Source organism: Salvelinus alpinus, chromosome 22 (assembly GCF_045679555.1).
Source record: "Salvelinus alpinus chromosome 22, SLU_Salpinus.1, whole genome shotgun sequence".
Lineage (NCBI taxonomy): Eukaryota > Metazoa > Chordata > Actinopteri > Salmoniformes > Salmonidae > Salvelinus > Salvelinus alpinus.
Window position 1 is genome coordinate 26,959,651 of NC_092107.1, and position 119,959 is coordinate 27,079,609.

General features: G+C 43.4%; 2 protein-coding genes and 1 pseudogene across 8 annotated transcripts; 2 read left to right on the forward strand and 1 right to left on the reverse strand.

Moving 5' to 3' along the window:
• LOC139549640 (dynein regulatory complex protein 9-like) overlaps positions 1 to 2,086 on the reverse strand; it is a 14,538-nt pseudogene extending 12,452 nt beyond the window's left edge.
• Positions 1,963 to 9,434, forward strand: LOC139549358 (large ribosomal subunit protein eL33). Of its 4 annotated transcripts, none has more exons than XM_071359784.1 (5): positions 1,963 to 2,093; positions 3,152 to 3,191; positions 3,674 to 3,826; positions 8,100 to 8,244; positions 9,367 to 9,434. In XM_071359784.1, the coding sequence occupies exons 2-5, from the start codon at positions 3,181 to 3,183 to the stop codon at positions 9,388 to 9,390; spliced, it is 333 nt and encodes a 110-aa protein (XP_071215885.1). In that variant the 5' UTR covers positions 1,963 to 2,093; positions 3,152 to 3,180; the 3' UTR covers positions 9,391 to 9,434. The 4 variants fall into 4 exon arrangements, with proteins under 4 accessions (XP_071215885.1, XP_071215882.1, XP_071215883.1 ...); XM_071359781.1 differs by lacking the exon at positions 1,963 to 2,093 and adding an exon at positions 2,536 to 2,612; XM_071359782.1 differs by lacking the exon at positions 1,963 to 2,093 and adding an exon at positions 2,545 to 2,810.
• Positions 9,435 to 14,615: 5,181 nt separating this feature from the next.
• Positions 14,616 to 101,957, forward strand: LOC139549360 (ATP-binding cassette sub-family C member 5-like). Of its 4 annotated transcripts, XM_071359785.1 has the most exons (29): positions 14,616 to 14,704; positions 15,744 to 15,919; positions 47,435 to 47,580; positions 50,210 to 50,365; positions 50,717 to 50,861; positions 55,592 to 55,825; positions 57,578 to 57,751; positions 65,338 to 65,485; positions 76,267 to 76,415; positions 76,859 to 76,966; positions 77,608 to 77,934; positions 79,927 to 79,998; positions 81,220 to 81,344; positions 81,671 to 81,743; positions 83,528 to 83,731; positions 83,971 to 84,114; positions 84,306 to 84,402; positions 85,157 to 85,341; positions 86,583 to 86,729; positions 86,911 to 87,040; positions 91,560 to 91,842; positions 97,548 to 97,734; positions 99,163 to 99,252; positions 99,516 to 99,705; positions 100,060 to 100,219; positions 100,412 to 100,490; positions 100,696 to 100,809; positions 100,969 to 101,133; positions 101,529 to 101,957. In XM_071359785.1, exons 2-29 carry the CDS (start codon positions 15,800 to 15,802, stop codon positions 101,628 to 101,630), a joined length of 4,254 nt encoding a protein of 1,417 aa, XP_071215886.1. In that variant the 5' UTR covers positions 14,616 to 14,704; positions 15,744 to 15,799; the 3' UTR covers positions 101,631 to 101,957. The 4 variants fall into 4 exon arrangements, with proteins under 4 accessions (XP_071215886.1, XP_071215887.1, XP_071215888.1 ...); XM_071359786.1 differs by lacking the exon at positions 101,529 to 101,957 and having other exon boundaries at positions 100,412 to 100,518; positions 100,969 to 101,106; XM_071359787.1 differs by lacking the exons at positions 14,616 to 14,704; positions 15,744 to 15,919; positions 47,435 to 47,580; ... (3 more) ...; positions 57,578 to 57,751; positions 65,338 to 65,485 and adding an exon at positions 73,314 to 74,890.
• Positions 101,958 to 119,959: the final 18,002 nt, after the last annotated feature.

Below are 119,959 nucleotides of genomic sequence, written 5' to 3' on the forward strand. Positions count from 1 at the left end.
CTCGCTTGGTTCACCAACTATTTCTCTGATAGAGTTCAGTGTGTCAAATTGGAGGGCCTGTTGTCCAGACCTCTGGCAGTCTCTATGGGGGTGCCACAGGGTTCAATTCTCGGGCCTACTCTTTTCTCTGTATATATCAATGACGTCCCTCTTGCTGCTGGTGATTCTCTGATCCACCTCTACGCAGACGACACCATTTTGTATACATCTGGCCCTTCTTTGGACATTGTGCTAACAAACCTCCAAACGAGCTTCAAAGCCATACAACACTCCTTCCGTGGCCTCCAACTGCTTTTAAATGCTAGTAAAACTAAATGCATGCTCTTGAACCGATTTCTGCCCGCACCCTCCCGCCCGACTAGCATCACTACTCTGGACGGTTCTGACTTAGAATATGTGGACAATTACAAATGCCTAGGTGTCTGGTTAGACTGTAAACTCTCCTTCCAGACTCACATTAAGCATCTCCAATCCAAAATTAAATCTGGAATCGGCTTCTTATTTCGTAACAAAGTCTCCTTCACTTATGCTGCCAAACATACCCTCGTAAAACTAACTATCCTACCGATCCTTGACTTCGGCAATGTCATTTACAAAATAGCCTCCAACACTCTACTCAGCAAACTGGATGTAGTCTATCACAGTGCCATCCGTTTTGTCACCAAAGCCCCATATACTACCCACCACTGCGACATGTTTGCTATGCTCTCGCTGGCTGGCCCTCACTACATATTTATTTTTTGGGAAAATGTTCTATAACTTTCTTTCACTTTGAAAATGTGGAGCAGGTTGTGTAGATCTATCGGAAAAAACATCAAATGTAATCCCTTTTTAGATAGAATTTTAAGGCAGACACTGTATGCAAGTCCTATAATAAGCAAAGACAAATTATAGCTCTGTTTTCAATCAAAATAAAACAGGCTCATAGAAATGACTGGAACGGTATCATACACATCCATGCGTTTGATACCATTCCATTTACAACATTCCAGATATTATTACAAGCCACCCTCCCCCTCAGCAGCCTCCTCTTTGTGTGGGTTTTGAAAGAATTTGACTATTGCCTGCACAGACAATGAATTATTAGCCTACATATTCATATTGACCATAACCTGACCTGATTATTATGTCCAGGAGGTTGGCCTTCCTTCTTTTCTCTTCTCCCACAGCGAAAAGCAAGCTGTGAAAGGTCCCTTTCTCTTGCAGCTCTGCCAACACATCAGCAATCACGTGACCCACAAACTGACTGTATGCCAGGAAGACAGAGAGAGAGAGAGAGAGAGAGAGAGAGAGAGAGAGCATGATCGTTATGTATGAGGTAGATGGCATACAGGGTACTTTTTGGATTCACAGTTAATACAGTCTGCTCTGCACCTTGGAAATGTTTGACAAATGTAAAAAAATGGCAATGTGTTTAGTTCAGTGGTTGACCTGAAAAAGATCCCAATGAAAAGTTGTCTCGTGTGCATAATAAATCATAATACATCTCTGTTTGAAGCACAGAGTTGTGGGCTTCTATTTTATTAAATTGTCTGGAACCTAGCTCTGGTCCAAGTCGGAACGTGCACTAAAGCCCCGAACAAGAGCTATCTGGAACCCACCTGTCTCTCTGCACCTTGGCCAGGTTGTCAGGGGACAGTGGGTTCTCCTCTAGTGTGTGGTTCAGTTCCTTCTGGGATCTGTGCAGCTCACGGGTGGCATCTGACAGTCTCCCAGACTCTCTCAAACTGACGGGCTGCTTTCAGGTTCTGCTCTGACCCTTTCTGCTGTTCAAGGACCTGTCCAATGTCGGCTGACACAAACTTCCACAAAAACATATGAATACGGGCTGAATAGGAGAAAATTACAGCTTAGATAGCAAGCATACCATTAATTTGCTAAAGACGCATCATCGCTTGAAAAAGCCAATTGACATTAGCTCCGCGTATAATGTTAGCTGAGGATAATCAGATAATACCTTATCAGCTTCTGGACGACCCCTGTAGGTGTCGGGCATGATGTGACCCAGCACTGACAGCTGTGCAGCACAGTCCTGGAGCACTGTACACACGCTGAGCAGCTCTACCCCAGACAAAGGAACCGGCATCCTGATGGTCTGTGAACACTGAATTCGAGCGAAATTAGCCAAGCAATTTACAACATCACCTATCTAGCTAGCTACTAACGATACCGTTTTCTAACTGTGACATTTTTGTGTTAGAAAATATCCTGGGCAAAATGCTCAATAACACAATCAACAGATTCGTAGCTAGGTATATTTCTTACGTATCTTCACGGAACGTGTTGAAGTTTACTAGCTATATTTATGGACAATAAAAGGCCAGTAGTTTAACTAGAGCATAGTTTAGCTAGTCTAGCAGCACACTTGGTAGTTTACCCCGGTTACCCTGGTAACGTACAACATTTGATTATTGTTTTCAAAAAATGACAAATTCTTATCTACTTTGATTATTATGTTGTGTGAAACGTACGAGAATGCAATAAAGTGACAGTTGAATAGTTAGATACAAATAAATACATGTTTTGATTATGCGTTTCTGTCGTAACCGACTACGTGAATTTCCCAGCATTCCATTCCAACTTCCTTTTCCGCCATTTTTCTTACAGTGAAGGTGAGAATTACAAAAGGCCACTTTTATAAAATCGAAATTTCTATGTTATTAAGTCTACATTTGGCATAAATGCATATGTTTTCGAAGAGAAATAGAGTTAAACTTTCCATACAGTCTATTTTTTGAGTCCAAGAGGCTGTGATGAGAAAAATATCACTTGGATAGTTTTACGAAGTTGACAAGCGCTGGACTGCAGGGGTGAGGCCGTTCAGATGTATACACCAAAATGCATCTCTGTTTAGCATAATAGCGTTTAAACGCTAACTAGGATACAACAGTATTCCCTTATTTTGTGTGTTAGTGGCTAAGCGGACAAACCCTACCACAGTGGCTAGTTAGCCATGAAAGATCCAATGAGGACGCTATCTCGTTAATGTACTGAATTCATGAAGTATGTGTATCTAGCTAACGTTAGCCACATACGTTAGCGTTGTAAGTTTTCGTCTAAGTTACTAACTCGTACACTAGACCACATGGCAAGTCAAACCTACAGGCACGTTCATATCGAGACCATAATGTATTAAATTGTTTCTCATCAGGTTTTTCCGTGCCTGGAAGAAGACTCAAGATGCCAGGAAGGTGAGTAGCCAATGTTAGCCAGCTAACTTAGTTGGCGTTGTTGCCATCTGCCACGGTTAACAATACCGTTTTGTTTCAGATACTAGACACATTTGCAAGGCTGTACTTAACTTTCTTTAGTATGGTACTTTTTTGGAGGTAGTTAATACTGAATTTGAAATGTGTTTGTACAAAGTAGGAAGTACTTTTGTGCATTGGTTGATTCTGTTGAGTATTTAGGGTATGCAGTTTTTTTAATTTTTTTATTTATTTCACCTTTATTTAACCAGGTAGGCTAGTTGAGAACAAGTTCTCATTTGCAACTGCGACCTGGCCAAGATAAAGCATAGCAGTGTGAACAGACAACACAGAGTTACACATGGAGTAAACAATAAACGACTGCTGTTGATCGACTGCTGACTGGATTACTCTGGCACCAGCATGTGGCACTGATGATGCACAGGTTGAGTGCTCTGGTTTATGCAGTCTTTTCATTTTCGCAGACTGTGGAGCAAGGCTATCTTTGCCGGGTACAAGCGTGGCCTGAGGAACCAGCGGGAGCACACCGCCCTGCTCAAGGTGGAGGGAGTTTACACAAGGGAGGAGGTTGACTTCTACCTGGGCAAGCGCTGTGCTTATGTCTACAAGGCTAAGAAGTAAGTTTCTCCATCTTCTGTCTCATGGCTAATTCACACTAATGATTTACCACAGTGTTTTAGCAAAAAGGTGGACTTTTGGGTTTTTGCCCCCATGGCCCGCCTCAAGTGCATCACTGGGCCATGGCCTCAGTGGACCTGCTCTGACTTGTGGCCACTGGTACTTTTCAGCTTGCATTTACATAACATTTAAATTACTATGGAAGCACAGTTACCCAAAAATAACACAGGATTTTATATTAACCCTTTAGACCCCAACACAATTCTAGAATGCTGCTGTAGATTACTTAAAATGTAAGATAAAGCTCATTTTCTTACACATTTCAAACATACATGGCTCAAGAACAATTAAGAAATTACAAGGGAACTTAGTTTTAAAGTGCATTACCTCTTTAATGACAGTTGTTAATTTGACTTAATTACTCACTCAAAATGTACCAAGTATAATATATTATACTTATGATTATTATTTAAGCAGTAAGACCAGGTATATGGCCAATATACCACGGCTAAGGGCTGCTAATAGGCACGACACTTCGCCATAAACCCCTGTGGTGCTTTAATTCTATTGTAAACTGGTTACCAATGTAATTAGAGCAATACAAATAAATGTTTGGTCATACGCATGGTGTACGGTCTGATACACCATAGCTGTTAGCCAATCAGCATTCAGAGCTTGAAACCACCCTGTTTAAATTACATATAAATGTGACCAGAAGATTATTTCCATGAGAGAGAGCAATCATTCGATCTCCACCGCTGATGTGCTCGTCTGTACCAACCAAGTTATCATGACAAGACCTGCTAATATTAGCTGTTTCACAGCATCAGACATCGACAACACTAAACAAATCTGCTGTTAACTTATTTCACACCTCGACATTTTCAAAGTTAAAGGACGTGTCCGAATCCTTATCTCCAACCAACATAGAGATACTGCCTCTGTCACAGTGAAAAGTCGTGTCTGCTTTGGCGCTGGCATTTTGAGTAATTAAGTGAGCTTTTTTTTCTTTCTAATGACAGCATACTCTGTTGGGCTCTGGACTGGCGCAGCGATCTAAGGCACTGGTTCGATTCCAGGCTGTATCACAATTCACCCCCCCCCCCATCTACATGTACAAATTACCTTGACTAACCTGTACCCCCGCACATTGGCTCGGTACCGGTACACCCCTACTCATTCAAGGGTTTTTCAGAATAAAAACCTGAAACAATTTCTAAAGACTGTTGACATCTCGTGGAAGCCATAGGAAGTGCAATTTGAGTCCTAAGTCAATGGATACTGTAATGGCATTCAATAGAAAACTACAAACAAAAAAATAATCACACTTCCTGGATGGATTTTTCTCAGGTTTTCACCTGCCATATCTGTTCTGTTATACTCAGACAGTTTTGGAAACTTTAGTGTTTTCTATCCAAATCTACCTATTATATGGATATCATAGGTTCTGGGCCTGAGTAGCAGGCAGTTTACTTTGGGCACGCTTTTCATCCAGAGGTGAAAATAGTGCCCCCTACCCTAGTGAGGTTAATTGGGCTGCAATTTCTGAGGCTGGAAACTCTGAACTTATCCTCTGCAGCAGAGGTAACCCTGGGTCTTCCTTTGCTGTGGCGGTCCTCATGAGAGCCAGTTTCATCATAGTGCTTGATGGTTGTTGCGACTGCACTTGAAGAAACTTTCAGTTCTTAATTTTCCACATTGACTGACCTTCATGTCTTAAAGTAATGATGGACTGCTGTTTCTCTTTGCTTATTTGAGCTGTTCTTGCTGTAATATGCACTTAGCCCATATGTTAAAGACCATCTTCTGTATACCACACCTACCTTGTCACAACACAAGTGATTGGCTCAAATGCATAAAATAAATTCCACAAATGAACTTTTAACAAGGCACACCGGTTAACCTCTAACGAGTCACAAACCCGGATCCGGGATCCCCCCCCATCAAAAAAGCTGACTAGCCTAGCCTAAAGCCACAGGGATATCATATAATAAAATGTTCATGAAATCACAAGTCCAAGACACCAAATGAAAGATACACATCTTGTGAATCCAGCCATCATTTCTGATTTTTAAAATGTTTTACAGGGAAGACACAATATGTATTTCTATTAGCTAACCACCATAGCAAAAGACACAACTTTTTTTTCTCCACCATTTTTTTCCTGCATAGGTAGCTATCACAATTTCGACCAAATAAAGATATAAATAGTCACTAACCAAGAAACAACTTCATCAGATGACAGTCTGATAACATATTTATTGTATAGCATATGTTTTGTTAGAAAAATGTGCATATTTCAGGTATAAATCAGTTCTACATTGCAGCTGCAATCTGAAATAGCGCCGAAGCAGCCAGAATAATTACAGAGACCAACGTCAAATACCTAAATACTCATCATAAAACATTTCTGAAAAATATATGGTGTACAGCAAATGAAAGACAAACATCTTGTGAATCCAGCCAATATTTCAGATTTTTTATGTGTTTTACAGCGAAAACACAATATAGCATTATATTAGCTTACCACAATAGCCAGAAACACAAGCCATTTACCAGCAGCAAAGGTTAGCGATCGTAACAAACCAGCAAAAGATATATAATTTTTGACTAACCTTCATAAACTTCATCAGATGACAGTCCTGTAACATCATATTACACAATGCATATAGGGTTTGTTCGAAAATGTGCATATGTAGCGGCACAAATCGTGGTTATACAATGTGATTAGTAGCCAAACTTCAAGCAATCTGTCCGGCGCCATCTTGGAGAGGCACCTAATCTAATCAATAACTAATCTTAAACTTGACTAAAAAATACAGGTTGGGCAGCAAATGAAAGATACATTAGTTCTTAATGCAACCGCTGTGTTAGATTTTTAAAGTTAACGTTACTACGACATACAGCGTGCGTTACAGCGAGACCGTGCCGAAATTAATGGCGGAATTATTGTTTAACATTTTTCAACATAAATACGAATTAACAGCATAAAGACTTTACTATTTGTTGAGCTTCCATCAGAATCTTGGGCAAGGTGTCCTTTGTCCATAATAATCGTTGCTCGGCTGTAGAATGTTGTCTTCAACCGTGTAATTAGCAGAAAACATTAGCTATGTGGCCCAAACATGCCCAACTCTTCAAAACGCAGGACAAAGAAAATTCCGAAAATCGCAATATACTCATGTAAAATGATATAACTTGGTTTAAAATAACTACGTTATGATGTTTCTAACACCTATATCGAATAAAATCAGAGCCGGATATATCTAACGCCGATAACGTGAGCTTCTCAGAATGCCATCCTGAGGTCTGTCTTGCGTCATGGCGAACGATGAAAAGGGTGCACCCCTCGTGCCAAGCCTATTTATACTGCCTCAGATCTACCTAGCAACCCCATTCCAATTCTCAACGCTTGCTGACATCTAGGGGAAATCGCATGCAGTGCTTGTCGACCAATAGAATAATTGCAAATTATTTAACTGACCCAGGAACAGAGTTCCCAATTTCAGATTTCTCACTTCCTGACAGGAAGATTGCTCCAACTCGAGTTCTGTTTTACTCACAGATATAATTCAAACGGTTTTAGAAACTACAGAGTGTTTTCTATCCAATAGTAATAATAATATGCATAGTGTACGAGCAAGAATTGAGTACGAGGCAGTTTAATTTGGGAACGAAATTTTTACAAAGTCGAAATGGCCCCCCCTATTGACAAGAAGTTATTAATTGAAATGCAATGCTGGTGACTACCTCGTGAAGCTGGTTGAGAGAATGCCAAGAGTGTGCAAAGCTGTCAAGGCAAAGGGTGGCTTTAAAGAATCTCAAATATAAAATATATTTTGATTTAACACTGCTAGGGTAGTAATCTATAGTGTCATCTGACATGTTTGATAGTGGATGTTAAATGTGTGGGTTATATTCTTTTAACCTAGACTAGTGTTGCCAGTTTACCGTATAGACGGGTGAGGTGTTTACCAACAGACACATTTTTTGTGGTTGACGTCACCCGTCAACACAAAGCTACTGTTTTCTCTATAGTCTTGTGCTGTGGCAGGCTTTTAGGGATTTGTAGGACAGCGTATTCTTCCCATAACTCCATTACTGTATTATAAAATGGTTATTATGCCTTACTCTAAGATGCTTCTCCCTTGTCTGGCCCAATTTCAAATGGATGTTTTTATAGAAGAGACACTTTTTTGGCGGAACGTTGTCCTTGTTTTAATGTAGTTCCGTGACAGAAGACTGATTCTGCTCACTCTTCAATCTCATCAGGAACACAGTGACGCCTGGTGGCAAGCCCAACAAGACGCGTGTAATCTGGGGCAAAGTCATGCGCGCTCACGGCAACAGTGGAATGGTGCGGGCCAAGTTCAGCAGTAACCTCCCCGCAAAGGCCATGGGACACAGAATCAGAGTGGTGAGTAGTACCTTCAGCTGCTATTCCCTGATTAGCACAGTTTCTTCCTGGACCTGCAGACAGTCCAGTTTGTTATAGCCCTTCACTGTCTAGTAGTGGTCCCCCAGGGGTGGTTGTGGAAGCACTGCTTTTTTGCACTGTGCAAGGTTCCAGCCAAAGCAAATACAGCTCAAAGGAATTTGCTGCAAACCAACCGTATAGAACAATTTTTTATCCCTGCACAAGCGCACCTGATTAACTTACTCAGCAACTCCAAAGACTTTTGATTAGTTGATTCAAAGGTGATTTTTAGGGCTTGAACAGCAATGTCTAATATCAGAGGTACTTTACTTTAGGAAGGAGTTTGTCTGAATTTGGAGTAACTTGAACTTTTGTTAGTTCAGGGAACATCCATGTAATTCTGTGTGATCACCTCTTGAAACTGATTTTGTGAGAGGGAAAAGGCATTCTGTTCGGTGGTTTGATCTTTGGATGGAAAATCCAAGAAATGGTACTTTACGCAACATCCTTAACAGATAACTTGAAGAACAGCAAAATGCTTAATTTCCCAAATTTGGTTGGTTCAACACATTATTTTTTGAGCCACCTTTTGAGGTGGTATTCAGACATTTCCAAGTGACTGGTTGTGTATGAGGGCAGCTGTGAGAGAAAAATAAACCCATTTTCAGATGTTGGGGTGGTGCTGGAGGCCTGAAAGGCACTTCGCCTTCAGGCATATCGGTTTCCTTAAATATTTATCTGGCAGTGTTACGCCGTGTGACACTACTTATTGTTGCTGTTCATCTGGGTTGTGGGGTGAAACAATGTACTACTGAAGCTACAAAGGCTTTTAGGAAACTTACTGCTGAAAAATGAAACATTTGTTTTTCTTAATAAGTTGATGCTAAAAAATCACAAACCTTTCATAAGTTATATATTTTTAATCTACTTAATGGATTGTTTTTAGTGATAAGAATGTAGGCCCTATTTTAGTACTTAACTTCCCCCTCATGACCACTACATATTGGGCAAGTGCCCATATGAAAAAACATCTGGAAGTGCCAATTCCCCACTCAATGTATGTTTGTGGTTTGTATCGATTTGGTGCCTATGACCTCACTGCTCTCTGCTTTTGTCTTTCAGATGCTGTACCCGTCTCGTGTGTAATTTACTGTTTTTGTGTACATACAATAAACAACTCAGTTCCACAATTTAGTGTTTTGTGTTTTCTTGGCAGTTGGAGGGTGGGAATCATCACTGGTCTCTACAGTAGAATGACAAAGTATGTTATTTTCAGGAATTTACCATATTTATTTTTTTGTTGACCTTCTTTCTTGACCAGTGAAATGTTATAGTACTATTGTGCTTTCTGAATTGTGATGGAATTTGAGGGTGTAACTCCTTGTTTTTAAGCAAGGGAAATAATTTTATATTGCAAATAAGTTATTCATATGTACAGTTGGGTAACAGGGTCTCATTTCTTAACCTCTGGGATTGCTGCTTCACAGTATTAGTTCAAACCCTCAAATGTTTTAAGCCTGACAAGAACTCTTTATTGCACAGATTGAAATTATGTTCCTCAGTGTTTCAAAGATTGTAAAAAACCTACAAAATATATTGACCAAAAACATGGATGTCCAAGATTCTTTATGGGGGTGCCTAACCCCCCTACCTCAAACCTCTAGTTTGCAATTGGCCCCTGTGCTTAATTGTTTCAATATGACAATTCAATAGCAACCTTTTTTTCCACTGCCTTATTGTACTGCCTACGTTGCTGTGCAAGACATTTCAGTATTTGACTTATCTTCACTCCTACAATTGACTTGGCACACACTTTAATTTTAAATGCACTATTGCAATCCACATGCACTGACCAGCTTTATGATGGCGTTCTTAGCAAAAAGTCCAGCAACTAAGTCAAACGACATGTTCAAAAGGTATACATATGAAATTATTATGAGGAGAAAACCAGTGCATAAAATCAAACTACAAGTGTATTTCCATGTGTATGTGAACACTGGAATTAGAAAGCATGGAAGTGACCAAGAGAAGACTGGCAGTGAGCATCAACGGCTTAATGCGTCAAACTAGGTAAGTCTATTTTTCTTGAGTCTATGCGGAGCAATGCCGGTAAAATAAGCATATAAATGGCGTGAGTCGTTTGTAGCAAAGTTATTTGAGATTATGATTTTATGCCAAGTAGACTAGCTAAATATGTATTTTTAAATGGATTAATCTGTAAGCTTTCAGTCAAATAGGCTATATGTTAAACAATTGCAGCCTACCTGTTTTTGATTGCATATACAGTGCATTCGGAAAGTATTCAGACCCCTTTTTCCACACTGTTACGTTATAGCCTTATTCTAAAATGGATTAAATTAAACATTTTCCTCGTCTAAACACAACCAAAAATGAGAAAGCGAAAACATGTTTTTCGAATTGTTAGCAAATTTATGAAAAACAAACCTTATTTAAGTTTTCAGGCTCATTGCTACTGTATGAGACTCAATTGAGCTCAGGTGAATCCTGTTTGCATTGCTCATCCTTGATGTTTCTACAACTTGATTGGAGTACAACTGTAGTAAATTCAATGATTGGACATGATTTAGGAAAGTACACACCTGTCTATATAAGGTCCAACAGTTGACAGTGCATGTGAGAGCAAAATCCAAGCTATGATGTTGAAGGTATTGTCCGTATAGCTCCAACACAGGATTGTGTTGAGGCACAGATCTGGGGAAGGGTACCAAAACATTTCTGCAGCATTGAAGGTCCCCAAGAACACTGGCCTCCGTCATTCTTAAATGGAAGAAGCTTGGAACCACCAAGACTCTTCCTAGAGCTGGCCGCTAGTCCAAACTGAGCAATCGAGGGAAAAGGGCCTTGGTCAGGGAGGTGACAAAGAACCCGATGGTCACTCTGACCGAGCTCCAGAGTTCCTCTGTGGAGATGGGAGAACCATCCAGAAGGACAACCATCTCTGCAGCACTCTACCAATCAGGCTTTTATGGTAGTGGCCAGACGGAAGCCACTCCTCTGTAAAAGTCACATGACAGCCCACTTGGAGTTTGCCAAAAGGCACCTAAAGGACTCTTGGGATGTTTTTCAGTGGAAGGGACTGGAAGACCAATCATTATCAAGGGAAAGATGAACAGAGCAAAGTTCTCAGATCATTGATGAAAGCCTGCTGCCAAGCGCTCAGGACCTCAGACTGGAGTGAAGGTTCACCTTCCAACAGGACAACGACCCTAAGCACACAGCCAAGACAACGCAGGAGTTGCTTCGGGACAAGTCTCAATGTCCTTGTGGCCCAGCCAGAGCCCTGACTTGAACTCGATCGAACATCTCTGGTGTGACCTGAAAATAGCTGTGCAGCAACGCTCCCTATGCAATCTGACAGAGCTTGAGAGGATCTTTAGAGAATAATGGGAGAAACTCCCCAAATACAGGTTTGCCAAGCTTGTAGCATCCTACCCAAGAAGACTCGAGGCTGTAATCGATGCCAAAGGTGCTTTAATAAAGTACTGAGTAAAGGGTCTGAATACTTATGTAAATGTGATATTTCAGTTGTATATAAATTAGCAAACATTTCTAAACCTGTTTTTGCTTTGTCATTTTGGGGTATTGTTTGTGTGTGTGTAGATTGATTAGGGGGGAAAACGATTTAATCCGTTAAAGAATAAGGCTGTAACGTAACAAAATGTGGGAAAAGTCAAGGTCTGAATACTTTCCGAATACATGAACTGTTTAGTGCAGGTAGGCACTGTGACTACCATAGGGGCAACCTGGTCTCAGAGCATTTTGTATTCTGTTAGTAAATCCAAGAAACTCCTTTTAGTATATGTTACATTTGGTATGGTTACATATGTTACATTTGGCAAAAAAATGAAATGAGGGTGGTTGGTCAGGACGTGTGTAAAGTCGGGGTCGATGGGGGGCGTGTAACGCAAAGCTCTAGCAACCCAAAGGATAAGTTTGAATCTCATCAGACTACTTCTTGCAATTTTAGCTAATAAGCAATTTTTCAACTACTTGCTATTTGTTAGATACTTTGTAACTACTTAGCATGTTAGCTAACCCTAACCTAACTGCTAAACTTACCCCTAGCCAGGGTTGGGTAGGTTACTTTCTAAATGTAATCCATGAGTTACTATTTACCTGTCAAATTAACAGTAACATAACTTTTGGATTACCCAAACTCAGTAACGTGATCTGATTACATTCAGTTACTTTTAGATTACTTCCCCTTAAGAGGCATTAGAATACAAAAATGTACAGTACCAGTCAAAAGTTTGGACACCTTCTCATTCAAGTTTTTTTTTATTTGTACTATTTTTACTATTTAGTGAAGACATCAAAACTATGAAAACACATGGAATCATGTAGTAACCAAACTCATGGCTTGGTTTTTGCTCTGACTCATTTTTAAGTTTCAGCCCAGCCTGCCTAGGCTACAGTGTATTCGGAAAGTATTCAGACCACTTGACTTTTTCCACATGTTGGTACGCTACAGCCTTATTCTAAAATGTATGATTTTTTTTTCTCCCATCAATCTACACACTACCCCATAATGACAAAGCAAAAACAGGTTTTTAGAATTTGCTGAAATCTTCAAAGTAGCCACCCTTTGTCTTGATGACTGCTTTGCACATGTAACAGTATAACTTTACGGCCGTCCCTTCGCCCCGACTCGGGCGCGAACCAAGGACCTTCTGCACACATCAACAACAGTCACCCACGAAGCGTCGTTACCCATCGCTCCACAAAAGCCGCGGCCCTTGCAGAGCAAGGGGAACCACTACTTCAAGGTCTCAAAGCGAGTGACGTAACCGATTGAAACGCTATTAGCGCGGACCACCGCTAACTAGCTAGCCATTTCACATCCGTTACACTCACACTTTGCATTCTCTCAACCAGCTTCATGAGGTATTCACCTGGAATGCATTTCAATTAACAGGTGTGCCTTGTTAAAAGTTAATTTGTGGAATTTCTTTCCTTAATGCGTTTGAGCCAAACAGTTGTGTTGTGACAAGGTAGGGGGGGGTATACAAGAGATTGCCCTATTTGGTAAAAGATCAAGCCCATATTATGGCAAGAACAGCTCAAATATGCAAAGAGAAATGACAGTACATTACTTTAAGACATGAAGGTTAGTCAATACGGAAAATTTCAAGAACTTTGAATGTTTCTTCAAGTGCAGTCCCAAAAACCATTACGCGCTATGCTGAAATTGGCTCTCATGAGGACTGCCACAGGAATGGAAGACTCAAATGTACTTCTGCTGCAGAGGATAAGTTATTTTCCAGCCTCAGAAATTGCAGCCCAAATAAATGCTTCACAGAGTTCAAGTAACAGACACATCTCAACATCAACTGTTCAGAGGAGACTGTGTGAATCAGGCCTTCATGGTCGAATTGCTGCAAAGAAACCACTACTAAAGGATGACAATAAGAAGAGACTTCCTTGGGCCAAGAAACACGAGCAATGGACATTAGACCGGTGGAAATCTGTATTTTGGTCTGATTAGTCCAAATTTGAGATTTTTGGTTTCAACTGCCTTGTCTTTGTGAGATGCAGAGTAGGTGAATGGATTATCTCTGTGTGTGTAGTTCCCACCGTGAAGCATGGAGGTGTGATGGTGCTTTGCTGGTGGCTAGAGATTAGATTGAGCGATAAAAGCCCCAATTTTATTCTGTAGACTGGGATCCGCACTATCCAGCTGTTGCAAAAGCGTATTTTTCACTGGTTTCAAAAACAATGATTGATAGGCAGCTTAAACTTCTTGAATTCAACCATTATTGGGTTTAAAACCACATTTTAGATTTGTGAACAGCCATCCACAACAACCACAATCCGTAAGGGGCAAATAGCTGAATGAGAGCGCAGCAGTGTGATTTACCTACATAATAATATTAAATGCTGAGTTGGTAGGACATAAGGTGAGTCAAAAGGAACACGCAACAATGATATACAATGGCTACATAGCGAGCTAATATAAATGTTTCAATGGATTCCCATGACTATTAAATTGGAATATGCTGCATGGTGAGTGTGTCTCGCAAACAAATTTTGTGTTCAAGGCCAAATACGCGCGAACCACTGCGTAATTATGCAGCGCACAAGGATCCACATTTTGTGCCAAGGCGACCAACCGATGGAAATTAATTGGCAATCCCGGACAAAAAAAGTAACATTTGTTGAATGAATAGGCTTCTTGATTGTGCCAATGCAGCATCCAGACCACAGTGGCAGAATGAGAATGCATAAACTCCACCTAAAATATCTGCGATCGCCATTAGGCGCGCTTGGGAGCTGTAGTCTCATGCGTTGTAGCCACCGCTTCCCGTAAATGATTAGTTATTTTTCTTGAACTACATTTCCCGTTCCAGTAACACAGCGGCTGCCTTAAAGAGCAGCTTTATAAATAAATTGTTTTGTCGTGGCCACTGATCGGGCTCGGCTGGCTGACAAGGAGATCCAGGTATTTGTCAACGAGATTATCTTTTTTTTCTCACTTATTTTTTCAAATGTTTATACATACAATATTTTATAATCGGGGGACTATGTTAATATTTTATAGATCGACATTTTGCATACTGACGTTTTAGAAAACCTAAACGTTTTGCGTATAGTAGCCTAGTACTGAAATGTTGATTTGTTAATTGTCTTAATCATGTTTCGCCATAGCGGCCATACACTATTATATGATTTTAATTAAGATATTTGAGGATGCTTGTTGTGCAACGATGCTCAGGCTGTATAGCTCTCAGCCCGAAGCAGTGTACTATGACACGGGGCTCGTGATGAAATGGTTGTTTTCCCGTTTTATAACAGGGTTGTCGAGTTTCCATATAAATACAGAGTAGGACTAATTGATAAATCGTGTGACGTCACCATGAAGTTGGGCTTCATAACGTCCTCAAATAATGTTTAAATTAAAATGGCCACATCTGCATTATATTGAATCCTCCGATAATGTTCATTATCCCCCCCAACCCTATTTAAAAAAAAAAAAATATGAAATAATCCACAACTCCCTGTACCCTACTGTTTTTGTACTATTTTGGAAGAGGAAGCAGCAGGGAATATGGCACATGTGCTGTAAAAAGGTTTGGAAATAGATAACCCTTTGAAAAATAATTCCCCCCTCTCCTAGTTTACAATTGGCCCCTCTGCAACATCTGTAACAGGTATTGCCACTGCCCAAAATGCACTCTGCATCACCAGTTTCATTACTGTGCTATGCAATACATTTGAGCATTTCTGAGTCATCCTTCTCCACTCCCTCACCACATACCAGGCAGCCTAGAAGGCTAATGTATAGGATGGGATCATTGTTCCTGTCCTTAATTGGAAAATACCTTATTTGATGATGAGGTGCTAACAATTTCAACAAAAACCGGACACGTGCCTCCAAGCAACCAAACGGAACTTTTAGTGTTAACAACAATGCTGATTGTCTGTAGTCGTCCATGTTTTCATACATGACACCCCTTGTCCTGTTGTTCCATATCAATTAGTTGAAAACAAAGCATAGCGAGGAAACGCCAGCCAGCTCCTATGTTGGTGAAAGAAGATGAAAGAGCATGATTTGGGAAAGGACTACCTGGTACCTGGGCCTGTGTACCGGGCCGTGCAGAGCAGAGACACTTTACCAGGCACAGAGGTCACCCCATACGATCTCGCCAAGGTCCAGGTGAGTCTGTGTGGTGGTATTTTAATGTTTGTGATGATCTATTATCATAATGGCCAGGTTGAATGTCATGTTCAGTTTCTTTCTCATTAGGTCCTATGCCTGTATATTCTTGCTTTCTCTGTGTGCAGGTTTCTTCCTCTGCATAACTCAGTCTGAGTGTGTTTGAGTAATTGCAATAAAAGATGATTGATTAGTTTGATAAGCACATGCCATTTTTCACAGCTATTTTGCTAATTTGGTTTCAGCATCCAAGTTGTCAAGCACCCACTGTCTTTTGTATGGCATAAGGGTAATGGGCCTGACGTTGAAATAGTCGCGGGACTGGGAGAGCTGTAGAATTATGCTGAGTCAGCTAAATATCCTCCCATTCTTCAAATATCACAAGTATTGGCGGTTGGATTGATCCTATTAAGAACGTAGTCCTTTCTCAAGCCTAGTTCTGTCACAAGTCTGTGGCACAAGTTCCCCCCTACTCGAGAAAATGATTCATTATTGCATTTTATTGTCATGTCATGAACTGTTATTCATAGTCATCCTATTTTTCTTTTAAATGTTGGAAACATTTAGTGGGGCCAGTGGCTCTTCTCGCTCTTTGCAGAGTGGACCACTGTGACAAGGACCTATGGCAGTTCCCTGTTAAAATAGAGGAACAGCTGTTTTGTTGCTCCAAGTGCTCAACCCTTTGTGTTTGTGTGTTTTTGTCACCCCCTCCCTCCTCTTTCCCTGTCAGCGTTAGTCAGCAGGATAGGAGAGGGGTTTCTCTTATTTTTTTGTTTATCATGAAATATATTTTTTGTTTTTGTCCTTTTTTTCTTCTAAACCTAATTTCCTCAACCACACTAGACCCCTCAACATGTTTACCAGTATATTATTTGTTATTTTCCATCTCTAGCAGACCCCACATCCTCCTGCTGCCTGGCTTCAATTGTTTACATAACTTTGACCCTCCCACTTACAGCCTCACTGGCAGTGACAGCCTATAGCACGTTTGCTTCCTGTGATGCGGGGGACTAATAGGCACCGTATTGGCTTGATGGCTGTGTTTGTGCAATGTGAGAATAGAAACGTGAGCAGGGGGTGATTGAGAAGGGGAGGGGCAGGCACACACGTGCTGAGAAGCGCTGTGGAGAAGATCAGAAACAGGCAATGTGCCACCTTCATTCAGACAGATTTATATACTCTTACAAGGTACAGTTTTTTTCCTGACCGGCCATTGTCTGCACTTCAGTATGCCTCTGGACATTGAGGTTATTTAAGCTGGTCATGCCCCCTCTTTCTAGATCTCCTTGTGCACTTCATGTTAGGCGTATGTTATCAGATTTACAAGAGTGGGTACTGGGTAGGTATTTCCTTGGCTAATGGGCCCTAGACAGTTCCTCCACTGCTTCAACAACATTCTTCAACCCTGTTCCTATTTTATACCATTTAGTTATTTTTTTGTTGTATTTTTGTTATTACTATTGTAAAGTGTCTTGGGTCCATTAAAAGTGCTATATAAACCCCATATACAGTGCCTTTGGAAAGTATTCAGACCCCTTGACTTTCAACACATTTTGTTAGGTTACAGCCTTACTTGAAAATGTATTAAATTGTTTGTTTTCCCTCATCAATCTACACACAATACCTCCTAATGAAAAAGCAAAAACTGGTTTTGATAATTTTTTTGCTGAAATATTACATTTACATAAGTATTCATACCCTTTACTCAGTACTTTGTTAAAGCACCTTTGGCAGCGATTACAGCCTTGAGTCTTCTTGGGTATGACACAACAAGCTTGGGGCACCTGTATTTGGGGAGTTTCTCCCATTCTTATCTGCAGATCTGCTCTGTCATGTTGGATCGGGAGTGTTGCTGCACAGCTATTTTCAGGTCTCTCCAGAGATGTTAGATCGGGTTCAGGTCCGGTCTTTCACTGGGCCACTCAAGGTCATTCAGAGACTTGTCCCGAAGCCACTCTTGTGTTGTCTTGGTTGTGTGCTCAGGGGCGTTGTTGTGTTTGAAGGTGAACCTTTGCCCCAGTCTAATGTCCTGAGCACTCCGGAGAAGGTTTTCATCAAGGATCTCTCTGTGCTTTGTTCCGTTCATCTTTGCCTCGATCCTGACTAGTCTCCCAGTCCCTGCTGCTGAAAAACATCACCACAGCATGATGCTGCCATCACCATGCTTCACCGTAGGGATGGTGCCAGGTTTCCTCCAGACGTGACGCTTGGCATTCAGGCCAAAGAGTTCAATCTTGGTTTCATCAGACCAGAGAATATTTTCTCATGGTCTGAGATCCTAAAGATGCCTTTTGGCAAACTCCAAGCAGGCTGTAGTGCCTTTTACGGAGGAGTGGCTTCTGTCTGGCTACTCTACCATAAAGGCCTAGTTGGTGGAGTGCTGCAGAGATGGTTGTCAGTCTGGATGGTTCTCCCATCTCCACAGAGGAACTCTGAAGCTCCGTCAGAGTGACCATCGGGTTCTTGGTCACCTCCCTGACCAAGGCCCTTTTCCCCTGATTGCTCAGTTTGGACTGGCGGCCAGCTCTAAGAAGAGTCTTGGTGGTTCCAAACTTCTTCCATTTAAGAATGATGCAGGCCACTGTGTTCTTGGAGACCTTCAATGCTGCAAAAATGTTTTGGTACCCTTCCCCAGATCTGTGCCTTGACACAATCCTGTCTCTGAGCTCTACGGACAATTCCTTCGACCTCATGACTTGGTTTTTGCTTTGACATGCACTGTCAACTGTGGGACCTTGTATAGACAGGTGTATGCCTTTCCGAATCATGTCCAATCAATTGAATTTACCACAGGTGGACTCCAATCAAGTTGTAGAAACATCTCAAGGATGATTGATGGAAACAGGATGCACTTGAGCTCAATTTCGAGTCTCATAGCAACTGGTCTGACTACTTACAGTGGGGCAAAAAAGTATTTAGTCAGCCACCAATTGTGCAAGTTCTCCCACTTAAAAAGATGAGAGAGGCCTGTAATTTTCATCATAGGTACACTTCAACTATGACAGACAAAATGAGAAAAAAAATCCAGAAAATCACATTGTAGGATTTTTAATGAATTTATTTGCAAATTATGGTGGAAAATAAGTATTTGGTCACCTACAAACAAGCAAGATTTCTGGCTCTCACAGACCTGTAAGTTCTTCTTTAAGAGGCTCCTCTGTCCTCCACTCGTTACCTGTATTAATGGCACCTGTTTGAACTTGTTATCAGTATAAAAGACACCTGTCCACAACCTCAAACAGTCACACTCCAAACTCCACTATGGCCAAGACCAAAGAGCTGTCAAAGGACACCAGAAACAAAATTGTAGACCTGCACCAGGCTGGGAAGACTGAATCTGCAATAGGTAAGCAGCTTGGTTTGAAGAAATCAACTGTGGGAGCAATTATTAGGAAATGGAAGACATACAAGACCACTGATAATCTCCCTCGATCTGGGGCTCCACGCAAGATCTCAACCCGTGGGATCAAAATGATCACAAGAACGGTGAGCAAAAATTCCAGAACCACACGGGGGGACCTAGTGAATGACCTGCAGAGAGCTGGGACCAAAGTAACAAAGCCTACCATCAGTAACACACTACGCCGCCAGGGACTCAAATCCTGCAGTGCCAGATGTGTCCCCCTGCTTAAGTCAGTACATGTCCAGGCCCGTCTGAAGTTTGCTAGAGAGCATTTGGATGATCCAGAAGAAGATTGGGAGAATGTCATATGGTCAGATGAAACCAAAATATAACTTTTTGGTAAAAACTCAACTTGTCGTGTTTGGAGGACAAAGAATGCTGAGTTGCATCCAAAGAACACCATACCTACTGTGAAGCATGGGGGTGGAAACATCATGCTTTGGGGCTGTCTTTCTGCAAAGGGACCAGGACGACTGATCCGTGTAATGGAAAGAATGAACGGGGCCATGTATCGTGAGATTTTGAGTGAAAACCTCCTTCCATCAGCAAGGGCATTGAAGATGAAACGTGGCTGGGTCTTTCAGCATGACAATGATCCCAAACACACCGCCCGGGCAACGAAGGAGTGGCTTCGTAAGAAGCATTTCAAGGTCCTGGAGTGGCCTAGCCAGTCTCCAGATCTCAACCCCATAGAAAATCTTTGGAGGGAGTTGAAAGTCCGTGTTGCCCAGCAACAGCCCCAAAACATCACTGCTCTAGAGGAGATCTGCATGGAGGAATGGGCCAAAATACCAGCAACAGTGTGTGAAAACCTTGTGAAGACTTACAGAAAACGTTTGACCTCTGTCATTGCCAACAAAGGGTATATAACAAAGTATTGAGATAAGTATTTGGTCAATAACAAAAGTTTATTTTCCACCATAATTTGCAAATACATTTATTAAAAATCCTACAATGTGATTTTCTGGAGAAAAAAAATTCTCATTTTGTCTGTCATAGTTGAAGTGTACCTATGATGAAAATTACAGGCCTCTCTCATATTTTTAAGTGGGAGAACTTGCACAATTGGTGGCTGACTAAATACTTTTTTGCCTCACTGTATGTAAATATATTTCAGTTTTTTGTTTTAAATAAATTTGCAAACATTTCTTAACTTGTTTTTTGCTGTGTCATTATGGGTAATTCTATGTAGATGGATGAGGATTATTTTATTGAATCCATTTTAGAATAAGGCTGGTAACGTAACAAAATGTGGGAAAAGTAAATGAGTCTGAATACAGTTGAAGTCAAATACATTTCAACTCAATTTTTTCACAATTCCCGACATTTAATCAGAGTAAAAATTCCCTGTCTTGGGTCAGGATCACCACTTTATTTTAAGCAAGTGAAATGTCTGAATAATAGTAAAGAGAATGATTTATTTCAGCTTTAATTTATTTCATCACATTCCCAGTGGGTCAGAAGTTTACATACACTCAATTAGTATTTGGTAGCATTGCCTTTAAATTGTTTAACTTGGGTCAAACATTTCGGGTAGCCTTCCACAAGCTTCCCACAATAAGTTGGGTAAATTTTGGCCCATTCCTCCTGTCAGAGCTGGAGGAACTGAGTCAGGTTTGTTGGCCTCCTTGCTCGCACATGCTTTTTCAGTTCTGCCCACAACATTTCTATAGGATTGAGGTCAGGGCTTTGTGATGGCCACAGACCAGAGAACATTTCTCCAAAAAGTACAATCTTTGTCCCCATGTGCAGTTGAAAACCGTAGTCAGGCTTTTTTATGGCGGGTTTGGAGCAGTGGCTTCTTCCTTGCTGAGCGGCCTTTCAGGTTATGTCGATAGGACTCATTTTACTGTAGATATAGATACTTTTGTACCTGTTTCCTCCAGCATCTTCACAAGGTTCTTTGCTGTTGTTCTGGGATCGTTTTGCACTTTTTGCACCAAAGTACGTCCATCTCTAGGAGACGGAAGGAGCTTCTCCTTCCTGAGCGGTATGACGGCTGCGTGGTCCCATCATGTTTATACTTGCACACTATTGTTTGTACAGATGAACGTGGTACCTTCAGGCATTTGGAAATGGCTCCCAAGGATGAACCAGACATATGGAGGTCTACAATTCTTTTTCTGAGGTCTTGGCTGATTTCTTTTGATTTTCCCATGATGTCAAGCAAAGAGGCACTCTTCAAAGAGTTTGAAGGTAGGCCTTGAAATACATCCACAGGTACACCTCCAATTGACTTAAATGATGTAAATTAGCCTATCAGAAGCTTCTAAAGCCATGACAACATTTTCTGGAATTTCCCAAGCTGTTTAAAACTTCTTAAGACCAGGGGGCGACATTTTCGTTTTTGGCTAAAAAACGTACCCATTTTAAACTGCCTATTTCTTAGCCCCCGAAACTAGAATATGCATATAAGTGTCGGATTAGGATAGAAAACACTCTGAAGTTTCCAAAACTGTAAATGTTTTGTCTGTGAGTTAAACAGAACTGATATTGCAGGCTAAAACCTGGAGAAAATCCAATCAGGAAGTGACCCTGTTTTTGAAACCTCTCTGTTCCTAAGCATCCCTATTGCCCATTGAAAGGGATATCAACCAGACTTTTTTTTCTTTCTATGTCTTCCCTAAGGTGTCAACAGCCTTTAGACATAGTTTCAGGCTTTTATTTTGAAGAATGAGCGTGAAAGGGCACATTGCGTAAGTGGATAGGTGGGGGCTCTCAGAGTGAGTTCTGCCTAACAGAGAAAGGCGGCCATTGTTCCTCCCTGGCCTAGTGAAAAGCCAACTGTCCCGGTTGATATATTATCGAATAGATATTTGAAAAACACCCTGAAGATGGATTATAAAAAAACATTTGACATGTTTCTGTGGACATCATGGATATAATTTGGGATTTTTGTCGGCGTTGTCGCGAGCGCTCTTTCCGGTGGATTCCTGGGCATAACGCATCAAACTAACAGAGGTATTTGGATATAAAAAATATCTTTGTGGAACAAAAGGAACATTTGTTGTCTAACTGGGAGTCTCGTGAGTGAAAACATCTGAAGATCATCAAAGGTAAACTATTAATTTGATTGCTTTTCTGATTTTCGTGACCAAGTTACCTGATGCTAGGTGTACTTATTGTTTTGTCGAGCGATCGATAAACTTACACAAACGCTTGTATTGCTTTCGCTGTAAAGCATCATTTCAAAATCTGAGACGACAGATGGATTAACAAAAGGCTAAGCTGTGTTTTGCAATATTGCACTTGTGATTTCATGAAATTATATTATATTATATACCTGTGGCGCTAGGCTAGGCTGTGGTAGTCAGCGTTTCTGATGACAATTATCCCGGATCCGGGATGGGTGGTTCAGAAAGGTTAAAGGCACAGTCAATTTAGTGTATGTAAACTTCTGACCCACTGGAATTGTGATACAGTGAATTATAAGCGAAATAATCTGTCAGTAAACAATTGTTGGAAAAATGACTTGTGACATGCACAAAGTAGATGTCCTAACCGACTTGCCAACACTATAGTTTGTCAACAAGAAATTTGTGGCGTGGTTGAACAACGAGTTTTAATGACTCCAACCTAATTGTATGTAAACTTCCGATTTCAACTGTACTTTCCAAAGGCACTGTGTGTTTGTGTATATTATTAATATATATTTATTTATTTATTGCAGTGGCGGTGCATCACTGCTAAATGCATATAGGGGAAACACTGCCATGTATTATTACTAATGTAATTGACTAATTAAAGGAATTTCCAGACTACAGTGTTTGTAAAGGGAAACTCGAGTCAAATCTTCCAAACAATCCATATTCAACAATACTTTATCCTAATCTTAAAAATGACCTCTATCTGTTTTCTTGCTCCCTCCTCTGGAGCAGTGTGTGCTGACGTCTTTGCTGTACCTCAGTCGTTCCCCAGGCCTCCTCTGTGACAGAATTACTCAATCAGGGCTGAGTCATACCTCAGCTGACGCAAGAAATGACCCGTTTGTCTGCTGGTAAAAAGAACAGTTGTGCAAGAGTTACATACTGCCTCATCACATTTGGTACATGACATGTATTTTAGTGATTGTGTGTTTGTGAGATGATGTACTGTCCTTGTATGGCTGACTCCAGCGCGTGTGCCTCACGCTCGGCCGAGCTCTTTGTTGTTCTCTTGCTCTCTGCCTGCCTGAACGACCTCTGCATCTCTGCTTGGCCGCTTTTGGAGGCGGTTCTTACCCCAACTCAAAAGTAGTGTGTATCGCGACTCTAAGGACACAGACGATTTAAGCTTTTCACCACCGGGAATGGTAAGGGTGGAAACCGATCTGTTAAAATCGATAAATGACATACTTGAACTAGTCAGTAAGGATATAAAGGAGTTGAAGGCGAGCCTCGAGATGAATGACGAAAAAGCCGCGACAATGGAGAAAGAAACAAACACGCTAAAAGGGATGTCTAGCTATAAGATTGAAATGGACGTTAATGAACTTAAACAGGAGAACATCTTTCTGAGAGAAGCCTTACTTGGGGCTCCTAAGTGGTGCAGCGATCTAAGGTACTGCATCTCAGTGCAAGAGGCGTCACTACAGTACCTGGTTCGAATTCAGGCTTGGGGGTACCATAGGGTGGCGCACAATTTGCCACGGTAGGGCGTCATTGTAAATAAGAATTTGTTCTTAACTGACTTGCTTAGTTAAATAAAGGTTACATAAATAAAAAATGACATACAATCTAGATCCATGAGAGAGAATCTGGTACTTACTGGTATCCAAGACAAGAAGTTCCCGGCGGTATAGTTAGTTCCTCCTTACAGCACTTTAGATCCCACGCGAAGCTGTCAACAAAATCCAACTTGAACGTGTACAGCGTATCATTTCTTTAATGGTTAAAAGACTTGCTGGCATGATAATAGGCATTTCCCGAAGGAAATTGCAGAACGGCGCAAAGCTCTGTACCCAATCTTCAAGGAGAAGATATTAAAAAGGAAAAGTGTAGCTCTCGTAGTCGATAAACTGTATATTGATAACCAAATGTTCCGAGACTCCATGGCTATTCTAAATATTAAAGTTCCCATAGAGGATTCTATTAATGGAACACTCAATATTAGCCATGGTCGGGATTGTAATTTTAAAAAATATCTAGAAAAGCAATAAAATACAACAATTTAAATAAATAAACTACAACTACACTATACCATTCTAGGTAGGGAATGTTGGAAAATAATTAGTATTAGACTTTCCATTTATTGTATTTTATGAATTGATAAGACAGCATTAGTAGGATAATTAACTAAATTATACATCTTCAAATACAAGGAACTGGAACACAAAAGTACTGAATCAACATGGAAGAGATAAAACACAGAGGACACAGTATGTGGGTATGTGCAGGAGTATTGTGATGGAAGGTGGGGTTTTTGTGTTTGGAAAAGTGTGGAGTTGAGTGAGTGAAAAAGGATGGTGGTTGCAAATCCCAGAGCCCATGTGTGCTTGTGAGCAGGGGATATGAGAGCTTTCAATTTTGTGCAGATGTGGGATATACATTTTAAAATATATTATAAATGTAGTTGATTTATTTATTGGCCTATCATGATGGAACGGTCCCCAACCCTATACCTGAGCGACCCATACGCTAAGGAGAAGTCCTTATCTGTTTTATGGACCTACCGTAAGTAGCCTATACGCAGCCAAATCAGAAAGATGAATGTGGTCTGAGACCTACTAAAGCAGCACCACACCCTCAAGATTCTGAGCCTGCCTGGCAGGGTTGGTCCTACAAAGCCAAATCCCCCTGATGGGAGAGCATAATATACAAGGAAATTCTCAAAGCTGCTAATGAGAACCTTGAAGACCTTGTACCTAGCTGGTGGAGATTCCGGTGGGGAGTCCCCACCCAGGCAGTGGCAGTGCTGGCAACACTAGCTGCAGTAACCAATGGGGAGGGGGTCACACTCGGACATTCAGAGAGGGGCCATATTATTGTGGCCCTGGTGGCACAAAATCATCAAAGGTCTGACTGCACAGAGATGCTTGGGAATATGGTCACAACGGGGGACCCGTTTTTGCTAAATTTTTCATGTCTGTGTATGCATTCGTAAATCAAGTTCTTTCTTCAGTTGGACTCTGGGATGGAGCATCTGAGTGTATGGTTGTTTGTGGGGGAAAGGTGTGTGTGTGTGTGTGTGTGTGTGTGTGTCCCACAACTGTTACTAGGGAGTAAAGATGTAAGGGACAATATAGGATGAATCACAATTGTTTTCTAAAATAGTTGCTTGCCATGCCAAAGTGTCATTTTTGAAATGGCAATCCTGGTAAGAGGTAACAATCCTTTGCATGAACTACCTACATTATTACAAATGTTAATTATGGAAATGAAGATAGGCAGGATTCTTTTAAATATATAAACTCAGAAAAAAAAGAAACGTCCTCTTCCTGTCAACTGCGTTTATTTTCAGCAAACTTAACATGTGTAAATATTTGTATGAACATAACAAGATTCAACAACTGAGACATAAACTGAACAAGTTCCACAGACATGTGACTAATAGAAATTGAATAACGTGTCCCTGAACAAAGGGAGGGGTCAAAATCAAAAGTATCAGTCAGTATCTGGTCTGGCCACCAGCTGCATTAAGTACTGCAGTGCATCTCCTCCTCATGGACTGCACCAGATTTGCCTGTTCTTGCTGTGAGATGTTCCCCACTCTTCCACCAAGGCACCTGCAAGTTCCCGGACATTTCTGGGGGGAATGGCCCTAGACCTCACCCTCCGATCCAACAGGTCCCAGACATGCTCAATGGGATTGAGATCCAGGCTCTTCGCTGGCCATGGCAGAACACTGACATTCCTGTCTTGCAGGAAATCACACACAGAACGAGCAGTGCTGGCATTGTCATGCTGGAGGGACATGTTAGGATGAGCCTGCAGGAAGGGTACCACATGAGGGAGGAGGATGTCTTCCCTGTAACGCACAGCGTTGAGATTGCCTGCATTGACAACAAGCTCAGTCCGATGATGCTGTGACACACCGCCCCAGACCATGATGGACACTCCGCCTCCAAATCGATCCCGCTCCAGAGTACAGGCCTCGGTGTAACGCTCATTCCTTCCACGATAAACGCGAATCCGACCATCACCCCTGGTGAGACAAAACCACAAACTCGTCAGTGAAGAGTACTTTTTGCTAGTCCTGTCTGGTCCAGTGACGGTGGGTTTGTGCCCATAGGCGACGTTGTTGTCTGGTGAGGACCTGCCTTACAACAGGCCTACAAGCCCTCAGTCCATCCTCTCTCAGCCTAATGCGGGCAGTCTGAGCACTGATGGAGGGATTGTGCGTTCCTGGTGTAACTCGGGCAGTTGTTGTTGCCATCCTGTACCTGTCCCGCAGGTGTGATGTTCGGATGTAGCGATCCTGTGCAGGTGTTACACGTGGTCTGCCACTGCAAGGACGATCAGCTGTCCGTCCTGTCTCCCTGTAGCGCTGTCTTAGGCGTCTCACAGTACGGACATTGCAATTCATTGCCCTGGCCACATCTGCAGTCCTCATGCCTCCTTGCAGCATGCCTAAGACGTTCACGCAGATGAACTTTCTTTTGGTGTTTTTCAGAGTCAGTAGAAAGGCCTCTTTAGTGTCCTAAGTTTTCATAACTGTGACCTTAATTTCCTACCGTCTGTAAGCTGTTGTGTCTTAACGACCGTTCCACAGGTGCATGTTCATGAATTGTTTATGGATCATTGAACAAGCATGGGAAACAGTGTTTAAACCCTTAACAATGAAGATCTGTGAAGTTATTTGGATTTTTACGAATTATCTTTGAAAGACAGGGTCCTGAAAAGGAACGTTTCTTTTTTTGATGAGTTTAAATTTTTCAATCGGTGTATATATCAAGCAAATTGAGGTGAGGGCTATGGAAATTATTTTGGCGGCTGATCTGCTTCTGTTCTGTGGGTGGCACTGTGTGCTCTTTTCAATGGACGAGTTCCAGTCTCCCGGGGGCCCTGGGAGACGGGTGGTCTGCCAGTCGCTGGGATGACAACCAAACTTGGGATCGGGAGGGGTTTTAGCAGGTGGAATAGTGGGGAACATTTGGAGGTTTACTTAATAGCAATGCAAATATAATGGTTTAGCTATATGGACACTCAATCACTGTGGTCCTTTTTAATGGGGAGTTTACAAACATATATTATGATAGATTTTAAATGGTGAAATAAGTGCAGCCAGTTATAATTGTAATAGTTTAGCAGATAAAAGATGGTCAGTATTTACCTGTCTAATAGAGAAAGAGTATAATATCTATTGTTTACAGGAAACTCATTCAACAATTTTAGAAAAACTTGCGTTGAAAAAGGACTAGGGGGGGGCAAAATACACTGCTCAAAAAAATAAAGGGAACACTAAAATAACACATCCTAGATATGAATGAATGAAATATTCTTTTTAAATACTTTTTTCATTACATACTTGAATGTGCTGACAACAAAATCACACAAAGTATCAATGGAAATCAAATTTATCAACCCATGGAGGTCTGGATTTGGAGTCACACTCAAAATTAAAGTGGAAAACCACACTACAGGCTGATCCAACTTTGATGTAATGTCCTTAAAACAAGTCAAAATGAGGCTCAGTAGTGTGTGTGGCCTCCACGTGCCTGTATGACCTCCCTACAACGCCTGGGCATGCTCCTGATAAGGTGGCGGATGGTCTCCTGAGGGATCTCCTCCCAGACCTGGACTAAAGCATCCGCCAACTCCTGGACAGTCTGTGGTGCAACGTGGCGTTGGTGGATGGAGCGAGACATGTCCCAGATGTGCTCAATTGGATTCAGGTCTGGGGAACGGGCGGGCCAGTCCATTGCATCAATGCCTTCCTCTTGCATGAACTGCTGACACACTCCAGCCACATGAGGTCTTGCATTAGGAGGAACCCAGGGCCAACCGCACCAGCATATGGTCTCACAAGGGGCCTGAGGATCTCATCTCGGTACCTAATGGCAGTCAGGCTACCTCTGGCGAGCACATGGAGGGCTGTGCGGCCCCCCCAAAGAAATGCCACCCCACACCATGACTGACCCACCGCCAAACCGGTCATGCTGGAGGATGTTGCAGGCATCAGAACGTTCTCCACGGCGTCTCCAGACTGTCACGTCTGTCACATGTGCTCAGTGTGAACCTGCTTTCATCTGTGAAGAGCACAGGGCGCCAGTGGCGAATTTGCCAATCTTGGTGTTCTCTGGCAAATGCCAAACGTCCTGCACGGTGTTGGGCTGTAAGCACAACCCCCACCTGTGGACGTCGGGCCCTCATACCACCCTCATGGAGTCTGTTTCTGACCGTTTGAGCAGACACATGCACATTGTGGCCTGCTGGAGGTCATTTTGCAGGGCTCTGGCAGTGCTCCTCCTGCTCCTCCTTGCACAAAGGCGGAGGTAGCGGTCCTGCTGCTGGGTTGTTGCCCTCCTACGGCCTCCTCCACGTCTCCTGATGTACTGGCCTGTCTCCTGGTAGCGCCTCCATGCTCTGGACACTATGCTGACAGACACAGCAAACCTTCTTGCCACAGCTCGCATTGATGTGCCATCCTGGATGAGCTGCACTACCTGAGCCACTTGTGTGGGTTGTAGACTCCGTCTCATGCTACCACTCGAGTGAAAGCACCGCCAGCATTCAAAATTGACCAAAACATCAGCCAGGAAGCATAGAAACTGAGAAATGGTCTGTGGTCACCACCTGCAGAACCACTCCTTTATTGGGGGTGTCTTGCTAATTGCCTATAATTTCCACCTTTTGTCTATTCCATTTGCACAACAGCATGTGAAATTTATTGTCAATCAGTGTTGCTTCCTAAGTGGACAGTTTGATTTCACAGAAGTCTGATTGACTTGGAGTTACATTGTGTTGTTTAAGTGTTCCCTTTATTTTTTTGAGCAGTGTATATTTCTCCCATGGGCAAAGAAATTCAAAAGTGGTGATATAAAAAATAATTTTGACATTGTAACATTAACAATGTCTAAACTGTATTTCTGATCAATTTGATGTTATTTTAATGGACAAAAAAAATTACTTTTGAACGGTAGTGTATATTAATTTATCAACCATACAAGCAATACAAGACTTCATAGTGGGAGATCATAATATGGTCTTAAATACCTCTATGGACCGTAAAGGAAATCACACTAAACTTATCACCCTCATGCACTTAAGGAATTCCCGAATGTCATTGATATATTGGAAAAAAGTGGATATTTTATCCCTGATGTCCTTACACAGCTCTCTGCTCTTGGCCATTGTGGAGAGGTTGGAGTCTGTTTGATTGAGTGTGTGGACAGGTGTCTTTTATACGGGTAACGAGTTCAAACAGGTGGAGTTAATACAGGTAATGAGTGGAGAACAGGAGGGCTTCTTAAAGAAAAACTAACAGGTCTGTGAGAGCCGGAATTCTTACTGGTTGGTAGGTGATCAAATACTTATGTCATGCAATAAAATGCAAATGAATTACTTAAAAATCATACAATGTGATTTTCTGGATTTTTGTTTTAGACTCCGTCTCTCACAGTTGAAGTGTACATATGATAAAAATGACAGACCTCTACATGCTTTGTAAGTAGGAAAACCTGCAAAATCAAATACTTGTTCTCCCCACTGTATATGGAGGCTTAAATATCCTGACCGTGACTACTTTCTTATGTCATTCTCTCTGGCACAAAAAGTTAGTGTTGATAGGGGACATAATGCGGTCAGACCATCACATAATTGGCATATATATATTACAGATTTTCCACATGGGCAAGGATATTGAAATTGAATCAAAGCCTATTGGATGATAACTTGTTTTTAACTAGGACAGAAGAATGTATTTACTTTTTCTGACATAACATAGGTACAGCAGATCCCCTTATTGTATGGGACACTTTTAATTGTGCCTTTAGAGGCCATGCAACTCATCTCTAAAACGAAAGCAATTTCGGTCAAAAGAGTCCATATTAACAAAGGAAATGGAAGGACTAACAGTACAGATGGATAGCAATAAAAACGGTACCATAGAGGCTCAGAATAAGTTAGAGGAAAAACAAAAATAAATGGAGGAACTTATTCAAGAAAGATCAAGTGTAAAATATTTTTTAAATAAAGCGAACTGGATGAAATATGGGGAAAAATGCACCAAATATTTATTTTTATCTTCAACATAGAAATGCTACGAAAAATGATTTACTGGAACTTGTTACAAATGATGGAGTCACCCATGATTGACCAAACAATATTTTGAAAGAGGAAGTAAAGTACTTTAAGCATATGATTTTTTTTCTATTAATAATGTAAAATTAACAGCTGTACAGAAAGACACTCATGTGAAGGCCAATTTACAACTTCTTGACGCAATTAAAGCCTTTAAGTTCGGGAAAACTCCAGACCTGGATGGCATACAAGTGGAGGTATACCAAACTTTTTTTTATATACTCAGAGGACCGTTATTACCATGTTTTAACCTCTCCTATATAAATGGTAGATTATCGGACACTCAACAAGAAAGTCTGATTTCATTATTACTGAAACAGGATCCAAGGGGTAATTATAAAGATCCAGTCCATTTTAAAAACATTGGAGGCCTCTTACACCTCAGTTCAATTCACTTAAATTCTAGCAAAAATGCTTAGCGCATAGAATTTAAAAGGTATTGTCGGATATTATTCATCCTAATCAGACAGGTTTTTTACATGGACGATACATTGGAGATAATATAAGTACTGGAGTTTATATATAAATGCCTGGAATATTTCAATTTTGGATAATCTCTTATAAAATGGGTTAAAGTTATGTATAGCAACCCTAGGTGTAAAATAGTAAATAATGAATACATCGCAGAAAGTTTTAAACTGTCAAGAGGAGTAAAACAAGGTTGTCCACTATCGGCATATCTATTTATTATTGCCATCAGTTAGCTGTTAAAATCAGATCCAACAATAATATTTAGGGATTAGAAATACAGGGCTTAGGTTTCATTGTACGCTGATGGTTGTTTATTTTTTTAATCCACAGCCTCAGAGGATGAGGATCTATATACTTTTTCTAACCTCCCTGGATTAAAACCAAATTATGAGTGTACTACAGTGGTTCCTCCTTTAAAAGTTGCGAACTTGCACCGCTGGACTTAGAGGTACCTAGCATCATGGCTTCATTGCTCCAGACCACAAGGGGGAGTTAGAGCACTCATTATGCATTTGAGTCGCAAGGTTATGACTAATCATATCGAGTGATTCCAATGACGAATTTTGACGCGAGCCACCCTTGCCTTGACGTTCTTCAACAAAGATGGCTGACAAAACATTATGGTGGAACCAGATGTAAGTTGTTATAAAGTCATAACGAGTTAAGCAAAAAAATTACAATTGAGAGGAATATGTAAGTTAATGTAGAGACAAATGTTTGTGCATATTTTTTTGTCCATAACTTAATTTATGAAAATCGCTATTTTAGCAAGTTATCTGACTAGCTAACATTAGCTAGTGTTAGGATAATTAATTTGTAATTTGTTTTAGGGTCTCCTGAGAAAACCAGCAAACCAGGCTGTCGTCTTGTGAAAAAGTGGATGTAAAGAATCTAGCTAGCTAAAGCATTTACTGCAAATTGAATGTATAATTGTGTAAGCTTGCCTTGCAGCTGAAGTAACATAGCTAGCTAACTATGTACTTGCTTATTGTGTAGTGGAGGATAACAATAACTGTATCCCTATGGATGTGTAGCTAGCTACAGTATGTAGCCGATTTGTGTGTGGACCCTAAAATGTTAGGTTCTGAACTAATATTTATACCAATCTATGAACCTCTGCTATCATAGTTGTTGTATCAACTTCAAGCCTATGGATAGAGTAGAATATAATATTTTTTATTGTGCCAAGGATGCAAGTCCTATATACACATGTACTGTAGTTATTACCACACATGAGATTCCCACATTGTAGCCTGTAAATTGAATATATTCACTGATCATGTACTCTTCTTTGGCAAATAAAGGTGCGGTTCAGGTATGAATCTGAGACATTATTTTTCAGTCAAATCAAAATGCTTTGTATGCATGTATTACAATGATACACTTCAACAGTGTTTACCACTCTTGCTCCTGGGACATCAATGATTACACATTGTAACTATGCAATAGACTAAATCAAATACACATGGTTAGCAGATGTTAATGCGAGTGTAGCGAAATGCTTGTGCTTCTAGTTCCGACCATGCAGTATTATCTAACAAGTAATTTAACCTAACAATTTAACAACTACCTTATTCATTCCTTTACACTTGTGTGTATAAGAATATGTACATAAAGATATATGAATGAGTGATGGCCGAACGGCATAGGCAAGATGCAGTAGATGGTATAGAGTACAGAATATACATATGAGATGAGTAATGTAGGGTATGTAAACATTTATTTAAAAAGTGGCATTGTTTAAAGTGGCTAGTGATACTTTCATTATCAATTTTCCATTATTAAAGTGGCTGGAGTTGAGTCCGTATGTTGGCAGCAGCCCCTTAATGTTAGTGATGGCTTTTTAACAGTCTGATGACCTTGAGATAGAAGCCGTTTTTCAGTCTCTCGGTCCCCGCTTTGATGCACCTGTACTAACCTCGCCTTCTGGGTGATAGCGGGGTGAACAGGCAGTGGCTCGGGTGGTTGTTGTCCTTGATGATCTTTTTGGCCTTCCTGTGACATCGGGTGGTGTAGGTGTCCTGGAGGGCAGGTAGTTTGCCCCCGGTGATGCGTTGTGCAGACCTCACTACCCTCTGGAGAGCCTTGCGGTGGTGGGGAGAGCAGTTGCCGTACCAGGCGGTGATACAGCCCGACAGGATGCTCTCAATTTTTCATCTGTAGATTGAGTTGGAGGCGTGCATGGCCACACAGTCATGGGTTAACAGGGAGCACAGGAGAGGGCTGAGAACGCACCCTTGTGGGGCCCCAGTGTTGAGGATCAGCGGGGTGGAGATGTTGTTTCCTACCCTCACCACCTGGGGGCGGCCCGTCAGGATGTCCAGGACCCAGTTGCACAGGACCGGGTCGAGACCCAGGGTCTCGAGATTAATGACGAGTTGAGGGTACTATGGTGTTAAATGCCGAGCTGTAGTCGATGAACAGCATTCTTACATAGGTATTCCTCTTGTCCAGATGGGTTAGGGCAGTGTGATTGCGATTGCGTCGTCTGTGGACCTATTGGGGCGGTAAGCAAATTGGAGTGAGTCTTGGGTGTCAGGTAGGGTGGAGGTGATATGATCCTTGACTAGTCTCTCAAAGCACTTCATGATGACGGAGGCGAGTGCTACGGGGCGATAGCTTTCTTGGGAACTGGTACAATGGTGGCCCTCTTGAAGCAGACTGGGATAAGGATTGATTGAATATGTCCGTAAACACACCAGCCAGCTGGTCTGTGCATGCTCTGAGGACGCGAGGGTTAACACGTTGAAATGCTTTACTCACGTTGGCTGCGGTGAAGGAGAGCCCGCAGGTTTTGGTAGCGGACCGTGTCGTTGGCACTATTGTACTCAAAGCGAGCAAAGAAGTTGTTTAGTTTGTCTGGGAGCAGGACATCGTGGTCCGCGACGGGGCTGGTTTTCTTTTTGTAGTCCGCGATTGACTGTAGACCCTGTCACATACCTCTCATGTCTGAGCCGTTGAATTGCGACTCTACTTTGTTTCTATACTGACGCTTAGCTTGTTTGATTGCCACGGAGGGAATAGCTACACTGTTTGTATTCGGTCATGTTTCCGGTCGCCTTGCCCTGATTAAAAGCAGTGGTTCGCGCTTTCAGTTTTGCACGAATGCTGCCATCAATCCACGGTTTCTGGTTGGGGAAGGTTGTAATAGTTGCTGTGGGTACAACATCACCGATGCACTTGCTAATTAACTCGCTCACCGAATCAGTGTATTCATCAATGTTATTGTCCGACGCTATGCGGAACATATCCCAGTCCACGTGATCGACGCAATATTGAAGCGTGGAATCTGGTTGGACCAGCGTTGAACGGACCTGAGCACGGGCGTTTCCTGTTTTATTTTCTGTCTATAGGCTGGGAGCAACAAAATGGACTCGTGGTCAGATTTTTTCCGAAAGGAGGGCGGGGCAGGGCTTTGTATGCGTCACGGAAGTTAGAGTAACAATGGTCCAGGATTTTTTCCACCCAGGTAGCGCATTCGATATGCTGATAAAATTTAGGGAGTCTCGTTTTCAGATTAGCCTTGTTAAAATCCCCAGCTACAGTGAATGCAGCCTCAGGATATGTGGCTTCCAGTTTACATGGAGTATAATGAAGTTCATGCAAGGCCATTGATGTGTCTGCTTGGGGGGGATATATACGGCTGTGATTATAATCGAAGAGAATTCTCTTGGTAGATGATGCGGTCGACATTTGATTGTAAGGAATTCTAGGTCAGGTGAGCTAAAGGACTTGAGTTCCTGTATGTTGTTATGATCACACCACGTCTCGTTAATCATAAGGCATACCGCCCCTGCCCTTCTTACGAGAGAGATGTTTGTTTCTGTCGGCACAATGCGTGAAGAAACCAGGTGGCTGTACCGACTCCGATAGCTTGTCTCGAGTGAGCCACGTTTCCATGAAACAAAGAACGTTACAATCTTTGTCTCTCTGGAAGGCAACCCTTGCTCGGATTTCGTCTACCTTGTTGTCAAGAGACTGGACGTTGGAGAGTAGTAAACTCGGGAGCGGTGCGTGATGTGCCTGTCTACAGAGCCTTCTGCCCCTCCTGCGGCACTGTTGTTTTGGGTCGCCGGCTGGGATCCGATCGATTGTCCTGGGTGGTGGATCAAACAGAGGATCCGCTTCGGGAAAGTCGTAATGTTGGTAAGTTGACGTTGCTCTTACATCCGATAGTTCCTCCCGGCTGTATGTAATAAAACCAAAGATTTCCTGGGGCAACAATGTATTATTTCTTACATAAAAAACAAAATACTGCATAGTTTCCTGAGAACGCGAAGCGACCATCTGTCGGCGCCGGATGTTCAGACTAGAAACATGATTTAAAGGCTGATTTGTAATTCATATATACAGAAAAAAATACTATGCATATCTAACTCCCTTCATCTGCATTAATCTGAGGACACAGGATAGTATTTCAATGAGATACTTAATTTCAACCAGTGGAGAATGTGAAACGCTTTATTGAAAGTAGTTAATTATCCATGTGTTATAAATACATAAATGCATTATAATATTACAAGTTCAGTCTATACTTCAATGAACATATGGTGTGCATTATAAAATGAGGAAGAAAGACGAGGTGGGGAGGTGTAGAAGACAGAAAGGAAAAGTGGTAAGAACAGCGGCAGACAGCATATGATTAATGAATTCCAGTGCTACCCTAATATTCTCCCAGTTCATCACAATTGCGGTGTCTCCTAACCGATCCTTGGGCCCTCAGTTGGCTCGAAGGTTCTTAAGAGCGGGTGAGGTGGCGATGACGAGACTGGCTTCCTCTCACATCAAAACATACCTGCAGACGAGTGACAGAGAGCATGATTAAGCCTTGTTTTTTTTTAAATTCTACCACAGTCAGTCATAATCATCATCAGGAGGTGAAATGAAAAACTGACCTTGGATCATTAACTCTGGGACTACTACATCTGTCTGTATTTCAATGTAAAGCATCTTTAATAATAATTCCTGTTGACCCGACCAAGTGACAGCTCACCTATGATCATGCTGTGCCCTCTGTGTCAGCCAGTTCAGATGCGGGAGGGGTTCACCAAAACAGCTGATATAACCTAGCGGATTTAGGGAGAAGGGAGAGAGGGATGAAGTGCAGAAGAAAGACTGTTATTGTGTGTGTGGTCTCACCTGGTGTCCACACTAAGTGGCTACAGAGTACTTTATTCTGAAAAACAGACATGAGGACAAACAATAGAAGACTATGTGACGCAGACACCTATCGGAGTGTACCTGAAACAATACCTATTGCAAGGCTAATCCCCAGGGAAATCGTGACTTGGCAGCAACAGATAGCGCAGTGAAAATGACTGTTTGTGGTGTAAATCTGAAAATTAACAGCTGACATCTTAAGGGTTTTTTAATTAATGCATGTGAGACAGGTTCCATGTAAAACAAGACAGGCAGAGATGGAGAAAAAGAACACAGAACAGTTTAATTATCTCTGGTTATGGACACTTTTGCCAGCAATAAAGCTTCCATGGCCTGTTCCTCGGACAGTGAACATCTGACTATCTAAATTTTTGACCCCTTGGTCAGCTCGCTCTCTGAAAGTAAAGAACATAGCTTATTTTTTTTTTTATATATATGACCGTTCAATCTAAAGCAGCAGATGCCATTTTTAGGATACGTCAATACAGCCTAGTGCTGCTTACCTGAGATGCCATCTTCGTAGGTGTCTGCTTTGACTTCCTTTGTGTCGGAAAAAAGTTGCTTTCAGAACAATTATTTTTGATTGAAAATAAAAAAAGTTATCTTGACAAAGACACATGTACCTCCATAGCATATAACAATTTGCCTGTGAATAACCACACCTTCATAAAACGTGCTACTGTATGCAGAATTCTTGACACGCAACCAAAGCTGCTGCCATATCCTGCCAGCACGCCCACAAGCGAGCCTCTCAGGAGCAGAATGATGACGCATGGAAGAGGGAAAGGAATGAGATGGGAACAGCAATTTGTTGCAAGTTGGGGAGGAGGGCTAATAGCTGAACAATAGACTATTCAAACTTTACTAAAGAATAGTCTAAGAGCTGAGCTAGGTGTGGAAACCTCCCCTCCTATCACAGACCAGATTTTTGCTGACGACCAAGGGGTAGCTTGCTACTCAATGTAAAAGTAACGACTTTTCAAATAAGTTACCTTAACACGTTATGTTGGCTGACAATTTGTTAGCTACGCTGTCCTTACGAACCACATAGCATACCGGTACATACTGCTGTAATGATATGTTAGCTAGCTACCTAACGTTACTAGTTATACATAAAACTTGCCAGTATATTAACTATAGGCTATTGCCAACAATAGCGAAGCAGGCATTGTGACGTTGAACAACAAGCTGGGAATAGAACATTCGGAAGGCGAGTTGGTGCCATGGACTAAATAGGAGCTGACAGGTTGAAAAATGCACTAAAACAAGGCCTGTGTTTTCACGATTATTTCAAAACGACAGCCTTACCAGCTCTGCTAGGGTGAGTGTAAATGGACAGAGTGTTCTCATTTGTGTCTGGAAGTAGCTAGCCAACGTTAGCTTGGGTGCTTGACTGCTGTTGTAAGGCCAGAACACTCAAATCAAGCCTAATCCTCGGCCCGAACGTCCAGTGTTCGCTCCTAGAGCGAAACGGTCTGAATTTACAAACTGACAATTTCTCTGAATGGAAACATAACATTAAATCAAATTAATTAAGCCAAATTTATTCAAATCAATCCCATTTGCTATGTTATTACAAAAAGTTTACGTTCTCTGGTAATGCCAATATGTAATAATGCTTCTCAAATCAGATGTTTCTCAAAGATGCCCTCTGGTGGTCAAACTAGCAATAACTGAGAATTAAATGACGTGCCACAGAATGCTGCAGCAGCATGCAGGGTGTGCCGCAGTATGATGCAACTTTTAAAGGAAGAACCACTGTATATTACGTATTGTATCACAAAAAATACTTTACCAATAAAATGGTCTGACGGGGATGTGGACATACTCGGTATACATATTCCGAATGGAAAAAAATGATCTCACTCCAATACATTTTTATAGAAAGTTAGCAAAATAGATAATATCTTGCTACCATGGAAAGGAAAATACCTTACCTATTTGCTTATGGTCTAGCGACCTGATTTTTAAATTACATGAGAAAAAAATATCCCATTTGGAATGGCAAGCCAGACAAAATTAAAAGGGCCTATTTATATAATGAATATGATTTTGGAGGGCAGAAATGATTAAATATTAAAGCATTAGACCTTTCACTAAAGGCTTCAGCAATATGCAAATTATGTCTCACCCCATGTTCAAGAATGGCCTTTTCCCTTTATTCAGATTACAACCAGTCATATTCCGTTATTTGAAAACAAAATAATCTCAAAAATATCTTTATTTTTTTTAACAAGCCATGGTTGCAATTTCAGTTTAATCCACCAGAAAAGACAGAACAAATAGTGGTTAAACTCAAATATACTAATTGATTAAAAAAAATCTTAACATTTTATCGATAAATTATCTTTGTAATTGATATCATAAAATCAGACTGGTGGAGTTGTTACACATGCAGCTAACACAAATATATGGAAATGTCTGCTCTACCCAAAATTACAAACAACTAATAGTGCATTACCACAAAAATGGAAGAGGCAAGTGGAAAGGGGGGAAAGTAACTTGTCTGTCGGCCCAGCATTAAAGACCAAAATTGGTTAAAGCAAATTGTGATAAATAAAAAAAGTTATACCAGGGACCAAAAAATTGACAGTTGTGCCATATAGATTGCAAAATAGTTAAGAGATTTGCGATGTACCGATTCCATGGCACATGGTTTATGAATTCACGCAAAATGACGCCGGATTCAAAACTTTGAATTTTTCAACTTAAATGATCATACAAAATTCTTGCAACCAATAGAATGCTATCTATATGGCAGACAACCTCCACAGCTTTGCAGAATTTGCTGTGAGGAGGCAGACACATTAGATCATTTGTGGTACTGTCCATAAGTAGCTCGTTTTTGGTTACAGGTCCAGAAATGGCAACATTTACCTGGAGCTAACGCTGTAGATAGCAATACTGGATGATTTGAAAAGTCAGTCAATCGATCAATAATTATTATTTTAGCAAAAAACTCTTTAAATTACAATCTATAGAAACTATGAGAATAGAAATGTTCAGAATTTGTGAAGCATCACAGCAGTTGATAAATAAATGGCAAATCCAATATGGATGGTGCTAAGAGAGATGGAAAGGGGTTGAATGGAGCGGCTATTAACAACAAGATAACAAATGTGAAATATACTCGGTCTGGAAAATGTACATTTGAAGTCGGAAGTTTACATACACTTAGGTTGGAGTCATTAAAACTCGTTTTTCAACCACTCCACAAATTTCTTGTTAACAAACTATAGTTTTGGCAAGTCGGTTAGGACATCTACTTTGTGCATGACACAAGTCATTTTTCCAACAATTGTTTACAGACAGATTATTTCACTGTATCACAATTCCAGTGGGTCAGAAGTTTACATACACTAAGTTGACTGTGCCTTTAAACAGCTTGGAAAATTCCAGAAAATTATGTCATGGCTTCAGAAGCTTCTGTTAGGCTAATTGACATAATTTGAGTAAATTGGAGGTGTACCTGTGGATGTATTTCAAGGCCTACCTTCAAACGCAGTGCCTCTTTGCTTGACATCATGGGAAAATCAAAATAAATCAATCAAGACATCAGAAAAATAATTGTAGAACTCAACAAGTCTGGTTCATCCTTGGGAGCAATTTCCAAACGCCTGAAGGTACCACGTTCATCTGTACAAACAATAGTATGCAAGTATAAACACCATGGGACCACGCAGCCGTCATACCGCTCAGGAAGGAGACGCGTTCTGTCTACTAGAGATGAACGTACTTTGGTGCGAAAAGTGCAAATCGATCCCAGAACAGCAAATGACCTTGTGAAGATGCTGGAAGAAACAGGTACAAAATTATCTATGAATTTAAACAGTACATACTTTATCACCACACACAAGGTAATCACTTCGTTGACTGTCGACATTTCCACAGGGTCACCATGGTAGGCCGTTAGGTGCACCATTAACAGAACCCCCGCCGTGAACCCCCGCCATTTTCTGATGCCCCATACCAAGGAATTAACCTGCACCAAAACTAAGTTTCGAGGATCGTCGTGACTCAATTGGAACATCATTCAGTTGTGAAATGCTCCTTCTAACCCGTCTTAATCTGCTTGGAATGGAGCAGTTGGTTTTATGCATTACAACAATGTTTACCAGAAACAAAGCACCCTGTCAAATTTGTTGGTAAATAAAGATGTCTTATCACCACAGATCCAATAATGATCTGTAAATGTGGCTGAGCCATATTGATGTGGAGAGCGAATGTCTGTTTCTGTCTGAATAGTAGTGTACCCCACATTCAGTTTAACAGGAATGCTAGAAGCGCATGTTCCGTTTATCCAGCCACATCCTATTGGGAAGACACTAATTATGTTGACATTCCCATATAGAAATTGAATTGTGGTATGGAGATATTACTTGGGTTGTGCCAATAGAAGGTTCGGAATGGGGTTCGCCGGGGTTGGATTAGAATAGGTTTCTTTTACAAGGTGTCTAGGTTGTAAAATAATTTGTGCACAGTCAAATCCGCCTCTCATATTCTTTGTCGATGACAAATCATTAATTCATTTGTCCCCCAAAAGTTTTACCCCATGAAGTCCTGATAAGAGCACCTCCAGTGCACATAGTGTCATTAATACTGCCCTCTACTGATTACTGTAGGAATGGTGAGATTGCTGAGTGCGGAAAAAGACTACACACATAGCAGGAGGTCTTCTACCATCGGTTCAGTTTTTTCTGTATGATTTATGCAGTGACCACCAAGTGTTCCCCTCGTGATTCCGGCTGTGTTGCTCGTCAAGTGGATGCATCGACCTCCTGTTTCTTCTGGTATAAGGGCGGCTATTGTTTACTGGGCTCCCGTCCTGGGGCCTGCCGTTGGCGCAAGCTGGAGCGGCTGTTGTTTAAGTCCTGCCGTGGGACTATGCTGGTGTTGTATACTTCAGTTGCATTGTGGCCACTTCTCACTCTTGGTTGTTCTGCTACTCCCAGGGCCCATACGTCAGCGGCATTGAGAAGGCTGACCATGAAAACAACAAACATGATGTGTTGAGTTCGGTCCTGGTCCTCCCATGGCCACTGGGGTTGCTTACGATGCGACATCGGCTGGTACATCATCTGGGTTGTGGGGAACCTTCCTGCTGTGGCTGGCGTGAACCCACGTAGACCGTTACGAGACCCACTGGACGGATGATAACTACAATGTGTTCGCAGGTCAATCCGCAAACTGTCAAAGTTCTGAATTACAGTATTGACAAAATGAGAGCCATTGTCTGATGTTAATTTGAACATCAGACCCTACCTAGGGATGATTTCTCTTAGTAGGTTCTTTGCTACAGCCATTACTGTGGCATGCTTACAAGGAAATGCTTCTACACATTTAGAGAAGGCATCAACCAGGCAGTACTTATACCCCTGGCATAGCGTAAGCTCAATGAAGTCCATCATTATCTGCTCAAAAGGTCCTTCAGGCACGCTGACATAGGCAGCGGAATGCCTCTGCCTTCATTGTTAGTCATACAAATCATGCTCTTATCACAAAATTGCGCCGCAAAAACAGAAAATCCAAGAGCAAACCATGTGCTTTGAAAGAAAATCACATTTCTTTGTACATTAAAATAACTTTTTTTAATTTAAATTTCTTTGCCCATGGGTGAAAAATATTTTGCCCCCCCAGTCCTTTTTCAACAAGTTATTCTAAAATTGAAAATTCCTATTGTAGCTGGAAATGGCTGATAAAAAATAAAAAAATGAATATCTACATAGGCGTACAGAGGCCCATTACTGGCAGCTTCATTAAATAGTACCCGCAAAACACCAGCGTCAACAGTGAAGAGGCGTCTCCGGGATGCTGGCCTTCTAGGCAGAGTTGCAAAGAAAAAGCCATATCTCAGACTGGCCATTAAAAAGAAAAGATGGGCAAAAGAACAGACACTGGACAGAGGAACTCTGCCTAGAAGGCCAGCATCCCAGAGTCACCTCGTCACTGTTGACGTTGAGACTGGTGTTTTGTGGGTACTATTTAATGAAGCTGCCAGTTGAGGACGTGTGAGGCATCTGTTTCTCAAACTAGAGACAAATGTACTTGTCTCTTGCTCAGTTATGCATCGGTGCTTCCCACTCTTTCTATTCTGGTTAGCCCAGTTTGCGCTGTGCTGTGAAGTGAGTAGTACACAACGTTATGAGATTCAGTTTCTTGGCAATTTCTCACATGGAATAGCCTTCATTTCTCAGAACAAGAATAGACTGACGAGTTTCAGAAGAAAGGTCTTTGTTTCTGGCCATTTTGAGCCTGTAATCGAACCCACAAATGCTGATGCTCCAGATACTCAACTAGTCTAAAAGGACAGTTTTATTGCTTCTTTAAAATCAGGACAACACTTTTCAGCTGTGCTAACATAATTGCAAAAGGGTTTTCTAATGATCAATTAGCCTTTTAAAATGATAAACTTGTATTAGCTAACACAACGTGCCGTTGGATCACAGGAGTGATGGTTGCTGATAATGGGCCTCTGTACACCAACGTAGATATTCCATTAAAATTAATCTGCCGTTTCCAGGTACAATAGTCATTTGCAAAATTAACAATGTCAACACTGTATTTCTGATCAATTTGATGTTTTTTTAAATGGACAAAGTTTATACTTTTCTTTCAAAAACAAGGAACCCAAACTTCCAGCACCCTGTCACTAAATAAATACAACAAAGCCTGTTCTTTAGTAAATTTAACACTTAAAGCGCAAAATTGGGGCCACTATACATGGCACTGCACAGTCAGCTCTCTTGGGGTATGGTCCCTGTCAGACAATTGTGTTCATCATGTAAATATTATGTCAATGGTGAGAAATGCACAAAGCAATGTAAGCCATTCTGTGACATAAAACTGCCTTGCTGTTTCCAACAACCGCGAGCAGTTGAGAAGATTTTGTCAATAGGGTCATAATGTGGCCCATCAATATCCTGTACGTCCCATGCATAGTACCAGTCACGTTAACTGTAACTGAACAAAATGACTATCGCCCCGTAGCACTCACTTCTGTCATCATGAAGTGCTTTGAGAGACTAGTCAAGGATCATCACCTCCACCTTACCTGTCACTCTAGACCCACTTCAGTTTGCATACCGCCCCAATAGGTCCACAGGCGATGCAATCGCCATCACACTGCCCTATCCCATCTGGACAAGAGGAATACCTATGTAAGAATTCTGTTCATTGACTAAAGCTCAGCATTCAACACCATAGTACCCTCCAAACTCAGCATTAAGTTCGAGGCCCTGGGTGTCAACCCTGCCCTGTGCAATTGGGTCCTGGACTTCCTGACGGACCGCCCCAGGTGGTGAAGGTAGGAAACAACATCTCCATTTTGCTGATCCTCAACACTGGGACCCCACAAGAGTGCGGGCTCAGCCCCCTCCTGTACAGTAGTAAGCTTGAATACCAACAACGACGAGACAGCCTATAGGTAAGAGGTGAGGACAGAGTGGTGTCAGGAAAACCTCTCACTCAAATGTCAACAAAACAAAGGAGATAATTGTGGACTTCAGGAAACAGCATAGGGGCACCTCCCAATCCACATCGATGGGACAGCAGTGGAGAAGGTGGAAAGTTAAGTTCCTCGGCGTACACATCACGGATAAACTGAAATGGTCCACCCACACAGACAGTGTGGTGAAGAAGAAACAGCGCCTCTTCAACCTCAGGAGGCTGATGAAATTTGGCTTGTCACCTAAAACCCACAAACTTTTACAGATGCAGTTGAAAGCATCCTGTCGTGCTGTATCACCGCCTGGTACAGCATCTGCACCGCCCACAACGGCAGGGCTCTCCAGAGGGCGGGGCGGTCTGCATCACCTGAGACAAACTACCTGCCCTCCAGGACACCTACAGCACCCGATGTCACAGGAAGGCCAAAAAAGATCATCAAGGACAACAACCACACGAGCAACTGCTGGTTCACCCCGGTACCATCCAGAAGGCGAGGTCAGTACAGGTGCATCAAAGCTGGGACTGAAAGACAGAAGCTATTATTCAATCTCAAGGCCATCAAACTGTTAAACAGCAATCACTAACACAGAGAGGCTGCTGCCTACATACAGACTTGAAATCATTGGCCACTTTAATAAATAGATCACTGGTCACTTTGTTTACATATCTTGCATTACTCATGTCATGTGTATGTACTGTATTTTTTACCCTCTATGGCATCTTGCCTATGCCGCTCGGTCATTGCTCATCCATATATTCTTAGTCCATTCCTTTACTTAGATGTGTATTAGGTAGTTAGATTACTAGTTAAAAAACAACGTCCTCACTGTCAACTGCACTTATTTTCAGCAAACCTAACATGTGTAAATATTTGTATGAACATAACAAGATTCATCAACTGAGGCAAACTGAACAAGTTCCACAGACATGTGACTAACAGAAATTGAATAATGTGTCCCTGAATTAAAAGTGGCCACCAGCTGCATTAAGTACTGCAGTGCATCTCCTCCTCATGGATTGCACCAGATTTGCCAGTTCTTGCTGTGAGAGGTTACCCCACTCTTCCACCAGAGGGGGGGGGGGGGGGGGGGATGGCCTTTAGCCCTCACCCTCCGAACCAACAGGTCCCAGGTGTGCTCAATGGGATTGAGATCCGGGCTCTTCGCTGGCCACGGCAGAACACTGACATTCCTGTCAGACCCCTTGACTCTTTCCACATTTTGTTAGGTTACAGCCTTATTCTACAATTGATTAAATTGTTATTTTTCAATCAATCAATCTCATCCATACCTATAAATTGGATGCAGTCTATCACAGTGCCATCCGTTTTGTCACCAAAGCCCCATATACTACCCACCACTGCGACCTGTATGCTCTCCTTGGCTGGCCCTCGCTTCATACTCGTTGCCAAACCCACTGGCTCCAGGTCATCTACAAGACCCTGCTAGGTAAAGTCCCCCCTTATCTCAGCTCGCTGGTCACCATAGCAGCACCCACCTGTAGCACGCACTCCAGCAGGTATATCTCTGGTCACCCCCAAAGCCAATTCCTCCTTTGGCCACCTCTCCTTCCAGTTCTCTGCTGCCAATGACTGGAATGACTACAAAAATCTAAAGGGTCTGAATACTTATGTAAATGTGATAGCAAATATATAAAAACATTTAATCTGCTAACATTTCTAAAAACCTGTTTTTGCTTTGTCATTGTTGTGTAGAGGGGGATTTCTATTTTAGAATAAGGGTGTAACGTAAGAAAAGGTTTAAAAAGTCAAGGGGTCTGAGTACTTAACGAAAGCACTGTGTATATATAAAATATACATAGACATAATAGCAGATCGGTTAAGGGCCATTAGCGAAGCAAGATTAGTTCTGCCAGTCTCCCAACCTACACTACATGTAATAATTCCACCTGCAAATAGCCCTATGACAACGATATACAGTGGGGAGAACAAGTAATTGATAACACTGCTGATTTAGCAGGTTTCCTACTTACAAAGCATGTAGAGGTCTGTAATTTTTATCATAGGTACATTTCAACAGAGACGGGATCTCAAAAAAAATCCAGAAAATCACATTGAATGATTTTTAAGTAATTACATGTGCATTTGCAATACTTGTTCTCCCCACTGTATATCTGTGGTAGTAGATGAATAAAATTCCATGGTTTAACATTTTTTGGAGTACTGTCGTAAATGAAATAGGTACATAGCCACAATCAGTGTATAAAACAGCAGCATCTTATTTTCCACAAATTATTTTAAGCCTTGGTGGAAAAAATACAAATATAAAACTACTTGCAGATGATTTAGGTTTACGAAAGATATTTGAAATATTCAAGATTTTCCACAAATCTAGTCAAACAAAATTATTGCTAAATTGTTGAAATCATTACATATATACAGTATATAATATTTAATGATCATAATAATGTGTCAAACAGATCCTAACACCAATTCCTCTAGTAGGTTAAACTGGGTTACTGACTGAAAATAAGCATCAGACAAGGTCACTAGTCAAACTGGCAATGCACTCGTCCAGTCATCTCTCCAACAAGGCATCACGCCTCACTGCTGCCACCCATTGTTGTAGGTAGTTTACTTAATACAGCAAGGGTGCTCTTATACTTGTGTAATGATACCAATCACTCAAGGAAAAACATTTTAACGCAGTACAATCGTAACCAAGTAGAGATATTTTTGTTATTACCCAAGTAGATTAGGATTGTTCCTATTCCCATGTCTAATCACAAAATGCTCCGTCATTACTACCTACCTGTATGCAATGCAAAGCAATTACTATGTAAAAATGATAATACAATTTTGTAACTATACTAATTAAACCGTCAGCTCTGTGGTGTATGACAGAATGGGTATTAAGTCTTTGAGCAGAGTAAAAGGTTAATAGTGGAAAGAAACATCTCCATACACACTTAACATTTCACTTAAATCAGTCAGCATAAACAATGGCCTGCACACTACATTGCTCTAGTCTGACCAACCACCCTACTTTTCGCCTTAAGGAACCATTGGTATTATGTAACTATACCAAATGTAACATATCATGCTAATTTGAGTGTCCTGGATTTACATTTACTATGTTATGTCTAGTCTGAGACCAGGCTAGTCTTGGTATCAGCTCCAAGTTTAAATAGGCATCACACCTGCGGGACAGGTACAGGATGGCAACAACTGCCCGAGTTACACCAGGAACGCACAATCCCTCAGTCAGTGCTCAGACTGTCCGCAATAGGCTGAGAGAGGCTGGACTGAGGGCTTGTAGGCTTATTGTAAGGCAGGTCCTCATAAGACATCACCGGCAACAACGTTGCCTATGTGCACAAACCCACCGTCGCTGGACCAGACAGGACTTGCAAAAAGTGCTCTTCACTGATGGTTGGGTTCACATTTATCGTCGAAGGAATGAGCGTTACACCGAGGCCTGTACTCTGGAGTGGGATCGATTTTGAGATGGAGGGTCCGTCATGGTCTGGGGCGGTGTGTCACAACATCATCGGACTGAGCTTGTTGTCATTGCAGGCAATCTCAACGCTGTGCGTTACAGGGAAGACATCCTCCTCCCTCATGCCAATTTGAATCCTTTTTGGTGGCGTGACTGGCTAAGTACATTTTAGGAGGGTGGTCACGTGTGTTTGCTAGGACAAGGTCCCAGGGTCTAGTCTCGGTGTGAGCTGTAGTAGGTGGTACGGCTACCTCTAACGTCCGCACTGTGACGTCCGCCACAAGCTAAATGCTTCCAATACGTCATTGTTTAAAATGTATCTGCTCTTATTGACAATATTCATCTCCATCAATTCCAGGATGCACTGGAAACGGCGGCAAGGGCAGAGGGTGGTTTGTCCCTGGACGGTGGCGCTCCCTACATGAAAGAGCTGGAGGAGGAAGCAGTGCGGAGCAAATACCAACACAGCATCGGCGTCCTCAAACCTATCCGCTCCACCAGCAAGTAAGCAAGCAGCACCACCACCGAACACTGTTACAGGTGCATATCGGTAGGACCTCGAGTTTTTCCTTGTGAGGCCAAGTGTTTAGGAAAGACTAGGTCCTAGACATACAGTTGAAGTCAGAAGTTTACATAACCTAGTTAATGACTCCAACCTAAGTGTTTCAACCACTCCACAAATTTCTTGTTAACAAACTATAGTTTTGGCAAGTCGGTTAGGACATGTCACAAGTCATTTTTCCAACAATTGTTTACAGACAGATTATTTCACTTATAATTCAGTGGATCACAATTCCAGTGGGTCAGAAGTTTACATACACTAAGTTGACTGTGCCTTTAAACAGCTTGGAAAATTCCAGAAAATGATGTCATGGCTTTAGAAGCTTCTGTTAGGCTAATTGACATAATTTGAGTCAATTGGAGGTGTACCTGTGGATGCATTTCAAGACCTACCTTCAAACTCAGTGCCTCTGATTTCTTTAGATTTTCCCATGATGTCAAGCAATCAAGACATCAGAAAAATAATTGTAAACCTACACAAGTCTGGTTCACCCTTGGGGGCATTTTCCAAACGCCTGAAGGTACCACGTTCATCTGTACAAACAATAGTACGCAAGTATAAACACCATGGGACCACGCAGCCGTCATACCGCTCAGGAAGGAGACGCGTTCTGTCTCCTAGAGATGAACATACTTTGGTGCAAAAAGTGCAAATCAATCCCAGAACAGCAAAGGACCTTGTGAAGATGCTGTAGGAAACAGGTACGAAAGTATCTATATCCACAGTAAAACGAGATATCATAACCTGAAAGGCCACTCAGCAAGGAAGAAGCCACTGCTCCAAAACCACCATAAAAAGACTACGGTTTGGAACTGCACATGGGGACAAAGATCTTACTTTTTAAAGAACTGTCCTCTGGTCTGATGAAAAAAAAAATGGAACTGTTTGGCCATAATGACCATTGTTATGTTGAGGAAAAAAGGGGGAGGCTTGCAAGCAGAAGAACACCATCCCAACCGTGAAGCACGGGGGTGGCAGCATCATGTTATGGGGGTGCTTTGCTGTAAGGGGGGACTGGTGCTCTTCACAAAATAGATGGCACCATGTGAAAGGAAAATTGTGGATTTTTCTTTAGCAACATCAAGACAGTCAGGATGTTAAAGCTTGGTCACAAATGGGTCTTCCAAATGGACAATGACCCCAAGCATACTTCCACAATTGTAGAAAAATAGCTTAAGGACAACAAAGTCAAGGTATTGGAGTGGACATCAAAGCCCTGACCTCAATTCCATAGAAAATTTGTGGGCAGAATTGAAAAAGCGTGTCTGTTACGCACGCCTCTTGGAGGGAACACAACACCCTGCTACACGCAACTCCCCATGGAGTGAAAGAGGTATGTGACTGTAGGTGCAGGTAAGGATGACAGAGGCAGAATATATTACCGTTTACAGGGAATTTATTTCCGTCACACGGTAATTTGGGGAAAAGGGGCTGGACAAAGAAAGTAATAGTTAAAGCAAAGATAGTTAAAGCAAAGAAAGTTAAAGCACCCTCTCTCCTACCTTACCTACCCACAACTTACCTAGCACAACCTGGCACAATAAAATAGAGGGGATGGTCCACCCAGGTCTTTCCTAGTGTGCATAGACATAGTACATACTACGGGTATATGTATACCCGCAGGCCTCTTTCCTAATCACTCCCAAGGTGCCTTTCCCTTCCCCCCTGGGAACAAACAATGCAGAATAATACAAACTTAGTGAACAATTTCACTTATCAAAAACACAGTCCTATGGCGTACACAAACATCAGCAGGACCGGCTACACAATACTTTACAAAAATTCATACAGACCAACAACGAAACACAGGACATACCGAAACGCTCTCTCTGCGCAACACAGGACATACCAAGAAGCTCTCTCCCCTAACAAAGGAACACTGGCTTTTATCCAGCTGGAAAAGGAGTTTGTAATTGCAGACAGCTGTAGCTGACGAGAGGGCGGGGTCAGCTCCAATCGTTCATCGGGCCGACCAATCAGCTGCTTGGGGGAATCCAGGAAGCCATTTCCTGAAATACACATACCTATACACAAACCCACAACACAGAAACTAGGAAACGTAACAGTGTGCGAGCAAGGAGGCCTACAAACCTGACTAAGTTACACCAGCTCTGTCATGAGGAATGGGCCAAAATGTACCCAACTTATTGTGGGAAGCTTGTGGAAGGCTACCCAAAACGTTTGACCCAAGTTGAACAATTTAAAAGCAATGCTACCAAATACTAATTGAGTATGTAAACTTCTGACCCACCGGGTATGTGATGAAAGAAATAAAAGCTGAAATAAATCATTCTCTTCTATAATTCTGACATTTCACATTCTTAAAATAAAGTGGTGATCCTAACTGACCTAAGACAGGGAATTTTGAAGGATTGTGAAGAACTGAGTTTAAATGTATTTGGCTAAGGTGTATGTAAACTTCCGACTTTATCTGTAGGTGCTCTCTGGCAACATGGTGGCAAGGAATAACTAAGGAGGAAATCTTGAGAGAGAGACTCCTTTTGCTGTACACGATTAGAAGTTCCTCTAACTTTATCTGTCCCCCACAACTCCACCCCACTCCCCCCACAGGCACGAGCACCCGGTGGACAATGCGGGCCTCTTCTCCTTCATGACCTTCAACTGGCTGACCCCGTTGGCCGTTCTCGCCCACCGCAAAGGCCAGCTGCAGCAGGAGGATGTGTGGGCCGTGTCCCAGTTTGAAAGCTGCAAGGTCAACCGCCACAGGTCAGTACTGATTGCTGCACATATGGGGTCACAAAGGTCACCCTTCCAAGGATAGGTAATTGAAAGATGCCAAGAACCCGCTTGGCCTGGGTCTCGGTTTGGGTCGGAGTTCTCAACAGTTGTAGTTTTTTCCCCTTAAGAAAACGTGTTTTATTGTTTTATGGACTGTGATAATCAGAATGTAGAGGGGGGATAGTTTCAGAGGAATACAGAGAAAAGGCTGAGACTGGATTTGTACCCATATGTGGTGCCTGACTCTGGCACGACAATTCCAGTCTTGACTCTTAGTGGAGGGAGAATAGAGTGAGTGATTGTTGGTCGACTTTGGTTTGATCACCTGTGTGTGCGCAGGCTGGCCGGCCTGTGGGAGGAGGAGCGCAGGGTGAAAGGGGACGAGGCCTCCCTGTGCGGTGTGGTCTGGGTGTTCTGTCGGACGCGCCTTCTTCTCTCCATCCTCTGCCTCATGGTCACCCAGCTAGCCGGCTTCAGTGGCCCAGTAAGTAATGTAATCTCATCCTTCCCCTGTGGAGGCTTTCTTTCAGTAGCGCTCTCTCCCCCTGCCTCTGTCCCCTTCCCTCCATCAAGGCTGAGGCCTACAGGTGAGTGTTACATGTGTTAAGTTTCTTCTGTCTCAATGTTAACCCTTTACACTCGTGGGAATTGGCCTATATGGATAGGGCTAAATTGAAATGTTTCTTACAGAAGAAATATGAAAAGCATAAGCATGGTAGCAATTGAAAGGGAACAGTTTGGAGATTATGGGAAAATTATGAGACCTAAATTGAGGACACAACCGTTCACCTGACACAAGACTGACTCCAAACATTACACTGTTGATTTTATGTGCATTTTACATTTACTGTACTTTTTGTCGCATTTGTTTATAATGAAATCTGAAAAAACTCTGGATTCATTCAGTAACACGATAAGAAATTTCACGGTTTATGACTCAACTAGTCTTTTTTAGTTTTCCTAGCTGTGCCGTTGAGGAACTAGAGCAAGCACAATTGTATTTGTTTTGTTTGGAACCCAACCCTGCATCTCTGCCATCACACAATTACTGTTGTTTACACAATCCAAAAATGGCCCATTTTATAAATGGCGATCTAGTTCAGGTGGGAATCATTTGAAGCGTGTTCTATTGCCAACATGACCAGCTAAGTTCTAAAATATGATATTAGTGCTAGGCTTCCCTAGGCAGTTCAGAGAAACAGATGGTCATTTTGGGTTGCATAGAAAGAGGTTTGGATACATGAGTACATTCAGGTGAGTATTCTGCAGTGACTTTTTGAACAGAATGAGCCTATGACGCCATGTCATCTAACTGTGGATCAAAAACGTTGACACTAAATATGAGTTTTATGATATTGAAATGTGAAGTGCACATTTGGACTCACAGGTGTTTGGCTTGCTTATATAACGTAAATGTGGTATTTATGATAATCCTTAACGTCTCATCTTTCAAAATGCATCGAGTCCTCTTAATTTACAGCATTTCCCCTCAGACAACAAAGTTGCCCAATAGGCAGGAGGGATGAGCGCAACTTCTAGTCAAGTTCAGGACGGCTGTCAGTGAAAACCGATACAGTGCTATGAAGCGTAGAGCCTGAGCTCTAACGTAATTTATAGCATGTTACTGTACAGCCGCTGTGTTCCAATTTAGGTGCTTATCAGTGCCCAAATCTGCCATTTTCAACCGGTTTACGGGTACGAGTGTAAAGGGCGACACTGTGGTCTGAAATGTGCCTTACTGACCACTCATTCTAAACAAATTAACTGGATACTACAGGAGGGTTATGGAATGGGTTGTTTTGGGTTTTTTACCAATCCAACTCAAATCTGTTTTTCTTTTCTATTCAATGTTGTCATCTTGGATCCATTGTGTCAGGCTTTTTTGAGGAGACTACAATGTTATGGGTTATGGAAATTGTGAATCCTCGTTCTTTAGTTAACAACACCTAGTCAGAAACCATACTCCTGTCTGTCGCCCCCTAGATGGTCTCTGTTACTAGATAAATGACACCTGTTGCAATTGTCCATCCTACAGCTGTTCTTTATACTATTCAGGTGTTTGTAGGCCTCCTAGGTAAGAACAGGTGCTTTAGAGGGAAGGGTTGTGTTCGTTAGGCACCAAACGGAAAAAAAAAACGGACTGAAACAGGGAGGAACTACCTGGACACATTTTTGTTATGCGATGCAAAGCGTTTTCTGTTGCGTGTCCTAATGAACACGACCCAGGTGTTAGGGTTAATCGGTCCCATTTTTCCTAGGATAGCCTCTGTCATCCTCCTCTCTTCCACAGGGACCACAGTAAGCCGTCTCTACCTCTGTGCTGTGAAGGGTTGCAAAATTCCCGAAACCTTTCAACAATTCTTAGGTTTTGTGAATTTTCTGGAAAACCCAGAAACTTTGAGAAAGTTTTAGTAATTTTGCAACCCAAGTACTGTGTCATCTGCTCTTAGTATAGCAACACAGCAACACACCTGTGTCTCTCACCCAGGTTAAAGCAACCCAGCTAGCACAGAATGTTCCTGTAATGTTTCCTAGTGGTTCTCCTTTGGGAATTTGAAAAATAATTTGCCTACAATGTTCTGAGAACGTTATGTTGGTTCAGGAACCTTCCCACAACCTAATGTTTTTTTCCCAGAACGTTAACCAAAATGTGTTAGCTGGGAAGATTATTGTATCACCCCCATTATTATAGATGGGCAGTTTGGGACGGGGTGAGGGCATGGCGTACAAGTGTTTGTGCTCACTGCTCCCCCCCATGCAAGGTGGCGTGTGACAGAGGCTCTTCTTCAGATTCCACAGGGTGTCCGTTTAAACCCCTCGGCGAGAAATAGAGAATGAAGCGGGCAGAGACCCTGGGGGAAGAAAGCCGGAGAGGTAAGGGCATGTTTCTCATGCAGGGATGGATCAAAGTTCTTTCTCTGAAATGTTTCTCTCTCTCTTTCTCTCTCTCTCTCTCTCTTTCTCTCTCTCTCTCATATAAAACATCTCTTCATAAAAATAACTGATGGGTTACCACAAAGCACTGTAAAATGCTGTTCGATGTCATTAACATTGTTTTTATTTTTATGTTTGTATGCATGTTCAATGCTGTTTTGTTTTTCTTGATTTAACACTGATAACGATCTGCTGTTATAAACAAACTTCCACCCAAATGCTCAGTCAGACTTTCATATTAGTGTCTCAGACAATCGACCCGGTTTTCCCCCTAAATGCGAGGTGTTGTTGGACTGTTCAGGCTAGAGGGGGGAGATACAAAATACTAGACTTGTATCTACAGACTCTTCCTTTTTGGGGCCTCATAATCCCCCCTCACTAAAAGCCAGGTTGACCTGGTCCGCTGGTGGAACACCATTTCTGTAGGATCAGTGCCAGTGGGGCAGGGCAGAGGGGCTTTCGGTTCTATTCTTATTATTGCCCACCCTCTTCCCCCTCTTTGGATCTTTGGACAATGACCTAACACAACTAAATATGAGATGTCACACATCTCAACCAAGAGGACTAGAAACGTAAACAAAACAAACTAAAAGACTGAGGCTAAACCTTTCAAAACTCTGTTGACCTGATCGTGTGCCTCTGATGTGAAATGCATTTGTTACTCTTTCCTGCTGGATCTGATCAGCTGTTTTTTGTTGTTGTTGACCTGTTTATGATTTAATTACATGTGTGCTGTTTGTGCAATTTTTAAAAATAGTTTACACAAATGGTTTCACGGTTTCTATTTGCCTATTTCAATAAAACATGCATTTATCAACAATTTAGGTTTGCTGACACTCCCTGGTTGTGGACTGATTAACTTGTAGAATGTAGAATTGATTGTTGGTATATCGTCAGTAGGTGTGTGGAATCCAGACTTTTTTTTCCTATTCGCTTTGCTCAGTCTTTCTCAATTGTATAATCTGCTTCCAGGCCTATTAGACATACACTACCGTTCAAAAGTTTGGGGTCACTTAGAAATTTGTCCATTAAAATAACATCAAATTGATCCGAAATACAGTGTTGACATTCTTAATTTTGTTAATGACTATTGTAGCTGAAAACTGCAGACTTTAACAAAAATGGAATATCTACATAGGCATACAGAGGCCCATTATCAGCAACCATCACTCTTGTGTTCCAATGGCACATTGTGTTAGCTAATCCAAATTGATCATTTTAAAAGGCTAATTGATCATTAGAAAACCCTTTTGCAATTATGTTAGCACAGCTGAAAACTGTCGTCCTGATTAAAGAAGCAATAAAATTGGCCTTCTTTAGACTAGTTGAGTATCTGGAGCATCAGCATCTATGGGTTCGATTACAGTCTCAAAATGGCCAGAAACAAAGCACTTTCTTCTGAAACTCGTCAGTCTATTCTTGTTCTGAGAAATGAAAGCTATTCTATGCAAGAAATTTCTCAGTTGTGCACCGGGGCCTCCCACTCCTCTTTCTATTCTGTTTAGAGACAGTTTGCGCTGTTCTGTGAAGGGAGTAGTACACAGCGTTGTACGTTATCTTCAGTTTCTTGGCAATTTCTCACATGGAATAGCCTTCATTTCTCAGAACAAGAATAGACTGACAAATTCAAGAAAGTTCTTTGTTTCTGGCCATTTTGAGCATGTAATCGAACCCACAAATGCTGACGCTCCAGATACTCAACTACTCTAAAGAAGGCCAATTTTATTGCTTCTTTAATCAGGACGACAGTTTTCAGCTGTGCTAACATAATTGCAAAAGGGTGCTGACAAATGCTGACGCTCCAGATACTCAACAAGGACATTTCTAAGTGACCCCCAAATTTTTAACGGTAGTGTAACTGCACGGCCCCCCCACTCAATGTGACTGTAGGTATAATGTCTGAAGGTATCATCAATGAATGTCTGAATCGGTTTACCTGATGATGCAAACAATAGGAAATGTCATGTTGGAATGGGTTTCTCAGTTCACTGTTTCTCTTATTCTCTTTTTAAAGGATCTTAACAAAATCTTAGCAAAGGGTGAGAGCTGAAACTAAAGAAAAAGTATTCTATCTCTAATCAGTAGAGCCTGTTCAACTTCCCTCTTCAGATGATTATTGGTAGTCATGGCATGACGGCTTTAGCTAGTCTTGAATTAGTAGATGTCCATGATGATGATGGCACTGTGTAGATGTCTCTTGGACATGGTGCTTCTGTCAATCACGTGTCCTGTGCTCTCATCTTTTCCCCTCCTCATCCCTGCCCTCTCCACTCCTGCTAGGCCTTTGTGGTGAAGCGTCTGTTGGAGTACACAGAGCAGGCAGAGCCCGATCTTCCATACGGCCTGCTGCTGGTCGTGGGGCTGCTGTGCACCGAGCTGGTCCGCTCCTGGTCACTGGCGCTCACCTGGGCCCTCAACTACCGCACAGGCACCCGCCTGCGGGGAGCCATCCTCACCATGGCCTTCCACAAGATCCTCCGGCTCCGCAGCATCCGAGACAAATCCATGGGACAGGTGGGACCACCAGACAGGGGCTTCACGCAAATATTTTTTATTTAACCTCTTATGGCTGAGATCGGCTAAGATCCCGTTAACGGAATCGATATGACAACAGCCAGTGAAAGTTCAGTGTGCCAAATTCAAGACAACAGAAATCACATCATTAAAATTCCTCAAACATAGAAGTATTTTACACCATTTTAAAGATAAACTTGTTGTTAATCCCACCACAGTGTCCGATTTCAAAAAGGCTTTACGACGAAAGCACAACATATCATTATGTTAGGTCAGCACCTATTCACAGAAAAACACAGCCATTTTTCCAGCCAAAGAGTGGAGTCACAAAAAGCAGAAATAGAGATCAAATTAATCACTAACCTTTGATGATCTTCATCAGATGACACTCATAGGACTTCATGTTACACAATACATATATGTTGTGTTTGATAAAGTGCATATTTATATCCAAAAATCTCAGTTTACATTGGCGCGTTACGTTTAGTAATGTTTTGCTTCCAAAACATCCGATGATTTTGCAGAGAGCCACATCAATTTACAGAAATAGTTATCATAAACTTTAATATAAGATACAAGTGTTATGCACAGTATTAGAGATATTCTTCTCCTTAATGCAACCAGATTTCGAAAAAGCAAACCATGCAATAATCTGAGTACAGCGCTCAGACACAAAACCAAGCCATACAGATATCCGAGTCAACAGAAGCCAGAAATAGCATTATAAATATTCACTTACCTTTGATCTTCATCAGAATGCACTCCCAGGAATCCCAGTTCCACAATAAATGTTTGATTTGTTGGATAAAGTACATAATTTATGTCCAAATACCTCCTTTTTTTTCACGCGTTTAGCCCAGTAATCCAAATTCATGAGGCACGAGAAGACAAAGTACAAAAGTTCCGTTACAGTCCGTAGAAACATGTCAAACGATGTATAGAATCAATCTTTCGGATGTTTTTATCATAAATCTTCAATAATGTTTCAACCGGAGAATTCCTTTGTCTTCAGAAATGCAACGGAACGCAAGCGAACTCTCACGTGAACGCGCGTGGTCAGCTCATGGCACTCTGCCAGACCCCTGACTCTAAGAGCCCTCATTCCTCCCTCCTTCACAGTAGAAGCATCAAACAAGGTTCTAAAGACTGTTGACATCTAGTGGAAGCCTTAGGAAGTGCAATATGACCAATATCCCACTGTATATTTGATAGGCAATGAGTTGAAAAACTACAAACCTCAGATTTCCCACTTCCTGGTTGGATTTTTTCTCAGGTTTTTGCCTGCCATTTGAATTCTGTTATACTCACAGACATCATCCAAACAGTTTTAGAAACTTCGGAGTGTTTTCTATCCGAATATATTAATAATATGCATATCTTAGCTTCTGGGACTGAGTAGCAGGCAGTTTACTCTGGGCACCTTATTCATCCAAGCTACTCAATACTGCCCCCAGCCATAAGAAGTTTTAAGAGAACTGGGCTGGTGAGATGGGGTGGGGGGACTGGGGTGAGATAATGGTTAGCCTCACAATAATGCTAGCTCTCATTTAGGCTCAACCTTTTCAGATGTTGCTTATCATTAGTCTGAATGAGAAACCCACCTTTAATACAGTACTAGCATTGCAAAACAGTTTGCTATTGTTTCCGAAACACATGATTTGCAATGCAATACAATGTGCATGCAGAGTAAGAGATAGAGATGGTGTAGTTCTGTACTGATGTAAGTGTCTATCGCACTCTCTCTCTCTGCAGTTGATCAACATGTGTTCAAACGACGGCCAGCGGATGTTTGAGGCGGCGGCTGTGGGCAGTCTGCTGGCAGGCGGGCCTCTTATTGCTGTGCTGGGGATGGGCTTCAACCTGGCTATCCTGGGGCCCACCTCCTTACTGGGCTCTGCAGTCTTTATCCTCTTCTACCCTGCTATGGTGAGCAACCCACATGCATACATACAGTACCAGTCAAATGTTTGGACACACCTACTCATTACATTTTTTTTTTTTTTTGTGACTATTTTCTACATTGTAGAATAATAGTGAAGACCTCAAAACTATGAAATAACACATATGGAATCATGTAGTAACCAAAAAAGTGTTAAACAAATCAAAATACATTTTATACGTGAGATTCTTCAAAGTAGCCACCCTTTGCCTTGATGACAGCTTTGCACACTCTTGGCATTCTCTCAACCAGCTTCACCTGGAATGCTTTTCCAACAGTCTTGAAGAAGTTCCCACATATGCTGAGCACTTGTTGGCTGCTTTTCCTTCACGCTGCAGTCCAACTCATCCCAAGCCATCTCAATTGGGTTGAGGTCGGGTGATTGTGGAGGCCAGGTCATCTGATGCAGCATTCCATCACTCTCCTTCTTGGTCAAATAGCCCTTACACAGCCTAGAGGTTTGTTGGGTCATTGTCCTGTTGAAAAACAAATGGTAGTCCCACTAAACTCAAACCAGATGGGATGGCGTATCGCTGCAGAATGCTCTGGTAGCCATGCTGGTTAAGTGTGCTTTGAATTCTAAATAAATCACAGACAGTGTCACCAGCAAAGCACCATCACACCTCCTCTATGCTTCACGGTGGGAAACACACATGCAGAGATTATTCGTTCACCTACTCTGCGTCTCACAAAGACATGGCGGTTGGAACCAAAAATCTCAAATTTGGACTCATCAGACCAAAGGACAGATTTCCAACTGTCTAATGTCCCTTGCCCGTGTTTCTAGGCCCAAATAAGTCTCTTATTCTTATTGGTGTTCATTAGTAGTGGTTTCTTTGAAGGCCTGATTCATGCAGTCTCCTCTGAACAGTTGATGTTGAGATGTGTCTGTTACTTGAACTCTGTGAAGCATTTATTTGGGCTGCAATTTCTGAGGCTGGTAACTTTAATGAACTTATCCTCTGCAGCAGAGGTAACTCTGGGTCTTCATTTCCTGTGGCGGTCCTCATGAGAGCCAGTTTCATCATAGCGCTTGATGGTTTTTGCGACTGCATTTGAAGAAACTTTCAAAGTTCTTGACATTTCCCGCATTGACTGTCTTAAAGTAATGATGGGCTGTCGTTTCTCTTTGCTTATTTGAGCTGTTCTTGCCAGAATATGGACTTTTAGGTCTTTTACCTAAAAGGGTTATCTTCTGTAAATCAAATCAAATGTTATTTATCACATGCGCCAAATGCAGTGAAAGGCTTACTTACAAGCCCTTAATAACTCGACCTACATGTACATAATTACCTCCATTACCTCTACACCGGTGCCCCCCTCACATTGACACATTGACTCTTTACCAGTACCCGCTGTATACAGCCCAGCTATTGTTATTTACTGCTGCTCTTCAATGATTTGTTATTCTTATCTCTTACTTTTTTAGGGATTTTCTTAAAACTACATTGTTGGTTAAAGTGACTATGCATAGATAATAACAGAGAGTAGCAGCAGCGTAGGGGGGTTGGGGGGGGGCAATGCAAATAGGCTGGGTAGCCATTTGATTAGCTGTTCAGGAGTCTTATGGCTTGGGGGTAGAAGCTGTTTAGAAGCCTATTGGACCTAGACTTGGCGCTCCGCAACCGCTTGCCGTGCGGTAGCAGAGAGAACAGTCTATGACTCTTTGAACATTTTTAGGGCCTTCCTCTGACATCGCCTGGTATAGAGGTGCTGGATGGCCCTCTGTAGTGCCTTGCGGTCGGAGGCCGAGCAGTTGCCATACCAGGCAGTGATGCAACCCGTCATGTTACTCTTGATGGTGCAGCTGTAAAACCTTTTGAAGATCTGAAGACCCATGCCAAATCTTTTCAGTCTCCTGAGGGGGAATAGGTTTTGTTGTGCCCTCTTCACAACTGTCTTGGTGTGCTTGGACCATGTTAGTATGTTGGTGATGTGGACGCCAAGGAACTTGTACCTCTCAACCTGCTCCACTACAGCCCCGTCGATGAGAATGGGGCGTGCTCGGTCCTCTTTTTCCTGTAGTCCACAATCATCTCATTTGTCTTGATCACGTTGAGGGAGAGGTTGTTGTCCTGGCACCACACGATCAGGTCTCTGACCTCCTCCCTATAGGCTATCTCATCGTTGTCGGTGATCAGGCTACCACTGTTGTGTCATCAGCTAACTTAATGATGGTGTTGGAGTCGTGCCTGGCCCTGCAGTCATGAGTGAACAGGGAGTAGAGGAGGGGACTGAGCACGCACCCCTGAGGGGCCCCCGTGTTGAGGATCAGTGTGACAGATGTGTTGTTAGCTACCCTTACCACCTGGGGGCGGCCCGTCAGGAAGTCCAGGATCCAGTTGCAGAGGGAGGTGTTTAGTCCCAGGGTCCTTAGCTTAGTGATGAGCTTTGCGTGTACTATGGTTTTGAACGCCGAGCTGTAGTCAATGAATAGCATTCTCACATAGGTGTTCCTTTTGTCCAGGTGGGAAAGGGCAGTGTGGAGTGCAATAGAGATTGCATCATCTATGGATCTGTTGGTGCGGTATGCAAATTGGAGTGGTTCTAGGGCAGTGGTCACCAACCTTTTCTGAGTCAAGATCACTTTCTGAGTCAAAATGCATGCAGAGATGTACTGCTCTGATTTTTTTTTATTAACATGACTTAAAAAATGTAAGCCTATCCAACAATAGCCAATTAAAAACAGTAATGTAGCAATGAGGTTAGTGCAGTAAGCTATATGCCCAATACATTATCACAGCATACTGGCTTTGCTTGAATTTACCTGCCAATGCATTGTTTGGGACATTTTTTTTTATTATTTCAAAATTTGAGGTAGGCTATATAATCACACCGGTAATAGATCCATTGTTGTATTACTTGTGAGGCACAGCTGCGTGAGCATACATTTAAATAATTCGCTTTTTATTTTACTGGGCTGATGATGCCTGCATCTGATGGTCAGTCTCAGCGGAGGGAGAGAGCAGCAGACTGAGGGGTCCGTCTCTCAACATCCCTCCGTTCTCCCTGTCCCCCATTGACACTGACCAAAAAGGGACACCGTCTTCCAGCTGATGGCGAAACTCGACTCGCACTGCATTATTTCTGCCTCATGCACAAATTCATGTTGTTACTCCTATGAACAGAGAAAGTGAAATATTCCTTGATATTAAAAAAGGCCCAAGTCGCTAATAATAACAATGCAAGCCTGTAGATACACTTTCCTACTCATTCATTACTGCTGCACTGCTTGTTGTAGCGCTGAGTGAAAATTGGAAGAATGCACATTTTATGGGTTATAAAAGTATGAATACAAAGTATTGACAGTGCTGAGTAAGAACTTAAACATGAACTCAGCTCTTTGCTGTATTCGTTGACAGTCTCTCTCGAGTCATGGTTTTAAACGTTTTGAAATCTCACAGTATCAATTTTGCCGTAGCATTTTTTTATGCCTGCTACGTTACTGCAGACTCGGTCATCTGAGCAATCTGATTTGCCAGCGGTGGCATAGTGCTCTTGATTTCCTCTCCAGGCCCACCGGGAAAGCAGAGTTTGTACCTTCAGACACATGAAATGGCAACAGTTTTTCTAACCAGCGAGCAGGGCAGCTGAATTAGCTGCACCTACCACCAAGGCTTTATCGTTGGGTTTTTTACAGAAGTGTTTGGCAATCGACTAGATAAGCCTTGGGGATCGACAAGTCGATCGCGATCGACCGGTTGGTGACCACTGGTCTAGGGTTTCTGGGATAATGGTATTGACGTGCGCCATGATCAGCCTTTCAAAGCATTTCATGGCTACAGATGTGAGTGCTACGGGTCGGTAGTCATTTAGGCAGGTTACCTTTGTGTTCTTGGGCACAGAGACTATGGCGGTCTGCTTGAAACATGTTGGTATTACAGACTCAGACAGGGAGAGGTTGAAAATGTCAGTGAAGACACTTACCAGTTGGTCAGCACATGCTCAGAGTACACGTCCTGGTAATCCATCTGGCCCAGCGGCCTTGTGAATGTTGACCTGTTTAAAGGTCTTACTCACATCGGCTGCGGAGAGCGTGATCACACAGTTGTCCGGAACAGCTGATGCTCTCATGCATGTTTCAGTGTTACTTGCCTCGAAGCGAGCATAGAAGTTATTTAGCTCGTCTGGTAGGCTCGTGTCATTGGGCAGCTCTCGGCTGTGCTTCCCTTTGTAGTCTGTAATAGTTTGCAAGCTCTGCCACATCCGACGAGTGTCAGAGCCGGTGTAGTACGATCCGATTTTTGTCCTGTATTGACACTTTGCCTGTTTGATGGTTCATTGGAGGGCATAGCGGGATTTCTTATAAGCTTCCAGGTTAGAGTCCCGCTCCTTGAAAGCAGCAGCTCAGTGCGAATGTTGCCTGTAATCCATGGCTTCTGGTTGGGGTATGTAGGTACGGTCACTGTGGGGACGACGTCCTCAATGCACTTATTGATAAAGCCAGTGACTGGTGTGGTGTACTCCTCAATGCCATTGGAAGAATCCCGGAACATATTCCAGTCTGTGCTAGCAAAACAGTTCTGTAGTTTAGCATCTGCTTCATCTAACCACTTTTTTATAGACCGAGTCACTGGTGCTTCCTGCTTTAATTTTTGCTTGTAAGCAGGAATCAGGAGGATAGAGTTATGGTCATATTTGCCAAATGGAGGGTGAGGGAGAGCTTTGTATGCATCTCTGTGTGTGGAGTAAATGTGGTCTAATTTTTTCCCCTCGGTTTGCACATTTAACATGCTGATAGAAATTACATTCGTGGCCAAAAGTTTTGAGAATGACACAAATATTAATTTTCACAAAGTCTGCTGCCTCAGTGTCTTTAGATATTTTTGTCAGATGTTACTATGGAATACTCAAGTATAATTACAAGCATTTCATAAGTGTCAAAGGCTTTTATTGACAATTACATGAAGTTGATACAAAGAGTCAATATTTGCAGTGTTGACCCTTCTTTTTCAAGACCTCTGCAATCCACCCTGGCATGCTGTCAATTAACTTCTGGGCCACATTCTGACTGACGGCAGGCCATTCTTGCATAACCAATGCTTGGAGTTTGGAGAATTTGTGGGTTTTTGTTTGTCCACCCGCCTCTTGAGGATTGACCACAAGTTCTCAACGAGATTAAGGTCTGGGGAGTTTCCTGGCCATGGACCCACAATATCGATGTTTTGCCCCCCGAGGCACTTAGTTATCACTTTTGCCTTATGGCAAGGTGCTTCATCATGCTGGAAAAAGTCATTGTTCGTCACCAAACTATTTCTGGATGGTTGGGAGAAGTTGCTCTCGGAGGATGTGTTGGTACCATTCTTTATTCATGGCTGTGTTCTTAGGCAAAATTGTGAGTGAGCACTCCCTTGGCTGAGAAGCAACCCCACAAATGAATGGTCTCAGGATGCTTTACTGTTGGCATGACACAGGACTGATGGTAGCGCTCACCTTGTCTTCTCCGGACAAGCTTTTTTCTGGATGCCCCAAACAATCGGAAAGGGGATTCATCAGAGAAAATGGCTTTACCCCAGTCCTCAGCAGTCCAATCCCTGTACCTTTTGCAGAATATCAGTCTGTCCCTGATGTTTTTCCTGGAGAGAAGTGGCTTCTTTGCTGCCCTTCTTGACACCAGGCCATCCTCCAAAAGTCTTCGCCTCACTGTGCGTGCAGATGCACTCACACCTGCCTGTTGCCATTCCTGAGCAAGCTCTGTACTGGTGGTGCCCCGATCCCGCAGCTGAATCAACTTTAGGAGACGGTCCTGGCGCTTGCTGGACTTTCTTGGGTGCCCTGAAGCCTTCTTCACAAAAATTGAACCGCTCTCCTAGAAGTTCTTGATGATCCGATAAATGGTTGATTTAGGTGCAATCTTACTGGCACCAATATCCTTGCCTGTGAAGCCCTTTTTGTGCAAAGCAATGATGACGGCACGTGTTTCCTTGCAGGTAACCATGGTTGACAGAGGAAGAACAATGATTCCAAGCACCACCCTCCTTTTGAAGCTTCCAGTCTGTTATTCGAACTCAATCAGTATGACAGAGTGATCTCCAGCCTTGTCCTCGTCAACACTCGCACCTCTGTTAACGAGAGAATCACTGACATGATGTCAGCTGGTCCTTTTGTGGCAGGGCTGAAATGCAGTGGAAATGTTTTTGGGGGATTCAGTTCATTTGCATGGCAAAGAGGGACTTTGCAATTCATCTGATCACTCTTCATAACATTCTGGAGTGTATGCAAATTGCCATCATACAAACTGAGGCAGCAGACTTTGTGAAAATGTATATTTGTGTCATTCTCAAAACTTTTGGCCACGACTGTAGGTAAAACTGATGAAAGTTTCCCTGCATTAAAGTCACCGGCCACTAGGAGCGCCGCCTCTGGATGAGCATTTTCCTGTTTGCTTATGGCGGAATACAGCTCATTGAGTGTGGTTTTAGTGCAATCCTCTGGTCTGTGGTGGTATGTAGACAGCTACAAAAAATACAGAAGACAACTCTCTAGTTGGATAGTGTGGTCTACAGCTTATCATGAAATACTCTACCTCAGGCGAGCAAAATCCTGAGACTTCCTTAGATATCATGCACCAGCTATTGTTTACAAATATGCATAGGCCCCCGCCCCGTATCTTACCAGAGGCTGCTGTTCTGTCCTGCCGATAGAGTGTATAACCCACCAGCTGTATGTTCTTAATGTCATCGTTCAGCCACGACTTGGTGAAACATAAGATATTACAGTTTTTAATGTCCCGTTGGTAGGATACACATGCTTTCAGTTCGTCCCATTTATATTCCAGCGATTGAACGTTAGCTAGCAGAACGGAAGGCAAGGGAAGATTAGCCACTCGTCGCCTGATCCTCACAAGGCATCCTGATCTCTTTCCACAAAACCTACATTTCCTTTTCCAGCAAATCACGGGGATCTGGGCCTGGTCGGGTGTCTGTAGCATATTCCTCGCGTCCGACTCATTGAAGAAGAACTCCTCGTCCAATTTGAGTTGAGTAATCCCAGTTCTGATTCCAGAAGCTCTTTTCGGTCATAAGAGACGTTTGTGGAAACATTATGTACAAAACAAGTTACGAACAACGCGAAAAAACAAACAAAATAGCATGGTTGGTTAAGATCCGATAAGACGGCAGCCATATTTCCATACCTTGTCACAACAGAACTGATTGGCTCAAACGCATTAAGAAGGAAAGAAATTCCACAAATGTACTTTTAACAAGGCATTCCAGGTGACTACCTCTTGAAGCTGGTTGAGAGAATGTGCAAAGCTGTGTGCAAAGCTGTCATTAAGGCAAAGGGTGACTACTTTGACGAATCTCAAATATCAAATATATTTTGAACACTTTTTTTGGTTGCTACATGATTCCATATGTGTTATTTCATAGTTTTGATGTCTTCACTATTGTTCTACAATGTACAAAATAGTAAAAATCAAGAAAGACCCTTGAATGAGTAGGTGTGTCCAAACTTTTGACTGGTACTGTACATGCATACAGACGTTAATATATATATATACACATACAGAGCAACCGACCGATGAAAATACATTATATAACAACATTTCACTGTGTGTTCCCTGCTTCAGATGTTCAGCTCAAGGCTGACGGCCTACTTCAGGAGGAAGGGCGTGGCCGTGACGGACCGACGGGTGCAGAAGATGAACGAGATCCTCAACTACATCAAGTTCATCAAGATGTATGCCTGGGTTAAGGCCTTCTCCCAGGATGTGCGCAGTAAGTGCTGTGTGTGAGATTTAATTGATCAATTAGCTGGTTGACTGTCTGACTGACTGAATGACTGGTGACTTTCCATGTAAACAGATTTTGGTCTGGTGTTTTAATCTCAGGAACCACATCAATATCATGGCAATCTTAGATGAAGACCAGTGACTGACGGACTGAGTGGCTGGCTGACTGACTCATTGCACGCGTTCGAGCAGATCTGTTCTGTGATGTGTCGTGTCTTCGGCATTATTTAAAGTGAAGACTATTTTATCAAATCAATTCTCTGTAATTATTATTACGTGATTAAACTAATCATGGAAATGGAATTAACTAGGAAGTCGGGCACCAAGGAAAATCTTCACATTACAAAGTTATAATTTTCCTAATATAACTCTTCAGATATTTTAATATCTGATCAATTAGTCTTCTTATTAATGAATTATTCTTTACCTAACGTTAGTCTCAGTCCAAACGTCGTAAATTGTTGGTTATCTGCACGAACCCAGCCTTTACTATGAATCATCCATACACCAATTGTCTTAATAATTGATTTACTAACTAACTAAATAATCACGGACATGCATAAACACTCAAACAGTAGATATGGTTACAAGGAAATGATAGGGGAGGTTCCCTAGTGGGCTAAGCCAATATGACGGCTTGGTGGACAAAGGGAAGTGGGTGTGGACTAGAGGTCGACCGATTATGAGAGGACCAAAAAAAGCCGATACCGATTAATCAGACAATTTTTTAATTTTTTTATATATATATATTTGTAATAATGACAATTACAATACTGAATGAACACTTATTTTAACTTAATATAATACATCAATAAAATAAATTTAGTCTCAAATAAATAATGAAACATGTTCAAATAATGCAAAAACAAAGTGTTGGAGAAGAAAGTAAAAGTGCAATATGTGCCATGTAAAAAAGCTAATGTTTAAGTTCCTTGCTCAGAACATATGAAAGCTGGTGGTTCCTTTTAACATGAGTCTTCAATATTCCCAGTTAATAAGTTTTAGGACTATTATAGGACTATTTCTCTCTATACCATTTGTATTTCATATACCTTTGACTATTGGATGTTCTAATAGGTACTTTAGTATTGCCAGCCTAATCTCGGGAGTTGATAGGCTTGAAGTCATAAACAGCGCAATCCTTGAAGCACAGCGAAGAGCTGCTGGAAAATGCAGGAAAGTGCTTGTTTGAATGAAGGCTTACGAGCCTGTTGCTGCCTACCACCACTCAGTCAGACTGCTCTATCAAATCATAGACTTACTTATAATATAATAACACACAGAAATACGAGCCTTAGGTCATTAATATGGTCAAATCCGGAAACTATCATTTTGAAAACAAACGTTTATTCTTTCAGTGAAATACGGAACCGTTCCGTATTTTATCTAACGGGTGGCATCCCTAAGTCTAAATATTGCTGTTACATTGCACAACCTTCAGTGTTATGACATAATTATGTACAATTCTGGAAAGTTAATTACGGTCTTTGTTTGGAAGAAATGGTCTTCACACAGTTCGCAATGAGCCAGGCAGCCCAAACTGCTGCATATACCCTGACTCTGCTTGCACAGAACGCAAGAGAAGAGACACAATTTCCTAGTTTATGGAAATTCATGTTATGGGGGCAATATTAACTGAATATGCAGTTTTAAGAAAGGCATTGATGTTTATGGTTAGGTACACATTGGTGCAACGACAGTGCTTTTTTCGCGAATGCGCTTGTTAAATCTCATGTTTGGCGAAGTAGGCTGTGACTCGATGATAAATTAACAGGCACTGCATTGATTATATGCAACGCAGGACAAACTAGATAAACTAGTAATATCATCAACCATGTGTAGTTAACTAGTGATTATGTTAAGAATGATTGTTTTTTATAAGATAAGTTCAATGCTAGCTAGCACCTTACCTTGGCTCCTTTCTGCACTCGCATAACAGGTAGTCAGCCTGCCACGCAGTCTCCTCGTGGAGTGCAATGTAAGCGGCCATAATCGGTGTCCAAAAATGACGATTACCGATTGTTATGAAAACTGAAATCGGCCCTAATTAATCGGTCATTCCGATTAATCGGTCGACCTCTAGTGTGGACTGAGAAGATGCGGGAAAGACAAAAAGGAATCACTACACAGTTGATAATTTAATTTATTAATTGAAATGCTAATTCTTTGGACATGAACTCTCACTCATTCTGGAATAATTTCAATCAATATATACACTGCTCAAAAAAATAAAGGGAACACTTAAACAACACAATGTAACTCCAAGTCAATCACACTTCTGTGAAATCAAACTGTCCACTTAGGAAGCAACACTGATTGACAATAAATTTCACATGCTGTTGTGCAAATGGAATAGACAAAAGGTGGAAATTATAGGCAATTAGCAAGACACCCCCAATAAAGGAGTGGTTCTGCAGGTGGTGACCACAGACCACTTCTCAGTTCCTATGCTTCCTGGCTGATGTTTTGGTCACTTTTGAATGCTGGCGGTGCTTTCACTCTAGTGGTAGCATGAGACGGAGTCTACAACCCACACAAGTGGCTCAGGTAGTGCAGCTCATCCAGGATGGCACGTCAATGCGAGCTGTGGCAAGGAGGTTTGCTGTGTCTGTCAGCGTAGTGTCCAGAGCATGGAGGCGCTACCAGGAGACAGGCCAGTACATCAGGAGACGTGGAGGAGGCCGTAGGAGGGCAACAACCCAGCAGCAGGACCGCTACCTCCGCCTTTGAGCAGGAGGAGCACTGCCTGAGCCCTGCAAAATGACCTCCAGCAGGCCACAAATGTGCATGTCAGTTCATGAGCGTCTCTCTCTCTGCTTCCCTGAAGATCAAAGTAATTTGTGGTTAGAACGGATTCTTCAGAGTACCATTCAGAAATGTTCTCATAGAATAGGTGTTTTGGCGGTTGTCGGTATTCGCAATCCCAGGTTCACATAATTGCTAGCTGCAGAATAGTAATTAGTATCTAAGATTTGCTCTTATTCTGTCAGGCTCGATAGTCTCAGAGTTGAACCATTTCCCACCGTGTAGCCAATGCTCCACGTGGTATGGTTAGGAATTCAACAACTATTGCAACCTCAGGGTCCACTGAGGTACGCATGGTCTGAAGAGGATTTCCTCAGGGGGGGGGAGTTTATTCGTAACAATAGAAGAGGCGGTTCTCTGACGCCAGATCATGCCTGTGCTCACGGGGGCGGGCCAATGACTTAGTTAAACTTTAAAGGGAATACAATTCTCTCACATTAAAGGTTTAACATCACATTACATAATTTCACAAATAGTTTCATCTTTACTCATTCATTTTATACGAGAATTAGATGCAAACCCCATAATTGAGAAATGTACACATTCAGAGATATAGTTATGTGTGTTTCCTGTCCTCTCTGAGGTCACCAAATGAAACACACTCGTCAGACCCATCCTTTAAGTGTCTACGGACCATTCCCACCTTCTCACAAGTGGACATTTTGTTTCAAATTCCCATTTTGGGGAGTTCCCATGTGAAATCCTTTTTTCTCTCTGTGTCTCTCTTTCTGCATGGCCAGGGGGAGTGAGTCTCCGCCAGGAATTTACGACCTGAGATAACAGAACCTGGGTGTAGGAGAGAGAGAGGGGGAAGCCACTAGCTATACCCAAAAAGGGCCACGTCATGACAGAAGTCTGTGACCATCGTTGGTCACCGCCTTGCAAAGTTGTGTTTTCTTATGGGCAGGGTCCAAAATTAACAAGCGCCAAATGCGGGTAGATTTTCTGTTTGGCGAGTAAATCTCAGAAGGCTATCCCCAACACTGGCGGGTAAATGTTTGCACCAAAATAGTCATGTAATAAAATATCTAGCATAATGGCTCGGAGGAAATTACTCATGTTTGCCAGCCACAGACCGTCTGTAGTGCTCCTAGTTTCGTGGCACTGTTTACCGACGGGACATCAGCTACTCGACACCGCTCACTTGCCACGGGTCTGTTGGTAGCTAGCTTTCATTAAATAGCTGTTATGTGGCGACATTTACCTGGAGTAAGCCAACCTTTGAAACGAAAACCCATGAGGAAAGGAGGACGGATCACATCAAAAAATAATGTTAAAATAATGAGGTTTGGCGATAAAGGAGTTTCAAGAGGCTGGCTACAGTATGATGCGGAGGCTGTGGTGATGAGTTATGCTAAATGCTGCTAAAGGTAAAAGCAGAAACAACTCATTTGTCATCGGAAATAAAACGATGACGCTGGCGAACATTTGTGACCATGAACACAGCAAGTGTCACATTGCCTGCGTGTCTGTGTCCCGGGCTCCATCGGAGCCTCTCCTCTTGACACCCTCTGTGACGACGCTAATGGAAATGTCAGAGCAGACCAGCACAAAGATGAAGATACTGTTAGGACTGTACATGCCATTGGCAAGAAGGTGAGACCACTTTCTGACTTGGAGTGGATGTGTGAGTAAGTGAAAATGTTGTTGGTCTTGTAGCTAGACTAGTACTTCTGTAACTATTTTTTTCAAGTCTATTTATCAGACGCGGTCCAGTATTGTATGTTATTTCTCAGCTCTTGATAAGCTTTGGTTCACCTCAAAATAGTGTATAAATACCATAAAATGACAGGCATACTGATGCTGGCATGGATCTCCATGCTGTCCTATGGCTCTGTAACGTTCTATTTTAATGTTTGTCTCCAGATTCTGTTTACATTTTAAAGCATTGCGACACAATTGACTTTACCAGCCTTATAGTATTGATCCTTAAGTAAACAAAGGGTAGAAGGCTAATTTAGCACAATCAACTGCCAGCTATATTCGATAACATGATTTGTATATTTAATTATTATTGAATTAATTTGATGTTTGATTTTTGCAGTTTGGATGAAAAAAAAGGAATCGCTGTGGGCTCAATTTATAGAAGCAGGCCAAAGAATGTATGCACCATATTGCAGAGGTGGAGAGAACCAACATCAGAGAGAATCTGAAAAACATCAAATTTCTCTCCGTCATGTCAGATGGCTCCACAGACAGTTCTGTGAAAGAGGAGTTAGTTAGTGTATGTCAGATTATGTCACAAGGGCAAGATCGAATCGAAGTTTGTTGGCATCAAGTCAGTGGAGAAGTTGGACGCGGCACACACAAGCAACGCCATCCGAGCCATCATGGAGGGAGTGTGTGATGCGTGGGGGAGCAAGTTGGTCGCTCTGGGAACAGATGAAGCTGCTGTGATGACCGGAGCCAAGAATGGTGTGGTCAGCCGGCTGAAGGGGGATATGGCCTACATCATCGGCATCCACTGTATGGCACACTGCCATCCGGTCCAACGTGATGTTTCAGAATGTAGAAGACCTCCTCAGTGGGCTCTACACCTTCTACCACACCAGCCCACTGAACAGGGCTAACCTGGTAAACAGCTTCCAGGCTCTTGGGCACACACCACTGGTGCACACCAGAATGGGTAGGACACCTATTGCTTGCACTAGACCACTTCCTGCGAGGTTACCAGGGGCGTGTCCAGCACCTGGAACAGGTAATGGCTCTAGATTGCCATGCTAAGTACTCCAAAAGTCATCATCAATATGCAATGTCCAGTAAATAACAACATAATGTTCAATGCTTTATGCACTGATAAAATGTGTCATATCTAATACTGTTTTTTTTTGGACAACAATTAATTGTCTATTTGTATTTATTTTTTCTTTATGTATTTCAGATTTAATCTGCTGATGCCCAAAATGTCTGAGGTGTCCAGCAGGCCAAGGCCCGGAAATACTACAGTACTGTGAGGGAGGCTGTTGTTATCCGCTTCTGTGGCTTCCTGCATGACACTAACACACCTGAGCACCCTGTCTGCCTGTCTGCAGAGGTCCACCATCACCATAGCAGAAGCCCTCAGCTCCTTGTGCTCAACACAGGCAGTACATTACATTTACATTTAAGTCATTTAGCAGACGCTCTTATCCAGAGCGACTTACAAATTGGTGCATTCACCTTATGATATCCAGTGGAACAACCACTTTACAATAGTGCATCTAACTCTTTTAAGGGGGGGGGGGGGGGGGTTAGAAGGATTCCTTTCTCCTATCCTAGGTATTCCTTAAAGAGGTGGGGTTTCAGGTGTCTCCGGAAGGTGGTGATTGACTCCGCTGACCTGGCGTCGTGAGGGAGTTTGTTCCACCATTGGGGTGCCAGAGCAGCGAACAGTTTTGACTGGGCTGAGCCGGAACTGTACTTCCTCAGAGGTAGGGAGGCGAGCAGGCCAGAGGTGGATGAACGCAGTGCCCTTGTTTGGGTGTAGGGCCTGATCAGAGCCTGAAGGTACGGAGGTGCCGTTCCCCTCACAGCTCCGTAGGCAAGCACCATGGTCTTGTAGCGGATGCGAGCTTCAACTGGAAGCCAGTGGAGAGAGCGGAGGAGCGGGGTGACGTGAGAGAACTTGGGAAGGTTGAACACCAGACGGGCTGCGGCGTTCTGGATGAGTTGTAGGGGTTTAATGGCACAGGCAGGGAGCCCAGGCAACAGCGAGTTGCAGTAATCCAGACGGGAGATGACAAGTGCCTGGATTAGGACCTGCGCCGCTTCCTGTGTGAGGCAGGGTCGTACTCTGCGAATGTTGTAGAGCATGAACCTACAGGAACGGGTCACCGCCTTGATGTTAGTTGAGAACGACAGGGTGTTGTCGAGGATCACGCCAAGGTTCTTAGCACTCTGGGAGGAGGACACAATGGAGTTGTCAACCGTGATGGCGAGATCATGGAACGGGCAGTCCTTCCCCGGGAGGAAGAGCAGCTCCGTCTTGCCGAGGTTCAGCTTGAGGTGGTGATCCGTCATCCACACTGATATGTCTGCCAGACATGCAGAGATGCGATTCGCCACCTGGTTATCAGAAGGGGGAAAGGAGAAGATTAATTGTGTGTCGTCTGCATAGCAATGATAGGAGAGACCATGTGAGGATATGACAGAGCCAAGTGACTTGGTGTATAGCGAGAATAGGAGAGGGCCTAGAACAGAGCCCTGGGGGACACCAGTGGTGAGAGCACGTGGTGCGGAGACAGATTCTCGCCACGCCACCTGGTAGGAGCGACCTGTCAGGTAGGACGCAATCCAAGCGTGGGCCGCGCCGGAGATGCCCAACTCGGAGAGGGTGGAGAGGAGGATCTGATGGTTCACAGTATCAAAGGCAGCCGATAGGTCTAGAAGGATGAGAGCAGAGGAGAGAGAGTTAGCTTTAGCAGTGCGGAGCGCCTCCGTGACACAGAGAAGAGCAGTCTTAGTTGAATGACTAGTCTTGAAACCTGACTGATTTGGATCAAGAAGGTCATTCTGAGAGAGATAGCAGGAGAGCTGGCCAAGGACGGCACGTTCAAGAGTTTTGGAGAGAAAAGAAAGAAGGGATACTGGTCTGTAGTTGTTGACATCGGAGGGATCGAGTGTAGGTTTTTTCAGAAGGGGTGCAACTCTCGCTCTCTTGAAGACGGAAGGGACGTAGCCAGCGGTCAAGGATGAGTTGATGAGCGAGGTGAGGTAAGGGAGAAGGTCTCCGGAAATGGTCTGGAGAAGAGAGGAGGGGATAGGGTCAAGCGGGCAGGTTGTTGGGCGGCCGGCCGTCACAAGACGCGAGATTTCATCTGGAGAGAGAGGGGAGAAAGAGGTCAAAGCACAGGGTAGGGCAGTGTGAGCAGAACCAGCGGTGTCGTTTGACTTAGCAAACGAGGATCGGATGTCGTCGACCTTCTTTACAAAATGGTTGACGAAGTCATCCGCAGAGAGGGAGGGGGGGGGGAGGATTCAGGAGGGAGGAGAAGGTGGCAAAGAGCTTCCTAGGGTTAGAGGCAGATGCTTGTAATTTAGAGTGGTAGAAAGTGGCTTTAGCAGCAGAGACAGAAGAGGAGAATGTAGAGAGGAGGGAGTGAAAGCATGCCAGGTCCGCAGGGAGGCGAGTTTTCCTCCATTTCCGCTCGGCTGCCCGGAGCCCTGTTCTGTGAGCTCGCAATGAGTCGTCGAGCCACGGAGCAGGAGGGGAGGACCGAGCCGGCCTGGAGGATAAGGGACATAGAGAGTCAAAGGATGCAGAAAGGGAGGAGAGGAGGGTTGAGGAGGCAGAATCAGGAGATAGGTTGGAGAAGGTTTGAGCAGAGGGAAGAGATGATAGGATGGAAGAGGAGAGAGTAGCGGGGGAGAGAGAGCGAAGGTTGGGACGGCGCGATACCATCCGAGTAGGGGCAGTGTGGGAAGTGTTGGATGAGAGCGAGAGGGAAAAGGATACAAGGTAGTGGTCTGAGACTTGGAGGGGAGTTGCAATGAGATTAGTGGAAGAACAGCATCTAGTAAAGATGAGGTCAAGCGTATTGCCTGCCTTGTGAGTAGGGGGGGAAGGTGAGAGGGTGAGGTCAAAAGAGGAGAGGAGTGGAAAGAAGGAGGCAGAGAGGAATGAGTCAAAGGTAGACGGGGGGAGGTTAAAGTCAACCAGAACTGTGAGAGGTGAGCCATCCTCAGGAAAGGAACTTATCAAGGCGTCAAGCTCATTGATGAACTCTCCAAGGGAACCTGGAGGGCGATAAATGATAAGGATGTTAAGCTTGAAAGGGCTGGTAACTGTGACAGCATGGAATTCAAAGGAGGCGATAGACAGATGGGTCAGGGGAGAAAGAGAGAATGTCCACTTGGGAGAGATGAGGATCCCAGTGCCACCACCCCGCTGACCAGAAGCTCTCGGGGTGTGCGAGAACACGTGGGCAGACGAGGAGAGAGCAGTAGGAGTAGCAGTGTTATCTGTGGTAATCCATGTTTCCGTCAGTGCCAAGAAGTCGAGGGACTGGAGGGAAGCATAGGCTGAGATGAACTCTGCCTTGTTGGCCGCAGATCGGCAGTTCCAGAGGCTGCCGGAGACCTGGAACTCCACGTGGGTCGTGCGCGCTGGGACCACCAGGTTAGAGTGGCAGCAGCCACGCGGTGTGAAGCGTTTGTATGGTCTGTGCAGAGAGGAGAGAAGAGGGATAGACAGACACATAGTTGACAGGCTACAGAAGAGGCTATGCTAATGCAAAGGAGATTGGAATGACAAGTGGACTACACGTCTCGAATGTTCAGCAAGTACTTAAGAAGTACAACACCAGGTATGTTTATTTAAACTGCAATAAGAAATAATTACCTTAAGAGAATTAAGAGAAAGGATTACGTCAATAAGAGAGGGAGAGAGAGTGTGAGTGAGAGTCTGTTGTAAAGGAAAATTCTGAAAGCATGGTAAAATGAACCTGTTATCATCAGAGAGCCCCAGTCCCTGCAGAAGATGTCCTGGTTCCGTGTCAACAGGAGCCATCAGCGTTCCTGCCCTGATTTGCTGGCATTGGTTGACCTGCTCCTGTCCTTCCCTGCCTCCACAGCTGAATGTGAAAGAGGTTTTAACACCATGAAACAGGTGAAAACCGATTGGCGGTCCAACCTAAAGTCTGATACACTGTCAGATCTCCTTATGGTCCAGCTGTCCTCTCCAGAGATCAGGGAGTATGATCCGATAAAAGCTGTGGCACCAGGACTCTGTCAGGAGCAGGAGGCCAGACTTCATGGACCATGCAAATAGGGTGATTGGGGTAGAGAGTGAGGAGTCTGATGAGGTTTAAGTTGATTAAAATGATTAAGCATCTGATAGGTTTACAAAACCTTCAAATTCTTCTTTTATGTTTGATCCTTAAGTACATTTAATAGAACATACTTCAGTAGAATGTTGAGTTCAAGACAACTTCAGTTGTATTCAGGCTGGGAAATTAAATCTAGCCACAGCCAAAATTAAGTCTCTATTTTACCTGTATTTTATCAGGGTATTTCTACTCAAAGTAAAGGATTTGTAGACCTGCTTCCCCTGTTTTCCCTTTGTATCAGGAGAGCACCAGTTCTATGTACACTGCACTTCTCATAACTGTATCTTACCATTGTTGTTGCCCTGTTTTGACTTCTATGTACTCTTATTCATTGTATCTGATATGTTTGGTTTATTTCATTGTGTGCCCACTGTTTGGCATTTTTGCACTCTGTACAGCACTTTTGGTCAACTAAAGTTGTTTCTAAATGTGTTCTACAAATACACTTGATTTGATCAATATATTAAAATTATTTTATTTATTTTATTATTTTATTATCTTTAAGTTTGTATTCAACATAATACCTTATCTCAATTAAATGTACTGAATGTATATGTGACACAAAAAGGCAATTTATTATTTTGGCTGGTAAAAAATACGCTTGGCTGGTGGATTTTTTTCATCTACCAGTACCCTTGGCAGGTGAGTCAAAGTTAATTCCGGACACTGCTTATGGGTATAAACAATTCCAACTTGTGCCTACATGTCGACTGATGTTTTTTTTACAAAAACATGGTGATCGAAGGTCATGAAGTTTCAACTGCAAGTTTCTGCAGTTTTTCTTCACCGACTTCAGCCATCGCCTGCATTGTGGGAGGCTATTGTCAATCAATCCCTAGGGTGTTTTTGTTTCACACACGCGTACAGGGTTGTCGCGAAATGCACCTCTCCTGTCGACTTCCATCTGTAGTCGTCAGCATTAGCCTAAACTTGAATACGACCAGTGTTTTACTGACTGACAGACTGATTCATTGTTTGACTGGCTGGCAGCCTGACTGGCTAGTTGGATAACTGACTGACTGACTCATTGTTTGACTGACTGATTAATTAATTGTTTGACTGACTCCTTGTTTGACTGACTGACTGACTGACTGACTCATTGTTTGACTGACTGACTGATTCATTGTTTGACTGACTGATATATTTGCCCTTGCAGGGATTCGAGAGGAGGAGCGCATCATCCTAGAGAGGACAGGCTACTTCCAGAGCATCACAGTGGGCGTGGCTCCCATCGTTGTGGTGATCGCCAGCGTTGCCACCTTTTCCACTCACATGCTTCTGGGCTACGACCTCACAGCTGCTCAGGTATCTCAGCTATCTGCTCCAATCCCAGTCTGCTTCCCAAATGGTACCCCATTCCCTATTTAGTGCCCTACACTTGACCAGGGTCCTACTATGGTCCACTAAAATAAGGAATAAGGTGTTATTGGATCCACCCTAGCCCATAGACACTCCAGTAGATCAGAGAGGTTTGAATATGTGTAAGCAATATTTTCAACCCTGCCAATCAGAAGAAAGGCATGTTGAGGCAATGAGCATATTGCTTGATGCAGCGAGCGTTTTCAACAGAAGGGGGAAAATCCTGAGGTGGGCGGGGGTATGTTCCTTGCTAATTGGGTTGTTGAATCTGGTATGCCAGTTCTCCAGGACAGGATTTGATGGATGATTTGACTGACAGAAGCTGGTCACCCAGGTCTGTCCCTCTGAAACAAATCATGGACGGTGTTGGATCTTCCTTCCCCTCGCAGGCATTTACAGTGGTGACTGTTTTCAACGCCATGACCTTTGCCCTAAAGGTCACCCCTTTCTCTGTCAAGTCCCTGTCCGAAGCATCAGTAGCCATGGAGAGGTTCAAGGTAAGATCTCTCCCTTTTTCTTTCTTTCTGGCTGTCTTTTCGGCTGGCGCTGTCTGTTCGGCTGGCGTGGGAAGCTGCTGTGAGTGGGATGTGTTGGTTCTGCCTGTCCGTTGGTTTGGCTGGCTCTCTGTGGCATGTGAGTGGGATGTGCTGGGTCTGCCTGTCCGTTGGTCTTGCTGGCTCTCTGTGGGATATGTTTGAGTCTGGGTATGTTGGCAGGACATCAGTGTTTGTCCTGGTTCTGTTTCTCCTAATCCCCCTCTCTGTTCTCTGAGAGACACTCACCCACGTTACTTCAGAACAGACATACACACCACTTCAGCACCTCCCGGAACAATGGGCAGGGGGCGATGCGGTGCCAAGCGGCTCTAGATGCAGTGGAAAGAAAGAGCTTTACATTAATGGGGTCTTTTGAAACCAAATAGAGAAGTTTGAACTGCTGAAACCTTGACATTGTCATCAAGACTCCTACATGCTCCGAGTTCACCTCTTGATGCCCTGTCCTCGCGTAGCGGCCGTATCAGAGCCTGATTTGTGTGTGCATTTGTGTTCTGATACGCCTCTCCTCTCTCCCAGACCATACCAGAGGGGGGCGGAATGTGTGTGTGTGATCTCTGACACCGCTCTCCCTGGCCTACTAGAGTCTGTTCCTGATGGCGGAGGTGGAGATGATCCGGGACAAGCCCCAGAACCCTCAGGTTGCTGTGGAAATGACGGGCGCCAGCCTAGCCTGGGAGACGGCGGGTCACAGTACCCAGCCCACGCCCCGTGGCACCCCCTTGGTTGGCGCCACGCTGAGGCACGGGCGGCGGAGGCCCGCCCAGAAGGACAAGGCAGGGGAGCAGGCAGGGCGTCTGCTGAAAGAGGGGGAGATCCTGTCCAGCCCCGAGGGCAACTCCCCTCCCATCCCCTCCGTCAGCCAGCGGCTGCAGAGGACCCTGCACTGTGTGGACCTCACCGTTCAGCAGGTAGCTAACTAGGCACGGGATGGAAGTGTTTGGTTGTGAAAGGACAGAAAACATTTCACATACAGTAGTACACAGTGCACACATCCAGTGGTTTGAAGCAGGTAGTGGAGGTCAAAGAATATTGCTGCTTCCCAAATGGTACCGTATATAGTGCACTTCTTTTGACCACTAGATGGGGATAGTGTGCCATTTGGGACTCATGTTAAGCAAAAAGTCAAATAGACTGCGGTCTTCCTATCTACTGTACAGTTGAAGTCGGAAGTTTACATACACTTAGGTTGGAGTCATTAAAACTTGTTTTTCATCCACAAATTTCTTGTTAACAAACTATAGTTTTGGCAAGTCGGTTAGGACATCTACTTTGTGCAATGCACATGTAATTTTTTCAACAATTGTTTACAGACAGATTATTTCACTTATAATTCACTGGATCACAATTCCGGTGGGTCAGAAGTTTATATCCACTAAGTTGACTGTGCCTTTAAACAGCTTGGAAAATTCCAGAAAATTATTTCATGGCTTTAGAAGCTTCTGATAGAATAATTGACATAATTTGAGTCAATTGGAGGTGTACCTGTGGATGTATTTCAAGGCCTACCTTCAAACTCAGTGCCTCTTTGCTTGACATCATGGGTAAATCAAAAGAAATCAGCCAAAAATTGTAGACCTCCACAAGTCTGGTTCATCCTTGGGAGCAATTTCCAAACGCCTGAAGTTACCACGTTCATCTGTACAAACAATAGTTCACAGGTATAAACACCGTGGGACCACGCAGCCGTCATACCGCTCAGGAAGGAGATGCGTTCTGTCTCCTAGAGATGAACGTACTTTGGTGCGAAAAGTGCAAATCAATCCCAGAACAACAGCAATGGACCTTATGAAGATGCTGGAGGAAACTGGTACAAAAGTATCTATATCCACAGTAAAATGAGTCCTATATTGACATAACCTGAAAGGCCACTCCGCAAGGAAGAAGCCACTGCTCCAAAACCGCCATTTAAAAGCCAGACTACAGTTTGCAACTGTACATGGGGACAAAGAAGGGGGAGGCTTGCAAGCCAAAGAACACCATCCCAACCGTGAAGCACGGGGGTGGCAGCATCATGTTGTGGGGGTGCTTTGCTACAGGAGGGACTGGTGCTATTCACAAAATAGATGGCATCATGAGGCAGGAAAATGATGTGGATATATTGAAGCAACATCTCAAGACATCAGTCAGGAAGTTAAAGCTTGGTCGCAAATGGGTCTTCCAAATGGACAATGACCCCAAGCATACTTCCAAAGTTGTGGCAAAATGGCTTAAGGACAACCAAGTCAAGGTATTGGAGTTGCCGTCACAAAGCCCTGACCTCAATCCTATAGAAAATTTGTGGGCAGAACTGAAAAAGCGTGTGCAAGCAAGGAGGCCTAGAAACCTGACTCAGTTACACCAGCTCTGTCAGGAGGAATGGGCCAAAATGCATTTATTGTGGGAAGCTTGTGGAAGGCTACCCGAAACGTTTGACCCAAGTTAAACAATTTAAAGGCAATGCTACCAAATACTAATTGAGTGTATGTAAACTTCTGAACCACTGGGAATGTGATGAAAGAAATACAAGCTGAAATAAATCATTCTCTCTACTATTATTCTGACATTTCACATTGTTAAAATAAAGTGGTGATCCTAACTGACCTAAGACAGGGAATTTTTACTACGATTAAATGTCAGGAATTGTGAAAAACTGAGTTTAAATGTATTTGGCTAAGGTGTATGTAAAGTCCGACTTCAACTGTATGTATGGTTGAAAGGTGCAATGGGCTGTAAAGTTTGAGGAGTTATCGTGGTTAACTGACCAGGGGAAATGCAGGGCTAAAACTAGAGATAAGAAAACCATCAGAATCTTTCGTTAGTTTTATTTTGCACTGTGATTCATCTTTTCACTGCCAATGTGTACATTGTACAACATGAATAAATGGCACTCAAATACACACCATACTACCCTGTGTCTCCAGGGGAAGCTGACTGGGATCTGTGGAAGCGTGGGCAGTGGGAAGACCTCTTTGATCTCTGCCATCCTTGGACAGGTAAGATATGTCTAACAGGCCTGCTACACTGGACGTGTCATTTCTTTTGCAGAGTGTGAGGCACTCCTGTTCATTGAAATGAAACCCGGCCGTAAGCAGGACAGCTCTGTGAGAGGCGTGCGCTGCTCAGCATAACATTCTTAAGAATCCGATGTGCGGCTCACGCCTGAGAGAACTTGATAAAGTGATTTGCACTCTGCTCACACGGCAAACGATACATGTCCAGTGTAGAAAAACGTACTGTTTTACCAACAGCCCTGCGTAGTTCCCTAATTAGTCTAATAAGAAATATACAAATATAGTGGAAACTCTTGTTGGCCCATGAGTACACCACTTCAATAACAGGCACGCACTGCAGTTCCTGTGGCCCTCCCTTACTCTCGTGGCGTACAGCAGGTCGTTAGCCACCCGGGGGAGACTCGTCGAGGCCTGGTGACAGATGGAGTATACATTACGAGGCGATGGCTCAATCTGCTGGACGTGCCAGGTCTCGACGGGCTCTCCGGCCAGGGCTAATTAGGGCTGATTGGGGATTGGTGAGTAATCAAGTGCTGATTGCTCACCAGCTGTACAAGTCCCATAAAGCTGTCAGAAGGGCAGTACACGTGGGGGAGAGAAGGACTCCTGTATAGTAGGGGACGGTACCAGAGGGAGTTCAGTTTTTGATCCCCACAGGATACAGCAAGACCCGGAGCCCAGAAGACGGTATCCCGGAGAGGGTCTCTTGGGGGAGACCTATTCTTTTCTTTTGGACTATTATTTGAATAAACACCTTTGAAACTGAGCTAATCCTACTCTGTCCCTGTCTGATCTGTGTAAATGTTTTGACCCAACCCCCTGGTCTGCCACACTCTATAGACAACTGTTGACTAAGATGCATGAAGCCCAGGGGCCTGTTGGAGAGGGTGCACCTTTACTGTACGTTCAGATATAACATGATTTCCTTGTCAGGTAGAATGGGGAATCGTGTTGGCTTTATCCTTTACAATTCTATCTGAAAGTTTTTACTTCACTCAATACATGGTGTGAATGGTTTTATGGTGAAGATGCCCCTAGATGCTGATCTGGCGTCAGTTTAGCATTTCCCCCACTCATGGTTAAGGTTAGAAGTAGGGGAGTGGAAGCTGATCCTAGATCTGTACCTAGGGATACACTTCACCGCGGAGCATGTGAGTGATTGTAGGATGACCTGTAGTGACCTGTGACCTTTATGACCTTAAGATGACCCTGCTGGAGGGGAAGGTGGCAGTGAACGGGGACTTTGCCTATGTGGCCCAGCAGGCCTGGATCCTCAATGCCACGCTCAGGGACAACATTCTCTTTGGGAAAGAGTACGAGGAGGAGAGGTAACGGAATGAAACTACTGATTTTTTAAAAACATTTTTATATATCTTTATTTTTTTGAGGTTGGACAGTGAAGAGGAGACCAGAAAGCTCGGTGAGATTGCGAGTCAAAAGGGCAGAGGGTCGGATTCGAACCCATGCCGACACTGGTAGCCTAGGCTGGCCGTACATGTGTGCTGGGGTACACAGCATTAAACACTGGAGCACACAGGCCACAGGAATGATACTACTGTGAGAATCGATTGGATTAATGTGCATAGCGATTTCTAAGGTGCTCCTCCATTACCCAATATAGCTCTGAAGTATAATTCCACTGTGTGTGTTCCAGGTTCCAGGCTGCTCTGAGTGCATGCTGTCTGAGACCTGACCTGGCTATTCTGCCCAACGCCGATCTGACTGAGGTGAGCATTATGAACTGTTTATCCACCATGAAAATAAGACTTTGGGCCTTATTGTGTCTAGATGAGCAAAAATGTTCTAGGTCCGCACTAGGGCTGTGGCGGTCATGACATTTTGTCAGCCGGTTAGTGTCATGCAAATGACTGCCGGTATCACAGTAATTCACCATTAATTAACATAAACCCAATTTGTAAGTCGCTCTGGATAAGAGCGTCTGCTAAATGACTTAAATGTAAATGTAAATGTAGCATCTCAAGGCCTCCGTTCATACAAGCCACTGATGTGGGCCTTTGGAACATCTACATTTAAAAAAGTTTAATAAATCCAATTTACTATACACCATCACAATAAATCCATGATTTATTTTAGGCAGGTCTAAAGAAACATAACGATATGAAGTGTTTCAGAAGAACAGAATATGAGTTGGGCTGACTGTACTGTATGTTATCTGGCTATGCGCCATGCCATAGGCTTGAAGGCTAGTTCATGTAGCAGACAAGATTTACATATAAGTCCCGTGCCATTATTTTATATTTTATGATTTTAGAGTAAGAAGAATATAACTTCTCTGAATAAAATAGAAAGGATATTTTTCCCATTCCCGGAGCAAGTTCGCATATGAAGTGGCTATGTTAAGAATAAAATCGATAATTTGAAACAGATCCTTTGCGCTATATTTACAGTTATTTGGCAACTTTAGTTGTGAATGATACAAACCTTAGAATGTCTTAGAAATCAAAACGTAACGTGCATTCGGGAAGTATTCAGACCCCACATTTTGTTATGTTACAGCCTTATTCTGAAATGGATAAAATACATTTTCCCCATCAATCTACACACAATATCCCATAATGACAAAGCGAAAACAGGTTTTTAGACATTTTCATTTATTAAATTCTTTTTACATTTTTTTGTTTTGCGGGTACTATTTAATGAAGCTGCCAGTTGAGGACTTGCTCTCTTGCTCAGTTGTGCACCGGCGATTCCCACTCTTTCTATTCTTTTACCCCTACCTACATGTACATTTTACCTCAACTACCAACACGGCTGCTACTCTGTTTATTATCTATCCTGATTGTCTAGTCACGTTTACCCCTACCTATATGTACATATTACCTCAACTACCAACACTGCTGCTACTCTGTTTATTATCTATCCTGATTGTCTAGTCACGTTTACCCCAACCTATATGTACATATTACCTCAACTACCAACACTGCTGCTACTCTGTTTATTATCTATCCTGATTGTCTAGTCACGTTTACCCCAACCTATATGTACATATTACCTCAACTGCCTCGTACCCCTGCACATTGACTCGATACCAGTACTCTTGTAACTAGCCTTGTTATTGTTATTTTGTGTTATTATTTCCTTTTTTGTACTGAACAAAAATATAAACGCAACATGCAACAATTTCAAATATTTTACTGAGTTACAGTTCATATAAGGAAATCAGTCAATTGAAATGAATTCATTAGGTCCTAATCTATGGATTTCACATGACTGGGAATACAGATATGCATCTGTTGGTCACAGATACCTAGGGGTGTGGATCAGAAAACCAGTCAGTATCTGGTGTGACACATCTGGTGTGACAAATCTCAACAGGATCATGGGCCGCCGGCCATATCAATTTCTTTATTGATTTTTATTTGTATTAAAAAAAAATAATAATCATCCAGCCTACTCAACTAAAAAATGGTCCAGCCCATCTGGCATTTGCCAGAATTGCATTGTATTGTTATTATATTAATCAATCAATGAGTCCATTATGTCTCTTCAGATCGGAGAGCGTGGCGCCAACCTGAGTGGCGGGCAGCGCCAGCGGATCAGCTTGGCACGTGCCCTGTACAGTGACCGAGGCATCTACATCCTGGACGACCCGCTCAGCGCACTGGATGCCCACGTGGGCAACCACATCTTCAACAACGCCATCAAAAAGCAGCTCCGCCACAAGACGATCATCTTTGTCACTCACCAGCTGCAGGTGAATACTTTATACATTTTATATGGTTTGCAAAGCACTACATAAGATCTACATAAGATACATGTGCATAAGGTCTAGATAAGCTACAGAAGGTATTTTATTAACCTTAAGAAGCAATTATTTGTTATAACATTTGTTTGGTAGGACTTGGGTGAATGCCAAATTTCCTGCACAACAGCATTTTCTCATTGCTAGGTTGGGCTCCAGGGAGGGGGAATTAAATCTCACTGTGTGTGTAGTACCTGGTGGACTGCGATGACGTCATCTTCATGAGGGAGGGCAGCATCACGGAGCAGGGCAGCCACGAGGACCTGATGCGTCTCAATAGAGACTACGCAGCCATGTTCAACAACCTACAGCTGGGAGAGACCTCCTTCATAGAGGTGAGCGGGACAGGTGTGTGTGTGTATAGACAGTTATGCTAAAAAATATATGTTTTCGAGTACAATTTATTTCAGATGTCCATCATTGATGTCTTGTTTAAATGTAGTTTGCATATGTCATGTAAATTGAGTGTGGTCTAAATTGTGGTTGTATTGTGGTTAGCATATGACATGTCACTGTTCCTCAAAAGGTGCCAACTAAGAAGTCTGGGAACTCCCTAAAGAAACCCCCAGAGAACACGAAGTCTGGATCTATAAAGAAGGACAAGCCTGTTAGCAAAGACAGCGGTATGGAACAATTCTACTAGCTACAGAATGTGCGTGCATGCGGACTATTGGGGCTCCCGAGTGGCACAGCATTGCAGTGCTTGAGGCGTCACTACAGACCCTGGTTCGATTCCAGGCTGTATCACAACCGGCCGTGATTGGGAGTCCCATATGGCGCCGCACAATTGGCCCAGCGTCGTCCGGGTTTGGCCGGTGTAGGCCGTCATTGTAAATGAGAATTTGTTCTTAACTGACCTCGTCAAATAAAGGTAAATGTAAATGTAATTGTCCTCAGCTCCTTTCCCTCAGTCATAACCATAAAGCACTTGATGAATGAGAGCCATGTGGTGGAATGTTATCCATCCTTTATATCTTCTAGTGCTTTGATAGAAAAGGAGACTGTTAAAGAGTATTGAGACCGAGGATAATGTAACATGTCTGCAAAACAGTCCTCAAAAAGCCATGAGCAAAGTTTACTAAAATAACCATCACACTTATAACACACGTGACGGCATTTTATACACAACTCACAAGGATACACAATACACAAGAATGTAAATTATTGTGGTCCTCTCATGAACACATTATGAGTGAAGTTCATAATTCTTTCCACAATTAGTACCGGTATTAACTACTTTTCCCAGAGTTCAGTGCTAATAGAAAATAACCTCGTCCCCAGCTGCTAGGTGGGCGGAAGTGTCTGGGAATTAGATTACACCCAGCACAGCCTCTATCCCTTACTAAACCTCAACCTCCCTCTCTCCTCGTCCCCCAGGCCAGCTGATGCAGGTGGAGGAGCGCAGGGGGGGCTCGGTCCCCTGGTCTGTGTACGGCGTCTACATCCAGGCCTCGGGTGGAGCGCTGGCCTTCCTCCTAATCCTGGCCCTCTTCGTCCTCAACGTGGGCAGCACGGCCTTCAGCAACTGGTGGCTCAGCTACTGGATCAAGCAGGGCAGCGGGGTGAGTGGCACAGGTGGCATCGGATGGCAGGGAAGGGGTGGTCAATGTCATTTCATTGTACTGGTCGATTCTGGAAGCGAATTGGATTTGAGAGTAGAAAATTCTGCCTCGAAAGTGAATGGCACTTTTTGGATTTCAATTAATCCATTTTATATACCCTGGGCATTGGAGTTGGAAAATGTTAACGTAACTATTGATTTGGAAAATAAACTTTACTGTTTACAACTGTGTTGCCGTTGATCTGTCTTTTTTTAGTTTAGATTTTAAATCAATATGCAGACACGGTAGTGATGTGAAAGTCTGTTCCTGATCACACTTTGCCCCAATGCCCAGGGTTGTGGGTCAATCTCTTATCTATTCAGTCAATTCAGGAGATGAATTGGAATTGTCATTTTCTTTCTCAAAATCAAATCTCCAAGAGACAGCCTTATTTACTTACTGAGATTCGTTTTTTTAGGCTTTGTTTAGGCCTAAACTTTTGGAGGGATTAGGTCAACATTCTGGATGTCCTGAAAGCTGCCAGACATACAAACTGAACTTGTCGTTGGAGAAAAAGTAATGTGCCTTTGTTAGAAACTGTAGCAACAATAACTTGGGAATAGTAGTCACTAAACTCCCCAACACTATTAACTGAATGGGTCAGTTTTCACACACTAGTGTTGGTGTGTTGAGATATGGACAGACACTAATCAACTAATCAGTGGTGAGAGCAGGTGTAAGGGGAGAGGTGTACTTAAATATTAAATGTGTACATTTGACCTTGATGTCAATATGTCTGTGAGGGGGGGGGGGGTAAGGTTTAGTATATCCGTATGTGTATTTCTGAGGAGACTGACTGTTTCCCTTGCCCTTTGAACCGAATAGCAGCATGCACACTTGATGGGCAACATAAGGGTCAGTAGACAAACTGCTCTTCCAAGGACTTCCCAAGGCCTCTCACAGCCCCTCCCCATGCATTCATCTTCCGGAGAGAAAAGCTAATTTACAACAATTCCTTTGTTTCATGTAGTTATTTTCCAGATGCTCCTTGAAGCATCTTGTCATCGAGTGCTTTAAGGGGTTAAATTAAGCTCCTTGCACAAAGGCACGACATCAGAAGATACCTGGGGTCAAAAACCATTAGCCTTCTTGTCGCCAGGTTGTCTCACTGACCGACCTGGGATTTGAACCAGCAGCCACCCCCCCCAGAATACTGCCATATCTGAGTGTTCTGCGTATTGAATATGCTGTCCTGTGTGTAGAATACCACGGTGTTGGTGGGGAACAGTTCGGTTGTGAGTGAAAGCATGAGGGACAACCCCCTGATGCAGCGCTACGCTGGAGTCTACGCCTCGTCTATGGGTGTCATGCTGCTGCTAAAACTGCTGCGCGGCATCATATTTGTCAAGGTAAAAGATCAGATTGTTGTATGTGTGTTTTGTCTGGTACTATGTGTTTGCGTATGACCCCAGGGTGATTTCTCCAATGGACTGATGGGTGAATCTTAATAAACTAAACTACTAAACTAAAATAGATCATGTATGAAGTAAAAATCCCAAAATAAAGTGACTACTATTATTGTACCCTCAGGGCACTTTGCAGGCTTCGTCCAGGCTTCACGAGGAACTCTTCCGGAAGATTCTCCGCAGCCCCATGAAGTTCTTTGACACCACGCCCACTGGACGTATCCTCAACCGCTTCTCTAAAGACATGGACGAGGGTATGGACCAACTGGAGCAGTCCTCTGACACATGTACCTGGGTTGTGTTCATTAGGCATCAAATGGAAGAAAACCGACTGAAACAGGAAGGGACTACCTGGAGGTCACTCATTTTCGTTTTCCATTACAAAACGTTTCAAACTGCTTTCTGGCACATTGCCTAATGAACACAACCCTGTTGTACTGTACGAATCTACAAACAGCAAATTAAAAAGGATTACACTTAAAGGGATAATTCGGGATTTTGGCAGTCAGATGAACTTGTGGTTTACCATTTTTATGTCTCTGCGTCCAATATAACGGAAGTTAGAGGTAGTTACTTGAGCCAATACTAACTAGTGTTAGCTTAATAACTGGAAGTCTACAGCAGGGTTATTCAACCGGGGCTACTGCAGGGGGTCTGCGATTTAAAAAAAAATATATATATATATATACAGTACCAGTCAAAAGTTTGGACACACCTACTCATTCAAGGGTTTTTCTTTATTTGTTATTATTTTCTACATTGTAGAATAATAGTGAAGACAAACTATGAAATAGCACATATGGAATCAAGTAGTAACCAAAAAAAGTGTTAAACAAATCAAAATTTATTTTATATTTGAGATTCTTCAAAGTAGTCACCCTTTGCCTTGATGACAGCTTTGCACACTTTTCCCTCTCCAAGAGGGAAGTTTGTCCGGTTCAGTAAAGCCTCAAACATAAATTGTCCGCAAAACACTGAAATGGGTTACTTCTATGTGAATTAATGAGGCGGAACAAATTGTTGTTAGAAAATACAACTTGTTAGAAAATAATTAGAAATTGACCAGTTGAAGCAGCCAATCGATAATTAGCTGGCAGCGTGTGTGTTAACTGTCCTGTTACATAACAATCACATTTTGGAACAGTGAGTGCCTTCTGAAATCATGTGCATAAAACAACTCATGCTGTGGCGACCTTTAGAACTCAAGTGTGACAATATTAAATACACAGTTGACAGTGCATGTTAGAGCAAAAACCTCGCAATGAGGTCAAAGGAATAGAGAGCTCCGAGACAGGATAGTGTCGAGGAACAGATCTGTGGAAGGGTACCAAAACATTTCTGCAGCATTAAAGGTCCCCAAAAACACAGTGGCCCACATCATTCTTAAATGGAAGAAGTTTGTAACCACCAAGACTCGTCCTAGAGCTGGCCACCCAGCCGAACTGAGCAATCGGGGGAGAAAGGCCTTGGTCAGGGAGGTTACTAAGAACCCTATGGTCACTCTGACAGACCTCCAGCATTCCTCTGTGGAGATGGGAAAACCTTACAGAAGGACAACCATCTCTGCAGCACTCGACCAATGAGGCCTTTATGGTAGAGTGACCAGACGGAAGCCACACGACAGCCCGCTTGGAGTTTGCCAAAATAAACAATATTCTCTGGTCTGATGAAACCAAGATTGAACTCTTTAGCCTGAATGCCAAGCGTCACGTCTGGAGGAAATCTGGCACCATCCCTACGGTGAAGCATGGTGGTGGCAGCATCATGCTGTGGGGATGTTTTTCAGTGGCAGAGACTGGGAGACTAGTCAGATCCTTGATGAAAATCTGCTGCAGAGCGCTCAGGACCTCAGACTGGGGTGAAGGTTCAACTTCCAACAGGACAACGAACCTAAGCACACAGCCAACCCAATACAGGAGTGGCTTCGGAACAAGTCTCTGAATGTCCTTGAGTTTCCCAGCCAGAGCCCGGACTTGAACCCGATTGAACATCTCTGGAGAGACCTGAAAATAGCTGTGCAGCGATGCTCCCCGTCAAAACTGACGGAGCTTGAGAGGATCTGCAGAGAAGCTTGTAGCATCATACCCAAGAAGACTGAAATTGCTGCCAAAGGTGCTGAGTAATGGGTCTGAATACTTATGTAAATGTGATATTTCCGTAGTTTTATTTTATAAACTTGCCAAAAAAAACAACTGTTTTTCCTTTGTCATTATGGGGTGTTGTGTGTTGATTGATGAGGGGAAAAAACGATTTAATCAATTTTAGAATTAGTCTGTAATGTAACAAAATGTGGAAAAAGTCGAGGGGTCTGAATACTTTCCAAATGTAGTGTGTGTGTGTGTATATAAATACACTACCGTTCAAAAGTTTGGGGTCACTTAGAAATGTCTTTGTTTTTGAAAGAAAAGCACTTTTTTTGTCCATTAAAATAACATCAAATTGATCAGAAATACAGTGTAGATGTTGTAAATAACTATTGTAGCTGGAAACGGCAGATTTTTTTTATGGAATATCTACAAAGGCGTACAGAGGCCCATTATCGGCAACCATCACTCCTGTGTTCCAACGGCACTGTGTGTTAGTTAATCCAAGTTTATAATTTTAAAAGGCTAATTGATCATTAGAAAACCCTTTTGCAATTATGTTAGCACAGCTGAAAACTGTCGTTCTGATTAAAGAAGCAATAAAACTGTCCACCTTTGGACTAGTTGAGTATCTGGAGCGTCAGCATTTGTGGGTTCGATTACAGTCTCAAAATGGCCAGAAACAAAGATCTTTCTTCTGAAACTCGTCAGTCTATTCTTGTTCTGAGAAATGAAGGCTATTCCATGCCAGAAACTGCCAGGAAACTGAAGATCTCGTACAACTCCCTTAACAGAACAGCACAAACTGTCTCTAACCAGAATAGAAAGAGGAGTGGGAGGCCCCGGTGCACAACTGAGCAAGAGGACAAGTACATTAGAGTGTCTAGTTTGAGAAACAGACTCCTCGCAAGTCCTCAACTGGCAGCTTCATTAAATAGTACCCGCAAAACACCAGTCTCATCGTCAACAGTGAAGAGGCGACTCCGGGATGCTGGCCTTCTAGGCAGAGTTGCAAAGAAAGAGCCATATCTCAGACTGGCCAATAAAAATAAAATATTAAGATGGGCAAAATAACAGACACTGGACAGAGGAACTCTGCCTAGAAGGCCAGCATCCCGGAATCGCCTCTTCACTGTTGACGTTGAGACTGGTGTTTTGCGGCTACTATTTAATGAAGCTGCTAAAGTGCCAAAATTCAGCATTTTGACATGATCCGTCTGTGCACCCTCTGTGACTTCCATAAAGATTTTAACCCACTTAACCCCAATATTTCTCCCAAGTTGTCACCACCATTGTAAAGCCCTATTTATTTTGTTACTTTGACAAAGTAATTTCTGAAGATTATTATGAATTTCATGTGACTAGTGATTCATTTTAAGAGTCAGTAGAAAGGCATCTTTAGTGTCCTTAGTTTTCATAACTGTAACCTTAATTGCCTACCGTCTGTAAGCTGTAAAAAAGCTCTAAAAAAGTAAACACGGTCCCTCATTTTAAGGTCAACCCTGTTACGTGAACTGTCATTTTAATATGGTTTAAAAATAAATATTGTTTTTCAAAAGAAACATTGAACGTCTAATAGTCAAATCAAGCACGGAGCTGGTGTATTTTCTTTTTTTTGTGGTGGTGGAAAACTGAGTGTTAATATGTAGTTCGTTTTTTGTGAAGCTAGCATTCAATTGCCACTCCCTGTTGCACACCACAGGCTTCCATTTCCCCATTCACACGGGGATCGATTGCTGATTTAAGATGAAATCGTCAACCCTGTTACGGTCAACCATGTTACTTTATTTGGTACTTAATAGGCACTTACTATAGTCATTTTTTTATTTAACCTCTTGATGGAAAAACATGCTTTTTATTAAGTTGAACATGTGCTTTTTATGAGAATGTTAAAATCAGGTGGGAAAGAAAAAATACATACAAACATACACATCTCAAAAGGCACCGAATTGGTGGAAAGACCCAATTACACTCACTGAAGTATCTGACATAGGCTTTGAAAAAGCACCCGCGAATAGGCTACCTTTGCACAAGTGCCGCTGGCTGCTGTTAAGCTTTCTTGACTTGGACATATGGCTAACAGTCGCTCTTAGGGAAAATGTGTTTGGAGTTAACTTTCTAGCTAATAGGCTATGTTAGAGTTTACACTTCCTCTTCCAATTATAATGTGGGGAGGTCAGAATAATGAAAATCTACCACATCTGTTCATTTACTTCTCCTTGCCATTATCGTGATAAGATAAGACATTTTATTTATTTATTTTGTCCCTGGGCAAGAAAAGTTTGAAGTCCCCTGGTCTACAGGACGGTCCCATAAACTGCCAGTCATTGCGCTAACGCTAGTTAGCAATTTCATTTTCGCTAATTGGCAACTTCCTTCAAACTGAACTCAGAGACATAAAAATGATATCCATGAGTTAATCTGACTCTGGGGAAGTAGATGAAGGTCTTCATTGCCAAAATACTGAAATATCCTTTTAACATGAAGCTGCTTTTGTACTTGTGTGTTACACTAAGTACTGTAACAACAATGTTGTTCCGTACAGAGCAATTTCATAATGTCTTTGTAACTGTAATGATAGCAATAAAGTTGAGCATTTTTGGTGATTACACAAGTGGAATAAGTAATAGTCACTGAACTATGTTTCTTTCTCTCTTCCTTCTCTCTCCCCCCTCTTCCTCCCTCCCAGTGGACACGCGGCTGCCGTTCCAGGTAGAGATGTTCATCCAGAACGTCATCCTGGTCTTCTTCTGTCTGGGCGTGATCGGCAGCATCTTCCCCTGGTTCCTAGTGGCTGTGGGCCCCCTGGTGCTGCTCTTCACCATGCTCCACATGGTGTCGCGCGTGTTCATCCGCGAGCTCAAGCGCCTAGACAACGTCACCCAGTCGCCCTTCGTCTCGCACATCACCTCCAGCATCCAGGGCCTCTCCACCATCCACGCCTACAACAGGGGCCACGAGTTCCTGGACAGGTGAGCCGTTGAGGTGTAGGGTGAAGTTGCCTCTAGACATTGATCTGGGGTCAGTTTGACATTTTCCCCATTAATGGTTAAAGGGATACTTTGGGATTTTGGCAATGATGCTCTTTATCAACTTCCCCAGAGTGAGATGATGTGGATACCATTTTTATGTCTCTGCGTCCAGTATGAAGTTTGAGGTAGTTTCACAAGCCAATGCTAACTAGCTTAGTGCAAAAAAACTGGAAGTCTTTGGGTACAGCTAGCATTGATAGCGCTAATGCTAGTTCACGTTGGTTTGCAAAACTAACTTCCTTCATACCAGAGATGTTGGGTCACGTGACTTGGACTCAAGTACTACTCGAGTCGCAAATTTTGCGACTTGACTTGGCGGAAAGAATACGCATTTGCCACTCGACTTTGACTTGAGCATCTATGACTTGGGATGTAACTTGAGCTGTATGAGTCAAGAGATGAGGGAGACTTGTTTAGATTTCCCCATCCCAAAAGGGCATCACCTTCCTCTCATCCTCTCACCTCCTCTCGCAACACCTTCTGTTATTAGCCAACCAACCTCCACAGACCGCAACTCGCATCCAGTGGGCGGGAGTGGGGTGGGGACAACAACACTCGACTCTAATTGGACATTTCTAGCTAAGGTGAGGTAATGTTCTCGAACTTACTAGCTTGCAATGGTTCCCGGAGTTTTTAACATCCCTATGTAGGCCTACTATTAAAACATTTTTACACGGAAATGTATCTAAATACATAGATAATTACCGACTGTATAATAGCAGGTTCCTTAAATATGCGCATTCATGAATTCAAACAAAAAATATGGTGACATTGAGATTTTGTCATCTCCATCATATAGCAAAATGTTTTAATACATTTTTTAAATCGTATTTTATAGCTTTGATGAATACCAGAAGAGCGAGATGATCAGCAGCCTCACATTTTCCAAATCTGTACAACACAAACCATCCACAGCAAAAAGCTATCACCAATTCCATAATGTCAGACCTGATTGTGGATTGTAAACATGCCCCTGTCTATCGTTGAACACGAGCTTTCATCACTTTTTGTCAGTTGTTGATAGCAAATACTCCCCAGTGTGTTGCAGAGCCATAACCTCCAAGATTGACAACCTGGTTGCCCGACAGCGAAGCAAAACTCAAAGACCAGATGACACAAGCTGACCGCATCTTTGTCATAGTAGACATATGGTCTGACAGAAAGATGAGAGAATTCCTTGGAGTCACCGCCCACTGGACTGAAAGTGCAATCTGCTGGGTGGTAACCGCTTTAGAGGATCACACACAGGGGAGCGAATATGCGAGCAGTTTGCAGGCATCTGTGACTAGTATGGGATCAAACATAAGTTGATTACATTATGTGACATTGCAGCTAACATGAAATAGGTGTTCAGTGTGCTTCCCAAGTGAAGAGGAAGAGGCTTTCCATGATGATTACCACCTAGATGATCCAGACATATGGAATAACCTGGAAGTTGAAGAACAGGAGACCATCAACACTACTTTGGGTAAAAACGCAGTCTGAGGCAGGTGAGAGCAGTGCTTCATTGCGACTACCTGAAGTTGTCGGATGCTGGAAAAGGGGGCATAAGGAATTTATATTTTCATTGAGAGTGTGGAAACTACTGAAAGAGTTGGCGATATTCTCCAGCCTTTTGCAATGCCAGCATAATGTGGAGCGTGTGTTCAGCCATGGGGGAATTATACTGCGGCCCCATACCTCACAAATGGGTGATAGACTCTTGACCAATTTTGATCTTTTGCAAAAGCAATGCATTGCAAGAGCGAGGGAATGAATGATGATAATGTAGCATAAAAGTCCTTAGATAATCAAAGATAATTCGTAAAAATCCAAATAACTTCACAGATCTTCATTGTAAAGGGAAACACTGTTTCCCATGCTTATTCAATGACCCATAAACAATTAATGAACATGCACCTGTGGAACGGTCGTTAAGACACTAACAGCTTACAGACGGTAGGCAATTAAGGTCACAGTTATGAAAACTAAGGACACTAAAGAGGCCTTTCTACTGACTCTGAAAAACACCAAGAGAAAGATGCCCGGGGTCCCTGCTCATCTGCGTGAACGTGCCTTAGGCATGCTGCAAGGAGGCATGAGGACTGCAGATGTGGCCAGGGCAATAAATTGCAATGTCTGTACTGTGAGATGCCTAAGACAGTGCTACAGTGTGACAGGACAGACAGCTGATCGTTCTCGCAGTGGTAGACCACATGTAACAACACCTGCACAGGATTGGTACATCCGAACATCACACCTGCGGGACAGGTACAGGATGGCAACAACAACTGCCCGAGTTACACCAGGAAAGCACAATCCCTCCATCAGTGCTCAGACTGTCCGCAATAGGCTGAGAGAGGCTGGGCTGAGGGCTTGTAGGCCTGTTGTAAGGCAGGTCCTCACCAGACATCACCGGCAACAACGTCACCTATGGGCACAAACCCACCGTCGCTGGACCAGACAGGACTGGCAAAAAGTGCTCTTCACTGTCGAGTCGCGGTTTTGTCTCACCAGGGGTGATGGTCGGATTCGCGTTTATCGTCGAAGGAATGAGCGTTACACCGAGGCCTGTACTCTGGAGCGGGATCAATTCGGAGGTAGAGGGTCCGTCATGGTCTGGGGCGGTGTGTCACAGCATCATCGGACTGAGCTTGTTGTTATTGCAGGCAATCTCAACGCTGTGCGTTACAGGGAAGACATCCTCCTCCCTCATGTGGTACCCTTTCTGCAGGCTCATCCTGACCCTCCAGCATGACAATACCACCAGCCATACTGCTCGTTCTGTGCGTGATTTCCTGCAAGACAGGAATGTCAGTGTTCTGCCATGGCCAGCGAAGAGCCCGGATATCAATCCCATTGAGTACGTCTGGGACCTGTTGGTTTGGAGGGTGAGGGCTAGGGCCATTCCCCCCCAGAAATATCCGGGAACTTGCAGGTGCCTTGGTGGAAGAGTGGGGTAACATCTCACAGCAAGAACTGGCAAATCTGGTGCAGTCCATGAGGAGGAGATGCACTGCAGTACTTAATGCAGCTGGTGGCCACAACAGATACTGACTGATACTTTTGATTTTGACCCCCCATTTGTTCAGGGACACATTATTCAATTTCTGTTAGTCACATATCTGTGGAACTTGTTCAGTTTATGTCTCAGTTGTTGAATCTTGTTATGTTCATACAAATATTTACACATGTTAAGTTTGCTGAAAATTAACACATTTGACAGTGAGAGGACGTTTCTTTTTTTGCTGAGTTTAGTAATAAAATACATGTATAATATGATCTTTGACTCAAGTTTATTATGTAGTGTACTAGTAGTGTAAAAAAAGGCATTTACATTTGCATAAAACCATTGACTTGAGGACTGGAAACTCAGTATTAGGGACTTGTGACTTGTGACTTGACTTGACTTGAGCTGTGGAACTTGGGACTTTACTTGAGACTTGCCCATTATTACTTGGGACTTGAATCGAGACTCGAAGGTTAAGACTTGAGACTTGCTTAGGACTAGCAAAATTGTGACTTGGTCCCATCTCTGTTTCACACTGGACGTAGAGACATACAAATGGTATCCACGAGTTCATCTGACTATTTGGAAGTAGATAAAGGGCTTCATTGCCAAAATCCCAAACTATCCCTTCAGATTTAGTATGCGGGGAAGCTAATCCCAAATATGCTCCTCCAAACCCCTCGGATCAGTCTCGTTAAATATGCACTATGGAAGTTTAGTCTATAATTGTTTACGTCATATGTTCACTTGAATGTTGCCTCTATGGTTTATATATGATGTCATATTAATATACAGTGGGGAGAACAAGTATTTGATACACTGCCGATTTTGCAGGTTTTCCTACTTACAAAGCATGTAGAGGTCTGTCATTTTTATCATAGGTACACTTCAACTGTGAGAGACGGAATCTAAAACAAAAGTCCAGAAAATCACATTGTATGATTTTTAAGTAATTAATTTGCATTTTATTGCATGACATAAGTATTTGATCACCTACCAACCAGTAAGAATTCCGGCTCTCACAGACCTGTTAGTTTTTCTTTAAGAAGCCCTCCTGTTCTCCACTCATTACCTGTATTAACTGCACCTGTTTGAACTCGTTACCTGTATAAAAGACACCTGTCCACACACTCAATCAAACAGACTCCAACCTCTCCACAATGGCCAAGACCAGAGAGCTGTGTAAGGACATCAGGGATAAATTGTAGACCTGTACAAGGCTGGGATGGGCTACAGGACAATAGGCAAGCAGCTTGATGAGAAGGCAACAACTGTTGGCACAATTATTAGAAAATGGAAGAAGTTCAAGATGACGGTCAATCACCCTCGGTCTGGGGCTCCATGCAAGATCTCACCTCGTGGGGCATCAATGATCATGAGGAATGTGAGGGATCAGCCCAGAACTACACGGCAGGACCTGGTCAATGACCTGAAGAGAGCTGGGACCACAGTCTCAAAGAAAACCATTAGTAACACACTACGCCGTCATGGATTAAAATCCTGCAGCGCACGCAAGGTCCCCCTCCTCAAGCCAGCGCATGTCCAGGCCCGTCTGAAGTTTGCCAATGACCATCTGGATGATCCAGAGGAGGAATGGGAGAAGGTCATGTGGTCTGATGAGACAAAAATAGAGCTTTTTGCTCTAAACTCCACTCGCCGTGTTTGGAGGAATAGAAGGATGAGTACAACCCCAAGAACACCATCCCAACCGTGAAGCATGGAGGTGGAAACATCATTCTTTGGGGATGCTTTTCTGCAAAGGGGACAGGACGACTGCACCGTATTGAGGGGAGGATGGATGGGGCCATGTATCGCGAGATCTACACCAACAACCTCCTTCCCTCAGTAAGAGCATTGAAGATGGGTCGTGGCTGGGTCTTCCAGCATGACAACGACCCGAAACACACAGCCAGGGCAACTAAGGAGTGGCTCCGTAAGAAGCATCTCAAGGTCCTGGAGTGGCCTAGCCAGTCTCCAGACCTGAACCCAATAGAAAATCTTTGGAGGGAGCCGAAAGTCCGTATTGCCCAGCGACAGCCCCGAAACCTGAAGGATCTGGAGAAGGTCTGTATGGAGGAGTGGGCCAAAATCCCTGCTGCAGTGTGTGCAAACCTGGTCAAGAACTACAGGAAACGTATGATCTCTGTAATTGCAAACTAAGGTTTCTGTACCAAATATTAAGTTCTGCTTTTCTGATGTATCAAATACTTATGTCATGCAATAAAATGCAAATTAATTACTTAAAAATCATACAATGTGATTTTCTGGATTTTTGTTTTAGATTCCGTCTCTCACAGTTGAAGTGTACCTATGATAAAAATTACAGACCTCTACATGCTTTGTAAGTAGGAAAACCTGCAAAATCATCAGTGTATCAAATACTTGTTCTCCCCACTGTATGTATTATCTCATGAAATCACACAAATCCTCAGTTATAGGCAAACAATATGCCTTTGTTCATGAGTGTGGGGAGGCATTAACTTTCTTTACAGTGAGGTCATGTCTGTCTATTCTGTCCATTTAGGGGAGCACCCCCAGAGACAAAGTTCCATATAGCCCCTTTCAAGTATCCTAGTTCCTTGATGGCTAAAGCGAGAAACCAAGGATTCAAAAGTTGTACTTTTTCCTCAAGCTTCCCGTCTGTTGTGGTCTCCAGGTATCAGGAGCTCCTGGATCAGAACCAGGCTCCTTTCTACCTGTTCAGCTGTGCCATGCGCTGGCTGGCCGTGCGGCTGGACGTCATCAGTGTGTCTCTGATCAGCATCACAGCGCTCATGATAGTCCTCATGCATGGACAGATCCCCCCGGCCTACGCCGGCCTGGCCATCTCCTACGCTGTGCAGGTCAGTGCCTCTGCTTTGAAGAAATCACTCGCTACGGGGGGGGAATCTTAACTTCTACTTAAATGGGTTAGCTTGCTAAAAATCCAAGAGGAATCATGGGGGCATCTGTAAATGTCATGGCCTTTTCTTTTTTACATTGCACTGATGCCCCTATCACACTTGTGCAGCAGCACAAGTTTGTAGTGGCTGTTTTTAAGAAAACCGGACCATGGATTATAGTTTCTCCTGGCCCATAGACGACTTTCAGGTTGAGGACACATCTTACTAATTTTCACTTATTTATGCATTGATGTCAATGGATGACTAAGTGATGTTTTTTTACACACATGGTGTGACTCAGTTGGTAAGAGCTTTGTGCCAGCAATGCTTAGGTTTTAGGTTCCATTCCCGCAGGGATGACATTTACTTACAGTATGCAGTACACTCACTGTACTGTAAATGGTTCACGATAAAAGTGTCTGCTTAAGTGGCAGATATATTATAAAATAGATGCTTTTCTCTTACCACCACAGCTTTCCTCTGCCTTCTTCCCCTCACTTTTCTCTTTACTTAGCAGTATTACTCCCCTAGTCTGTCCCCCCTTTACTCTCTGTTACTTCCTCTATCTTCTCCTCTGTTTCTGTCACTTTCTCTTCACTTAGCAGTATTACTCCCCTAGTCTGTCCCCCCTTTACTCTCTGTTACTTCCTCTATCTTTTCCTCTGTTTCTGTCACTTTTCTTGTCACTTAGCAGTATTACTCCCCTAGTCTGTCCCCCCTTTACTCTGTTACTTCCTCTATCTTCTTCTCTGTTTCGGTCACTCATCTTTCCCTTGGTTGGTTGTTATATATCTAAACAGAGCTGTCTGGATCCATTATATTGAATGACAAAACATCTTATAGATACTTATTAGAAACTTGATTAAAAGAGGACATGGTTACAGTAGTATAGATGACATTAATACATATAATTGTATAAATTGTTAGGTTGTAACTAAACTCACGGACGACTAGTAAAGCTCAAACCAAGTTTATTCACCCACTGGGTCACACAGCTGCATAAGACAGACATATTTACACAAGCACTGGTATTTAAACCTTCCTCCTATGCTGAGTCTTCTCCGTACACATCTGGACAGCCACTACAACTCTGTTGCTAGACTTCTTTAGTGATGCCTGTTCTTTCTCACTTCATCTGACCTGACCTCGGCCCACATTCCTCACTCCTCCCCAACTCCTGGCTGTCCTGTTGACTTGTACCAGACTGTGGCCCTTCTCCTTTCCATAGGATACCTAATGTCTAACAATAACATGTTCTGACAGAACGTAAATGTTCTGCATTTCCCTTCTCTCCCTCAGTAACATTAAAAAGGATATTTCATATTTCAAGTTTAGAACCCATTAAAATAATGTCTTATCCCTCTCTCCCTCTCACTCACTCTCTTTCAGCTCACAGGGCTGTTCCAGTTCACAGTCAGACTAGCCTCTGAAACTGAGGCTCGCTTCACTTCTGTGGAGAGAATTCACCACTACATTGAGGTTACTGCACTACTAATACATGGCACTGCACACTCTCACTGCATATGTTGTCTCACTACCACTGTGACCTACAGCGTGTTTTCATCATTCTAAAACTAGAAAACCCTAAGAAGACAGATGTCCTAGAGTTTTTCAGAGTTACTTTAACTGCACATTTTAAGCATTTTGGGCTGCAATGTATGTGTTTGAAAGGTGCTAAACAATTGAAGTGCAGTTTTATTATTATGATGAACCCCAGAGCGGTCTCCCCTGCTTTCCCCCAGTCTCTAGCGCTGGAGGCCCCGGCCCGCATCAAGAACAAGGCGCCCCCACCAGACTGGCCCCAGGAGGGTGAGGTGGTGTTTGATGGGACTGAGATGAGGTACAGAGACAATTTGCCACTGGTTCTCAAGAACTTGTCCTGCACTATCCGGCCCAAGGAGAAGATTGGCATAGTGGGCCGGACGGGCTCAGGTCAGTGGAAACAGTCAGGGAAGCATCTCTCGAAGCAGTGCCCTGTTTGATCATGTATCTGAAAATCCTACCCATATAATATCATCTCATCTGTTTTACATCCAGGAACAAGGTCAATTTCACTTCATTCCTATTGAAACATTTATCTTTTTAAATTTAATCTAAAATCACTGAAAGAATGCAAATGACTTGAATGACTAGAACAGACAATGCCATTCAAGTCAATGCCATTCTGGTCTCTCGAAGGACATCCCTGAGCTGAGGTGGCTAGCTCCGGATGTGTTTTATGGCTTGTGACTGTTACATCATTCTAATTCTACAGAGTATGTCCTCCCTGTCCTGCTCTGTCCACAGGGAAGTCTTCTCTGGGTGTAGTTCTGTTCCGTCTGGTGGAGCCCTGTGGCGGCTCCATCAAGATAGACGGCATCAACATCTGTGACATCGGCCTGGCCGACCTCCGCAGCAAGCTGTCCATTATCCCTCAGGAGCCTGTGCTGTTCAGCGGCACAGTCAGGTGGGCACGCCACTCGAACTCTCACTGTACTATTGTGACTGTAAACGAACACTGTCACGAGCCTGGTCGTCCCGGATGTGGTTGTGTGGTCTTGCTGAGTTGGCACATGGGATTTTCCCTTTCGTCCCAATGTAATCTGGTGACTGCCGGTGCATTGTCTTGAAGTTGTCCTTGTCCTCTATCCACCCCCAGGTCAAACCTGGACCCCTTTAACCGATACGCAGAGGAGCTGATCTGGGACGCTCTGGAGCGGACACACATGAAGGAGTGTGTGAGTATCCGGGACTCGGGCGTCCAGAGTAAGAGACTACACTAGATGACTGGTTTTTAGAAAGATGCTTGTGGGATAGAGTTAGAGACACAGAGGCTCACAACGGCATTGGTAACACAGGACTGAGAAATTAGACCCATGTTCAATTTCCTGTCTTTGATTCAGTACTCTCTCTCTCTTCCCCTCCATCCATCCATCCATCCAGGTGTCTCAGCTGCCCCTGAAGCTGGAGTCAGAGGTGGTGGAGAACGGAGAGAACTTCTCCGTGGGAGAGAGACAGCTGCTCTGTGTTGCTAGAGTCCTGCTCAGACAGTGCAAGGTACCCTACAAAATGGGAATTGAGAGAATTGTAATTTCCATGTGTGTTGACGTCCAATGGTATTCCAGGTAGCCAACCTTGTGGGTAGAAGGATAACTTTAATCTTCTACGGTCACAGCACCTTTCTGACTTAGGTCTCGGTGACCCCTCCCCTCTCAGGTCCTGATCTTGGACGAGGCAACGGCAGCAATGGACACAGAGACGGATTCTCTGATCCAGGAGACAATCCGCAATGCCTTTCAGGACTGCACCACCCTGACCATAGCCCACCGGCTGCACACCGTACTCAACTGTGACCGCATTATGGTGCTCAACCAGGGACAGGTACACACAACACAAGCTCATCTACTGTACATTCGCTCGCCTTTTACGAAAGATTAGTACTATGTGTGTAGCAGAACTAGCTAGCTAGTGAGTCCTGAAGCTGTGTTGCCCTGTAGCTCAACCTAAGCCACGGTTTTGGTAGGGCGGGAAGCTGCTTTGTGGTCACAAAGAGTTGTTTTAAACAAGGGTTCGAATCTCGGGTCGGTCATACGGAGGCGGAACGTGAGGTTACATACATTCACATTTCCTGTCTCTACAACTGGCTAATGGGCTTGGAAGGCTTTTAGGTCTAACTAAATCGTCATGTATGTAGTGATACTCCCCCAAATCTATGCTCCAAGGAATCCCTAAAGACTTGTTTTTTTTTTGTTTTCCCCATCCTCCATTTCATTTAGGTGGTGGAGTTTGATGAGCCGTCCAAACTGCTGACCAATGAGAACTCCCGATTCTGTTCCATGCTTGCTGCCGTGGAGAACAAGATCTCTGTGAAAGGCTAAAATCGGTACAGGAGGCACAGACATGCCCTGGAGATGAGGAGAGGGGAGGACGCTCCCAAAGGGGTCCAGCCATCCGACAGCTCCCTCCGTGGTCTCACCCTCCTCCTCCTCGTACCCACCCTGAGCTTACCGCTCAGCCTGTGGAGGGGTGCAGCATCGGACCATGGAATTATAATTCTACGGTTGCATCAGGTCCTTGGTATAAGGCAAGGGCTGCCCTGAGGAGATGCTTGGTCAGAAGCCATTTCAGCTGGAATGGTCAGGGAACCACTGATACTGTACTGTCTTTAGTAATATATAAGAAATAAAGCTTTACATGTAGCTATATTCATAGCATAACTGGTCTGTTTTATAGGATATATCTATATATACATATATTTACAGTGGTAAAATATACTTTATTTTCTACTGACTCTGTACGTAGTTGTACGAAATGTATCATTGTATATTCACTCACTTGTTACCATCTTCGCGGTTTAACTTTGCTGTTGATTCTTTGCGACTTGAAACATCTGTAATCCTTTGTCTTGTGACTTGAACCCATGAGCCCTTAAACCCTGGCACAAGTGGTGATCTGTGGGGAATTGGTGCTGCTTGTCCTTAGCGTTTTCACTGGGCAATCAAAAGGGCGTGCTTAAAGATAGAAAGAACCCTGCTTAAAGGTAGAGGATATCACACCTGCTTAAAGATAGAAAGAACCCTGCTTAAAGGTAGAGGGTATCACACCTGCTTAAAGGTAGAGGGTATCACGCCTGCTTAAAGGTAGAGGATATCACACCTGCTTAAAGGTAGAGGGTATCACGCCTGCTTAAAGGTAGAGGATATCACACCTGCTTAAAGATAGAAAGAACCCTGCTTAAAGGTAGAGGGTATCACACCTGCTTAAAGGTAGAAAGAACCCTGCTTAAAGGTAGAAGGTATCACACCTGCTTAAAGGTAGAAGGTATCACACCTGCTTAAAGGTAGAGGGTATCACAACTGCTTAAAGGTAGAGGGTATCACACCTGCTTAAAGATAGAAAGAACCCTGCTTAAAGGTAGAGAGTATCACACCTGCTTAAAGATAGAAAGAACCCTGCTTAAAGGTAGAGGGTATCACACCTGCTTAAAGATAGAAAGAACCCTGCTTAAAGGTAGAGGGTATCACACCTGCTTAAAGGTAGAGGGTATCACGCCTGCTTAAAGATAGAAAGAACCCTGCTTAAAGGTAGAGGGTATCACGCCTGCTTAAAGATAGAAAGAACCCTACTTAAAGATAGAAAGAACCCTGCTTAAAGGTAGAGGGTATCACACCTGCTTAAAGGTAGAGGGTATCACACCTGCTTAAAGGTAGAAAGAACCCTGCTTAAAGGTAGAGGATATCACACCTGCTTAAAAATAGAAAGAACCCTGCTTAAAGGTAGAGGGTATCACACCTGCTTAAAGGTAGAGGGTATCACACCTGCTTAAAGGTAGAGGGTATCACACCTGCTTAAAGGTAGAGGGTATCACGCCTGCTTAAAGGTAGAGGATATCACACCTGCTTAAAGGTAGAGGGTATCACGCTTGCTTAAAGGTAGAGGATATCACACCTGCTTAAAGATAGAAAGAACCCTGCTTAAAGGTAGAGAGTATCACACCTGCTTAAAGATAGAAAGAACCCTGCTTAAAGGTAGAGGGTATCACACCTGCTTACATTTACATTTAAGTCATTTAGCAGACGCTCTTATCCAGAGCGACTTACAAATTGGTGCATTCACCTTATGATATCCAGTGGAACAACCACTTTACAATAGTGCATCTAACTCTTTTAAGGGGGGGGGGGGGGGTTAGAAGGATTACTTTATCCTATCCTAGGTATTCCTTAAAGAGGTGGGGTTTCAGGTGTCTCCGGAAGGTGGTGATTGACTCCGCTGACCTGGCGTCGTGAGGGAGTTTGTTCCACCATTGGGGTGCCAGAGCAGCGAACAGTTTTGACTGGGCTGAGCGGGAACTGTACTTCCTCAGAGGTAGGGAGGCGAGCAGGCCAGAGGTGGATGAACGCAGTGCCCTTGTTTGGGTGTAGGGCCTGATCAGAGCCTGAAGGTACGGAGGTGCCGTTCCCCTCACAGCTCCGTAAGCAAGCACCATGGTCTTGTAGCGGATCCGAGCTTCAACTGGAAGCCAGTGGAGAGAGCGGAGGAGCGGGGTGACGTGAGAGAACTTGGGAAAGTTGAACACCAGACGGGCTGCGGCGTTCTGGATGAGTTGTAGGGGTTTAATGGCACAGGCAGGGAGCCCAGCCAACAGCGAGTTGCAGTAATCCAGACGGGAGATGACAAGTGCCTGGATTAGGACCTGCGCCGCTTCCTGCGTGAGGAAGGGTCGTACTCTGCGAATGTTGTAGAGCATGAACCTACAGGAACGGGTCACCGCCTTGATGTTAGTTGAGAACGACAGGGTGTTGTCCAGGATCACGCCAAGGTTCTTAGCACTCTGGGAGGAGGACACAATGGAGTTGTCAACCGTGATGGCGAGATCATGGAACGGGCAGTCCTTCCCCGGGAGGAAGAGCAGCTCCGTCTTGCCGAGGTTCAGCTTGAGGTGGTGATCCGTCATCCACACTGATATGTCTGCCAGACATGCAGAGATGCGATTCACCACCTGGTTATCAGAGGGGGGAAAGGAGAAGATTAATTGTGTGTCGTCTGCATAGCAATGATAGGAGAGACCATGTGAGGATATGACAGAGCCAAGTGACTTGGTGTATAGCGAGAATAGGAGAGGGCCTAGAACAGAGCCCTGGGGGACACCAGTGGTGAGAGCACGTGGTGCGGAGACAGATTCTCGCCACGCCACCTGGTAGGAGCGACCTGTCAGGTAGGACGCAATCCAAGCGTGGGCCGCGCCGGAGATGCCCAGCTCGGAGAGGGTGGAGAGGAGGATCTGATGGTTCACAGTATCAAAGGCAGCCGATAGGTCTAGAAGGATGAGAGCAGAGGAGAGAGAGTTAGCTTTAGCAGTGCGGAGCGCCTCCGTGACACAGAGAAGAGCAGTCTCAGTTGAATGACTAGTCTTGAAACCTGACTGATTTGGATCAAGAAGGTCATTCTGAGAGAGATAGCAGGAGAGCTGGCCAAGGACGGCACGTTCAAGAGTTTTGGAGAGAAAAGAAAGAAGGGATACTGGTCTGTAGTTGTTGACATCGGAGGGATCGAGTGTAGGTTTTTTCAGAAGGGGTGCAACTCTCGCTCTCTTGAAGACGGAAGGGACGTAGCCAGCGGTCAAGGATGAGTTGATGAGCGAGGTGAGGTAAGGGAGAAGGTCTCCGGAAATGGTCTGGAGAAGAGAGGAGGGGATAGGGTCAAGCGGGCAGGTTGTTGGGCGGCCGGCCGTCACAAGACGCGAGATTTCATCTGGAGAGAGAGGGGAGAAAGAGGTCAAAGCACAGGGTAGGGCAGTGTGAGCAGAACCAGCGGTGTCGTTTGACTTAGCAAACGAGAATCGGATGTCGTCGACCTTCTTTTCAAAATGGTTGACGAAGTCATCATCATCATCATGCTTAAAGGTAGAGGGTATCACGCCTGCTTAAAGATAGAAAGAACCTTGCTAAAAGGTAGAGGATATCACACCTGTTTAAAGGTAGAAAGAACCCTGCTTAAAGGTAGAGGGTATCACACCTGCTTAAAGATAGAAAGAACCCTGCTTAAAGGTAGAGGGTATCACACCTGCTTAAAGATAGAAAGAACCCTGCTTAAAGGTAGAGGGTATCACGCCTGCTTAAAGATAGAAAGAACCCTGCTTAAAGGTAGAGGGTATCACGCCTGCTTAAAGATAGAAAGAACCCTACTTAAAGATAGAAAGAACCCTGCTTAAAGGTAGAGGGTATCACACCTGCTTAAAGGTAGAGGGTATCACACCTGCTTAAAGGTAGAAAGAACCCTGCTTAAAGGTAGAGGATATCACACCTGCTTAAAGATAGAAAGAACCCTGTTTAAAGGTAGAGGGTATAACACCTGCTTAAAGGTAGAGGGTATCACACCTGCTTAAAGGTAGAAAGAACCCTGCTTAAAGGTAGAGGGTATAACACCTGCTTAAAGGTAGAGGGTATCACACCTGCTTAAAGATAGAAATAACCCTGCTTAAAGGTAGAAAGAACCCTGCTTAAAGATAGAAAGAACCCTGCTTAAAGGTAGAGAGTATCACGCCTGCTTAAAGGTAGAAAGAACCCTGCTTAAAGGTAGAGAGTATCACACCTGCTTAAAGATAGAAAGAACCCTGCTTTAAGGTAGAGGGTATCACACCTGCTTAAAGATAGAAAGAACCCTGCTTAAAGGTAGAGGGTATCACACCTGCTTAAAGATAGAAAGAACCCTGCTTAAAGGTAGAGGGTATCATGCCTGCTTAAAGGTAGAAAGAACCCTGCTTAAAGGTAGAGGGTATCACGCCTGCTTAAAGGTAGAAAGAACCCTGCTTAAAGGTAGAGGGTATCACGCCTGCTAAAAGGTAGAAAGAACCCTGCTTAAAGGTAGAGGGTATCATGCCTGCTTAAAGGTAGAAAGAACCCTGCTTAAAGGTAGAGGGTATCACGCCTGCTAAAAGGTAGAAAGAACCCTGCTTAAAGGTAGAGGGTATCACGCCTGTTTAAAGATAGAAAGAACCCTGCTTAAAGGTAGAGGGTATCACGCCTGCTTAAAGGTAGAGGATATCACGCCTGCTTAAAGGTAGAGGGTATCACGCCTGCTTAAAGGTAGAAAGAACCCTGCTTAAAGGTAGAGGGTATCACGCCTGCTTAAAGGTAGAAAGAACCCTGCTTAAAGGTAGAGGGTATCACGCCTGTTTAAAGATAGAAAGAACCCTGCTTAAAGGTAGACGGTATCACGCCTGCTTAAAGGTAGAGGATATCACGCCTGCTTAAAGGTAGAGAGTATCACGCCTGCTTAAAGTTAGAAAGAACCCTGCTTAAAGGTAGAGGATATCACGCCTGCTTAAAGGTAGAAAGAACCCTGCTTAAAGGTAGAGGGTATCACGCCTGCTAAAAGGTAGAAAGAACCCTGCTTAAAGGTAGAGAGTATCACACCTGCTTAAAGATAGAAAGAACCCTGCTTAAAGATAGAAAGAACCCTGCTTAAAGGTAGAGGGTATCACACCTGCTTAAAGATAGAAAGAACCCTGCTTAAAGGTAGAGGGTATCACGCCTGCTTAAAGGTAGAGGATATCACACCTGCTTAAAGGTAGAGGGTATCACACCTGCTTAAAGATAGAAAGAACCCTGCTTAAAGGTAGAGGGTATCACACCTGCTTAAAGATAGAAAGAACCCTGCTTAAAGGTAGAGGATATCACGCCTGCTTAAAGATAGAAAGAACCCTGCTTAAAGGTAGAGGGTATCACGCCTGCTTAAAGGTAGAGGGTATCACGCCTGCTTAAAGATAGAAAGAACCCTGCTTAAAGGTAGAGGGTATCACGCCTGCTTAAAGGTAGAAAGAACCCTGCTTAAAGGTAGAGGGTATCACACCTGCTTAAAGATAGAAAGAACCCTGCTTAAAGGTAGAGGGTATCACGCCTGCTTAAAGGTAGAATATATCACACCTGCTTAAAGGTAGAGGGTATCACACCTGCTTAAAGATAGAAAGAACCCTGCTTAAAGGTAGAGGGTATCACACCTGCTTAAAGATAGAAAGAACCCTGCTTAAAGGTAGAGGATATCACGCCTGCTTAAAGATAGAAAGAACCCTGCTTAAAGGTAGAGGGTATCACGCCTGCTTAAAGGTAGAGGGTATCACGCCTGCTTAAAGATAGAAAGAACCCTGCTTAAAGGTAGAGGGTATCACGCCTGCTTAAAGGTAGAAAGAACCCTGCTTAAAGGTAGAGGGTATCACGCCTGCTAAAAGGTAGAAAGAACCCTGCTTAAAGGTAGAGGGTATCACGCCTGTTTAAAGATAGAAAGAACCCTGCTTAAAGGTAGAGGGTATCACGCCTGCTTAAAGGTAGAGGATATCACGCCTGCTTAAAGGTAGAGGGTATCACGCCTGCTTAAAGGTAGAAACAACCCTGCTTAAAGGTAGAGGGTATCACGCCTGCTTAAAGGTAGAAAGAACCCTGCTTAAAGGTAGAGGGTATCACGCCTGTTTAAAGATAGAAAGAACCCTGCTTAAAGGTAGACGGTATCACGCCTGCTTAAAGGTAGAGGATATCACGCCTGCTTAAAGGTAGAGAGTATCACGCCTGCTTAAAGTTAGAAAGAACCCTGCTTAAAGGTAGAGGATATCACGCCTGCTTAAAGGTAGAAAGAACCCTGCTTAAAGGTAGAGAGTATCACGCCTGCTTAAAGGTAGAAAGAACCCTGCTTAAAGGTAGAGGATATCATGCCTGCTTAAAGGTAGAAAGAACCCTGCTTAAAGGTAGAGGGTATCACACCTGCTTAAAGGTAGAGGATATCACGCCTGCTTAAAGGTAGAGGATATCACGCCTGCTTAAAGGTAGAGGATATCACACCTGCTTAAAGGTAGAAAGAACCCTGCTTAAAGGTAGAGGATATCACACCTGCTTAAAGGTAGAGGATATCACACCTGCTTAAAGGTAGAGGATATCACACCTGCTTAAAGGTAGAGGATATCACACCTGCTTAAAGGTAGAGGATATCACACCTGCTTAAAGGTAGAGGATATCACACCTGCTTAAAGGCCTCATGTCTACAGCCTAGTAGTCTACAGCTCACTTACTTCCTTTAGTACATTTCAGATTTCAGGTCGCCAGTGCCATCTGCTGGTGGGGAGGGGAGGTCCTGCGACTGTTCTACATACGTTATTATTATGGCGACATAAAAGATGCTTGTGGAGCACCAGGTCTCTGTGATTTGAACAAGATTGCATTCTCTTTGCCCTGACCCAGTGAATCTTTATGTGTGTGCTTAAATGTGTGTCGTCGGTCCACTCATTGACACTGTTTGGACCAGAACCACACAGATTATAACACTTCTGCACTAGGTGTAGCAAGTAGGGAACCTCTGCATCCTGTCTTTGCAGTATTGAGGTGATGCTATAATACTGTAATTAGGAATCACCTCGGCAAGTCTGTGTCTTTCTCTATTACTTTTTATATTCTTAGCATGACAACTATTGCCTTGTTAGCAGGGTAGGATGAGGTGGAAAGGGATCGCTTTGAAATATTCTGTCATAAAACTATTTCAGGTTTACCTGTGTGTTCTTTGTCAGTGTTGTTGATGGGTGAGGGAGAAAGGGAGAATTTCTTTCTTTTTTCAAGTGGCAGCAACATGCTTAATTGGAAGAACAACTTACATTTGAATATTACAATTGGCAATACTAACTTAAACACAAACAGAAGATCTTGGCAATGAAAGTGAAAAAAGGGGGGTGTGGGAGAGGGGGTGGTAGGCTATGATTGTTCTCAAAGGAGAACATGAGACACATGTTATACAATCAGAGGCGAAGACACAGCTGGGTCTGGTGGGTCACCGGCCCTGCCAGATTGAATAATGGCCCAACCAATCAGGCAGTCAATTAAAAAAATATATATATGTATTTTTATATATATACATGTATATATGTATATATGTATGTATGTGTGTGTGTGTGTATATATATATATATAAATATATATATATATACAGTGGGGAGAACAAGTATTTGATACACTGCCGATTTTGCAGGTTTTCCTACTTACAAAGCATGTAGAGGTCTGTAATTTTTTATCATAGGTACACTTCAACTCTGAGAGACGGAATCTAAAACAAAAATCCAGAAAATCACATTGTATGATTTTTAAGTAATTAATTTGCATTTTATTGCATGACATAAGTATTTGATACATCAGAAAAGCAGAACTTAATATTTGGTACAGAAATCTTTGTTTGCAATTACAGAGATCATACGTATATTTATAAGTCCGTATTGCCCAGCGACAGCCCCGAAACCTGAAGGATCTGGAGAAGGTCTGTATGGAGGAGTGGGCCAAAATCCCTGCTGCAGTGTGCGCAAACCTGGTCAAGAACTACAGGAAACGTATGATCTCTGTAACTGCAAACAAAGATTTCTGTACCAATAATTGCTCCCAAGGATGAACTAGACTTGTGGAGGTCTACAATTTTGTTTTATGAGGTCTTGGCTGATTTATTTGGATTTTCCCATGATTTCAAGCAAAGAGGCACGGAGTTTGAAGGTAGGCCTTGAAATACATCCACAGGTACACCTCCAATTGACTCAAAATTATGTCAATTAGCCTATCAGAAGCTTCTAAAGCCATGACATCATTTTCTGGAATTTTCCAAGCTGTTTAAAGGCACAGTCAACTTAGTGTATGTAAACTTCTGACCCACTGGAATTGTGATACAGTGAATTATAAGTGAAATATTCTGTCTGTTAACAATTGTTGGAAAAATTACTTGTGTCATGCACAAAGTAGATGTCCTAACCGACTTGCCAAAACTATAGTTTGTTATCAAGAAATTTGTGGAGTGGTTGAAGTTTTACAACATTAAAACAACTTTTAATGACTCCAACCTAAGTGTATGTAAACTTCCGACTTCAACTGTAACTTGATTTGTTGGTTATGTTGTCTCCTTGCTAATCAGAACGGTTAAATGCAGTTGGAGATTCCTGGGATCTAATTGGTTACATCGCAATCATATAGTGAGTGGTGTAAAGTACTTAGTAGTTTTTTGGGTATCTGTACTTAACTATTTATATTTTTGACTACTTTTACTTCCCTACATACTTAAAGCAAATATGGTACTTTTTACTCCGTACATTTTCCCTGACAACCGAAAGTACTCATTACATTTTGAATGCTCAGCAGGACAGGAACATTGTCAAATTCATGCTCTTATCACGTGGTCCTCCTTGGCTATCCGTACATTAAAAAATAATAAAAATAAAAAATACTTATTTTTTTTATAACCTTGCAGCAGCACTATCAATGTTCTTATTAGCTATTTCCAGCCTTAGCTGAGACGACGAGCAAATCATTTGTTTTTACAGCACCTTACACAACATGTATCTGCTCATTTCCCTAATCACCCCATTCACTCTGTCCAATTTGAAATATAGTTGAGTAGTGGGGACCAGAGTCTATCAAACTTGTGCTGTCTCTTGCGGTCATAAGTGAGCTTTTCAAGAGGAAGGAAAGTCAACAATCTGGTCAATCCACATTTTAAATGTAGGAGAGGTATTAGAGGCCCACAATAGAAGAATACATTTCTTAGCAAAGTATGTAATAGTCATAAACACATTTTCCCTGTCAGGATCAAGAACAAAGTCCTGCTGGGCAATAAGAAGATAGATACATGGGGTCATATCAAACTGTACATCTAGTATTTTTTGTGCAGCAGTATGTATAGATTGCCAAAATCTAGCAATCTCTCTACAACTCCAAAATACATGCATATAGGTTCCACTTTCAGAGGTACATCTTTTACAGTTAGGATAAATGTCTGTTTTCATTCTATGGAGTCTCATTGGGGTGTAATTAAATTTGTACAAAAATTTGTAATTAGATTCTTTCATTTTTACATTAGTAGAGGAGCAGTATACCCTGTCGCAAACCTACGCCCATAACTCATCACTGATAGTCAAAAGGTCCTTTTCCCATATTATTTTCAAATGAGTAAAGGAGGAGGTTTCGATAGAGTGGAGAACTTGATCCTAGGTCTTTTATTGCCCCATATAAATTTGGTGATGCTTGGTTAGTTGTTTTGAAAAAGGAAACTGGGAGATAGCATGGGAGCATCTGATATAAATAGTTCAATCTAGGGAGGATGTTCATACGGATGACATTAATTCTTTCGACTTAGCTAATTGGGAGGGAGATCCAGGTTTGGAGATTGTTCTTGATTTGTTCCAGGAGTGGTAGATCATTTTCCTTGAAAAGGCAATTCAGATCTGGAGTTACGAAGATCCCAAGGTATTGTAACCCCTGTGTCTTCCATTGGAACGGACAGAGTGTCTTCATAGAGCTGGTGAGTGTAAGATTGAGAGGGCAAACAGTGGATTTGTTAAAATTGGTCTTATATCCTGAAAACTTGCCATATTGAGCAATTGTGTCTAAAATGGAAGGGATTTCTCAGGGTTGGATATGTAGAGCAAGACATTGTCCGCGTAGAGTGAAATCTTGTGCTGCAGGCCGCCTGCAGAAACACCCATAATACTTGATGGCTCCTTAGCAACTCTGCCAAAGGCTCCGCCCCCAACAACTAGAGCAAGGGGGACAGCGAGCACCCTTGTCTTGTGCCCCGTCCCAAAGGGAATCTGTCAGAGTTCAGACCGTTAGTAGTCACCATCGCAGTTGGATGAGAGTATAGGGACGTAATCCATTTAATAACGTTTGGGCCTATATTGAACTTTTCTAAGATTGAGAACAGAAAGCTCCACTCCATCCTGTCGAACACCTTCTCAGCATCCAGCAGGACAGGGGTCTTCTGTGTGTTTACTTTATCAATAATATCAAAAAGACGGTGAATGTTATCAGAAGTGTACCTGTCTCTAATCAATCCACACCTACTCTCCCTACCCGGACACCCCTCTCCATTGACCTTAGAGTATAGCTTACTCCCTGGAATCACTAAGACGTCTATAGTCCCGCTGTCAGGAACCACGTGCACCTGGTTAGCCGTAACAGGCTCTGTGCACCTTGTAAACCTGCCTGCTTTTTTCTGATCATAGACCTCCAACCTCCATGGCCTGAGTGCTGCCCCCAGCCCCCGAGTCCGGCCGCCCCTGCTTGGACTCGGAGTGCCCCCTGACTTGGAGGCCTCCTTGTGCACCTGGTAACCTTTTGACTTTCACAGTGAGTCCCAACCTGACTCACAGTCCCACCAGAGGACGGGCCCGGGCGGATGGGTGACCACCACCTAGCCCCTTACCTATCCAGAGCCCAATGTCAATGTCTTACGCCTTCTACCTGCCTGCCTGGGCTCTCTCACACTCTGTGTCTGGCCCCTGGCATGCACCTGGTAACCCGTAAGTAAAGGTGGAGGAAGACGCCTTCTGTCCCTGACAAAAGCTTGGGTCGAGGGCTGACTTTCAATAGATCACAGCGAGTGAGCTGCTCTGCTACGTACAAAACCCTGACCCAGAATCAGGTAATCTACGAGTGATTTAGCACCAGGTTCCCCACAAACATGTGGTGTACATCAGGAGTGGGGTGGCAACTCATTCAGCTGCACCCCAACCCAGTCACGAACGGCTCAACTCACCTGCCAAAAGAGGCAGACTATCCCGGGCCAACCGAAGATCCGCGCCGCTACGGTATCGTTAAGTTTAGGGGGGATTCTGACTTAGAGGCGTTCAGTCATAATTCCACAGATGGTAGCTTCGCACCGTTGGCTCCTCAGCCAAGCACATACACCAAATGTCTGAACCTGCGGTTCCTCTCGTACTGAGCAGGATTACTATTGCAACAACACATCATCAGTAGAGTAAAACTAACCTGTCTCACAATGGTCTAAACCCAGCTGACGTTCCCTATTAGTGGGTGAACAATCCAACGCCTGGTGAATTCTGCTTCACAATGATAGGAAGAGCCGACATCGAAGGATCAAAAAGCGACGTCGCTATGAATGCTTGGCCACCACAAGCCAGTTATCCCTGTGGTAAATTTTCTGACACCTCCTGCTTAAAAGCCCAAAATTCAGAACGATTGTGAAGCCCCGCTTTCACGGTCTGTATTCATACTGAAAATGAAGATCAGGCGAGCTTTTGCACTTTTTCTCCAAGGGAAGTTTCTGTTTTCCCTAAGCTCGCCTTAGGACACCTGCATTACCGTTTGACAGGTGTACTGCTCCAGTCAAACTCCCCACCTGCCACTGTCCCCGGAGTGGGTCTCACCCAGGGCACGCCCCCCCACCGGTAAGTGAAAAAACGATAAGAGTAGTGGTTTTTCACCGGCGGCCAAGGCCTCCCACTTATTCTACATCTCTCATGTCTCTTCACAGTGCCAGATTAGAGTCAAGCTCAAAAGGGTCTAATTTCCCCGCTGATTCTGTCAAGCCCGTTCCCTTGGCTGTGGTTTCGCGAGATATTAGGTAGGGACAGTGGGAATCTTGTTAATCCATTCATGCGTGTCACTAATTAGATGACGAGGCATTTGGCTATCTCAAGAGACTCTTAATTATGTCCCGCCGGTTACCCCCGCTTCATCGAATTTCCTCACTTTGAGGGGTCACAGCCACCCCGAAGGTGGTTTGAGTGTGACAGCGAAGGGTAGCATGCTACGGTCAGATATCATCAAATTGACATCCATTCGAGTCACACCCAGTGGTATCATCAGAGGCTTTTCTGTCTTACAAACTGGACATCAGTTGCCGCTACTAACCTTCAGCGGACTTTAACTGGGTTTTTACACCCAATCGACATCAAGTGCCAGTGCAATACTTATATGCTTGAGAACCAAATACCCATTGCAGTATCTAGCGTCACCATCGACCGGGTGTTGGAAGAAGCAACAATAAATAATCATCCTCTTTCAATCATTTGCTTGCCCAGTCAGCCCTCTGGGACAGAGCCACAGAGCCACCTTTACCAGCGCCTCATCGATATTCCTCACTTTGACATGATGGGGTCACAGTCACCCCACGGGTGATTTGAGTAAGACCGCGACAGGTGGGTATGCTCTTTTTGAATTTCATCAAGTTGACATTCAGTGATCCGTGCCCAGTGGGAACCTAGGCTTCTTCCGCCCGTTTTATGGTTCCGCAGCAAATCACTTGGCATGGATGGTACTACCCACATCAAATGTAAGCCTCCCTCCCCAGACAAGCTGGAGATACCTCTCCCCACTTCGTAGGGCATGAGCCAGATCCATGCAATGCCCTATCACTGCGGGGCCAATGGGTTTAGTCTCCACCTCAAGTCTGCAATGTGTGGGGCCGGCGAGCGCCGTAGCTGGGGAGATCCGCGAGAAGGGCCCGGCGCGCGTCCAGAGTTGCTGTAAAATCGTGTGAGATGAAAATGGACAAACTAAAGGGGGTGCAATATAGAATGGTAGTCAATGGACATTCTGAACCGTGTTTGAAGTCTGTAGGTCAAATGACCAAGGAGTTATTGAAATGTTAAAGTTTTAAAAATGTATGTAAAATTGCGTGAGATGAAAAGGGACAAACTAAAGTGTGTGCAATGTGTAGCCCCACTGAGTGCACATTCTGAACCTTGTTTGAGGTCAGTAGGTCACATGACCAAGGAGATTGAAATTCGAGTGTAAAAAAAGTTTTTACTTTGTTTACGCTCCCAAACTAATTCAACTGGGAATACAAAATGCTGCTCACATTTCCACGTTTATTAGCTTTGCAATGTGAATTAATGTCCAAATCGTGAAAATAAGACCTGTGTAATGTTGTGCACAATTTTTCCAACATCATGACACTTATTTGGAGTCTGTGGCTCAAGTGGTTTGAAAGCTATTGAGGTTTAAAAGCTCAAATATCCGTTGAATATCCAACCTGAAACTGTCTTTACATCCATATATAACGTTACCAGTTAATATTATAGCAAATTGGTTGGGTTACTAACGTTAGCTCATCTGATGTTGTAACGTTAGCTAGCTAACATTAGTTGTCTGACTTTATTAGCCAGCTAATTTTCAGAACATGAACTCAATTATTTGATGAGTAAAGTTGGCTAATGTTGCTCAACATTTCTCTGGCCAGCAAACGGATAATACGATCCAGCTAGCAAGATACTAGTGTTTCTAAAATCCACTATGGGAGAAATGAATGGTGGAAAAATGATTGGAACCATTTCCCTTTTTGACCACTAGGTTTTATGGGTATTATGACACCTCCATTGTGGGGCTCTACACAGGTCATGTTATCTTCAGTAGCTGTGTTAAGGTCTCATGTGGACAGAAGGGTGGATTGTAGTTTCAAGTTTTGTCACAAGTGCACTAGTGCAGTGAAATGCCTTTCTTACAAGCTCTTTAAATATACAGTGCATTCGGAAAGTATTCAGACCCCTTGACTTTTTCTACATTTTACAGCCTTATTTTAAAATTGATGAAATAAAAATTGATGAAATAAAAATTGTTCATCAATACCCAATACCCACAATACCCCCCATAACAACAAAGTGAACACAGGTTTTTTAGAATTTTTTGCAAATGTATATAAAATAACACACATACCTTGTTTACATAAGTATTCTGACCATTTGCTATGAGACTCGAAATTGAGCTCAGGTGCATCCTGTTTCCATTGATCATCCTTGAGATGTTTCTACAACTTGATTTGAGTCTACCTGTGGTAAATTCAATTGATTGGACATGATTGTCTGTCTATATAAGGTCCCACAGTTGACAGTGCATGTCAGAGCAAGAACCAAGCCATGAGGTCTAAGGTATTGTCCGTAGAGATCAGAGACAAGATTGTGTCCAGGAACAGATCTGGGGAAGGGTACCAAACAATTTCTGCAGCATTGAAGGTCCCCAGGAACACAGTGGCCTCCATCGTTCTTAAATGGAAAACGTTTGGAACCACCAAGACTCTTCCTACAGCTGGCCCCCAGGCCAAATGGGGAAATTTGGGGAGCAGGACCTTGGCCATGGAGGATACCAAGAACTTGATGGTCACTCTGACAGAGCTCCAGAGTTCCTCTGTGGAGATGGGAGAACCTTCCAGAAGGACAACCATCTCTGCAGCACTCCACCAATCAAGCCTTTATGGTAGAGTGGCCAGATGGAAGCCACTCCTCAGTAAATGAAACATGAAAGCCCGCTTGGAGGTTGCCAAAAGGCACTTAAAGGACTCTGTTCGTGAGAATACCAAGGTTGAACTCTTCGGCCTGAATGTCAAGCGTCTGGAGGAAACCTGGCACCATCCCTATGGTGAAGCATGGTGGTGACAGCATCATGCTGTGGGGACGTTTTTCAGTGGCAGGGACACTAGTCAGGATTGAGGGAAAGATGAACGGAGCAAAGTACAGAGAGATCCTTTATGAAAAGCTGCTCCAGAGCGCTCAGGACCTCAGACAGGGGCAAAGGTTCACCTACCAACAGGACAAGGACTCTGTTTCTTGAACTGCATTGTTGGTTAAGAAAATATTTATTAAATAAAAAGTAACACAATAAAATAACAATAACAAGGCTATATAATGGGGGTACCGGTACCAAGTCAATGTGCGGGGGTACGGGTTAGTTGAGGTAATTTGTACATGTTGGTCGAGGTAAAGTGTATATGCGTAGATAATAAACAGCGAGTAGCAGCAGTGTAAACACAAAGGGGGTGGGGGGTTAATGTAAATAGTCCGGGTGGCCATTTGATGAATTGTTCAGCAATCTGATCGAACCCCAGGCTGTAGTGACGCCGCAACACTGTGATGCAGTGCCTTAGACTGCTGCGCCAATCGGAAAGGCCAAACGTACATTTTTGAAAAGCACGAGTTAAACCACTGTCCAAGCTCTGTCCCACTCCCAAACTAATATCAACCAGGAATACACTGGGTACGACACCTCTCCTTCAGCTCTCCTCCTTTTCTTTCCTCTCTTTTCCTCTCCTCTCCCAGCCCATCCTTCACGTTAGGTCTTAACATGCCTGCCCCATCTGGGTTGTTGACATGCCTGGGTTGTTGACATACCTGGGTTATTAACATGCCTGCCTCATCTGGGTTGTTAACATGCCTGGGTTCTTAACATGCCTGCCCATCAGGTGGCGGGTCACTGGAACAACAACTGTGTTCCGGGCCAGACTAGGAGATTTCTCTGGACTCCACAGGTAAATTGAGGGAAAGTCATTGGTTGGCCAGACTTCAGGTGGCCTGGGGATCAAATGCAGCTGGTTGGATGGCAGCGGTAGGAACAGTTGGCCAGGGGGTCTTGTTCTGCCCTGCCGGTCCGCACTCTGGGAGCAGCCCCCTTTAACTGGAGACTCTGAAACAGAGCGACAGGGAGAGATCAGGACCAGAAACACTGTAATCTTAGAAGGCTCAAGGCTCTTTACTAAAACTTTACAAATTTTAGTGAGTAGTATAATAGTTTTAGTAAGTGAGACACTACGTCATCATAATGGGTGGTGCTGTGAGCCACTCACCGGTGTGTTCCTCAGCAGCAGGTGGCTTCTACAGGGGCTGGGTAGGGTGATCTGGCTGGGAGTCTCTTCTACAGGGCTGGGTAGGGTGATCTGGCTGGGAGCCTCATCTACAGGGGCTGGGTAGGGTGGTCTTTCTGGGAGCCTCTTCATCAGGGGCTGGGCAGGGTGATCTGGCTTAGAGCCTCTTCTGCAGGGTCTGGGCAAGGTGGTCTGGCTGGGAGCCTTTTCTACAGGGGCTGGGTAGGGTGGTTTGGGTGGGGGCCTCATCTACATGGGCTGGGCAGGGTGGTCTGGCTTGGAGCCTCTTCATCAGGGGCTGGGCAGGGTGATCTGGCTGGGAGCCTCTTCTACAGGGAGGGGGAGGGTGATTTGGCTGGGAGCCTCTTCTACAGGGGCTGGGTAGGGTGGTCTGGCTAGGAGCCTCTTCTACAGGGGCTGGGCAGGGTGGTCTGGCTGGGAGTCTCTTCTACAGGGGCTGGGTAGGGTGGTCTGGCTGGGAGCCTCTTCTACAGGGGCTGGGCAGGGTGCTCTGGCTGGGAGTCTCTTCTACAGGGGCTGGGTAGGGTGGTCTGGCTGGGAGCCTCTTCTACAGGGGCTGGACAGAGTGATCTGGCTGGGAGCCTCTTCATCAGGGGCTGGGCAGGGTGATCTGGCTTGGAGCCTCTTCTGCAGGGGCTGTCTACAGGTAGTGGGGGTCTACAGGTAGTGGGTTAGTGTGTGTTACTGCTCCTAGACAGGGGGGGTCTACAGGTAGTGGGTTAGTGTGTGTTACTGCTCCTAGACAGAGGGGGTCTACAGGTAGTGGGTTACTGATCCTAGACAGAGGGGGTCTACAGGTAGTGGGTTAGTGTGTGTTACTGCTCCTAGACAGAGGGGGTCTACAGGTAGTGGGTTAGTGTGTGTTACTGCTCCTAGACAGAGGGGGTCTACAGGTAGTGGGTTAGTGTGTGTTACTGCTCCTAGACAGAGGGGGTCTACAGGTAGTGGGTTAGTGTGTGTTACTACTCCTAGACAGAGGGGGTCTACAGGTAGTGGGATGATTTGATGATGTTGAAGTTGATATGGTGCTGGAATAGTGGAGGCAGCTCCTGTTTTCTTTGCGACTTGCGGTAACTCTCTGTGGTTCTAAATGAATAGTTTAGTAGTCAGAAATGTCAGAAACATTATCTTGCTTGACCATGCTGTCGGTCATGTAACTGTTTTGTTGCATGCAATATGCTTTGACAACTTCGCCAGACAGAGGTCGCTCTCCAGTTTTGTGATGAAACAAAGGTGTGGTTGATTTTATTCTTCACTGTGTCTTCTTATTGTCTCGGCCTTATGCCCATCCTATATATACAAAAGTATGTGGACACCCCTTCAAATTAGTGGATTTGGCTATTTCAGCCACACTCGTTGCTAACAGGTGTGTTCGTGGAAACGCATTCTCTGGAGTGATGAATCACGCTTCACCATCTGGCAGTCCGACGGATGAATCTGGGTTTGTTGGATGCCAGGAGAACGCTACCTGCTCCAATGCAAAGTGCCAACTGTAAAGTTTGGTGGATAAGGAATAATGGTCTGGGGCTGTTTTTCATGGTTTCAGCATGACATTGCCTCTGTGCACAAAGCGAGGTCCAAACAGACATGGTTTGTCGAGGTCGGTGTGGAAGAACTTGACTGGCCTGCACAGAGCCCTGACCTCAACCACATAGAACACCTTTGGGATGAATTGGAACGCCGACTGCGAGCCAGGCGTAATCGCCTAACATCAGTGCCTGATCTCACTAATGCTCTTCTGGCTGAATTAAAGCAAGTCCCTGCAGCAATGTTCCAACATCTAGTAGACAGCCTTCCCAGAAGAGTAAAGACTGTTTTTTTTTGGAGCAAAGGGGGGACCAACTCCATATTAATGCCCATGATTTTGGAACGAGATGTTCGAAGAGCAGGTGTGCAAATACATACTTTTGGTCATGTAGTGTATATATCACGGTCACATGGCATAGGGTTATAGAGCAAACGAGGCAATTATGACAACACATAGGTTGTTGTAATATGACTTTTTGGAGCGGCTTGGCTTCCCCAGTGATTTTACCCGCGCATCCCTACAGCTCTATAGTAACTGCTTCGTCAGTATTGTGAAATATATATTTTTTATATTGAAAGATTTTAATATAGAAAACTTATCTGAGAGCAGCGCTAGCTTTCTTTCGATCCTTTTCAGTATCGACACATGCTCCAAAGACGCACTTAGCAAACGCTCTCTCTCCGTGGTGTTTTGGGAAACGCATGTTACATCTTCGGCTGTTGTTGGAACGATGTGTTTAAAACACTCGTGAGCAAGTTCCGTGGCTATCGGAAA

Excerpts from the sequence above, each read along its gene's own strand:
- LOC139549358 (XM_071359784.1), top strand. Across the intron at positions 3,827-8,099 it reads TATGTCTACAAGGCTAAGAA|GAACACAGTGACGCCTGGTG; the intron begins GTAAGTTTCTCC and ends CAATCTCATCAG. Across the intron at positions 8,245-9,366 it reads TGGGACACAGAATCAGAGTG|ATGCTGTACCCGTCTCGTGT; the intron begins GTGAGTAGTACC and ends TTTGTCTTTCAG.
- LOC139549360 (XM_071359785.1), top strand. The coding sequence starts at position 15,800 with ATGAAAGAGCATGATTTGGGAAAGGACTACCTGGTACCTGGGCCTGTG. Across the intron at positions 84,403-85,156 it reads GCCTGTTAGCAAAGACAGCG|GCCAGCTGATGCAGGTGGAG; the intron begins GTATGGAACAAT and ends CTCGTCCCCCAG. Across the intron at positions 87,041-91,559 it reads CTCTAAAGACATGGACGAGG|TGGACACGCGGCTGCCGTTC; the intron begins GTATGGACCAAC and ends CCTCCCTCCCAG.